Raw genomic sequence first — 144,179 nt, forward strand, 5'->3', positions numbered from 1 at the left:
TACAGATCATTGTAGCTTTTTCTTTGAATATCTGTTCTGGTTACTCTACCTTCAACACAAAGTTCATCCTGTGCTGCTGTATTTGTGCGTGTTGACTTTGCGCTGACTTTGAGTGCCATATTGTAATCACATAATTTTTAGACAGAGCAGATGTTTAGAAGAAACCAAAGATCCATTCATATATAGGGATATGAAGCAAAGGAAGCTCGGAATCCATATCTATACAAAGATGACACATTAATGTTTTGATGAATTCTATACTCACGTTTTCCACCTTGTTGTCATTATTCCATTTGAATTCATCTGGCAAAAGCAACTTCAGCTTGTACTCCTGTATACTTTTACTAGTCTTTGTGGATGCAAATCTTACACTTGCAAGGTTAAGATGTGATCAAGGGTAACTAATCTCTTCTTTCTGGAAACAAGTTGGAAGTTGTTAATACATCCCTAACAGGTATCTTAGCCTTTTCACCGATTAACCAATTATTTCATTCTAAACTTGCCAATTTTAATTATTTCTCCCAGGAGCTACGACCAAAGCAGTTATTGGGAATATACTTAAAGTTCAGAAATGAACAGCACTTAATCAAATAGAAAATTTTACGTTTGCTTTAGCTCTGTATTCAACAGTATTAAGTTAAAAGTTAAACATGTGTTTAAATATTTCTTAGCTTTTCCTTATGCCAGCCAAATGAATTTTTGTAGTGGATTTTAGCAAGCCAGCAGCATGAGGAGGAAAAATCAAATCCTTTTCTCTCTCTGATCTGGTTTGAAATACCTTTCCTAGCAGAAATGAGAAATTAGCACAGGCTGATCAGTGCACAATTTCTGGTTTATATTAAACTAGAGTTCCCTGTTCATCCTCAGTTAAAGCAAAGAAAAGTCAGGGTTTTCATTAATTGGTTTGGTTTCCCAATTTGGAAATTAACAAGTTCATGGATCCTATTAGCTTATTAATAATTATCCTTCAAATAATGCTGTTTCTCATTATTAAGATACAAGTGCACACCCTAATTTGTCAAACAGTGCATCAAGTTCAAGTATGAAGAAGCTTTAGATGGCTGAATTTGTACTCTTTGAAATTTGTACTATTTTGTTAGGGCAAAACAACCCTAAAGAATGCTTCCCCACAAAATATATTCCTCATACACAGAAAGCCAGCAGGATCAATTAAACAGTTGGTCTAGATAGAACCTTTTTCCTGAGCTGCTGTTTCATAAACTGCATATAAGGAATATTCTCTCTAGAGAATCATTTTCTTACCTGCACCTGAGTGGTACAGCCCAAATTACGGCATAGGAGGATTCTACTTAATTGATTTGAACCCAATAACTTTTTAAAGTCCAAATCAAAAGCTCTGTCTTGTCTGAAATTTTAATAATGGGGCAGGTCTCACCATATGACATTTGAGGTTGTGTTGCTATGACAACCTATGATAAAGTTGGAAGTGTTTCAGCGCATCTAGATCAGCTTTCAGAATTAAAGTAATTAGGCAGGTCATCAAAGTTCTACATGCTGTATTTGGCTCCTAATCGTTATTCTTAATTAAGTCCATGTGCTGAAGTTATGTCTGTGTTTCTTCATTTTGAGGTGGAGGCTGTTATATGATCTACTTGTGACTTTATGATCATCATACGTACATCAGCAATAGGTTCTGAAGGCTAGGTGCCATAAAGCTGTTAGAATGCTTTTTATGTGAATTAATCAAAATTCTTCCATAATATAAAAGCTGGCAGTTGAAATTCAAACATTCCTTCTGCCTATATCTTGGGGAATTGCTTTGGCAGTGATAAGTACTTAGAAAAGGATTATACAGTATAAAAAGAGGGAGGATATCAAGATAATTATACAATATCTGTATTTTTTTTTCCAGCTTGTTTCCAATAAATCAAGAAACACTAGACAAAGATAATTTTTATATGGGGAAGAGCAAATGAAATTGGAATGATTTTTTCCCTTTTAATTTCAAAATTCTTTTAGGGAAAATGCTTTCTATTGCAGGAAAGAATATTCAAATTCATCTATCTTGCATTGGCTGGAGGTACTTTCTTGTAAAGTACAGAAATGCTTCTCTGACTGTTTTGTTAATTATTAAATATTGATATGATGAGACATTTAAAGTAGCAAATGACAGCGCTCTGATTTCTTTCATGCTTAAAATGTGCCCTATCTTTGTCCAGGATTTTAAAATTATTAATATTTAGTAGAGTCAGCTTCAGGCCTACCTCAACAACTTTACATATTATGGACCTTGTTCACTGTGAACATGCCTTGTATAAACCTAGGCTTGGTAGGAGGAACAGTGATAATTGAAGTACCGTACTTTTCTGTAGGCAGGGAATCCATTCTGCCTCTATGAACCCCAAATCTTTCATTGCACTAAGCCATAATGTGGCTTAGCTAAATGCATTATATGAATCCAGGCATCTTTAGCTTGTTGAACAAACCATGAATTCCCTGGTTAAGCTGTTGCCGGTTTATATGCGTGTGCACCTGTACACACACACACTTACCATAATCTTATTATGGTGATCAGATATAATAAAAATGCTTCAAAATCACTGGTGGATTTAGTAGTAATTAGTAGAATATTACAGTTTAGCATGGTATGGCTTGTTATGCTAGATATCAATAAGCAATTAACATTCCTTATTTGGGGGTAAAGCCAAATTCTTTTGAAACATTATGAATTTTTCTTCAATCAATGCCCAGCAATCTGAATCCTTATCAATCATTTTTATAATCCTACTGTAGAATTTTTATGTTTAGGTTTTGGTATATGTTTTTTTAATATAACTTTATGTTGTGTGTACTTGCACTATGTTTTCCTTGGAGGTAATGAAAAAAACAGATGAAAATGCAAACCTTAGATATCGGCATTCTCCGTTCTTGTTCAGAAACAAATGAAGCATCCATTTCTGTGTTTTCTCTCATGATGATTCAAAGAGAGAATCCAGTGGGAGAAATTCTGAGACATCTTTTTATCCAAGGACCATTTTACTAACAACTTCGCAGACGCTGTATGTATGATCACACAATGACATATAGCAATTCTCTGATGATATGCTGCTTTCAAATATCAGTTGACTCATTCTTATTTTATATTGTGTAGAGGAGAACTACCGTAATCTTAGATGGCTCTAAAACAACATAGGAAGAAATCCTTAAAACAGAGTAGTTAGAACAAAGCAGCCTGTGATTAACATGCATTATCAGGTTATAATGCATGTTACCTTGAATGCTTGAAACATTATACAAATCTCAATTACGATTGTTGATGTTTTTATTGAATCTACCTCTCCCAGCTATATTCAGATATCTTTCAGCAGAATAGGAAATAGCTGATTTATGTAGCTAATAAAACTTTAAAGGTTTTTTTCTCTTAAACCAATTAGTATCATGTGGTACATACACAAAGTAATACAGGTTTGTTTTTTGTTTACAAAAAACTAATAGTGATTACTGCCCTAATCAGTTAATACATATATACACATTCAGGACGTGTTGCAAAACCATAAAAGTGGTGAAAAAAGAAACTATTAAAGAGGAATAAATCAGCTGTTCTTCAAGGTCTGGTGGATTTTTCTCTCCATATCTTTTTTTTTAAATCCCTCATTATTTCAGTGGAAAGTCAATGTATATAGTACAGTAATGCCAAAAACAAATTGGGGGAGGGAATTATGTTTTTTGCTTTATTGTTTTAGTCCAGACTGCCTGGTGTTGTTGTTTTTTTGAGGGGGTGGGGTGAGGGTGTTAATTGATTTATTTGTTTTTTTTTTGCAAGTCAAGTCACCCAGAGTCTTCTGGAGTAGGTGGCCAAATTAAATTGAATAAATTACATTTAAAAAAATAAAGTCAAAGCAACTTGTAATAGGGTAAGAGATCTAAATGGAGCCAGGTAAAAATAAGTCTGTTTTACCTCTACAAAATATTTGTCACTAATGAAATAGACTAGGAATATAGTTTACAAAGATGGGCTAAGTTATTCTGGCAAAATAAATGAAGTTTGATGTCCTATTTTTTTTTAATAAAGATAAAGCTCTGCTTTATGTATTTCCCATGTGTTCCAGTAAGCATTAGTAACAAGCTCAGATATATCAATGAACAAAACTAATATCCCCTGAATGAATTTGGGCCATCTGTTTGATAGGCACAGACCATCCAGAGATCTTATGAACAAAACAAGAACATATTTTTGTTGTTTTGATTATTCATTTGGTTATGGAATTACTTTTCTTAACCTAATAATGCCAGGAAGGGCAAATATTCATGCAAAATGTTAATTATGAGTCCAGATCTCTTATAAGGATATTTTACAAGTCTCCTCCCTTGAATGTCATCTGAAAATGAATAAATAAATTCAGTAAGATTGCCACCTTCAAATTCATCCAGCTGTGTGAGTAGGGAGGAATTATGGTAGTAGACTGGGCAGGCTTGGACTCAATATCAGTTGTTTTATGTTTACTTCTATGAGTCTGTACTTTGTTTCTCTAGAGCAGGGGCTTCCAACCTTGGCAACTTTAAGCCTGGAGGACTTCAACTCCCCGAATACTCCAGTCAGCTTTGGAGACCCCTGCTCTAGATCTTACCAGGGAAACACATCCAGATACTATATCCCATAGCTACTACTACCATAGAAGTATGCTGCTTTCCCTCTTTTTAACTTTTTTCTTTTGATCTTTTTCATGTGACTTTGTAGAACCCAAGCAGTTGGATGGTTATTGAAGAAGTATATGAGTAAGACTTTGTCATAGCAGATAAAATGCTGAAGCTGTATTTTGCAAGTGTGAGGTTCAAAACCATGCAGAAATGAAAAATGTTGTTACAAGAAGTTTGGCAAGTCTTGTCCTATTAGATATTTGGTTCAGGGATGATATCCACCCATCCACCAAAATAAAATGCATGCATGTATGTGGTCAGTTGGCCATGCTATTTTCTCATGTTATAAAGCTCCCCCATGATCTATATCTCCTTTCTTATGTTTAACAACATACTTAGTATAGCATACTTAGTATTCTTACATTAATATTCGAGACAAGTACCTCTTCCACAATTTCATTAATGTAAACCTTTGGAGAGATGTGTGGAATTCAATTCAACTTTAGCATTGTAAGCTGAATCACTAAAAAACCTATTTTTGTAGGTCATGGGTTTCAAACTCAAGGCCCATGGGCCAGATCTGGCCTTCAAGGTGCTTAGATCTGGCCCACAGGGCCACCCTGGAAACATCAAAGGATCAGCTTGCAATGCCTCTGCCAGTGAAAACGGGCTCCCAATCGCCAATTTCAGCTGGGACGGCCTCCTGCAACCCTCTGCCAGTGAAAACAGAGCTCTGGAGGGCCGCATGTGGCCACCCGCACTCCCACCCCCTGAGGTCAAACACAACCCTGATGCGGCCCTCAGTGAAATTGAGTTTGACACCCCTGCGGTAGGTGGTTCAGGCCAAAAGACATATCAATATGGGCAGTAGAGTGGTATGAGAATTACTTCCTTGATAATCTCAGAGAAAAGTTAATTTTTCTTTTTTGTTGAGTTCCCCTATAAGCATGCTGTTCCCGTTGTGATCAAACATAGCAAGAAGAAATTCTGTGTATTTTTTAGGATTACACAAACATTACAGAGGATTTAGTGGTAAATGAGAAGGGGCTTGAAGACCAAAGCCACTTTTTAGTGCTTTTAAAAAAAGCCTTAAACCCTACAACTTTAGATTCTCTTTTTCATTAAGAGGGAGAAAGTTGAATTGACATCCTTAACTCATAACATACCACTGTTAAGTATAGAGAATGATCATTTGTCATTCTTTTTTTAGCTCGTTCTGTTCCATGACAAACTCGTTTCCTGTAATATTTTTGCAACTAACTTGGAATATAATTATGACATAACATGTCAGAGAACTATGCAGTTGCTCAGTGGTTTTTCTATTCAAAGATTAAAACAGAAAACCCTGAAGTTTTGTTGATGTAATTTTGTCTGACAGTCTTTCATTTAGTCTGATGTTGGGAGTGAGAGAAAAAAACATTCTTTTTAGGGTAAAAGAACAGCGGGGTTGTTTGTTTTATTCTGTTCTGCATGAAAATTGAGCTGGCCAGGTGAAAACAGAATAAAGAACATGCCAACACCCACTGTAAAATGAAAAATAAAAAATAGAAAGGCCATGATCCATCAGACAGGTATACTGAAGACCATAGTTTTCAGTAGGTGTGCCTAATTTTGTGTAGGGTTGTAGCTATTAAGCTATTTACAGAGTTTAAGAGGAGACATTGATATTTCATATTACACATGTAATGTAGTAATGTATGCATACCTATCATCTTAGTGTAAATAATGCATTGTAACGTAGTTAAGTAGTCTGTTATTGATCAGTGGTCAAGTTCCATTGTAGTGTTGTAGATTTTTTAAATGTCTTCAGCAAAAAAGAAAAGGAGTACTTGGTTTTCAAGCTACTTAGATGTGTAGAGCATGAGGAAATGCGCTATTTCAGCTTTTCCCATCTGCTTTTAATATGGCCACTATTTAGAGAGATGGGAGTCATGCACTGCAATTCAAGACACTGCATTGTGGATACTGTTGCAATCAGACTGATTCAGTTGTACACAAACACAGCTGTTTTGCCTGTAGCAGGCCTGGACCATGCATGTCTCGGTCTAGTGGTCCTCTTTGTGTGATGGATGCCTGGAAATTTTTCCATTCCACTTGCAATGTAACACATGAAGCCACACTCCATGCTGAGGCCTTTACACACAAAAGTCCATTGCAGATCCTCTTCAGGGGAGTGGGTCAGGAACCACAAAAAAATGGGCCTCCTCATGAAGTAGAAAATCCCATCATTATGATGCCCCATAATTTATTGTGTAAATAGAGGAAGCTTGAATAGCCTTGGATCCAATGAAAATGTGGAGAGTGGTTTGTTGGTTTATTTGTTTGTTAGTTCTTTCCTCTTCTTTAGACATAACCATCCTGAAGAGGCTTCTAATATTTTTGAGGGCACTTCAGGAGTGCTGATGAGTGCACAGAAACAGAAGCTCCAGGACTGTCATTTTGATTTCCGTCATGATGAAGAAGGAAGGAGTTATATCCTCCCCCCACCTTCCATAATCCCAAATTTACAAAATTCATATGTGTAACAAATGACATATATATTAATTGCATTCTTGCAATTCTGCACTTCTAGTTTTGCTCGTAATGTTTAAAGTGTGGAACAGAAATAAACAAAAATCCGATTTAGGATTTTTGTAGTTTGATCGCGAAGTTGATGATAGCTGGTAGGAGAAAGTTTTAGTCCAGCTTAAAGCAGCTTTATTATGGCTTTCTCTTAACTTTCCAAAACCCTGAATAGAAAGTGGTGGTATTAATATATGAAAAAAGAAACAGAAGATAGTATTAAAATAACTTCATAATCTGTTTTTTCCCATTTATCAGAGTGAATCAATTTGAAAAAAACAACAGAAATTGTGGTTCATTATTGTTGTTGTTTTAAGCAATTTCCTATTTTTATTGACAATATTGGAAATCAAAGAGAACAGTGAAGTGATGTAGAAATTTAGGGTGAAATAATCCTATCAGGGCTTCTTCAGAATTCTAGAGAACACTTAAGACAAATTACTTGTGCTTTTATTCCAAAATCTGAATGAATTTAATTATGTGTTTCATTTATTCGTACTCTCTTGTTCCTCCTTTGACCACCCCAAGTATTAAAATCTGCTATTCAAAATGCTTTGCTCACCACAGATAAAACTGATTGCTGCGATATCCTTGTTGTGATTGCAGCATACCTAAATTTGCAGAGGTCAACCATCAGTTGATAACCCTAACCATAAACTTCTTGGCGTGAAAAAAAGTGCAAGAGTTGGAATAAGCAGATGGAATCAATGTTTTTTTCCACAAAATTCATCGGTGGGCGAAAATGGTTTCGGCGGGTAAAGGAGGAATCATGCTTGCAACCAGGATTTAATTAGTGTACTATATGAACTCTCCACACTTTACATTACAAAATGTTTTTTTTAAAACCCTCATATAGCTCAGTTCTCATGATCAGCATCATGTAATAACCGAGAGGGGCCAATCAAGTACACATAAGTCAGTCATGATCAGTCAATGTAGCACTAGAATAAGAGTGGTACTAGGATCAGATGCTGGTATAATTGTCTAAAAACAATTGGCAAAATCTGATTCATAGAACAGTATCTCTTAAAATGCCCTAATTTCAGGATTTATCATCCATTTCCCTTTCGCTCAGGAAGGAAGTCAATCCCTGATTGGGTTTCCACGTTCCATTAAGTCAAACCATGGCTTGTTTGGTTTTGACTCAATGCGTCGCGTGGACCCAGCCAATTATGTTTCATTGAGCTGACCCCCACTGTTTTGAAAAGTTCATCCATGGGATGCCAAGCATTTGTTCCTGACCTGTCAAACTCTTGCTTGGATCGCTGCACTCACCTAATCTGTCTCAGGGAAGTACGATGGGAAGTGACCAGGTGGGAAGATTCCACCTTATAGAACGGTTCATTCTTCTTTCACCACCACCCCTTATACACCAGAGATTCACTGGTGTGATAGAAAGAACTACTTAGAAAGTAGCATCAATAGCCGGTTTTCAAAACCGAGGTTTTGATCGTAAATGGCAGAAAGCCATAGAGCGGGCTTTGTCCTTATAAATGTTTTTGTTGGAAGATGGTCAAGCTAAAGGATGTCCTTTTATTTTCAATATTAAAAATGCAGGATTCCTCTTCGGAGTTTCACAAGTGTTCCTAACCCTGTGTTACATAAATACTGTCAATAAAAATATAATGTTGTAAAAAATAGTGAACGGAAGCACAGCCCAGAGACATGGTATGATGACAATGTTCTAGAATTAATGCATGAGGTAGAAATGCTGTTTTTTTCTCAAGTTATAAAAGCATGGAAGATGTTAACTTAAATGTTGGCAAAAAAAAAAAAGAAAAGAAAGTCACGTTATGTTAAAGTCTGGTTAAGTAAGCAAAACATTGTTTGCACTAGTTGTCACCCCTAATCACAACAGGTTTTGTTTATATCCTTAGATCTGGTGGAATGTACATCTTCTGTGTCACCAGATCCAAGAAAGGAGTTTAGAAAAAAAAAGTAATTTTTTTCTAATTTTTTACCTGTAGCAAAGTTTGTATTTTTTGAATTGGAAGCAAAACGTTTTTGTCTTATTGTCTCAAATGTTTATGTACTACCTTTTTGAAAACATGAAGTATAAGTTTATGCTGTTTTACAGATTTAAAATAAATTCTTACTACACTGCCAACAAATCCAAAGCCATTGTCTCACTTATTTCCTTTTGCTTAAATAGAATTGCAATTGTGTACTCTTCCCAAAGCATCTAGATCAATATTTCTCAGTCTTGGCAATTTTAAGATGCATGGACCTCACCTCCTAGAATTCCTCTGCCAGCAGGAAAAAAGCAGAAGCAATTAGATCATATATTTCTCTATTAAGCAGATTATTTACTTGACCAGCAATGGCTCCACCCAGGGTCCTTCTCCATGGAGGGATAAAGAATAAAACATGGGATCATTCCCATTTAAAGCATATACCCTACTACTGAGACACGTCCCATATAATTTTACAGTGTGAACAGATTTCATGCCCTAGAACAGGGGTCTCCAACCTTGGCAACTTGAAGACTTGTGGATTTCAACTTCCAGAATTCTGGGAGTTGAAGTCCACAACTCTTCAAGTTGCCAAGGTTGGAGACCTCTGCCCTAGAAGGAACACCCCAGAGAATATTTAGAATAGAATAGAGCTGGAAGGGACCCTTGGAGGTCTTCTAGTCCAGCCTCTTGCTTAAGCAGAACAAGTTAACTTAGAGCAGACAGGTCTCCTAAGAAGCTTCCAAGGAGTAATACAAACACAATTCCTATGAAATCTTGAAAACCACATAGTTGGATTTTTGTTTCATTTCACTTTTTAGTCACAAAAGAATGTCAGAAGAGAGGGAGGGATGAACATGTCTGTTAAGGCTACCAAATTTGAGCTGTGACAAATAACCACTAGATGGCCACAAAGAGATACAGAAAATTCAAATTTCTTAGCAGCCATCTAGTAGTCTTGTTCTTGTAGCCCAAACCAATTACCTGTAAAGCACCTGATAAAAAGGTAAAGGTTCCCCTCACACATACGTGCTAGTTGTTGCCGACTCTAGGGGGCGGTGCTCATCTCCACTTCAAAGCCGAAGAGCCAGTGCTGTCCGAAGACGTCTCCGTGGTCATGTGGCTGGCATACTCAACACCAAAGGCGCACGGAACGCTGTTACCTTCCCACCAAAGGTGGTCCCTATTTTTTCTACTTGCATTTTTACGTGCTTTCGGAACTGCTAGGTTGGCAGAAGCTGGGACAAGTAACGGGAGCTCACCCCGTTACACGGCAGCACTAGGGATTCGAAACCGCTGAGCTGCCGACCTTTCGATTGACAAGCTCAACGTCCTAGCCCCTGAACCACAGCGTCCCATAAAAAGCACCTGATAGGACTCCATAAAAAAGTATTTCCACTCTGAAAAGCCAGTTGATGATCATAACCTTGATTTGGAGAAAAGGCAAAAAAATGGTCAAGTCATTTCCTGCCCAAATTCCTGGAATATCTATCTATCTATCTATCTATCTATCTATAAATATATATATAAATCTATATATATATATATTTCTGAGGTTTTCGCGGTGTTTGTATGTAGGTCTTTGGTTATTCGGGTTTTCTCCCGCGTAAAATTGGAAGTGTCTTGGCGATGTTTCGACGAAGTCTCATTCGTCATCTTCAGGCTTCAGCTTTGTGCTTCTGGGAGCAAAGCACGAAGCACGAAGCTGAAGCCTGAAGATGACGAATGAGACTTCGTCGAAACGCCGCCAAGACACTTCCACCTACGCTGAGAAACCCCAATAACCAAAGACCGACCTACCTACCTACCTACCTACCTACCTACCTACCTACCTACCTACATATATATATATATATATATATATATATATATATATATATACCTTGGAGGTCTTCTAGTCCAGCCTCTTGCTGAAGCAGGAGACCCTATACTATTTCAGACAAACTGCTGTCCAGTCTCTTCTTAAAAACCTCCAGTGATGGAGCGCCCACAATTTCTCAAGGTAAGCTGTTCCACTGGTTAATTGTCCTCCTTGTTAGGAAGCTTCTCAATTCCAGGTTGCTTCTCTCCTTGATTAGTTTCCAACCATTGTTTCTTGTCCTGCCCTCTGGAGCTTTGGAGAATAATTTGACCCCCCCACTTCTTTGTGGCAGTCCCTCAAATATTGGAATACTGCTATCATGTCATAAAGAATGACACTGAATAGTTTCCCCAAATTACAAGTCTGAAATGATGAAATCTTTCTGAGAGTTACACAAATCATGGATAAGTTCTATACCTTCATATTACCTTGAAGATTATGTACCTTTTCTATGGAAAACCAACACATTTTACTCTTTGGCAGACAAGTTAGGCTACTTTTGAACCCCAGATGTAGAAAGGTTTGGCACACAGAAATAGAAAACAATGTTTCTTAAAACCCTTAATCTCTACTCCCTTATACAACAGGTGCAAAAAAGTTGATGTAATCTGTTTTTTAGATGTTTTCTAGATGTTGAACTTTTATCATAGCTAGAGAGCATTGAAGCACTATTCAAATGAGTAACATTTTTATCTTGTACCATAAAGAACTATTTAAGAGATTGCAGAACTGAATCAATGGTGTCCTGTTAAAGCTTTTATTCCCTTAAATATTACACACTTATTTATTTATTTATTTAATTTATATACCACCCTTCTCCCGAAGGATTCAGGGCGGTTTACAGCCAGGGTAAAAGCACAACTCAGAAAAGTTAAAAAACATTTAAAAACTACTTAAATTAAAGGCTGAAGGAATATAAGACTATAATAAAACCCCAATAAAAAACTTCATTAAGCCAGCCCTGCACGATGAAATAGAAAGGTCTTTAGCTCGCGGCTGAAGGTCCGGAGGTCAGGAAGTTGACGTATCCTCAGAGGCAGCTCATTCCAGAGGGCAGGAGCCCCCACAGAGAAGGCTCTCCCCCTGGGGGTCACCAGTCTACATTGTTTGACCAACGGCACCCTGAAGAGACCCTCTCTATGGGAGCGCATGGGTCAATGGGAGGCTATTGGTAGCAGCAGGCGGTCTCATAGATAACCCGGTCCTATGCCATGGAGTGCTTTAAAGGTGATAACCAACACCTTGAATTGCACCCGGAAGACCACCGGAAGCCAGTGCAGCTCGCGCAGGACAGGTGTTACATGGGAGCCTCGGGTTGTTCCCACTATTACCCGTGTGGCCGCATTCTGAACCAGTTGGAGCCTCCGGGTGCTCTTCAAGGGGAGCCCCATGTAGAGTGTTACAGTAGTCCAGGCGGGAAGTGACGAGAGCGTGAGTGACCATGCATAAAGAATCCCAGTCCAGAAAGGGACGCAACTGGCGTATCAGGCGAACCTGATAAAAAGCCCCCCTGGTAACGGCCGTCATATGCTCTTTTAAAGACAGCCGTGCATCCAGGAGGACGCCTAGATTGCGAGCCCTTTCCTTGGGTGCCAATGACTCGCCCCCAACAGCCAGCGATGGCATCAGCTGGCTATATCGAGACGCTGGCATCCATAGCCGCTCAGTCTTGGAAGGGTTGAGTCGGAGCCTGTTTCTCCCCATCCAGACCCGCACGGCCTCCAGACACCGGGACATCACTTCAGCGGCATCGTTGGGGTGGTTAGGGGTGGAAATGTACAGCTGAGTATCGTCAGCGTACAGATGGCATCGCACCCCAAAACCACAGATGATCTCACCTAGCGGCTTCACATAGATGTTGAACAGAAGAGGCGAGAGAACTGAACCCTGTGGCACCCCACATATGAGGTGCCTCGCGGCCGATCTCTGCCCTCCTGCCAACACCGTCTGCGACTGGTCAGAAAGATAGGAGGAGAACCACTGCAGAACGGTGCCCCCAACTCCTAACCCCTCCAACCGGCGCAGCAAAATACCATGGTTGATGGTATCAAAGGCCGTTGAGAGATCTAATAGGACCAGGACAGAGGAGCAACCCCTGTCCCGAGCCCTCCAGAGATCATCCACCAACGCGACCAATGCCGTCTCCGTGCTGTACCTAGGCCGGAAGCCGGACTGAAACGGGTCGAGATAGACAGTTTCATCCAGGTACTGTGGGAGTTGTCGCGCCACCACACTCTCTACAACCTTCACCACAAAGCGAAGGTTGGACATGGGACGATAGTTCGCTAGAACAGCTGGATCCCGGGAGGGCTTCTTGAGATGGGGCCTCACTACGGCCTCTTTCAAGGCGGTAGGGAAGACACCCTCTGTCAAGGAAGCATTGACAATTCCCTGAAGCCAGCCTCGTGTAACCTCCCAGGTGGTCAATACCAGCCAGGAGGGACACGGATCCAATAAACATGTGGTCACGTTCAGCCTCCCCAGTATCCTGTCCATGTCTTCAGGAGCAACAGTATCGAACTCTTCCCAGATAACTTCAACAGATTTGCAGAACATTAAAAAAACTTCTCTTCTGCGAAATGTTGCGAAATGAAGATTCAAAGCAGGAAAAAAGTCTCTCTCTTTTTTTTAGTTAATTTGCAATCTGGGGACCATCTCTAACCATTCTAGAACTGAGGTGCATAAAGACCTGGGGACTCAAAAGACTTGGAAATAATCCTCCCATTGAGAACTCCATATACCATTATCAAATTACATTTTTAATGTGTCAGCAAGGGAAAATGATTCAATATTTAATTGGATAATAAGCCTATAAAAATTAAATCAAGTTTAGATTTTGTTCTTCCCATCTACTACTCTGGGAAGCCCAGACACCTACACAATTCTACTTACGAATTTATTAAAGAGAAATGTTACTATTATATTTTTATCCCACCCTTTTAATATAACTCAAGGAGGTTATTCCTGCCTCCTATGCTCCCAGCAACAACTTTGTGAGGTGAGTTTGGCTGAGGCTGAGGGAGGGAGTGACTGGCCCAAAATCACCCAGCCAGCTTTCCTGCCTAAAGCAGGACTAGAACTCACAATCTCCTGGTTTCTAGAACAGCAACTTCACCACTATACCAAACTGGTTCTCCTAGCATTGAATATTATATGTGGTCAGCACTTGAAGATATACAGAAGACATTTTAAATGGGAAGAGGACTATTTGATCTTCTTCAACCAAATACTAAATACTAGATTTCTCCTCAAGATTAAAGCTGTAGGCAAAGTTTTAAAAATGGATCAGAGCATCATAAAGGAGTCCTAAGAGTGATCCTAAGAGTAATACTGGAAACTGCCATTTCCTATAGAACACTCATAGAAACGAGCTGTAGAAAAATATAATGAATTCAGAGCAATTAATCATAATATATTCTGTACATATTCATTTCAGTGTAAAACATTCTGACGAACTCTTCAGCATATCTGTTGGTAACCAGTTCAGTGGAAACCATTATGAAATTCAGGTAACATTTGCAAAATTTAGTTTTCAGATGCATTTCTTCTTATTGCACATTAATCAACAATACACTATTAAATTCAGATTACAAATGGAACCTTTAAATGAGTTTTTATTTTTTTTAAAAAAAGGAACAATTAGATTTTTTTTTAAAAAAAGAGTTATTTTGTTACCCAGTTTTTTCATCCTATTCTGTGTTCAATATAAGTTCATTTATTCAACTTGGAAGATTTGATCTTCCTTATGTCACAACGTTGAAGAATCAAAGTTCCATTTTTAAATTTTCCTAATCGTCCTGATGGCAATATGTTCTGTTTTGTTGTCTTCTTGGATTTTCTGTTTTTTTTTAGAAGAGAAAACATATATTTGTATATATATGCATGTTTATATACTGACTGATTTTTATTACAACATCGACTCTTTGTGACCACATGGATAGATGCTCATGAGGTTTTTACATATACATACAAAACAAATGAAACTACCTGTTTCTAGAGTTTGGCAATTACATTTTAAATATATATATATTCTAATCATAACAATTGTTTCAACATTTTATCCTGAAAGTTTCAATCAAGAGATTCCTATTGCTTCTGAAACTGAACCACTGTTTTATATTTGCCCAGTCCCATTCAATGACAAACATTAATTATTTCTCCTTACACTTCATAAATAGAAAATAAAACAGAGGCTAAAGGCTCAGTTGTTTTAATGCCAAAACTACAGTATTATTTAGCAGTAGATGTGAAAAAAACTTAATAAGTACAACCAAAACAAATACAAAAATAAATCCAATTTATTACACCTTGTTTATATAAGATTGAAATCCTGGCTCACCTCTCTACATGCCCTCTCTTTTTTCTCCTCTTCAGAGAATCAGATTTATTTTCCTGTTAATGAAAAGAGGAATAGGAGAATGAATGTTCTAAATGGTCATTTACCACATTTTCCATAAATCAAATATGGTTCCCAAATGCAATGGAAACTGACCAATTTGCTGTTAGAATTTCCTGTAGCTAAACACATAGCCCAGGTCTTACTGGAAACTATTATACTAGAGCTTTCCGACTTGATTTTAGGTTTTGTTTTTATATGAAATATTTCACACAAACCGTCATATTTTCTTTCTTCTTTGCTGCTTGTTTTCCTTTGATTTGCTCTTGAAGAATTTTATAGTTCACATATTCCTTTTTTGGAGGCTGCAATAAGATTTTAATAACTCTATTTCAGTATTTTGTAAAAAAAACAAAACACCAAAAGAGAGAGAGAAAAGTTCATAGTGATAATACAATCATGTATAATGATGGTTCTTTAAAGGCTAACATGATTTAATTTGATGCTTTCAATAGAAATGTGGTTAAAATAAGCCTTATCAATGAGGTAGCTATGATGTTTGGGAATATGGCTATTTATGAAATGATTAGCAATTCATCAACACTGTTCTCATTTCTTTCAGAAGATGGGATGCTTTGAGACAACATTTATGTAGATAATGTTTGACAGAAATGCAAACACCACCTTCCATATTTCTTAAGTCTTGATGTGAATGCATTGCCGGCAGTACAAATTCAAAAGGCAAAAAGCTAAACTACATAAGATTTCTAAATATGTTCAATACTAAGGCAACATTTTAAAATAATTATGCAACCAGTCACATTTACGTATTAAGAGCTGTCATATGTATTACTGGATAAGTCAAACATTTCAAGTGCAATACACTTCCAAATTTCAGGTTTGATGTCTGTGAATACTTATTTCTCAAATATATACGGTAATACTTTAAAAAAGTATTTTAAAGTACCATTTTCTTATATATACTCATGGATAAGTCCATCCACAGATAAGCCAATCTTTGGATTTTTAAGTAAAATATCACACAAAATGTGTGTTGGTTTACCTATGGGTGGTACATTTTTCATATTTTGATTAAAAATTCAAGAGCTGGCTTATACCCAAGTATATTCAGTAGTACTACTTTTAAAATTTTTAAAGGAATTTAATACAGAAACTCTGGATGGAGGAATGCTACATTGCTCATCCACAATTTATTTCTGAAATCTCAAACCTCTCCCATTCTTTGACCCTGCCATTTCTCCTCCATTTGAGAGAAAAAGAAAAAAATCCAGCCAAAGGCTTTGTCAATGGGAAAGCTTTAAAATAAAGTCTCCTCTTCTGTAAATCATCTCTTGACTCACAAGAAAGTGTCATACCTTTGCCCCCAACATGATAGCACGTTCTTGCTCCAATTCTCTCTGTTCTTTCTTTGTGAATCCTGTAATTCCAAGCCGGTGTACTTCCAAGCGGGCCTAAAGCATTGCAAACACAATTGATTTTTTTTCCTTTGGTCTTTTGCAATTCTGCTTTTCAAGAAATAGAAGCATACAAACTGGTTTCATAAGAAACGCATTTGAAGAATAGCGTAACACATCATGCCACCATGTTGCATACAGAAGAAATGTTCTGCACCTGTTTTCACAGCCAATAAAAACTTGAGGGATTTTTTTTTTGGAGTCAACGATCGTCAGATTCATATGTTAACTGCAAAATGTTATTTCAGATTTTGATCCTGAACAATTGACAGATTGATGCAATATGGACATAAGAGTGCTATCTGTATCATGGTAGATCTTTTTTATATAATTTGCATCATTTAGATCTGTGATGGTGAACCTATGGCACACATGCCACAGGTGGCACGCGTAGCCATATCAGTGGGCATGCGAGCTCAGCTCTGGCGCACATGTGTACGCTGCCTAGCTGATTTTCGGGCCTTCGGGGCCCACCAGAAGTAGGGAAACAGGTTGTTTCCTGCCTCCAGAGGGCCTGGGGGGTGGGTGGGGAAGGCCCGTTTTTCTCCCTCACCTGGTTCCAGAGCCTCTCTATGACTGATGTCATTCCTTTGAGATAATCCAGACAAGAAGCACCAACCATGAGCAGGTATCCTTGAATTACAAAAACAATTGGCACCAGGATCCCATCACCGAGTGATATAGTTGCAAAACAGATTGTCACGTGACCGCATTGTTTATTAATGGCAATCCAGGAAGTCCTGTTTGCTGTTGTAACCCTGAGATGCACAGCAGGGGCGGGATTCAAAACCCATCACTCATGGATGCACGCATGTGAAGCTTCTGTGCATGTGCAGAAGCGTCTGGGCGGGTGGGCGGAACTTCCCGCCACTGGTTCACCCGACCCAGGGCGAACCGGTAGCAACCCACCACTGATGCAGGTGGATGAGCAGGTAAGGTGTCCCAGATAAAGATTAGGAGTGCTGTAGGGGGATAGGGGCCCCCTGAGAGTGCAACTGAAGGGAGGCTTGGGAAGAAATGCATGCGAGTGTAGGGAGGCATTAGTGGTGCATACAAAGGGGTGAAGGAGGACAGTGCACAGTTCACTGGGGGAAGGAGACAAAGAGGATAGGATGCATGTGAGCAAAGGCAGGAATGAGGGTCCAATACGTGTGAGTGAGCAAGCAAGCAAAGGGAGCAAGAAGAACCCAGTGCATAGAAACAAAGAAAGGCCAGAGTAGGTGGGGAAGACTTACCCAAGCATGCAACCTTCCATGCTGACTTCCCAATTGATTTTCCTTGTGGGAAGCCGGTAGGGAAGGTCACACATGGTGATCATGTGACCATGGGATGCTGTAAGTGGGGTTGGTTGCCAAATGCCCAAATTTCGTTCACATAACCGCGAAAGTCCTGCAACAGCTGGAGCTTCGAGGATCAGTGGTAAGTCCCTTTGTTCAGCACCATCCCCACTGAACAAATGGCTGATGCTTTGAACTGTATCTTTATTGTAAGCTTACAGTAACAGAATCATGCAAATCTGAAAATGCATCCTCTCCTCTCCCCACCTTTACAGTTGAAGAAAATAGAGATGGTCTCTTCTGAGACATTTGCCATGCCTCCATTCCCTCTACAGACTAAGCTGCCTCTTACTTGACCTTGCCTGCTATTCTTTCTTCTCCTGCTTCTATGAAGGACATTCTCACAGACTATTACAATTAGACAATGACACAAATGATGCAAGTTCTATCAACTGCTTGAATTTGGATTTCATACACATCCACCTGGCCGTTCAACACCCCCCCCACCACAAACTGAGTGTTCATTATTTTTAAAACTATGGTAATCGTCACCTAAACACTCTGGGAGGGGATGACAGGCTGAATGGAAGGTCCTTCTACTAGCGGGCATCCTGATATTTGAAGCTCAGGAACTTTCTGTGTGTTGGATAGATATTGGATGTTAGGATAGGCCACCTGGAAATCCAGCAGGGATTGGAATTCCTTTTTCTGGAGTATTCTATGCAGGATTTCAGGTTTCCATCCAGATTTTTTGATATGACACTTCATCCATTTCAGATACAGATTGCTGTCCCTATCTTTGTTCAATTTGGGCATGTTAAGAAACTAGAAGGATGTGATAGATTTGCCACTGGGAAACTCTCTAATGTCAAGCATTTAACAAACAGTCCCCGAGTGTATGGTTTCAGGCCTAAAATATTGCAGATCTTCCTAAATAATTGTGGAAAGTCTGGTTTATGAGGGGGAAAATCCTGGTAGATTTGGGGCCTGGTTGATCTATGGACAGTTCTACCTTTTCTCCATCAGACTCCATGTCACGTGCTTACCTTTAAACAAGGTAGATAAAAATTGTTGATTTTTTTAAAAAATAAAAAAAAATGGATTTTTTAAAATTTAAAACAGATTTTATTTTTATCAAATTTATTTTAACAAAATGCTTTTGGAATAAAAATCTATCTAAAGATAGTTTTCTATTTAAGATACATTAATAATTTAGTTTATTGAGCATGAAATGGAGCTTAGTTATGTAGCATGAAGCTGTATATTCTGCAATATTTACATTTTGGATTCAATGAATCCAAGCTCTACAAGCTAAATAGGAAACCTTAATTCTGTTTGCAAATAATAATATTAAAGATTCTAACTACCAGCAAGAATGAGTCCTTACATTTAAAGAGCACCTGTCATTTCAGATCCATCATGGCAGCACCTGTTAACAGTCACCTGCTGCCTGTCACATCCCTCACTTTGTTGTGTCACTGTCGCATCACAAGCCATCCCATTAAAGTGAATGGACTGTTGGTGAGTCAACAGCGGGTCAAAGGAGGAGCCTCTGTGGGACAGAGATGACAGTTGCTCTTTAAAAATTATAATTTAAATCGAGTTGATTTAAATCAAGCCTTTTTACTAGTGATTTAAATCAATTCATAACATAACATAACATAACAACAGAGTTGGAAGGGACCTTGGAGGCCTTCTAGTCCAACCCCCTGCCCAGGCAGGAACCCTACACCATCTCAGTCAGATGGTTATCCAACATTTTCTTAAAAATTTCCAGTGTTCAATTCGATTTAAATCAAATCCACCCTCCCTTTAAACATACATCAAATTAACTTACTTTTTCCAAGTGAAATTCTTGGGTGTCCATACATGGTTCTTCAGCCGCCATTTTTGCCTAGATACAATTTAAAACATAAAATAGTATGCTTTGCTATTAAGTAAGATTTTTCAATTTATTTCTTATCGACGCTTAAGCTAGAACTTGGTTAGAGCAAGATGTTTTGAATATGATGGTGGTTACAGAATTCAACTATATTATTTAAACAGACACGTCAGTGCTACTATTATAGATTAATCTGATAGTAAATCTCAATGAATTCAATGAGACTTTTGAACATGCACAATAGACATCCACAATAGACGTGCTCTTAAATAAAATAGGGTATCCACAAATACTATTTTTTAATACTTTGCTTTGTCTGGTAGCTTTTGTAAGTAAATTTTCCTGATAAAAACTTGTAATCCAAATATACAACACATAAAGAGTAAGAATTTAAGTTTTACAGAACTTAAGAATTTAAACAAGAGCATTATAGAGCAGAGGTCTCCAACCTTGGCAACTTTAAGCCTGGCGGACTTCAACTCCCAGAATCCGCCAGCCAGCTTTGCTGGCTGGCGGATTCTGGGAGTTGAAGTCCGCCAGGCTTAAAGTTGCCAAGGTTGGAGACCTCTGTTATCGAGCGTGTAATATATTTTGTTATAATGAATTTAAAAATTAGGTGCTCGTAAATTTGTAGAACTATGCCCTTTAACATTTGCCATCTGCAAAACAAAATGTAATTAGCTTGTCTGCTGAAAAATGAAGAAACTAAAATGTAATTATGTACGCAAAAGCCTTGATTTTCCCTATGAGAACTTACATATCATCTAAATAGAATTTAAAAGTCTGGGCCTAAAGAAAAAAATGAAGAGATTAAGAATCCTGATATAGTTTCCATGTTATTCTCATTACACAAGCCAGTTTGGTATAACAATTAAGCACTAGGCTAGAAATAGGAAATTTGAATTATAGTTTCTCCTTGAGCACAAAGTCAGTCATTTTCTCTCAGCTCCAGTAAAGAGACATTGTCTAATCACTTCTGATAAACGCTGCTGAGAAAATTTCAGGGATTTTTCCAGCCATTCCCCAGGAGTCCAGATTGACTTGAAGGCTAAATCTTATTATATATGGGAGTTGTAGAACATGAAAAATGAACTAACTATATCATCGAATGTGGAAGGAGAGCAGGGGTGAAATGCTCCCGGTTCGGACCGGATCACACGATCTGATAGCGATGGGAGTGGGTAGTTTGGAGAACTGGTAGAAAAAATCCCTGCCCCCCCCCACCGCCCATGCCTCGCTGTTCCTCTTTTCTGTCCCTGAAGCTCTCGGTGGCGATATAGCTGCAAATGGCCTTAAATGACTGCCGCGGTGCTTCAAGGGACCGCACTACAACTGATCAGCGCTGTAGGCAGCTAGTAGACCGGTGCCTCTATTTTTAAAGAAGGTAGACCCGTGCGCTCCCAAGTTTTGTATACTTTGTTTATTATTTTTATTATTTATTATTGGCCATGCCCATTCAGTCACCTGACCACCAAGCTATGTCCACCAATTAAGCCACGCCCACAAAACTGGTAGGGAAATTTTTTAGATTTCACCCCTGAAGGAGAGCCTCACTCTTATGCAATTTTCAGCTCAGGTGATAGTGATTCAGTTAACAGAGCCCCAAACTAAAGGAAATCTCAAGTATACGAATAGCTGGTACAAATCTGATCAGAAAGAGGCAAGTTGTTTAGCAATAATGATGTAACTGTCGAGCCCAGCACTGACTCGGCACATGATGCTGCAGAAATCTGTGTTTGGGAAGCATGGGAAGGAGATCATCACATAGGCAGCCGGGATAGAGGGAGATGAGGGCTGGGCGTCATGAAGAGCTGCTTTAGTTCCGGGATTTAGCAGATGACATGGCAGCTGAGGTTGTCAGACGAGGTGGGAGAGAGCGGCCAGGCGTCCAATCAACGGACCAGTTCAGCCATGGGGCGGGGCATGAGCAGCGTGAGATGTTTAAAAGGGGCTGAGAGGCAGAAGCTCAGTGTTGACTTTATGCAGACCCAATAACCGAAGTCACAGGTGGAAAAGAAAACCAAGTTGGCTTGTTTCTTCTCACGGCATCGGACACAACTGTGGCTGAGGTAGCCGAGAGTAACACTAAACAGGAGGAGAACATAGATACTGGCCTTAATTACATCCAGCAATCCTGTATTAGCCTTTAAAGTATTAGTATTTCACCACTTCAACAGTATTAACAATAAAATATTCATTAGCATGTGCTTTTATTTTTTAGCCACAAGTTATGATGCAATCCAATTCCTTGACCATAACTAATCTTGTGGGATCCAATTTAGATTGGACATTGGAACCAGAGGTTTAGTCTTCCAAGTAAATAACTAATCTTAACTTTGTCAATTCAAACAAGGCAGTATCATGCTGTATAAACTGGTTCTAGAATTAAACCCTTCTTAGAGCAGGAAAACTTCCAATATAGGAGGCTGTTTCTGCTGGTAGAACAGAAAAAAATAAAAAAAATACCACAGGATCAATTCCTTCTCCATAGATGGGAGATATGCAACTAAAGAGAAAAATCTGTGAAAAATGGTTTTTCTTTTTTTTTCTTTTTCTTTTTTTTTTTTATTGAAAAGGTTTTACAACAAAAAAATTTCCCCCTCCCCCCCTCCCTCCAAAACCCCCCTCCCCCCCCGGACTTCCCGGAGCAAACACAAGGTATAGTTCATTAAACAAAACAGTATACATTAAATTTTTAAAATCTAACACAATTATAATCTTTCTCTCTCACGTAACCTGACTTCTTCCATTAAAATCAAAAATAACATCCTTCATTCAAAAGCAATCCGAAATTTCTTAATCTGATATCTATTTTGAATATAGTCAATCCAGTTCTTCCATTCAAGTTTTTCCATGATGGGAACATTTTGACTGAACTGAACCCTTTTTGCAGAGTGCACTATTGGAATAACAAAAATGTAATCAACTGGGTTTTTTTTTTTCCAAGCCATTTTTTAAATTAAAAACAACAACCCTGCAAGTAACCTCAAGTTAGGACCACAATTGAGACAGAATTTTGATTGCTAAGCAAGGCAGTGGTTAAGTGAATCACCCCCCAGTTTTTTGGCTGTGGCTATAAAGGGAATCAATGCAGTTAAGTGAATCATGTTGGTTGTTACGCGAGTCTGGCTTCCCACATGGATTTTGCTTGTCAGAAGCCAGCTGGGAAGATTGCAAATGGTGATCACATGACCCTGGGAGGCTGCACCCGTTGCAAATACATGCTGGCTGTCACTGCCCCAAATTTTGATCACATGTTCATGGGGACGCTGTGCTGATCATAAGCGCGAGGAACACTTGCAAGTCACTTTTTCCAGTCCCCTTGTTAACTTCAAATGGCCACTAAAAGAATGGTGGTAAATTGAGAACTACCTGCAATTGCACTGTTGTTCTATATTTGGATATAACAAGGTACCAGGGTTAAACTAAAAAGGAACACAATCTTTTGAATTGCCTTCTTATGACCACACCTAAATATCAGAGGGGGAAGGAGATGCCTGTTATATTGTGGGTTCAGGTGCCGGCAAGGTGTAGGCAGGACTCTGGATAGCAGGTAATTTACTTTATTAACCTTAACATAGCTAACAGCAGTGACAAATGCAAACGAACAAAAAACTCTCTCCCTCTCTGTTGACAGCCCTTTTATACTGGCTGTCAACTGGCTTAGCCAATCAACACAGAGAGGTACTATCCTCGTTCTCCACTAGGGGAACGGACCCCGGGGGTGGGGGGAGAACTTAGAACACTACAATGCCCATAACTCAGAACAACACGGGCCTTAAATATCAGGTTGTTTCACATGATTGGAGTGGCTTATGGTGGCTTAGTTGTTTTTAAGTTCTCTAAGCCACAAAGACGTAGCGTGTTAAGCAATACAACAGGCAATAAATTCAATCTTTTTACTATTAGCCACGGTACTCAAAGCAAGAGAATGCTGGGGAGTGTTAGGTAAGTAAGAGTAAGTAAGGCTGATAATGATTTTGAATTGAAGAAGAAAACTGTTTCTTTTAGGTCTGCTAGATTGACATTTTGCTGTATTTAAACTCTATGCTTTAGGGAGCTAACATTTCTTGGGTCCTAATGAAAAAAACTGTGATTTGTGTTGTGCCTTCTTTCCAAAAGATTGCCAAATGCAAACGTGTGCATTGTGCAAGGGTAGCATAGAATAGAATAGAATAGAATTTTTATTGGCCAAGTGTGATTGGACACACAAGGAATTTGTCTTGGTGCATATGCTCTCAGTGTACATAAAAGAAAAGATACGTTCATCAAGGTACAACATTTACAACGCAATTGATGGTCAATATATCAATATAAATCATAAGGATTGCCAGCAACAAAGTTACAGTCATACAGTCATAAGTGGAAGGAGATGGGTGATGGGAACTATGAGAAGATTAATAGTAGTGCAGGTTTAGTAAATAGTTTGACAGTGTTGAGGGAATTATTTGTTTAGCAGAGTGATGGCCTTCGGGAAAAAACTGTTCTTGTGTCTAGTTGTTCTGGTGTGCAGTGCTCTGTAGCATCGTTTTGAGGGTAGGAGTTGAAACAGTTTATGTCCTGGATGTGAGGGATCTGTAAATATTTTCACGGCCCTCTTCTTGATTCGTGCAGTATACAGGTCCTCAATGGAAGTATTACAGTGATGCAATAGTACTGAGGAAGGTGATTTGATTTTTCTGTTGCTGTTATTGTATTGTTGAAGTGAATGTGTTGCTGGCCTCAATTTGTTGCTGTTTATGCATGCTATGTGTTTAAGTATGTATGTAAATAAAAAGTAAATCTATGGCTGTGAAAGTGGGACCATAAGGAAGGCTGAGTGCCAAAGAATTGAGGCCTTTGAACTATGGTGCTGGAGAAGACTCCTGTGAGTCCCTTGGACTGCAAGGCGATCAAACTGGTCAGTCCTAGAGGAGATCAACCCTGACTGCTCTTTGGAAGACCAGATCCTGAAGATGAAACTCAAATATTTTGGCCACCTAATGAGAAGGAAGGACTCACTGGAGAAGAGCCTAATGCTGGGAAAGATTGAGGGCAAAAGAAGAACGGGGCGACAAAAGAACGAGGTGGCTGGATGGAGTCATTGAAGCAGTCGGCGTGAGCTTAAATGGATTCCAGAGGATGGTAGAGGACAGGAAAGCCTGGAAGAAAGTTGTCCATGGGGCTGCGATGGGTCGGACATGACTTTGCGACTAACAACAACGAATGTGTTTAAAGTGTTCCTAATTGGTATTCCTCGTTAGCCACAGAAATTTATTTATTTTTAAGCAACTGTAATTACCTTTATCAGTTTTGCATCAGGATAGGTAGGTCATACTCATCATATTTCTACTTCATACACCTACTTACTTCTATAGTCTTAAGATAGGACTATTTTTTTTCATCTTGTGTAAGCCTCTAATGATTGTCAACATGTTCTATAAATTAATAAACATGTGATTCTATAGTCAGTAAATTGGCATAGATTAAACAAATCCTTAACAGCCATTGCAGTGGAGAAATATATTTGTCTATAGGATTTTTATTGCTATTCCCTCTGAATTCTATTCTTTTTATAATCCTCCTTGAAATATTTACATAATGTGAACCAATGCTCCAAAGCTTTAAACACTTGAGTATAAAACTCAATAAAATTGTAATTATCTGTCGAAAAGAAAGTCAAAAATCATTCATACAGTGTTCTAAAATTCTTTTTTATATCTTGCACTTTCTTTTCTTTCTTTGAACAGTTTTTTGTTTAATGTAAAATTCTTAATAAATCTAATTTTAAAAACTTGTCTGAACCTCAGAAGCTGATGATAAAACTTTGGTAATTAAAGTCATTTGGCTCTTGCTTAATTCTTTTGAAATACTGGTATTTGGCAATAATAGCAACCATGGAATTCTACTGAACTACCTGTTTGTGATTCAGTCCCAAACCAGTTTTGTAACAGGTGGATCCTGTTACAGTTTTAGATTTAAAATAGGTACTGGGAAAGAATAGGGTAAAAACACTGAGAAATGAAGTAGTACCACATTAACCTGACTCAATTGTAATTCCCATCATCTCAATAAAATTTGCAAGATTGTTGAAAGAAAAAAAAAATCCTGTCAATAGATTAGATTGGACATTGGATCACAAAAGCCAAGACAGAGATCATAAAATATAAAAGAAGAATTTTTAAAAAATCCAATTAAATTTTATCTCCATTTTCCACAACTGTTAATGTCCGTGGAAGCCCAGTGAGTGAGTGATCTGGTTTGGTCTGGTTTCAACACAATTTGGCTTGACTTAAGAAGCTGAAGTTTGAGTATGGCTTTGTCCACTTAGGCATCTTATTTGAAAGCACAAACTACTCTGTCTCCTATTTTGTTTGATACAGAAAGTTATGACTAGTAACTGAACTTTTCCTAAAGAAAATTATTTAGAGTTACCAGATCTAGGCTGCAAAAACCCATTTCATCAAAAGATGGTAGCAAAAAGATACATAAATATTTTTTTATTGTATGGGTGGTTATGTGAATTTCCACAGACCAGACTGGGTAGGTCAATTCAAAGTTGAATTAATATATGGACTTCTTTTGTACCTGGTATAACATCTCAAGCTCTAAGAAAGTGAGAAGCTATGAATTAATCAGAAATATCCTGATATTGGGAGTGTGTGATGACTCACTGGTTAAAGACGCTGAACTGATAGCTCGGGTTTGAGACCCAAGTGCCACACAACCAGGTGAGCTCCCTTTACTTGCCCCAGCTCCTACCTATCTAGCAGTTCAAAAGCATGCAAATGCAAGTAGATAAATAACCACCACTTCGGTGGGAAGGTAACAATGTTCCAGGTACCTCAGCATATACTCATGCTAGCCACATGACCACAGAAATGTCTTCAGACAACATTGGCTCCTTCAGCTAATGTTTTCAGAAGAATACTGCCCCCTAGAGTCAGACACAGCTCGACAAGGGAAACCTTTACCATTACCTGTTCTAATATCACTACTCCTCTTGCAAAGAGAAGAGCAAAGAGGCTGTGTATTATGGCAAACTGCTTATTCCCATCTCACCTTGCAATTAAACGTGGGATAGTTTTAACACTGAATGTATTTACGAACATTCTATTATGAAGAATTCCTATACAGTAAAAGAGGCTTGCAAATATTAATTTACTTAGCCAACTAAATTATTCCTAAATGACCAGAGTAAATTCACCAAATGAAAAGTCTTTTCCTTCTCTTTGGTCATATGGTGATAATATATACAGGCAGACCAATAATGTTTTCAAGGTGACTTGTAATTATTTTTGACAAATCCCTTTTATAAACTGAATGTTCTGCTTCCAAAAATGGGGGAATTAAACATGAATGCCTTACCTTTGAATCATCACTTCCAGGAATTTCTAGTTTAGCCTTCTTCTTTTTGTGTCGACCTTGGAATGTCACAACTTCAACCTGTGTTGCCTTTTCTTCTTGGCCGCTTTTGAATGGGAGTGGATGAGGGGAACTGGAACCCGAGTCACATTTTTTCTGATGAACACTTGCCAGTTCATCTTTCAGATTGTCAAAGAAATTGGACACATTTTTTCTCTTACCCAAAGAAGATGTACAAAGTTCAGGATTGACAAGTGATGTAGTAGGGGTGGCCACTGTTGCTGTTACCTGTTGGGAGTATCTTTTCTTGTTTTTTTTCTTTTTGCATTTCTCTGGCGGTGATTCACCTATAGTTTAAAAGCAAACATGGTCATCTCCTTGTTCCACACTTTATCATGCTCAGAACTCAGAATTCACTGTTCATAGCCACAGATTGCAGTATTAAGTGCTACCAGTATAGCCTCAAGTGTTAGCAACCACACAGGTAGATTTTCTCCAGAATGATCTGTCCTCAATCAAGCCTGTTAGATCTTTCAATGGTGCATTTTCTTTGCTGTTGTAATCAAATCCATCATCTTGTAGCTTGTCTGCCTTTTTCTTTCTTTCCACTTTTCCCAGCATTATATAGGCTTCTCAAGGGAACTGAGTCTTCACATAATGGGCCCAGAGAATTATTGTTTGCGCCTCATTATTTGTACCTTAAATAAGAATTTGGGACTGATTTGTTCTACAACTTAATTGTTTATTTTCTTGGCTATTTTTGGTATTCCCAAAAGTCTTTTCCGATTTTTTTTGCAAATCATGCTAAACTATTTTGTTTTATTTTTAAATATACTTTTTATAAACTCTTAAACATTGTTAGAAAATTCTTGGTTCTGATAAGATAATATTTAAGTTATCTACTAGGAACAATTTGGCACATTCATCTGGGTAGCACAGAATGCAGAATGTTTTCCTATCATGGGTGCCATCTATAGTGATGTTTACATTCCACAGATAAGTATGAACTCATAAACACACGAATCCTAGCAGAGAATCCTAGCAGATGCCAGCACCTTGTTGTCCTTGGCGGAACTTTTTTTAACCCAAGCAAACTTGGACCTGGTTATTATTTGTATGAGAGAATATCAGGAAATTTCCAGGCTAAAAAGCATCCTGAAAGATGGCAATGGAAAGCAAATCTGTACTGTTGCCATAAAAGCAGAAGCTTTTTTGTATACTCACTAGGAAGTGATGTATTGGGAATCTGTATTTAATTCTTATAATTTTAATTGCTCTTATATTTATAATTGTTTTTAAATTTCTATTTTTATTACATTATAAGCCGCCCATAGTCATTCTGAATACTGAGTTGGGAGGCATATAAATTTAATAAATAAAACAAAAATTAAGCTCAATGAGACTTTTTTATTTATACATCTTTAAATATATATATAATTTCATATTTTTATTAATGTATTTAAATTTTAGCTAAATACTTTAACAAACTTACTCTACAGTTGAGCATTTAGTATTTTAGAACCTAGATGTAGACACTTGGAACAATGAAGAACACAGAACTTTCTGTAAGAACTTAAAAGGAATCTATACAGAGCTACATTCACAGTATATGCAGAATAATTTACCTATTATATCATCTTATTATCCACAGATCATTGGACACCACAACACACCAAACATGAAAACAGTAATGGTATCCAGTAATTCAAAAACAATCTGCAGGTATGGAATTGCCAAGAAATTAGGACCTTGGGGTAAGTATTCGACCAGGGTTTCTTCCCGGAATGAACAAAAAATAGATCCCATAAAATATCTGCTGCCTTGTTGCTTGAAAGCCCTCTTGGATTTATGGGTCTAATCAGAACTGGTTGGTTTCAATGGCCGGAAAGTGGGCGTTTCGGATCGCTTCGCTTTGGCTTAAAGAACTACATTACTAAAACCATCAATGTAACTATATAACACGTGAAGGTTTCTCAAATTCTTCAAGATTTCACTTCCACCAGCTCCCCCTTGTTTCAAGCATCCATTTCATTGTTAGTACAATATTGAGAGCAGGAGATGGCTAAGAATCCGGAACGAGAAAGAAAAAAGGGGAGCAGGGTCCCACGATAAGAATAAGGGGAAGCAACACCGAAACCCATAGTCCCTGGGGAAAAAAAATCAGATTTGAGATCACCCACCGAAGTCATACAAGGAACCGAGGACGGTGTCCAGCAGCCCTTCTGCAAAAGCGAAGTCCTCCTTCTCGTCCTCTCTAGGCGACGGGCTCTGCCCGCCCACGATTCCCACCATGCCGCTTCCCTTCCCTTTCCCTTCCCCCAATGGCGATCACTGTCGCCCCAGAGGAGGTTTGGCCCCGCGCGAATACCGTCGCGTACAAGATGGCGGCGCCCATCGGGTACTTCCGCCCTTCTTCCCCGAGTGACAGATTCCCTCCTTCGCCAGGCTTCGCAGAGCAGGGCGGCGAGGGCGTCGCCAAGCAGGGGCGGGTGGATGGGTGCTACCGGTAACCGGCGGAGGGAGCCAGCCAGCCAGGAGTGAGTGCAGCCGGGCACCCCGGCAGGAGAAAGCAGCCTGGCGATGGCCGCAGCGTCCGGGGCAGTCGCTCGGCGGGGCCCCCCTGTATACTCGGTAAGTAGCTGTCTCCCGCTTTGGGGACCGCTGGGGTGGTGGCAGCCGCAGCCGCCGCCGTGGCGAGATTGCTTCGCGCAGGGTGAAGGGAGGACGGGGAGAAGGGAGAAGCGAGGCGTGCTTGGAAGCCTTGCAGCGTCGTCAGCTAAAGGCCTCTTTTTCCCCCCTCCATGATCCCTTCGTGGACATCCTTGCGCGTGTAGTAACGGGACAGCCGCTTCCTTTTTTGGGCTAGAAGAAAGCGGGTCCTGCAGTGGTTGCTTGAAGCTCAGCATTTTACAGCAGCAGCGATTCCCATTTTACAGCAGCAGCGGCGGCCTCCTTTCCCGGCGACCATCGTTCCCTGCCAGTATTTGCACTTTTTTGCCTTCTGGCTGGGGATGGTGGGAGTTGGGGTTCCCCACTGCGGACGAGCATCGGACTGGGGATGGAGGCTGCCACATGCACCCGTGTGCTCTGTGTGATGAGTTGCCTCTCACATGTATGCATGTTGTTAGAAGAAATTTCCTGCGTTCGTTCCCAGCTGGGAAAAACCAGGGACGCTGAAAAGAAATGAATTCCGAAGCAGCTGCCAGAAAGTGGGATTCTTTGATGAAGGAAGGCAAGGAAGCAGATGTGGCGCAGCTGGGTTGCAAGCCCGCTTGGAAGTGTGACTCTCAGCCTTTTATTCTTAATTCCCCTTTGAAGCTCCTGCAGCTTGATGGGTTTATTTGGGTGCCTTTAGTTAAAGTGATGGCCCTGGATCCTGTCTTCCTGCCTTAATGGGTTAATCCTGTTCATGGGCCTTTGTCTTCGCTATCCTGGGGGTTAATTCTGCCAGGAAAGAGGAAAAGGGGAGTTCCAGATGAGTTATTTTTTAGCCTGATTCCCCTTACCTTAATGCCTCTACTTAAGTACTTCTATTGTCTCATCTGTTAGCAGGGCTGTGTTTTTCTTTCTGCTGGTGCTTCTTGGTTTTCTTAAAGGGGAAGGGTGGCTTGAGTCTCTTGGCACTATTTTCTGAGGTTTCTGGTGCTATGAAGTCCCTGGCACTGTCCCCTGAGGTATACTTCCCAAAGATTCAAGGACCAGACGGGCTTGTTTGGATTTCTTTGTACCCGTGTTGCTGTTCTGGAGTAAAGGCAGCACCTGTTAATTGGAATGATTATTTTAAAAGACAGGCTTTGCTTTGAAAATATAATGGGGGCTTTAAAACGTTACAATTTTTTGCCACGTAAAATATGTGTGAAAAGAGTGCGTGTGCGTTCTGATTCTTGAGCAGTGTGTGGTCTTGTTCCAGGCATAAATTTGAACAGTTTAGATACAGTTGATTCAACTAATGCTTTAATCTCAGATATTATCGTGATTGATAAAATGGTCATCCAGACATGTTCAAAATACATAATTTGTTGAATGTTCTTTTTTTTTAAAAAAAAAATGCATATAGGATGCATCCAATAAATAGGATACAATCATGTAGATTGTGATGGTTTAAGATGTTAGACAGGAAAATCAGGCTAAAATCTATCCATGCCCATAAAAGATCATTGGGTGACTTTGGGTCAGCCACTATTCCTTAGACCAGTGGTAGGCAACCTTCAATACTCAAAGAGCCACAAAGGTCCTAACCGGGAGCCCCTGTTCAATTCTGGAGCCGACCAGAAGTCTGGTTCCCCCATCATGGTCTACTCCTAGCGTAACATCCTTTTTCCTCTACTGACTGGAAGTCCGGTTCCCCCACCATAGTCTCCTCCTAGCGCGGCATCCTTTTTCCTTTACCTGCCATAACCAAAAGCCCTATCAATTGTGGAGCCGACCGGTGACAACCATAGCAGAGGGATGAAAGAGCCACATGCAGCTCCAAAGCCATAGGTTGTTGACCCCTGCCTTAGACCAATTAGCTCACAGAGCTATTGGTATGCTGTTTTCAACTACCTAAGAAAAGTTGAGAAATAAATCTAACAAATACATTAGTAAACTTTTATTTTGTACTTCTTTATATTGCCACCAAATACAAACCATTAGGGTAGAGAGTATTGTTTTGTAATAGTCTATTTTCTGTTCAGCATTTCAGCATGTGTGATCTTGTTGGAATAAAATGAGATTTATCAAATTGTTTACCTTATCAAAAGGTAATAGATTGCTGATTCAATCAGCATGTAGGAGGGGTTAGTATCTGTAAATACTGATGCTTATGATTCGGAAATACTTTAAATAACATTTAATAACCACATCTCAAAAATAATTACAATAAGAGTAAGGAATTACATCACAAAACTGATATATCCATGTGGTCTTGGAAGAATCTCTAGCAACCAAAAAGACTTGACAATTGCCTCAGTATCTTTAGAGGTATTTTTTTAATTATATAATAAGTTTATCAAGAGAATCTTTAATAATTTGATATTTGGTGTGGTTAAGGCATCAATTGAGCTCTAGTCCTACTTTAGGTATAATGCTAGCTGGGTCACCTCGGGCTAGTCATTTTTTCTTAGTCCTAGGAAGAAGGCAGTGGCAAACTACTTCTGAAAAACCTTGCCAACAAAACTACAGGGACTTGTGCAGGCAGCTTCTGAGAATTGGACATGATTGAACAGAAGAAAAAAATATATCTTACTGTCCCCATGGAATAGGGAAGCTAAATACGTATTGTAAGTGTCGTACTGCTGGAAACTGAAAAATGTGTAAATACTTCCACAGAGTCCTCTTGCTCTTCTCAGTGCTAATGGGGATATGATTGTGCTTTAACAGATTGCTTTTTCTAGCCTGACTTGTGCAATCCTTCATTCTCACATATTATTAATATGTATCTTATCCTTCCCTTCCCAAGAAGTGAACGCTGTACTATAGCATGCAGGTAGTCTCAACTTACAACCAGCAAACAATTTGAGCCTAAATTTTTTGTTGATAAGTGAGATAGGTGTTAAGCAGTGGTGGGATTCAGGTAATTTAACAACCAGTTCTCTGCCCTAATGATTTCTTCCAACAACCAGTTTGCCAAACTGTTCAGAAAGTTAACAACCGGTTCTCCCGAAGTGGTGCGAACTGGCTGAATCCCACCACTGGTGTTAAGTGAAAAAATATGAACTGGAAAATATGTTGGAAGAGCGACGGCAGTCCAGTGACCTCAGATATGCAAGGAAATGTTATACTCCTGTTGTTTATAAAGGACTTTCTCCCTGCAAGCTGCGTGCCATTAAAAGTATTATTCTACAGTCAGGCAGGTGTGTCAACCTTTTATCTGCTCCCCTTTCAGTTCTTTATTTGTCAGCTGCTGTTTATAATGATTTGACCAGTAATTTTGTTATCCACTAATATCCTAATTATGAAGTCTTATCCTGGCTCCCTAGTTTTTTTTCCTCTCTGCCAAGATTTGTGACAGAACTCTTCCTTGAAATAATTGTGCTTTTTCATTATAGTTTTGAAGTTTCCTAAAGACATATTTCCAAATCAGGAAGATTTGTTTAACTTATGCCGATTGTAATTTTTTAATTTTATAAAAAGTTGTTTGGAGATATACCACTCAAGGAGATATAGTTCTAATGTCTTGATAATATCTAATGAGGCTAGTCCCAATTCTTTTCTTGGGTGAGATACATCCATCCATACAGCTGTTCAGACCGAAATGCCAGGAATTTACTATAATTATATATCATATTTCTTGTATATAATTTAATTTTATAGTTGTTTTTGCATAAACGGTAGCTTTTATACTCTATTGAGAGTTGCCTTAAGCAGTTCATACATTCATAAATAAATGCATTAAAAGGGCCTTACTGTTTAATCAGCTACAGGTAGTCCTTGACTTACAACCACAATTGAGCCCAAAATTTCGGTTGCTAAGTGAGATAGGTGTTAAGTGAATTTTGTCCCATTTTACAACCTTTCTTGTCACAGTTGTTAAGTGAATTACTGAAGTTGTTAGTAACAGTTATAAGTGAATCTGGTTCCTTCATTGACTTTGCTTGTCAGAAGGTGCAATAGGGGATCACATGACCCTGAGGCACTGCAGCCATCATAAATATGAACCAGTTGCCAAAGCATCTGAATTTTGATCACATGACCATGGGGATGTTGTAACGGTTGTAAGTGTGAAAAATGGTCATAAGTCACTTTTTTCAGTCCCATTGTAACTTCAAACGGTCACTAAATGAACTGTTGTAAGTGGAGGACTACCTGTATTACACCCTTCTGATTTCTTGTTAAAAAACAGGAAGATTTTAATAGTGCCACTGAAGGAAACAGAACCATTTACCTCTTTGTGTTCATTAATATAAAACTAAGTTTTCTCTGGGCAGAGCAGTACAGTGACAAATGCAGATTATGCATCTCATTTGTGGGAAAATATATCTAAGAAAGTTATCAAGACTTTTTTATATGGAGTCACAGTATTACATCATCTTGCTGTCTATTCTGATTAAGAGTGGCTCTCCAAAGTTTTGGGCAGCAGTTCTTTCTCACCCTTTCTGTCTGTGATATTTGAAACTGGGAATGTCAAGGTTTGAACAAAGATACTTTCCATATCTTGTTGTGTATTCTGTTACCAAAGTTGCGGAAAAAAGATCTGAACAACGGATAAAAAGGGCCAATTACATAATAGCACAAATGATGTATGTTATATCAACCACACATATTTTAATGTTGGAATTATTTAATAGATACCCATTCTTTCTGATGGTCAGTTAAAGCTATGTTTTATTGTGTCGGTGTGCCATTAAACTCTGTGATGCAATTGGTACATCAGTTTGTTATATTCAATCCGGCTTTGGGATTATTTTTATTGAAAAAAGGTTAAAATCTGTTAGAAGTACAGTTAGCCCTCCGAATTATGTATGTAATTGAGCCCACAATTATGATCTTAAGTCGTGATGGTTGCAAAGCAGCTCACCATGCAACCAGACCTGATTTTGTGAGCTTTTTTATGCAGTTGTTAAATGCTATGGAGTGGGTTTTGCCAGTAACCAGAAAAATGCTGATTGTTGCAAAAATGTTGTAAATCGTAATCATGTGACCCCAGAGAGCTGCTATAAATGTGATTTGGTTGCCTAGCACCCAAAATGTAGCCAAGTGATGGGGGGGGGCGATGTTGTAACTTCAAAACAAGGTTGTAAGTTCCATATTTGGGGTACATTGTAAATTTGGTTGTATGTCGAGGACTATTTGTAAAGGCTGTGCAGTAAGATGATTCTTTGATTTTTTTGTTTGGAGCCTGATTTGGGCTTTTAAAAGCAAAAATAATAGAAACCCTCAAGTTTATATAAATGCCAGACATCTTCTCACCACTCTTTTTAACCTTCAGAAACTAATCTCTAAATTCAGGTTTTTCATGTGTCCTGTCAGAATATATTGTAAATCTGAGGGTGTGTCACATTTCTTTGTTAACCGATTTAGGAGGCAGTGATTGTTTGATACAGATACATTAAATAAATTCTAGAAAAATTGGGTAATCATTTCTGAATCCTCTTTCTCACACTTTTATCATCTTTATTCATATTTTAAGATTTTTAAGGAACTCTAGGGATTTTACCTAGACTGTACTAATATAATCCTCTATGTACACTTACTTCTATGTACATAAATATATGTATAAGTTCCATTAAGTTCAATGGTACCTACTATCAGTAAATATTTACAGATAAGTTAATGATCCCAGGAACATTTGATTCAGTGTAATTTGTGTCAGATCCTGTGTCTCCTTCCCCCCACATGACTCCCTGAGTGTAATAGTGTTCTTCAGAGCAGAATGCCAGATCCCGAAACTTGTGTAAATGTTTTTCACTTCTTTTGGGCTCACATTATGAGGATTTTAGCATTCTAAGAACTTTTAAAGTTGGCGTTCTTCCAGTGTGCGAGTAGGATGCAAGTAGGAGGATTCTATTGTTACTGAATAGTTGTTGTAGCTTCAGATGAAGGAAGGAAGATATGGCAGTATCAGTAGGTTATGTTTTCTAGAACCTGTAGATGCCAGTAATAATCCCTTGTGGCTCATTTGTGTGGGCTGATTACATCTTACAAATTGACAGCAAATATTACAAAAGTATTACATAACATTTATCACTACAAATCTTAGAAGCTGAACAAAATCATTAAAGCTGCCATACCTACCTGGGAACAAATCTTTTGTGGTTGCTAGGACTTATTTGATGTGCCTAAATCTTGGCTTAAAACTTGGTTTCTGTTTGCTTGTCTTCTTGAATATAGAGCAATTCTGTAAACTCAGGTTTATAGATTGGCTTTCAGATCCTGGTTTCTGGGAAGACACAATAAACCACAACTCTATATTAGAACGTAAGGGCCAGTTTGGTGTAATGGTTTGAAGTACCAGGTTAGAAACCAAGACACTCTGTGTTGTAATCCCTCCTTAGGCACAACTCCCTGCTGGCTAAGTAACTCACTCTCAATCCTAGGAAGGAGGCAGGGATCAAACCACTTCCAAAAACCGATGCCAAGGAAACTACGGGACTTGTCCAGGCTGTAACAAAGAGTCAACGCAGACTCACCGGGGAAGGGAAGGGAAGGGAAGGGAAAGGGGGAGGGGGGAGGAGAAGGGAGGAGAGGAGACGGGAAGGAAGGAAACAAATCATAATGCTTACTTCTCTGTGCTTTATTTGGTTGCCCACTCATGCTGGTGGGACTACAAATGCTGGAACAATGCGTTTTTATATATAGAAGTGTAATAAGCTAGAGTATTTTACTTAAAATTATGTGCTAATGTGGCCAGTGTCTAATTCTCCATTTGTATTATTCCCAGCAGAAAAATCTCACATCAAAGAAAAAATATGAATTTGAAGATATTTTGGAAGAGCGACGGCAGTCCAGTGACCTCAGATATGCAATGAAATGTTATACTCCTGTTGTTTATAAAGAACTTTCTCCCTGCAAGCCAAGTGCCATTAAAAGTATTGTTCTACAGTCTGAACAGGTTCAGTATGTCATCAGGCAGGTCTGTCAACCTTTTATCTGCTCCCCTTTCAGTTTATTTGTCAGCTGTTTATTTGTCAGCTGCTGTTTATAATAATTTGACCAGTAACTTTGTTATTCACTAATATCGTAATTATGAAGTCTTATCCTGGCTCCCTAGCTTTTTTTTTCTCTCTTCAAGATTTGTGATAGAACTCTTCCTTGAAATAATTGTGCTTTTTCATTATAGTTTTGAAGCTGCCTAAAGACATATTTCCAAATCAGAGAGATTTGTTTGATTTGTGCTGATTGTAATTTATTAATTTTGTAAAAAGTTGTTTGGAGATATACCACTCCAGGAGATATAGTTCTAATGTCTTGATAATATCTAATGAGGCTAGTCCCAATTCTTTTCTTGGGTGGGATACATCCATCCATACAGTTGTTCAAACCGAAATGCCAGGAATTTACTATAATTATATATCATATTTCTTATATATGATTAAATTTTATAGTTGTTTTTGCATAAACAGTAGCTGTTATAATCTATTGAGAGTTGTCTTAAGCAGTTCATACATTCATAAATAAATGCAGTAAAAAGGCCTTACTGTTTAAGCAAGTAGCCCTCGGCTTTTGAACACAATTGAGCCCAGAACTTACGTTGCTAAGTGAGAAGTTTGTTAAGTGAGTTTTGTCCCATTTTACGACTTTTTCTTGGGATATTTGTTAAGTGGATCATTCCAGCTGTTAAATGAATCTGACTACCCCATTGACTTTGCTTGTCAGAAGGTTGCAAAATATGGACCCCCCCCAGACACTGCAACCATCATAAGTATGAACCAATTGTCAAGCATCTGAATGTAAATCATTTGACCATGGGGATGCTGCAACGGTCATAAGTGTGAAAAATGGCCACAAGTCGCTTTTTTCAGTGCCCTTATAACTTCAAACGGTCGTTAAATGAACTGTTGTAAGTTGAGGACTACCTGTAATGAAAGTTAAGCTTATTAATGGCTGCCTTTTATGTATCTATTTGTCCAGTTGGGAAAACGAGCAGAAAATACTGTTATTTCTGATGTCCTTTTTAAGAGTTTTAACCAGGAGTGAAATATAAAAATTTTCCCTACCGGTTCTGTGGGCGTGGCTTAATTGGTGGGCGTGGCTTGGTGGTCAGATGACTGAATGGGCATGGCCAATAATAATAAATAATAAAAATAATAAAGTATACAAAACTTGGGAGCACAGCCGTCTACCAATTGCCTTTTTTGGGGAGGCACCGGTCTACCTTCTTTAAAAATAGAGGCACCGGTCTACCAATTGCCTTTTTTTGGGAGGCACTGGTCTACTTTCTTTAAAAATAGAGGCACCGATCTACTAGCCGCCTACAGCGCTGATCAGCTGTAGTGCAGCCCTTTGAAGCACCATGGCAGTCATTTAAGACCGTTTGCAGCTATATCACCACCGAGAGCTTCAGGGACAGAGAAGAGGAACAGCGAGGCATGGGCGGGGTGGGGGGCAAGGATTTTTGCTACCGGTTCTCCGAACTACCTGCCCCCATCGCTACCGGATCGCGTGATCCGGTCCGAACCGGGAGCATTTCACCCCTGGTTTTAACAGATATTTGGTGGGCCTCCGTGGTGCAGAAGTCTAGGGTTGCTCTGATTCAGCAAGTCCATAAATTCAGAATATTTGAGGGATGCCTTTATTAATTAAAGCTCTTGATTTCTGTGCTTAGCTATCAAAAGAGACTGGTGAATCCCTTGATATTATACAAGAAGAGGCAGCAGAAATTCTGGATGAGATGGGACATGGCATGCATATGGGAGCGATCCGTTTTTTTGCTTTCACGCTGAGCAAAATCTTTAAATGCCTTTTCAGGAGTGTGTACGTAAATGAAGATGGCATGCAAAAAGTAAGTATGTATGAATACTTCCTGATAAAATAGCATTTTATGCAAATGCGATCAGGGTGAATTAATGCAAGAATCCCTAGTTACAGTAAGCTTTCCAAATTCCTTGGGTTGTGCATTTGTTATCCCATTAACATACTCTTCACTGAAAGATGTTACTTGTTGTGGATCGTCCTACCAAGATGCAGAACAAGAAACTGAAAGAAATGTGACTGCAGATGTCCAGATGCAACAATAAATAAATATTAATTTTTACAAAAATTATATGCAGTTCTTAGTATGGGATTGGCGTAACTTGCAAAATAATTCCAAGGGTCTGTTATTGCTTTAAAGTGAGTGTCTCACTACTGACAACTGTAAAGGCATCAAAAGTAGTAACCTATTATCAGCTTGTTTGTTAGCCATCAGTAAAATCCTAAAATGCCCATTTTCCTGCTGTTCTTAAACATGCCCCATAAAGATTAAGGCCCTGTTTTGATTAGCTCTCTTCTACCATTGCCCAGCTACAAGATGAGGCCTAGCTATCTTTGATTTAAAAAGTTAAGTAGACTCAGCTTTGAAGGATGAGGACTTTGATGGGATGTTTAGGGCTTTAGGTGAGACCAGGTAGCTAAAAAATAAATAAAAAAATAAAAAATCCAGTAAGAGGTGGTAAACCACTTATTTGTGGTGCCAGAAAATGGTATAGATGAGACTGGGTAAGTTACTAGAAATCAAGTTATTTCTTTTCCTACCTTCAGAAATAATAATAATAATTGAGAAATAATAATTGAGATGAAATACTAAATTCATTTATAGTCCAGCACATTTCTGTTTTAGTGCAGTGTAGTCTCTGCCCATAACAGATGTCTAAGCAGAGATGATTTTTAAAAAGGATTTCTTTATCCCAAACAGGGAAAGTCTCAAGGTATAAACAAATCAGACTCCCACAGCCAAGTATAATAGCTTCTGGGAGGTAGGTCTTTGTTTGCTCAGTGTTGTGTAACTAGTTGGTAAGTACTTGGAAGATTTACGCAGCTGGTAGAACATTAGCTGAAAGAGAGAATATCTCAGTAACCAATTTTGTGACTTAATCCTTTTTTTTGAAAAACTGTAATTTTTCATGATACTAGATGTATTAGTAGTATCACAAGTGTGCTTAACATTGAGAGACTGTAGATTACTTTGTGGGGCATATAGCAATAGGTATAGTGGGTGAAGAACAAGTAACAATTATGCAAACAATTTTTGTATGATATTTCTTTAGATAAATGGTATCAAAGTTCCTACAGTTTGTCTCTATATGCAGAGCAACAGCAAAACAATACGTATTCTAATGGTGGAAAAAAATCTTTTAAAAGCAAGAATTAGCTTGACAAATGAAGACAACTGTAAAGGTGGGATGGAGTTAGTGAGAGTAGTTACCATCTAAGAGCCTACAGACAGCTCTTTCACCTTACAAATGGGTAGATCTATTCTGGAAGTATGTAATTATGCCATGTTTTCATCATAAGCTGAAGCAATGCTAATATTATGTGGAAATGTGCTTTAACATAAGCACTGATACTTTAGGAGGGTTTCCTCTAACAGTCAACTTTTTCATAAAAAAAGGTTTTTTGCTTTCTTAAGTCACATGTTGAAGCTGATCTCATTTTCTCTGGTTGTTTTTTTTTTTTGCTTTATCTTTTCTGCTTTCTATAATAAACTAGTTTTCAGCACTATGTGGGTAAATTGGTTTGTCATGGTATCAGTCGTACTAGTAAGAAAATGATCAGGTGTGCCTGTTCTATTTAACCACACCTAGCCTATCAAAAGATAAGCCTAGAATTAACCTGAGTCTTCGGAGAAGGGCGGTATAAAAATATAAATAATAAATAAATAAATAAATAAATAAATAAAACCAAATTCATAGTTAGAAATATGTGATGAGAATTCCTTCTTAGAAGTATTACAAAACTTGGTTGCAACTGGAGGAGATCTATAAAGTGAGGGGGGGATTTATGCAAGAGGGCTTAATTCTGGAATGCTGTAGTCTTATGTCTGTAATAGAACTGCCCCATTTCTCAACTTCTTATTCCCTCCCCACCTCCGTCACAAAATTTGCTGGGGAGGATTTGAGTATTTGCGTGTGGAAGATTAATCAATAGATGATATTGAGTTGGAAGATGGAAATGGATCCTTTTCCAAGCGCATATATTTACCTGATCTTGTATTTTTTTGTCAAAATAAGTTGTGATATGAAAACTGATTGATTTCATATTTCATATTGGCTTATGTTCATATTTTCAGAGGAATATTTAAAAAAGGGAATTAAGGACAGATTAGTAACATTTTAGAAGTGCGGCAATCACTGTAATCAAAGATTTGGGTTGAGATTGTCACTTGCATAGGTAAAACTTTGACAAAGTCTTTCTCAAATAGGGTTAACAAATAGATTGGATTTTTAATATATTACAATTGGGTTTTTTTCCCAAAAAAAGTTTTTATTTTTCCATAATAATTCCAACAATTTGACCAGTGTACAGTACAATCACTTATCCAATATATTACAATTGTTAATTGATAAGGTACTTGTGTCTCTCACATGTAACCTTCATCTCTATAATCATCCCGTGTTCCCTTCCCTTTTGCCTACCTCGTTCCATTGTACATCCTACATCAGCTTAACCTCTTCAGGGATCCGATGAAGTGAGTCCTAGCTTATAAAGCTTATGTCTTTTCATAAATTTTGTTAGTCTGATAAGGTGCTACCAAACTCATTCTGAAGAATGATCAGAGTATACCATGTTTTAATTATGTTAAAGTATTTGTAGATTCTTTTGACCGTGCAGTTTTCTTGAATTCTGAACCAGCCACACCTGGAAGACACCAGGCTGAGGAAAGCTAAATGTTTGTAAATCACAATGTTCCATATTGAGTGATGAGACAAACTTTGCTTTGTTTATGCTGGGAACATATGGGGATACTTAAGTTTTCCTATCTGTCTGTCTGTCTGTCTGTCTATCCATCCGTCTAGCCATCCATCCATCCGTCACATTTTGAAACCACCCATCTTCCCACAGAGGGACTCCTTGTGACTCCCTGTATTTTCTTACCACAAGACCACATTTAGTGGTTAAAGGTCCATATTGCTGATCAGCGTGATTTTCACAACTAATATAAGCAAAGAAATTACCCAAGTTAGTACTCAGATCATTACCAACAAGTGTCTTGTAGCTCCTTGATTTTAAGAAATATATCTGAGTATGAAAAATATACCCAGAGAAATAGGTAAAAAGTAGCAAATAAAATAGCTAGCTATAGAACAGCAAAGCTTTTACAGACATATAGATGCACTTCATTCAGGATATACCCAGAGCTTGTTTTTGTTTCCTAGTTTATAATAATTGCTTAATTAATTGAAAAAATAATTGCTACCAACTTGCCTTCCATTGAGGACCTGTATACTGCACGAATCAAGAAGAGGGCCGTGAAAATATTTGCAGATCCCTCACATCCTGGACATAAACTGTTTCAACTCCTACCCTCAAAACGACGCTATAGAGCACTGCACACCAGAACAACTAGACACAAGAACAGTTTTTTCCCGAAGGCCATCACTCTGCTAAACAAATAATTCCCTCAACACTGTCAGACTATTTACTGAATCTGCACTACTATTAATATTCTCATCGTTCCCATCACCAATCTCTTTCCACTTATGACTGTATGACTATAACTTGTTGCTGGCAATCCTTATGATTTATATTGATATATTGATCATCAATTGTGTTGTAAATGTTGTACCTTGATGAACGTATCTTTTCTTTTATGTACACTGAGAGCATATGCACCAAGACAAATTCCTTGTGTGTCCAATCACACTTGGCCAATAAAAAATTCTATTCTATTCTATTCTATTATAATCTATATTCTTAAAGCATTGAACTCTGACTACCCAGTTTCTATCAATCTTTGTCATGGAATACGATTACAATTTAGAAAACTATATGGGAAAGGGTTTGGCTTTCTTATACTAAACAACCTCTGACCCATTGGATCATTTTTACAGATATAGAAGTAGTCCTTGACTTACAACATTTCATTTAGCGACCTTCGAAGTTATAGTGGCACTGAAAAAGTGACTTATGACCATTTGTCATACTTAACAACCATTGCAGCATCCCCATGGCCACTTGATGAAAATTCAGATGCTTGGCAACTGACTCATATTTGTGATGCTTGCAATGTCCCGGGGGTCATGTGAACACCTTTTGTGACTTTCTGACAAGCAAAGTCAATGGGGAAGCCAGATTCATTTAACAACCGTGTTACTAACTGAACAACTGCAGGCATTCACTTAACAACTGTACCAAGAAAGGTCATAAAATGGGGCATAATTCAGTTAACAAATGTCTCACTTATCAATAGAAATTTTGTGGTGGTAAGTTGAGGCCTTCCCCATTAATTTGTGGGAAGGTGTCAGACAACATTGTAAATGAGGGTCGTGTGATCCCAGCAGCATGGCGGCAGCAAGGAAATGGCAAGAACTTTTCAAAATTTCATTCCCATGTTGTAGGTTAGCTTATTTGAGGTGCCTCGTTTGAAAATGTTTTGCCCTATGTTGCACCATTTTGCCCGGTAAAGGTTACAGACACAAGAGTTTTAGTAGTATATAGATGACAGACTGGTACTAAGCACTGTTCTGTACTTCAACTGAAGACTCAATGAACCAATTTGAACTTTGGACAATGCAACTGAAGTCACCTACCATTTTTCCCCAGATAGAAATTATTGGCAATTACTTAACACAAAATACATTGCATGCTGGTTTGTGGGGAAGGCAAAATTTTTAAAAATCCATTCAAAGGAATTGTTATCAGTAAAATAAGGGAAAAAAGAGTTCTGAATTATAAACACCCCATAATTGTTGTCCTATCAAAGTACAGAGCTAAATCCCCATTTTAGGCACATTTAGTCCCTATATAGAGGTTGGTTGTAAGCCGCCCAGAGTTGCCCTGTGCTAAGATGGGTGACCAATAAATTTTATAAATAAATAAATAACATAAAGCAATATGCCTTCTGAATTCTAGTCTTCCAGAATAAATTTAGGTTAAGAGGGAGTCATAGGAAAAATATAGGAAATATAATCTGTGGCCATCATTAATGGTACAGGGTTACAGGTAGATGTAGCCCATGGATTTCAAATGCAAAATGTGCACCTCTTCATAAAATTAGCATTTTAGCGTGTAGAAAACAAATGGCATAGTTGTAGTATGTGCTTTAGTAAAATATTGCCTTTTTAAACAAAAAGTTATTCACAATGTCTCTTAAACTTAAATAACATGTTGTGTCCTGTTAGTTACAACAGGCAATCCAAGAACATCCTGTTGTCCTGTTGCCCAGCCATCGAAGCTACATCGATTTTCTCTTACTGTCCTATGTGCTATATAGCTATGACTTGGCTTTGCCTGTCATTGCAGCAGGAATAGGTAAACATTTTAATTTTTTTAGAATTTGCTTTTAGTTCCCAGAATTTTATAGTAGTTGATGTACTTGATCTGACTGTTATAAAACTGGATTGAAATATTTCTTCTTTATTTATGATCTCTGGGTGTTTGTTGTCAATCATTATACTTCTGGGCAAACCCCCCCAACAACTTAAAAAAAAAAGGCTGAAAACAGAGTAACTTGTTTTAAGCTAATTCAAATTTATGACTGCATGTAATCCATATTCAGAACTTACTTTGAACATCAGCTTCTAATATATATGAACTTGTAAACTTTAATAAACATGAGATGCAAATGATCACATAATGCCACAAATAGTTATAGAAACTGAAGCTCTTCAATAACTTTTTGAGTAGTTTGTAAAGGTGCTGTATATACCTGTAAATTGAATATGTTAAGTTTAGCATGTTCTGTATACATACATTTTAGCTTTTTAATGGAAATCTGAATTGAAACTAACTTTGATTTAGAAACATTTAATGGCAGTTCAGACTTTATTTTAGTGATACTCAATTGAAGAAGCAAAAGCTATTAATTTAGGAAGGTTTAATTGATAGCCAGCTTTTCAAGGCAGAGATGTTAGTTAGGTCAACAACCATCGCCCATGTTCAAAGTCAAGACACATAGCCCAAAATTCAATTGAACAGTGAGATAAGGAAAAAAGGGTGGGAAACTATAATGGATATAAAAAGGGGATTTTTATTAGCCATGCTGTGTCTTCTATATGTGTCTAATTAAGCCATGCAAAGTATCCAGGAAACTGTACTAAGATCTAGCAAGTGAGTCTAACTTAGACTTTCCTTGTTGGCAAGATTCTATTAATGTAATTTTACAGTAAGGTTAAAGCTTTTGGACTATCTTGCAAGACTGACAATGATTGACTTCTTTCATCTATCTTCTGTGCTTTTGCTAGATTTCCTTGGAATGAAAATAGTTGGTGAGCTGCTTCGAAAATCAGGTGCCTTTTTTATGCGACGTACATTTGGTGGAAACAAGCTATATTGGGCAGTGTTTGCTGAATATGTCAAGTGTATTTTAAAGGTGAATAACTTTAAAATAGCCAGTAATGTTATGTTGGTTTTTGCTAATATTTCATTGGCAATATGTAAATACATATCTGTCCTGAGGAACAAGAGAGTCCTTTTAATTTTAGATTTTGAAAATCAGAGTTACATGTTTTCCTCTTAATTACATTTTACATTTATTTGGTGCTTCATTTTTTTTTCAATTTTATGGATTGCTTGTCTGAAAAATGTATATCTCTCACTTGTTTTGCTAATTGTTGACTTCTCTCTCTCTTTCTCTTTCTCTTTCTCTCCCTCTCAAGAATGGATATGCCCCTGTTGAGTTTTACCTTGAAGGTACTAGAAGCCGTACTGCAAAGACATTGTCTCCAAAGTTTGGTATGTTGATCAAAAAGTTACAGCTGCTGTAGGCCCAGATGATTTATCTTTGGTACAATACTTAAATTGATATTAGAAATCTGATAGGAGCATGGAATGTCAAATTCCCGGCCTATGGGCCAGATGCGTCATGCGCTGGTCACGACCACCTTCATTTTAGCAAAGGGAAAAAGTCGCGATATGTCATGTGACGACAACACGACGACGCGAGTTTGACATCCCTGATCTAGTAGACTTCTTAGAGGCTGGAAGATTCCACAAGATTACAAAGCCAGAATGTATGCATATTCCTTCCATATGAGGGAAGTAAGTTGCAATCTCTCCCTGCTTCAAGAGGCAATCGGCATTACAAGCAATGGACCCTTACAATAATGGATAGACAAGCTAAAGAACATTTAATTTTCAAATTTCTGTAACTTCAGACTATTTTTTCCTTTTAGTAACTCTGGCTTATAAACTTTGGGAGAACCTGAGCTTATTTGTCAATAGCTACTAGGGACTGACACATGTGCCTGAAATGAAAGATGTGTTAAGTTCTTTGCATGGAACAAACACATTGTGGCTTGGACATTTAGCCAGACCATTCCAGTATAGGTTATAGTCTAAACAAGCTGAAACCCAGAAAATATTTCTCCCTTATTTGAGTCAAGGCATACCTGGTAGGGACATCTGGGTGAGTAAAGCTAGGTTTGTGCATCTCATCTTCCCCTCCTTTCTTCAGCGTGTGCCCACCTCCTCTCAATCTTTCCTTTCCCCTTCCCATAGCCATTTGTTGTCATCTCACCACTTATGATGGTGATGGTGATATTATCCATTCAGTTATGTCCAACTCATGGTAATTCTGTGGGCCAGGTCTCTCCACATCTTCTGATCTTGCACTACTTTGAGTTGTTCTATCTCTGGCTGATGTCAGTTCTGATGGTGTCCAGCCACTGCGTTCTTTGCTGGCCTGGTTTCCTTTTACCACTAACTCTTCCAAGCATAATTGCTTTTTCTAGTGAATTCCCTTGCATTACATGGTCAAAATTTGTGATTTTGCCTTCCAGTGACATGTCTGGTGTTATGGGCTCCAGTACTTCCTTGCTAGTCACCTTTGCTATCCAAGGACCCACCGCATATGCCTGCCAACTGCCTGCCTCAATCTTCCCAAATTTCTTTTGCCTTTTTTCCTTTTAGTCGGGAACTATATTTACCCCTGCTCCATATACTCAGGTGGTGATAGCCCCTCCCTTGTTCTTCCCACTTCTTCCTTTTCCCTTACCTTGTTTTAACCTCTCTCCTACATCCTGTGTAGCACTTGCTTTTTTTTCTGTTCTGGAACACTTTGTTCAACATGTATATTCCAGTTTTGTGCCTGGATGAAATACATATATTTTGGATCTGTGTTTAAAAAAAAAAGGACTTCCCTGGATGTGGACTGATAAGAACTTCCTGTTCTATGCATGAAATGGTTCATATGCAGAATCTTTTGCACAGCCCTAAAATATAGGGTTGAATTCCTATATGAAGATTAGGTATTAATTTAGATTTCTTTTAAAAAGGCTTTTTGTACTTTTTTTAAAAAAGGTGTTCTTTGTATCTGCAGGTCTTCTCAATATTGTGGTGGATCCTTTTCTTAAAAGGGAGATTTTTGATATATATCTTGTCCCAATCAGTATCAGTTATGAGAGGGTGTTGGAAGAATTTCTTTATGCATATGAACTTTTGGGAGTCCCTAAACCAAAAGAGTCTACATCGGTAAGGAATCAAATTGGCGTACTTGTGGGGGGAATGTTGGATACTGGCTTGCCATTTCCTTTGGTTTAGGGTGATTATAATACTAAACTGTAAATCAGCATTATGAAACTAAGATAAGCTGGCGTGAGTTTAGGTGTCACCACATTTTCCCTTTTCTTTGTTCAATGCAGCTGCAAGAGGAAATCTGAAAATTTAGATTAATCGCAACCAGTTTTAAACCATAGTTTGTGGTATTGGTTTATTTCAACTAGACATAATTAGGAGACTGAACGGTGTACAAAACTGAAGGCAGAAGCTTCCCAACTCCTTACAGGTGCACCTAAGAAGAAAAGGAAGAGAAAAAAGGAGAATTCATTGCTTTCTGTTTTAATTCTTAGTATTCTAAATTGTAATTGGTTACTCTCTTTAGGGTACCACTCTTCATGAGCCACTTCAGTTTTACTTCTGTAAAATAATAAAAATAATAGCATTAAACCTCATAGACTTTTTGTAAGGATAAAATGGGTAAGAATAATAAAGCTGTACAAATTTAAGAAGCAATACAGGTTATCGTCGACTTACAACCACAATTGAACCCAAAATTTCTGCTGCTAAGCAGAGCAGTTGTTAAGTGAGTTGTGCCTCAGGTTACAATCCTTTTTATCACAATTGTTAAGCGAATTGCAGCAGTTAAATGAATCACGTGGGCCTTAAGCGAATCTGGCTTCCCTTATTGATTTTACCTGTTGGAAGATGCCTGGGAAGGTCAATGGTGATCATGTAACCCTGGAATTGTGTAACTGTCATAAGTGGATGCCAGTTGCCAAATGCCAGATTTTGATCATGTGGCCATAGGGATCTTGCAACAGTCGTAAATGTGAAAAACGGTCATAAGTCACTTTTTTTCAGTACCATTATAACAGAATAGAATAGAATAGAATAGAATTTTTTATTGGCCAAGTGTGATTGGACACACAAGGAATTTGTCTTGGTGCATATGCTCTCAGTGTACAAAAAAGAAAAGATACGTTCATCAAGGTACAACATTTACAACACAATTGATGGTCAATATATCAATATAAATCATAAGGATTGCCAGCAACAAGTTATAGTCATACAGTCATAAGTGGAAAGAGATTGGTGATGGGAACTATGAGAAGATTAATAGTAGTGCAGATTCAGTGAATAGTTTGACAGTGTTGAGGGAATTATTTGTTTAGCAGAGTGATGGCCTTCGGGAAAAAACTGTTCTTGTGTCTAGTTGTTCTGGTGTGCAGTGCTCTATAGCGTCGTTTTGAGGGTAGGAGTTGAAACAGTTTATGTCCAGGATGCGAGGGGTCTGTAAATATTTTCACGGCCCTCTTCTTGATTCGTGCAGTATACGGGTCCTCAATGGAAAGCAGGTTGGTAGCAACCTGCGAGGTGAGGCGAGGTTCCCCCGCCTCGCAGGAATGGCCCTCTGGGTTATCGAGGGCCTGCCTTAACGAGGGATCTTGGGACCCGGAGAGGTGGCATGCGAGGAAGAAGAATCTGTGTGGTTTTTTAAATAGTTTTTTAAATAAGGGTTTTTTAAGGGGGGGGGAGGGATTTGACGGGTGGGGGCGAGAACCCGTTGGAGAGGGATCCAGCCCCCGTGCTAGTTCGCGACACTATTCCATCTTGTCTTAAGGCAGGGGGGGAGGACGTTCCAGGTTTAGAGGGTTGTTCGATCTGTACGGTAAGTGGGAGAGGCAGATATGGCGGGGGGGAGGGGCCGTACCGAGTTGTGGGAGCACGTGTTCGATGTCTGAGAGCGATCGCGTGCTCCGGCCCCTCAGTCCCTACCCGTTCCTCGGGTGGCCATGATCCTCAGAGCTTGGATCTTCGGCTGATGTTATGTAATGCCCGGTCCATGGTTAATAAGGCTCCCCTGATCTGCGATCTTATTCAGGGGGAGTCCGCGGACCTTATGGGCATTACGGAAACCTGGTTGGGCCCAGAGGGGGGGGTCCCCCTTGTTGAGATGTGCCCTCCAGGTTTCCGAGCATTTCATCAGCCGAGGGTCCAAGGTAGGGGTGGGGGGGTGGCGGTTGTTATTAAGGAGGATCTAGAGCCGAGGGAGACCACTGTTCCTCAGATTGCCGGCTGTGAATCCCTCTATGTGCGGTGGGGCTATAGGAATCAGCTGGGCTTGGTGATCGCGTACCTGGCTCCTTGCTGCGTGACCACAGCCCTGCCTGAGCTGTTGGAGGTACTTGCTACTGTGGCGGTTGAGACCCCCAGACTTATAGTCATGGGGGATTTTAACCTGCCATCAGTCGGCTTGTCATCGACGGCAGCTCGGGAGTTCCTGGCTTCCATGGCGGCCTTGGACCTGATTCGAGTAAATGATGGCCCTACGCACACGGGGGGAGGCACGCTGGATCTGATTTATATCTCTGGACAGTGGTTAAATGATCTGGTATTAGATGATTTAGTAACAGAACCAATGTCATGGTCGGATCATTTTCTCCTTCGCCTAGACTTCCGAACCGCCATTCACCACCGCAAGGAGATGGAACCTATACGGTGGTTCCGTCCCAGGCGCCTGATGGACCCCGAGAGGTTCCTGACGGAGCTTGGGCCATTCCCTGAGGAACTGGCCCACGGCACGACTGAGGAACTGGTCGTGGCCTGGGAACAGGCGGCGGCGGGGCCTTGGACCGTGTCGCGCCTTTGCGGCCTCTGACCCGCGAGATCTCGTCCGCCCCTTGGTTCTCCGAGGGGCTGAGGGAGATGAAACGCCGGAGAAGACGCCTGAGAGCACCTGGAGGTCCAGTCGCCCGGTTGATCGGACACTAGTTAGGTCCTATTCTAGGACCTACCTAGTGGCAATGAGGGAAGCGAGGCGCTACGCCCACCCTCATTGCGCCGGCAGATAACCGCCTGCCGCCCTGTTTGGTGACCCGCCTCCTACATCAGGAGGTGCGGATGACCCTTGCAGGACGAGCCGAGGAGTTTAGTGGTTATCTATACGATAAAATCGCTCAGCTGAGGGACGGTCTGGACCGAATTTGGGATGATCCAAGCGAGGGAGAGGAGGCACGTCTTGTTGAGCCCATTTGGGATGAGTTTGACCCTGTGGCTCCCGAGGACGTGGACAGGTTGTTGGGGAGGCTTCACGGCACGACATGTTTACTGGACCCGTGCCCTTCCTGGCTGGTACTGGCCACTCAGGCGGTGACACGAGGCTGGCTCCAGAGGATTATCAACGCTTCTTTGTTGGAAGGGGTTTTCCCTGCCGCCTTGAAAGAGGCGGTGGTGAGACCCCTCCTTAAGAAGCCCTCCCTGGACCCAGCTATTTTGGGTAATTATCGCCCAGTCTCCAACCTTCTTTGCGAAGGTTGTAGAGAGTGCCATGGCGCGACAGCTACCCCAATACCTGGATGAAGATGTCTATCTAGACCCGCTCCAGTCCGCTCCCGACCCGGATACAGCACAGAGACAGCTTTGGTCGCATTGGTGAATGATCTCTGGAGGGCCAGGGACAGGGGTTATTCCTCTGCCCTGGTCCTATTAGACCTCTCAGCGGCGTTCGATACCATCGACCATGGTATCTTGCTGCGCCCGTTGGGGGATTGGGAGTGGAGGCACCGATATCGGTGGTTCTCCTCCTATCTCTCCGACCGGTCGCAGACGGTGTTGACAGGGGGCAGAGGTCACCGCGAGGGGCCTCACTTGTGGGGTCCCTCAGGGTCGATTCTCTCGCCTGCTGTTCAACATCTACATGAAGCCGCTGGGTGAGATCATCAGTGGTTTCGGGTGAGATACCAGCAGTACGCTGATGACACCCAGCTGTACTTTTCCACCCCGGCCACCCCAATGAAGTTGTTGAAGTGCTGTCCCGGTGTTTGGAAGCCGTGACGGGTCTGGATGGGGAGAAACAGGCTCAAGCTTAATCCTCCAAGACGGAGTGGCTGTGGATGCCGGCATCCCGATTCAGTCAGCTGCAGCCGCTGGCTGTTGGAGGCGAGTTATTGGCCCCAAAGGATAGGGTGCGCAACTTAGGTGTCCTCCTGGATGATCGGCTGTCATTTGAAGATCATTTGACGGCCGCTCCAGGAGGGCCTTCCACCAGGTTCGCCTGGTTCGCAGTTGCGCCCTTCCTTGATCGGGATGCCTTATGCACAGTCACTCATGCGCCTGCTACCTCTCGCTTGGATTACTGTAACTGTCATAAGTGGATGCCAGTTGCCAAATGCCAGATTTTGATCATATGGCCATAGGGATCTTGCAACAGTCGTAAATGTGAAAAACGGTCATAAGTCACTTTTTTTCAGTACCATTATAACTGAATAGAATAGAATAGAATTTTTTATTGGCCAAGTGTGATTGGACACACAAGGAATTTGTCTTGGTGCATATGCTCTCAGTGTACATAAAAGAAAAGATACGTTCATCAAGGTACAACATTTACAACACAATTGATGGTCAATATATCAATATAAATCATAAGGATTGCCAGCAACAAGTTATAGTCATACAGTCATAAGTGGAAAGAGATTGGTGATGGGAACTATGAAAAATTAATAGTAGTGCAGATTCAGTAAATAGTCTGACAGTGTTGAGGAATTATTTGTTTAGCAGAGTGATGGCCTTCAGGAAAAACTGTTCTTGTGTCTAGTTGTTCTGGTGTGCAGTGCTCTATAGCGTCGTTTTGAGGGTAGGAGTTGAAACAGTTTATGTCCAGGATGCGAGGGATCTGTAAATATTTTCACGGCCCTCTTCTTGATTCGTGCAGTATACAGGTCCTCAATGGAAGGCAGGATGGTAGCAATTATTTTTCTGCAGTTCTAATTATCCTCTGAAGTCTGTGTTTTTCTTGTTGGGTTGCAGAACCGAACCAGACAGTTATAGAGGTGCAAATGACAGACTCAATAATTCCTCTGTAGAACTGAATCAGCAGCTCCTTGGGCAGTTTGAGCTTACTGAGTTGGTGCAGAAAGAACATTCTTTGTTGTCCTTTTTTGATAATGTTTTTGATGTTAGCTGTCCATCTGAGATCTTGCGATATGGATAGAACCCACAAATTTGAAGGTTTCTACTGTTGATACTGTGTTGTCAAGTATTGTGAGAGGTGGAAGTATGGAAGGGTTTCTCCTAAAGTCTACCACCATTTCTACGGTTTTGAGTGTGTTCAGTTCCAGATTGTTTTGGTTGCACCACAAGGCTAGTCGTTCGACCTCTCGTCTATATGCGGATTCGTCATTGTCTCGAATGAGACCAATCACTGTTGTGTCATCTGCGAACTTCAGTAGCTTAACAGATGGATCATTGGAGATGCAGTCATTGGTATACAGAGAGAAGAGAAGTGGGGAGAGCACACAGCCTTGGGGGGCCCCTGTGCTAATTGTACAGGTATTTGATGTGATCTTGCTTAGCTTCACCTGCTGCTTCCTGTTTGTTAGGAAGCTTGTGATCCACTTACAAGTCTGTTCCAGTACCTGTAGCTGGTTTAGCTTAGTTAGAAGAATGTCTGGAATGATGGTATTGAATGCTGAACTAAAGTCTACAAAAAGGACCCTTGCATAGGTCCTTGGAGACTCAAGATGTTGTAGGATGTAGTGCAGAGCCATATTAACAGTATCATCTGTTGATCACTAAATAGGTTGATCATCTGTTGATCACTATCATCATCTGTTGATCACTAAATAGGTCACGAAACGAAAGGTTGTAAGTCAAGGACTATCTATACTGCAGAAATTATGAGATAAATAAGAAATGTATAATATCTATATGTATTATATTACATATAATTATGTATGTATTATATATATTACATACCATATATGCAATACATATAATTATGTATTATATTACAGACATAATTATATTACAGATTTTATATCTGTATATCTTTTAGCTCATATGTGCTTTTTTGGCAGGCTTGAGGATCCTTTAGGCACAGGGAGCCTGCAAGATGACTTTTTTATGGATGGAGTTTTAAATACTCTTCCGTGGTTCTTCTCATATGTCTTTTTCTTACTTTTTTTAATGGCTATTTTAAGATATGTTTTTGTTGTTTTGCTTTTATGGTATGTTTTCCAGAGTCACATTTGTGAAATCAGCTGCTATGTAAAATCAATCGGCCTTGAAAATTTCTTTTCATTTCATTTTTGTTCCTCAGGGACTCTTGAAAGCCAGAAAAATTCTGAATGAAGATTTTGGAAGCGTACATGTGCATTTTGGGCAACCTGTATCACTCAGAACATTGGAAGCTGGAAGAATGAATAAATATCCATTTAATTTAGTTCCAAGGTATGCATTTCATGGTTGAGAATTTTTAATAGCTCGCAAGGAAAAAAAAGACTCTGGTATCTGTCTTTCATAGAGCTCTTATATTATCTGCAAAAATAACCATTGAATAGCAATGCAGAGAAACTCTTTTCTCTTCATTTGCTTCTAGTAATTGTTCAGATGTCTGTAACCAGATCTGGTAGCTCTGTTTTGCTGTGTTTTGAAATCATTGGATAACTGGAATATAAGATTGTGTGTGTGTTTGTATGTGTAATAGAAATTTGGAAAAGGCTTTGTTTATTAAAAGATAAGCTGCTTTAGAGGGGCTGAAAGATTCTTTGCAAAAAAAAAAAAAAAGGAAATCCAAGGACTCTTCTATGCTTCAATTAAAGCTGAAAAGGGATTGCAAGATAACCATTAAAAGTGCTTTACTCATTGTACATTTTCTTCTTAGGCACGTTCCCCAAAAGCCATCTGAGGAAATACTGAAATTTGTCAGTGATGTAGCCTACCAAATAGAGCTCTTACAAATAGAAAACACGGTTCTGAATCCATGGGTGTTGATTTGCACGATCTTGCTCCAGAATTTACCAGCCATAGATTTTGAACTTCTGGTGGAAAAGACACTTTGGTTGAAAAATTTAACTCAGCTATTTGGAGGATTCCTAGACTGGCCTGGTACGCAAGTACCCTTGTACATCTTTTCCTTTTCTGAAAGCAGTATAGTTTGTATTATTATTTGCTTCTATTTTAGGATAGTCAAAGACTAGAATTACCGCTGAAGCATATTTCTTTAGAAAGCTAAAACTGTTCTTATTATCTGATTATCATGTAGAATAAAGAACGTTTTGTATTTTTTAAAAAAAAGAATTAGTAGATTTAAATCCTATCTTTATATGATACAATTCGAGGCAGTGTTAATTATGTACCCTCCTCTTATTTTTCTGTGAGGTGGCAGTGTTAATTATGTACCCTCTTCAACCCAGTGAGGTGGGTTGAGCTGAGAGAAAAGGACTGGCCTAAAGTCACCCAGAGAGTTTCTGTGCCTAAGGAGGAATTAGAACTCATGGTTTTTTAGTTTCTAATGTAGCATCTTAACCACTGCACCAAAATTGTCCTAGTTATGTTATGTCCTAGTGAAAATCCCAATAGGGATAAAATTCGATGAATTTATTCAACCCTTGCTCAGGAGCTGATTTGACTTTCAATTATGTATAAAAATATTATCATTTAAAAATAAAAAAACACATTATAAAACAGTTTTTAAAATGTTTTATAAATCATTTTTTTAAAAAAAGTGTTCTGGCAAATTTAAGCAAAATCCTCCCCCCCTCCCCTTCATAAGCCCATTTCAGTTTGTCATTACAATAAGGTTCTGAAAATCAGAATTAATATTACTTGGGGAAGAGGACAAATCTTCCTCAATTCCTGTTTTTCCTAATGCTTGACTGCAGTTCTTTTGGGGTTCTTTGTTCTTTTTCACTAGTTTGCCATACAATATTGTAGATATTTTTGCTAGCTGCTGAGGGCAGGAAATAGGATATTGTTGTACTTGCTGGTTGTTTGGGGTAGTAAGGGGAAATCATTATTATTTTATGAGCAAGTTCCCAATTCAGACATCTTTCTCCCATGTACAAGAATGTGGCTCTTCTTTCCAGTTTTGCCGCTTTTTGTTAGAGGTTTTCTTACTACCTTTGCCTTTGATTTTCCTCCTGGCACTCTTATAGATTTCACAAGAAGTGATTTAACTGCTTCCAAAATGTTCTACTATTAACTAATCTAAAGTGTGGGAAGCTTTTCTTTCTTTAAAAAAAACCTCCTTGTGCATTGACCACTTGACCTGAAAATGTCATTCCCCAATGTGCCAGCAACAGCAAAGAATATATTTGTTTTGGATAAATCCTCATTTTTAAAGTTTGGAAACTTGAGGGGAAAAAACTTTAGCTGCTGTTTTTCCTTTATTTCTTCATTCTTTGGTAAGTTTAGGAAGTTTTTTTTTTAAGGCTAATAACAACAGAATAGCTCCTTCAAGCTGGTCTTTTGGATATTTTTTTCAAAAAGATTTTTCCGCCCCCCTGAGAACTTCCTCAAAAGGCTCAGAAAGGCTCAGACCATTGTGAAAATACGTTAATTGCGAGACACCTCCTCCCACCAATTTATTTTCATAGTAAAGCAGAAAGCTAAAAGCATATCTTTGTAGGTACTGATATTCCTTTGCATTTGTTTATTGTTGCTATTGTTGTTAGATAATCTTTGTGCCAGCAAAGCTGTAAAATCCTCCTTGGCGCTGCATTCCAACATTGTCAGCTTGGTCAATGGGGAAGTGATCCTCAATGACAAAGAAATGGGATTTGTTACTACAGAGGACCCTGTGTTTAGGCGAGCCTTCTCCAGCCTCCTGTGTGGCTCCTATAGGAATCAGTTGCTTAATATCTTTGTGCGACCAGCTCTTGTAGCAATTGCGTTGCAAATCACACACAGTTCCAGAAAAGGTAATTTCACTTCTCTATTATAATTACAAAGCTGACATCTAAACCACAGATAAATCCGTTGCTCAACTGCATAAGTCACTAAGTAGACAAACATTGAATTTTAGTACTGTCCCTGGGCCCAAGAGTTCAAAGAATGGAGAGAATATAGGTGCACCAAGATAAGCATGTTTTGTGAATAGCTATAAAGAAGTTTTTTCATATAGAAATCTTCCTTGGGCTAGGTTTTAAGCCTGCAAGCTAACCAACACTTTGTAAATAGATTTGAGCTCAGTTACTTTCTGAGCAAATCTTGTCCTTCACCTTAGTTCAGGGGTCTCCAACCTTGGCAACTTTAAGACTTATGGCCTTCAACTCAGCTTTACTAGCTGAGGAACTCTGGGAGTCGAAGTCCACAAGTCTTAAAAGTTACCAAGGTTGGAGACCCGTGCCTTAGATCAACTTCGGTGGGTCTCTTAAAACCTCTGTAGCAGATGGGAGATTTGCAGGAAGAGGGGGAAATAAACCTGTCGGGTGGTATTAATACCAATAGTAGAGACATATAGTGAGACACAGTCGTCTTTTTTTTCCTGTCGTCTTTTTGTTCTCTTTATTCTGCAAGTGAATAAATAGTATCAAATCAATTGTGTCCAGTAAACCATTTCAGCCAGCCTTAGCATCCATTAGGCACACACATTAATTTAGCATAAGTAAAATACGAAGCTTGGGTAAGTTTGAACCTCTTCAAGGTAGCATTGATAGGGTTTTATGGTCCACATGTACTCTTCCCATAGCCTGACTAATTGGGGCTCTGGGCTGAAGTACATCCAAAGCCTTGCAGATTCAATTGGAATAATTCCTGTGCAGCATAATTCTGCAACAACTGTTTGCTGGAGATAGTAGATAGCTAGAAATGTTATTTCCATTGTTTGCCATTGGAACAATCTTGTTTTTCTGGAATTTTGACTCATTTCAGTGGGTTCATGCACGAGAAGCCCCGGAATGCATTTCCAAATTATGTCCACAATGTGCACATTTTCATTTATCAAGCAATGGTTATAACTGTGTATTTGTGCATACGTGTGTGTGTGTATACATTAAATTGTATCTTTTACATTTATCTTTTAATAGCAAAATTATTTGAAGAGAGGGCTTACTCATAAAAAAATTATGTTTTCCAGAGGAGGTCTATAACCAGTTTTCATTCTGGCGTGATGTTTTTTCTGAAGAATTTATCTTCTTTCCTGGAATATCCCTGAAGGTAAACTGTTGTCTTGAGTTCTTAATATTTGAGGAAATTTGTCATGATTTACTTGAGATTAAGACTAGGGACAGTTTTTTACATTGGGTGTGTATGGTTTTTTTTAAAAAAAATTTTTTTCTTTTTTATATTCTCTTCTATGAAAACAAAAAACAAAATATAAATAAAAACTCCCCTATTTTGAGTATTTTGAGTTTGAAATAAAGCTGATCCAAACTGAAAAGTACTGAATTTCAAGATCAAAGCATTTCCAAAGCACTATGAGTTGTTTCTAGTTTCTCAGTTGAACCAGCAGTTCTACAGATGGGACACGTTTCATGAAATTTCAGACTCAAAACAGTCTGAAGATAACATTTTGCAATTCGCAACCACCATCCAAATACCTTCTTTATTTTAATCACTTGAAAAAAAAATCATTATTCATTGGTAAACAATATTCAAAGTTTTTCAAAAAAAAATTTTTGGGATTAAATAAACCTTTGTCCAGTCATCTCTGAATTATTTTGTTTACATTGATATCCCAATTAAGATGTGAGTGTTTTTCAGGTAACCTAATTGCTCCACTGATAATAATAGGTTTAAATAGGAAAATATTTAAAAGACAATGGAAACAAAAAAGAACCAAGAGGTCATCATTTTTCAGGATCGTTTTAAATGGGTGGAGTAAAATTCTTGTCCTCCAAGAGCTACTTCCTGCATGCCCTCAATCATATCTCTAATCTTCTAGTTTTTGTAATGTTCTTGCTTCTCATATAACAACAGTCTGTGCTCTTTTTTAAAATTTTTGTCGCAAATCTAGGGAGCTTTCACTGCCCTATTTATTTCCACTACAGTTGCTCTTATCCTAGGGGTGTTACTGCACCTCCTCTGCCCACTGCTTGGATTTGAGACCTTGCCACATTTAATTCATACCCATTTTGACCCACAGGAAAACCATAATGAATAGGCTGACAGAAAAGTACGTGCACAGCCACTTAATCTAGTTTGGTTGCTTACCCCACCCCCCACCCCCTTAAGGAGAGGTTGCTTCAGCCCATGTTTTCTCCCAAGTGTGGTTACTGGGCCATAAGGGTCCTTCAGTTTACTCTTGTATAAGCCAAGTCACAACTGTTTGCTACGGATATAGAATAGAATTTTATTGGCCAAGTGTGATTGGACACACAAGGAATTTGTCTTGGTGCATATGCTCTCAGTGTTACATAAAAGAAAAGATACGTTCATCAAGGTACAACATTTACAACACAATTGATGGTCAATATATCAATATAAATCATAAGGATTGCCAGTAACGTTATAGTCATACAGTCATAAGTGGAAAGAGATTGGTGATGGGAACCATGAAACGATTAATAGTAGTGCAGATTCAGTAAATAGTCTGACAGTGTTGAGGGAATTATTTGTTTAGCAGAGTGATGGCCTTCGGGAAAAAACTGTTCTTGTGTCTAGTTGTTCTGGTGTGCAGTGCTCTATAGCGTCGTTTGAGGGTAGGAGTTGAAACAGTTTATGTCCAGGATGCGAGGATCTGCAAATATTTTCACGGCCCTCTTCTTGATTCGTGCAGTATACAGGTCCACAATGGAAGGCAAGTTGGTAGCAATTATTTTTTCTGCAGTTCTAATTATCCTCTGAAGTCTGTGTTTTTCTTGTTGGGTTGCAGAACCGAACCAGACAGTTATAGAGGTGCAAATGACAGACTCAATAATTCCTCTGTAGAATTGGATCAGCAGCTCCTTGGGCAGTTTGAGCTTACTGAGTTGGCGCAGAAAGAACATTCTTTGTTGTCCTTTTTAATGATGTTTTTGATGTTAGCTGTCCATTTGAGATCTTGCGATATGATAGAACCCAGAAATTTGAAGGTTTCTACTGTTGATACTGTGTTGTCAAGTATTGTGAGAGGTGGAAGTATGGAAGGGTTTTTCCTAAAGTCTACCACCATTTCTACGGTTTTGAGTGTGTTCAGTTCCAGATTGTTTTGGTTGCACCACAAGGCTAGTCGTTCGACCTCTCGTCTATATGCGGATTCGTCATTGTCTCGAATGAGACCAATCACTGTTGTGTCATCTGCGAACTTCAGTAGCTTAACAAATGGATCATTGGAGATGCAGTCATTGGTATACAGAGAGAAGAGAAGTGGGGAGAGCACACAGCCTTGGGGCGCCCCTGTGCTAATTGTACAGGTATTCGATGTGATATTGTGGTGTAATTCTGTTACTCTGCCTCTTCAGGTTGAAAAGGCACTTCAGCTTGTCTCAATATAATATTTCAGGAATCCTCAAAGCAGCACAGAGTGCTCAGTTCCAAAATGCTCAAGTTCATTTCAAGTTCTGTGCTCCCCCCAACTTTTTTTTTTCTTTCCTATTTTTTTTTCCAGGGCAAAATTTTTTATTTTCCATAATAATTCCCACAATTTGACCAGTGTACAATACAATCACTTATCCAACAATTGATCCTATACTCAAATTATACTCAATCAGGGCTGCTCGACCGCCACTCCCTCCCTTAATCCTTTCTACCCTTCTCATCCTTCTTCGACTTTCCCCACCATCCTTCTCCTCGCTTTTCTACTTCCCCACCTCTTTCCCACTTCTCACTACCATCCTTTCTAACCCTCTATCTTCTCCTTCTTCTTCTCCTCCTATCTTTTCTTCTCCATCCCTTCTTTCCTACCTACCTACCTGCCTATCTACTTTCTTCCTTCTTTACTCCTCTTTCCTTACCCTTTCCCTTCAGGAGTGGTTACCAACTTTACACAGTCCCAACTTTACACCATTCCAACTTGTTTAATTTTACCATTATTCCTGTACAATGGCAATCAATCAATTTATAATCTTCCTCCCCCATTTCCCCTCCCCGAGACTTCCCAGAACAGAATACAGGGTATTGTAACTAACAAACATAATCTAAAATATAACATAAAACATATTCCGTTTCACACCATCACACTATCAATTCCCTTCTTTCTTAAAATAACACATAGCAATTCCTAACTTCACTCAAAAACTAATTGATATTTTTTAATCTGATACTTATTTTGAATATAATCAATCCACTTTCTCCATTCCAAAATATATTTTTCTTGTGTACAGTCTTTCAAGTAGGCAGAAATTTTTGCCATTCCTAATTTTGATACAGAAAACTCATGACAAATTCTTTCTCTTCTGCCCTAGAAAAACCATTTGCGCTTTTTTTGAAAGAGCAGTTGGGAGCAAAACTCCCAATGGAAGACTCAGAATTCTAGAAATTGGGAGGTGGGGGGAGGGTGAAAGAACACTTGATCTGATAATGACCATGATTCCAGAGCATTTCGTGATTAAACTGATGATTTCCAGCTGTATGATTTTTCCACAATTATTAGAAAAACAAACATACAAAATGGGATGATTAAGCTTCCCTGAGGTTTAGTTTGTTCCTTTAGCTCCCTTCCATCCCCAAAACAAGTAGAAAAAGGCCTTTCTGCCTTGAGGGGGGCTGCAAAACTTGCGTGTAAAAGGCTTGACCACCTGTGGTTTAAATTGCAAATGGATACAGAAAGCGTATCAATGAAAATGTGGAGGAAATGAAAAGTTAATCTTCTACTATATCCAAACCCAAATTCTGAATATTCTTAATTGCAACTGGTTCAAGGAAACTACTTTCCTTGGTTATATTTTGGATTAAAATGGACTTGTTTCAGATAAGCAATGGTTTGCTGAACTGATAATCTGTAATCATTCAAAGCTGCAGGGAAAGCCCTCAGTAACTATCTTGAAATTGTATTGGAAAGGGTGGGGCATACTGCAGCTGATTTCTGCCACGCAATCAGGTCATTCCAATTAGGTCAGGTGCATTCCAGGTTACAATTATTCAATCAGTATTAACTGGGAAAGAAGAACATTGTAGTGCAATAGCTCTGATTGAAGGTTACAGTATAAATAAGGTAAAGGCTCCCCTTGCACATATGTGCTAGTTGTTCCCGACTCTAGGGGGCAGTGCCCATCTCCGTTTCAAAGCCGAAGAGCCAGCGCTGTCCAAAGACGTCTCCGTGGTCATGTGGCCGGCATGACTAAACGCCAAAGGCACATGGAACACTGTTACCTTCCCACCAAAGGTGGTCCCTATTTTTCTACTTGCATTTTTTACGTGCTTTCGAACTGCTAGGTTGGCAGAAGCTGAGACAAGTAATAGGAGCTCATCCCATTACGTGGCACTAGGGATTCGAACCGCTGAACTGCCTACCTTTTGATTGACAAGCTCAGTATCTTAGCCACTGAGCCATCGCGTCCCCTACAGTATAAATAATTGGCTATAAAACAGTTGTAGCTACCATTGCAGCTAGAATATATTTGGAGGATTCTTATGTACATTATTTATCGTTTAAGCAAGAGTTGAGAACTTGTACTGCACTACCATTCTCAGCATCCCTACTTACCTACTGGTGAGGTCTGCTGGAATTTGTAATTTGATATCTGAACTTGCAACTGGTTATTTACCAGCAAGTTTTCTGAACCAGATCTTGCTCATAGTTACAGAAAGTCTTCTATCTTTGGTTAGCAGGCACATAGGCGTACATAGGCATTCTCTCCGTCTTTGTCTCCTTCTCCCTTTCCCTTTCTCTGTCCCTCTCTTTGTCCTTCCCCTCCCAAGGGGATGAATGTTGTAGGCACCATTGAGGCCAGGAATGTCATGGTCTTATCTGTCTGCAAACTATTCCCTTTTTTGTTGTCATCCCACTTTGGAAAGTAGTTCATATTCATTCTGATTGAAAGGTTTTGTCTTTGTATTTAATCTCTGTGTTATTAAATTAGAGTCCTTGCTGTTTCAATATATGCTATTTTTATTATTTGACATTCTTGCTATTTTATTACGACATGTATTGTCCGTTTAATAGAATTTGTGAAGATCCTCAGAATCAGTTGGGATTGGAGCAGTTTATAAGCCGGGTAAAACAAACAAGCAAACAAATATAAATTCTTCATGTCATACGAAACACAGATTGCATTGTTGAGTTTTGGGGATTATTTTGTAATGCTGTACATGGTATAACAATTATCCAAAAAGTGTGTGTAATCTGAGTATAGAAATGGGGTTGTGTGGCAAACTGGAAGTACCTATATAACTTGCATTTCCATTTCCTATTTGGAAGTTGTTCAATACCCTAGCAGAGGTGAGATAGAAATTTTTTTAAAAAATAAATAAATTATCATCTTCTGGCAAAAGGACTGTACTAGTCTGAGTGCATATCAGGTCTAATGTCTTTTTTCTTGAAAAGCAGGTTTTCATTTAGAGATCTATAATTGGATTCTATTTCCACCATATCATCTTGCCTCATATTTACAGCTTGGCTTTGTTTATGATAGGTTAGAGCAGTGTTTTCTCAAGCTTGACATCTTTAAAAATGCATGGACTTCAACTCCCAGAATTCTTTAATCACTATGCTGGCTGAGGGATTCTGGGAATTGAAGTCCACAAGTCTTAAAGTTGCCAAGTTTGGAGACCCCTGGTTTAGAGTATATGAGGTAGCTAGACTCCCAGAACAGTAAATGTTGCTAGTGGTTTTCAGGATTAGATTCCTGATTTCTCATCCTCCCTCCAGTTACTTTAGTAACATACATTTATTATGTTTGTTTATTCATCCATCCATCCATCTCGCTGCCACATGACTCTGGACTTTAATAAAAAATATTGAGGTGTTAACATGATCTGTAGATTTTTTTTTTTACACTCTGTGTATATTGGTTGACATTAGAACAAATTATAGATGTTACATTTGAGTTTACAGCTACTAACAAAAATAATAAAAATAATAATAGAGATTTATTTAATCTCTAGGATTTTGAAGAAGGTTGTTTCTTACTTACAAAATGTGGAGCCGTTCAAGACACACCACAGCAAATCTTTGTCACAGAGAAAGGAAATTCAATAATTACTTTCTTGAGTGAGATGTTTAAACCATTTGTGGAAGGTTATCAGGTATGGGTTTTTCAACATTCTTTTCACTAGTGGTCATCTTTGTTATTCGGAGTGATAATAAATATTACATGTCAGTGTTGAGCTTCTATCACTCTTGTAAATATATTGTCTCCTAATTCCAATAGTTTTTGTGTCTACAAATCTGCTTTCTGAGCATAAAAATGAAGAAGAATGTCAAAGTTCAGAGATTTACGGATGAGCAAAAAACAAACCAAACAATTGTTAAAGTGCAAATATTATATCTAGCATTGAGTTAAGACGTCTGGCAAGTAAAGAAGTCTTTGCCCAACAATTACAGTTCATCAAGTTAGGAGAGAATATGAATTTCCCTGGGGAAGAGTTGAGGGCAATGCCATGGAAAAGGCCTTCTGCTTCCTTTTCTTCTATCTAATTTATGATGGCCAAGGCAACTAAAGAAAGGCCCCCAAGTGATGACCTTGATTTACAATATATCAAATGAGAGCAGGTAATTTTGTCACTTTTCAGATGGCTGAGTCTTTAATTCTCACAATTTCATGCTGTGCTGTCTACATTTGGAGCTTAACTCCCAATACTGCCAGAGAGCCACCATGTGACCTAGCGTGGTTATATTTGAAGCTGTTTAGGGCTTTGAAGGTTAAATTTTAAGTTGATTCATTGAATGATAAACCTCTTCACTACCACCATTTTTCTAATTTAAGCAAGGCAACTATTACCAATGTGCTCTAATTGATTAGCACAGATACGTTCAAAGAAAAATGAAACACGCACACCCTTTTACGTAAGATTGCATCACCTACCAAAGCTGATATTTTAGATATAATTGAGCATTATTATATTATAGGATTACAGTGTATCCAAGAGGCAGTGAAATGAATATTGAATAGAAGGGCTGAAATCGTCTCACCAAGCCTCTTCCTATCTGCCTTTCTGGCTTTTTACTTATCCTTATATCACTCATGACGCAGACAGTTCCAGTACTTGTTTACAAAGTACATAAAAGTTCCAGAAATAGATTGAGATATATAGTATTGGAAAAATTCCATTCAAAGAAGAAACACAAATATATTTTTACTGGGAATATTTTTTTTAAAAAATAGTTCTTAACCACCAACTTCAACTCCTTTTAAATACGTAGAAGTATATTTCAGCTCAGATGTTTTCAGTTTTGTTGTATGCCTACCTTCCCGTAAAAAAGAACAGTGGCTATTTTGTGATGAGCTCAGTAACACCAATGTAACATCAGTTTAAATGTGTTTTTCTTAGATAATCTGCAAATACCTTTTTAATGAAACAAATGAAGCCTTTACTGAGAAGCACTTTGTATTTGGAGTCCGAAGCCTTGCTTCCCAGCTTCTGGAGACAGGTGTGGGATTTGGACATTACAGCGCTATACTGATGTTAGCTCTTAAATAGAAGGACCGCATTTTTCATTGTCTCCATTCTTCCTGTTTAGGGAGCACTCAGTGTTATGAAGTCCTATCTTCGGATATGCAGAAAAATGCTTTGGCTACTTTTGTGCGACTAGGCATGGTGGCCAGAATGAAAACGTGAGTATATCTCTGGAACTCAACGAAGAAGCTGAATTACTATCAATCTCCTAACAGTAGAAAATATTCAGAAGAAGGAATGTAATTTTATTACCATTCTACAGAGCGTTCAGTGCTAATTACAAAAGTTAAAAGAACTCTAGAATGGACCCTGACCAGGTCCCCTAGAGCTGTAGCTAAAATCATGAGCATTTTTTTGCCCATGGAGGGAACTTTCCTTGCTCTGTTCTCACTTTCCACCCAGTTTTGGAGCTATTATATTTTGCAGTACAATATACCGACCACAAAGGAGATTAGGTAGCAAGTTTGTATATGTTTATTTTTTTCTAAAGATTGATATTCATTTGATCCCTTCCTGAGTCTGAGTGTGTACCGTACAATCAAGTATCCATGAAAATGATTATTCAAATTTTAATTAAAAAATATAAAAGTTCCAACAAACCATTAAAACACTGTGTGAATAAGGTTTTACGCCCCATCTTAAACTGTAATAAGGAGGGGCTTGTTTCTTCTCCTGGCAAATTGTCTTATAACCTGGTTCGTATCATGGGCACAACCATATCTGACACTAAATGCAAATCCATGGCAACCTCAAAAGAATATATCTTCTTATGACTTGGGTATATAGGAGGAGTAAGCACTGTGTCGAAGCAGGTATTCCTGTACCTATAACTATATCTAATAGATTGGACTGGATCTGAAATATTTAAGAAATCTGCTAGAAAGTTCCTGCAAACTCTACCACTACTGTTGCTACCACAATCTGGAATATCAGATGTAGTAGAGAATGAGGGAATTCCATGTCGGGAAAAGTGACAACTCTCTTCAGTGGTCTTAATTTGAAAGCCAGAGTAAACTCTCAAGTATCTATTGCATGACTCACAGCATGAGATCAGATGTCCATTATTTGACACATATATAACAGTGGTGGGTTTAAAAAAATCTTTACTACCGGTTCTGTGGGTGTGGCTTGATGGGCGTGGCAGGGGAAGGATACTGTAAAATCTCCATTCCCACCCCACTCCAGGGGAAGGTTACTGCAAAATCCCCATTTCCTCCCGAATAGCTGGGACTTGGTAGGCAGAGAATAGATGCGGTTGGGGCCAGTCAGAATTTTTACTACTGGTTCTCCGAACTACTCAAAATTTCCACTACTGGTTCTCCAGAACTGGTGAGAATCTGCTGAAACCCACCTCTGATATATAATAATGTTATGAAGGACAAAATTCAGAGAGTTGGTGTGTTTATTCCCCACAGATTTTGGGGCCATATTATAGATGAGCCTTGGCAGGTAATAAAAAAAATGACCTGCACCACAGATGGGGTATTCCAAACCCTTAAATCAGATAGCAAATACTACCTGTAGTGAATTAATTGCTTAATACCTTCTGCAGTCCGAGCTGTATTTACAAGGTATTTTAGCCAAATGGATACCTGGAGTAAGTATTAATAACCCAATATATTAATCTATGGTAACATAAAACATCTTATTTCATTTTTTAAGACTACGAAATGTTATTGCAGTATATGACATTAGCATATGCCTTATAATAAAATCTGTTGCTCTTCGAAGTTTCTAGTGTATGTTTATAATTTGTAAGAGGCCCAGAACCATTTCATAGGGAAAACGGGACTCATAAACATTTAATAAACAAATAAAATTTAATAGATAAAATACATTGATCAAATTATTTTGCAGAGTTAAACTAATGACAACATCAATACTTGACCTGAACCATACCAACAAGTCTGGCAGGGATTCTGATGACATCATAAAATAGTTCAGAGGTTAAATGTTTTATGTGCTATTTGGTGGTGTTTTTTTAGATAATAAATTAACAACAATGCCCCAGATTAAAATGAACAGTTATGGTTGTTATTACTTTTCTTTTAAAAAGTCAATAAAGCTCTAAGTTTCAAACAGTAAAAAGCATTGCCAGCTCTATCAATGTGCTAAATCAGGGGTCTGCAAACTTGGCTCCTTTAAGACTTCAACTCTGGGAGTTGAAGTCCACAAGTCTTAAAGGAGCCAAGTTTGCAGACCCCTGTGCTAAATGATGTAGTTCAGCATTCAATGTCTGGAAATTTTTGCACTGTTGGCATGAGTAATAATTTTAATGTTGTTACATGGTCAGAATAGAGAATTTATAGTCCCTTTACCCCACAGTAAAGACTGGATGCTACAGAACCTCATTCAAATTCTTTCTCTTTCCCTTCTAACGTCCACCCCCAGGAGTGATGGATTCACTTACAGAGTAAATAAAGAGTCCCTGGCTAAGACTGCAGGAATGTTTGGTAAGTGTGTATCTGAATAAATTATAAATCTTCCTGCCTTTCATTGCATCACTCTGTTTGTATAGAGTGTGCATTTTATTCCATGCAAATAAAACCAGTTTTAACTGAATTGTTATCAGGTCATTCACATAAATTAGGGTGGAACACCTTGTTGGCAATTGTCAATGTCCAACATTCTTACCTGTAAGATATAGCCACAGACCTATACTATTCACATTCTTACATTAGTTTGTCCTTCCTGTTTTTTCTTTCCTGTCAATTAGATGATGAGTGGAATTTTACCATCAAAACAAAACCTTCTTTGTATTCTGCGTGTGTTTGTAATTTGGGATGGTCATATTTTAAGATCTGATAAGTATAAACCTGCCTAACTGATATATAGAAACTTGGAAATGGGAGCTATGACCTAAGATAATTTTGTTGATATACTATTATGTCTTAATTTTTAAATTGCTATTTTGCTGTTGATGAAAAAACAACAACAACACTACAAGTTAGAAATTGTAATATGATTTGAAAATGGATACAGCAGGAGATACTGAATTACAGAGAAATTGGAGTGGAGAAATTTCATCCAATGGCTTATTTCCCCTATTTGTGCTGGGGTTTTTAAAATGTAATAAACCTACTACTACCATTTGTCGAGCTCATGGCAGAAAGCAGGGAAAAGTCCTTCTCTAATGGGTTCCTATGGTAGCCTGGCATGCTACAGATTAAATGTGGCAGGAGGCACTTTGGGCTTTGTAAGGAGATTTATTATCCATATTGACAAAGCTGCTTCTTGTAGTACTTTTTTTTTGTAAAGCAACCTACAACTCCTAAGGAACATAGGAACTTGTGAAATATCCTTAAATTACAAGGAATGGTTTATCCTTTTGGAACTATTTTAGGGAGAAAAATATTTTTTAAAACTAATAAAGCCAGGCTTTATAAAAAAAAATTATTAGTCAAAGCGGTGTGTTGACTCAGAAGATTTCACTGCCTACATTTTTATCTGCTTGAGCTAAGACATGGATTTCATATACTGTATGTGCTACCTTTGGCTGCTTGATTGCTTTGATTCTAATAAATAGACAAGCTAATAAGGAACTAGGGCTGTCTGTTATAGAAATTTAAGATCAATCTAAAGTTAGCCTTTTCCTTGAGAGAGACAATATGGGCTAAACCTCCTCTCTGACTACTAATTGCAATTCAAAATTTGTCTGGGTAGATTATTCCATTTTTATAATATCACTTGACTTCCATGACAAAACAGGTAAACAATTCATAGACTTGCTAATGGTAGTGATTGATAACAATATATGCTATTGACCTTAGCAGTGATCAAGAGTTTTAGAAATTCTGGAGGAACTTTTAGGACTGTACGGCTTTAGAGGATTTACATGCTATGCATGTATTTTTTTAAATTGTAAGATTTTGTCTTAACTGGAAAAAGTCCAAATAAAATCTTGGAAATCTACTTCCTGTTAGTGCAGGCAGAGTACTAAGCTAGATGAACTAATACTTTCTGGTTCAGTAAAGTTAGCTTTTTATTATACTCTGTTCATGCTGAATTAATATTTGATCCTATAGAACTGTGATGGCAAACCTATGGCACGTGTGCCGGAAGTGGCACACAAGACCCATCTCTCCAGGCACACGAGCTGTCACCCATTGCTCTTCCGGGTTCTGGCGCACTGGCTATCTGGTTTTCACATGTGTAGGAACACCGGAAACTGAAAGAGCAGCGGTGCTCATGCACACGCCAGGAAGATGATCCTCTGGTTTCCAGCACGCACATTTGCACTGGCCAGCTGATCTTCATGTGCACATGCATGCCAGAAACCAGAAGACCAGATGGCCAGTGCGCATGCATGCGCTGGAAATCGGAAGATTATCCTCCTGGTGTGCACATGCATACTGGGTGGCTGTGTTTCCGGCACACGCACGCGTGTTCCCGTTTCAGCACTTGGTGCCGAAAAGGTTCGCCAACATTGCTATAGAACTTATGTAAGCTTCTTATGTTTTTCAAAGCAGAAAGCAGAAGGTATTACATTTTAGTATTTTTACATTTCTCGAAGTACAGTATTAATATAATCTGTTTTCATTCGTTGCAATGAAATGGAATTGGCGGTCTATTGTGGTTTCAGTGGATGTTAATAATTCTACCATTATTAATATAAACAGTTAAAGACAACAGTAAAGAAAATAATTCTCCTAGATAAAAGTTTATTTGTTCATGATTATTTGTGACCCCCCATGATTTATCAGGCTATAAAAACCAGTGACTTTTATGGGTACTTAAAATATCACCACTTCTGACAATTAGTTTCAGTTTATTAAATATTTCTGCCTCTCTCAGATGCATACTTAACAATGTGCACTATTTCTATAAAAGCTTTGGAATGTTTCTCAAGATCTTTCCTTCTCTCTGCTCAAAACTGTTGGCACACTGTATTCCTTTTTTTTTTTAGAATCTAGGATACCTGTAAGGAATGCAATGACTGCAAGGCTTTAATTGAAGAAGGCTAGAAGGGCTTGTTATGTACACTGTTAACGGTGGAGCCTGGTTGGAAATGAGGCACACAATGAGGAAAATGTTATTGAAGACTACAACATACCCTTTCTACCTTGACATGCTTTTGCTACACAGTGGTGGAGAAGAATTCCAGAAGTCAAACTGTTTACACCATCACTTGAGGAACTTTCTCAGCGTTAATGCTTAGGAGTCTTTGTACATTCAAGTTCCCTTCAGTGAATATCACCTGACTCCCTCTTTCATCCAGATATTAATATTTGAATAATAAGGTAATATCTGAAACGTTTGCCATGATAACAAGACGATTGCTTTTGTATGGTTGTTTTGTGGTTGTGAAAAAAAATAAAATAAGCTAAGGTTATATAACGTTGAAAGCAATATTTAAAGAAAACTATGATTGCCATTGTAATTTATGAAGGGATTAATCTGTTTCATGGAAATTAATTCCCACAAAATGTTAATGATGTAACTGATTTTAAAAAAAGGTGGTATTTGCAGCTCTTGGAATATTAAAAACTAACACAGGAGGCATGTGTGCTACTTGCTGTTCTTGGTTGTCGCAGAGTCTTAAATGTGCATGACATTTTTGTCCCTTTCCTTGCTGTTAGGTTTTGAAAATGGAACACAACACAATGGTAGGTCAGATCACTATCAGCTGTCCTCCCCTGTTGACTGATTTCTGCTCAGAACCATCATGCCTCCTATATACTCTTAAATCCTCTTGTATAGATTTGGAGTTGGAAGTGAAGGCAGAGTTGTAACACAGGCTATGTTTTAATTGTGAGCATGCAGTGCTTGCCACTACAGCACATCTCTCATCTCATGCACTTTGATGCTTAGTGTCACAATCTTGGGTGCTTTTGACAAAACCGGCCTCTTTATATATTTGATATGCTTTCTAGTGTTACAGAAGATAATTTGGATAAGTCATGTATTAAATATACAGTATGTCAGTTCCTCTATATAGACCAGATCAGGAAATCAACTCCACAGGTAATCTAAAATATTTATATTGAAAGCGGCTATGATAAAGTATATCTCACAAAGAGGAGCAAATATTCTATCAACTCCCCATTACAGTGTCTCTCAAAAAAACCAAAGACCTGATATTTGAAAAAGATTAAATCATGCTTTCATTCAATGTCACCGCACTCTTTATATTCATAGACCCAGAATTAATGAAATAATCCATGGCAGAACTACTATATAATACAGCTGACATAACCAAATACATTAAGATTGAAATACCCAGAATCATGGAACTCATCAGCCTTTGCTTTACCACCTACCTTCAATTTGACAAATAACTATACCAACAAATCAGAGGAACAACCATAGATCCCCACTCTCTGGACTTATAGCAGAGACCATAATGCAACACCTAGAAACTATAGCTTATTATAGAATTATAAGTTCCATGCATACAACCCAAAGTATGGATGTGGTATGTGGATGACATCTTTGTCATAAAAAAGGGAATAACTAGGGAAGATACATGAAACTATCAGCAACATCTTCAAAGGAGTAAAATTTACAAAGGAAGAAGAAAACAATGTATTACCCTTCCTGAATATTGTTATTAGCAAAGGCAATGATGGCAAATTAGAAACATAAGTCTATCATAAAACCACCCACACTAAGCAAGTGCTCCACTAGAAAATAACAATCCAACCTCCCACAAGAGAAGCTGTTTAGACAAGCATAAACACTCCAGCAACCCTGGACATCAAAAAAAGGAAACATCATCTATACCAACACCTTTCAACAAAATAGATATGCAACTTATCAAAACATGCTTGACCACTTAGCCTACTACAGTACAACTAACACAAGCTGTGAAAAGGATATCACTGCCATACATCAAAAACATCTGAGAAACAACCAACAGATTATTACAACCACAGGGCATCACAATAGCACACACATCAACTAAAGCCCCTAAAATATCTTAAGAAAACCAAAAGACCCAGTAGCTTCAGAAATAAAAACAAGAGTCATCTACAACATACAATATAAGACCTATTACAGCCTTTATGTAAAATAGATTAGCAGAGCACATCTACGACCACCAACTGGTAGAACACATGATGAAAACGTCTTAATTGCACAAGACATGGACAGACTTCACCATAGTTTCAACTGGGAAACCATGAGCATCCTAGATTAAATTAGATCCCAAAACACCAGAGATTTCCTGGATACCTGGCACTCATCAAAGGCACGTAGAAATAAATAACATCTACATACCATTCAAAACAGAGAATCAAAAAGTTAAAAGACCACAACACCTCCTTGGCAGCAGTCAACACCCAGATGAGCAGACCAAGACCAATACTAGACCACAATCAAGCAGTAAACAATACCCTAAGCAAGGAACTATCCTAAGCAAGGAACTACCAACACAAAAAAATCAAACTAAACAACAGCTTAATCAAGGAACCACCAAAAACAATCCCATCAACATTGACAGGGCAGGCCACATATATATATAAACAGAGAGCAAACCTCAATCTCTTCTAGCACTGATGTTACCCAGTTGGGTAATGAAATATCTGCAAGAAAACAAACAAGCTCAGAGATCATCAAAGACCCCACACTATAAGTTTGAGTAAACAGAATTTTAAATATTGTAAAAAGAAAAAAAAGTAGCACATTCCAGGTCCTTTATGAAAAAAAATACTGCAAATCCAAAAAGTTCTATGCTGTTTCAGTTCCCCAGTTATCACTCCATTCCTCATCAACAATTTAAAATTGACATTGAATTACAGTGAAGCTTTCCTAGAATCAAGTTTGAAATGCTGAAGACTGGGCAGGGCACATCTGCAGGCATCCATACCTTGCTCTTCAACTGGCAACAAGGCAAATATAAAAGAGACCTGCCAGGCTCCTGCCTCTGAATCTTGGAACAACTTTCTTTTAGCCTCACTTTATTTGAAAGGTAAATAAACATTATTTTACTTTTTATACAAAGGAAAAATAAATGGCCATCTGTGCCACTGTAGTACTTATTTCCCATACCTTCAGATGTAAGGGCAACACTTACACTCAGGAATTTAAAACCACACACACATATACATACATACATACATATATATACATATATGGTTTTAAATTCCTGAGTGTAGGTGTTGCCCTTACATCTGAAGGTATGGGAAATAAGTACAACAGTAGCAAAGACGGCCATTTATTTTTCGTGTGTGTGTGCGCACACATATATATATACACACACATGCAAGTCTTGGCGTATTTGGGTCTTTTCCCGTGTAAGGTTGAGAGTATCTTGGCAACGTTTCGACAAGGTCTTACTCATCATCTTCAGGCTGGTGTTTACGGCTTCATGCTTGTGCGAGCAAAGCGTAGTCGGAGCTGCCGTCTCTCTAAAAATATTGGTGGGGAGATGTGGAGTGCTGGCTTTGTTGCTGTAAGCGGGTTGGTTGGCTGTGTTGTTACATCTTGATTGGTTGATGGAGCTGATGTTTGCAGATTAGTCGGCTGCGCACACACACACACACACACCCCAGTGGTGGGTTTCAAAATTTTTTACTACCGGTTCTGTGGGCATGGCTTGGTAGGCGTGGCAGGGGAAGGATACTGTAAAATCTCCATTCCCTCCCCAATCCAGGGGAAGGTTACTGCAAAATCCCATGTCCTCCTGATCAGCTGGGATTTAGGAGGCAGAGAATAGATGGGGACGGGGCCAGTCAGAATTTTTACTACCGGTTTTCCAAACTACTCAAAATTTCTGCTACTGGTTCTTCAGAACTGGTTAGAAACTTCAGAAACCCACCTCTGACACACACACACACACATTAAGGACTCTGGTAACACTTTTTATGACTCAAGCAAGCTTTCTGATGAAGTGAACTGTAGCTCCTGAAAGCCTACTGTATGTCTTTTACTATAGCAAAAAACTATACCGTGCTTCTCCCTGTTTTGGGGGTGGGGGAGGGTACCCTTGACTACCACAGCTCTCCTATAAAATGTTGTTTTAAAAAGATGGGGCTATAAGTAGGAGAACTGCAAAAAAAAAATCACACTAATTAAATCACACAGGTGGTGTTAGGATGATCCTAAAAACGGCGGGGTCCTTGGTGCCCTCTTGAGCTTGGTTGTTTTCTTGCAGACTTTTCATTACCCAACTTTCATTGCCCGTCACGAATCTAAAAACTGCCTCGCGTCACAGCAAGAATCCACTCTGCACGAACGGAAGAGCATTTAATCTCGCAGCGAGAAGCCCGTCTTCCTTTCCCCTTCCAAATCTGCTTACGCTACCCGAGTTTGGAAGAGAGCATCAAAAAAGCAAAAGTCCCTGTACCGAACCGATGGCGCGATTCACAAGTCCGATGCATGGGACGTGTTTTTTATCCTTCAGATTTGATTCGGAAACTGCTCTCACTACAAGAGCGGAGCCTTTCCTCAGTCTATGCCAAAGCAGGGGTCTCCAACCTTGGCCACTTTAAGACTTGCGGACTTCAACTCCCAGAATTCCTCAGCCAGCAAAGCTGGCTGAGGAATTCTGGGAGTTGAAGTCCGCAAGTCTTAAAGTGGCCAAGGTTGGAGACCCCTGTGCCAAAGAATGAGCAACGATGGCAATTTTAGGACCCGTGGACTTTAAGGCCCCGGATTCCCTGGTTGGGTCAGAAAATCTGGGGGTTGGAGGCCACGGGTCGTAAAATTGCCATCGTTGCCCACACTTGCTATGTGCTGAACTGGGAACCGACTGCGAAGCGCAACCGGGACCGGGACAGAGAAGCCGCCGCCCCGCTAGAGGCGCTCGCTCCTCTCGCCCGGCTGCTGATATCTTCCGCCGCTTCTGGGGGGCTGCGGCTGCTGCTGCTTGCTTAAAAAAAAGAAAGAAAATGTGCTCGCACCAGGTCGAGTTGGGCTTCGTGGAAGAAGCGGCACCTTGGCGGCTGCGCAGTGAGCAGTTCCCTTGCAAGGTGGGCGGCAGGCCGGCTTGGCTGGGCGAGGCCGGCTTGCCGGGGCCCTCCGAGCTGCGGTGCGGCGTGTGCGGGCAGCCTTGCGCTTTCCTCCTGCAGCTCTACGCGCCGGTGGAAGAGCGTCCCGAGGCCTTCCACAGGAGCCTCTTCCTCTTCGGCTGCCGCCGGCCTTCTTGCTACCGCTCCGCCGGCCCAGCCCCGGGCAGCCTGAGAGGTGAGGGGGTGCTGCACGTGGGTGGGGGGTCGTCCTTTGCAAGAGTCCCACCCGAGAAAGAGTCGCGGGACGTGGGGCGCAACCCGCGATTGCGACGACGCAGCTCGAGCGTTCCACGCGCAGGCGTGTGCGTGTGAGAGTGTATAGCATCATCTGCATGTTCACGTAACTTAAACATCTGCAGGTAGCGTGCAAGCGGGCTGTTTCTTGAGAAGGAAACAGCTGCCCGTCGGCGGAAGTGGCTTGTAAATAGCTGGCAATAAAATCAAGTCAGATAGGTGTCGAGATGCAAAAAAGACTGTTTTGGTAAGCCAGTTCTCAGAATACTGTACAGAAGAACAGAGTTGGATGGGACCGTGGAGATCTTCTAGTCTAATTATTTAATAATAAATAATAATAAATTATTAAATAATAAATTATTGTTTTTATTATTTATTATTTATTATTATTTATTATTCTTCAATGTTGTAGTTCAAGTAGGAGACTGTACCGTTTATGATGGATGGTGATAATAATAGAATAGAAGTAGAGTAGAGTAGAGTAGAGTAGAATTTTTTATTGGCCAAGTGTGTTTGGACACACAAGGAATTTGTCGGTGTATGTGCTCTCAGTGTACATAAAAGAAACGATACCTTCATCAAGGTACAACATTGACAACACTTAATGATAGTCATAGGCTACAATTAAGCAATCAGGAAACTATCAGTATAAATCGTAAGGATACAAGCAACAAAGTTACAGATACAATCATAAGTGGAAGGAGATTGGTGATGGGAACGATGAGAAGATTAATAGTAGTGCAGATTTAGTAAATAGTTTGACAGAGTTGAGGGAATTATTTGTTTAGCAGAGTGATGGCGTTCGGGGAAAAACACTTCTTGTGTCTAGTTGGTCTGGTGTGCAGTGCTCTATAGAGTCGTTTTGAGGGTAGGAGTTGAAACAATTTATATCCAGGATGTGAGGGATCTGTCAATATTTTCACAGTCCTCTTTTTGAGTCATGCAGTATACAGGTTCTCAATGAAAGGCAGGTTGGTAGCAATTGTTTTTTCTGCAGTTCTAATTATCCTCTCTGTCTGTCTTGTTGGGTTGCAGAACCAAACCAGACAGTTATAGAGGTGCAGATGACAGACTCAATAATTCCTCTGTAGAACTGGATCATCAGCTTCTTGATTCAACCTCTTAGAAATCTCCATTGATGGAGCACCCACAAGTTGGGGACTCTCACCTTCTTGTGCTCGGAGATTAATAGTGGACCTTGTGTATGCAAAGCATTTCTACCACCCTTTTACTCCAGGATAGACTATTGAATTAGGTCAGTATGAGCATATATTAAACGAGGCTACTGCAGCTTTTCAGGTTATCATGATGTCTTTTGGGGTTAATTCATAAACGTTTACTAAATCAGGTTTATAGAAATGGGTCCAACGTCTCATTGCAGAGGTGATTCCTAAACACTCTGGATCATTTATTTTTCTCCCAGACCATTTCACTTTGCCTTTCCAGAAGTGAATTGTCTGGAACAGGACACTGTTCATGTATTAAAAGTTAAGCACCCATAAAACTGTTGCCTTGTAATATAACTACTACACTGTATATACCAATATATAAACAATTGTGTGAAAGTTTGTCTTGGTTATATATTGAACATCCAAAAGAGCAAAAAAGAGCAGTTGATATGTCTATGCAAAGTTTTAAAGGAGTTGTTTGAAGTGCCACCTAGCAACTCTTTCATAAAGGAACATGATCACATGTTCTGTGAGCTGCCCAAGCTTTCTTAAGCAGTGAAGCATCCACAACATGCTTCCTTTGGGTTGTTTACCAAAAATTTTGGCCATCCCCCTCAAAGAATGCACGGTTTCTTCATTCAGCTGGCTCTCCCCAGGTTTTCACCAGCCATGCTACAGATCTCACCTTCTGCATGGCCTTGCCAAAAGGATGTACTGAAGATCATTCTGGCTTTGACCAGAGGAAGATAGAAGACAGAAGTTTCAGGGCAATACAAAACACTATGTAAAAATGTAGCAAGGAAGTGAATGAAATAAATATACTATTAGTGTGCCAAAACATTTCATTTATATGCTCCCTATTCTTATTATTCTATATTCTTGACAACATTATTTCTATAAAGCCTCCAAGAATTAAATAGAATGCAGAGGTTAATCCCATGGCACCCCAGTGTATTGTTTTGGCACATTGTGGGCAGAGACTAAGCTAGAATTACATAAGAGTAGTATATTAAAGTAGTAAAGTATTAAAGAGTAGTAATTAAAAAATATTCGATTGTGCAGAAATGGACAAATTGACAATTGAACTGAAAGGACAAATAGATTCGGAATACTATGCAATATGGGAGAAGTGGTACAACTGGATTGAGAACAGAAAAATGAAAAAGTTGGGCCTCTTGTGGCTCAACAGGCTAATGCAGTCTGTTATTAACACAGCTGCCTGCAATTACAATTACTGCAGGTTCGAGTCCCACCAGGCCCAAGGTTGACTCAGCCTTCCATCCTTTATAAGGTAGGTAAAATGAGGACCCAGATTATTGAGGGGGGCAATACAAGTTGACTTTGTATATAATATACAAATGGATAAGACTATTGCCTTACACAATGTAAGCCACCCTGAGTCTTCGGAGAAGGGCGGGATATAAATTCAAATAAAAAAAAAAATAGACGAGATGGAAATAGAATTAAAATTGATTGTAAAAATATATAAAGTGTATTTGAGTTGGAATTTTATGGTATGTAAATGGTCACAGTTATGCTTAAGATGTAAGTAAGACTTGTTTAATTGTAAAAATGCAATAAAAAAAGAGTAGTACGTCATGCTTATTTCTGTTAGATAATTTTTTTTTCTCATTTAAGTTTTTAGGAATCAGCTTCCAAGAAAGAATGATACTTATTCTTATAATCCACCACCTGAAGAGCCACCTTTGGAAGAGTTGCCTTCTGTGAATCTGCAGCTAAAATGCGGAGCTATGCTTTGCAGAGTTTGTGGTTGCTTGGGACCCAGCACATGTTCCAAATGTCATAAGGCTCATTATTGTAGCAAAGACCATCAGATCAAAGATTGGAAAGCAGGACATAAGGTATCATGTTTGCAGCCTGGTAGGTAGCTAGAAATACCCTTGAACTGTAAGAGTGCACCAAAATAATAATGTAGCATATAATAAATATAAGAATGTTATGTTAGAAGATATAGTCCTTTTGATTTGTGTGTATTAGCACTCTGATTGTAAGAGTTCATTTTCTGTGTTAGTAGTTCTAAAGAATTGGAAGTGGATTAATAATTTTATATGGCAATGTCCTTTTAATGCCCTCTGTTGGTATCTTTCTTAAATAAGCACCGTGTTCTTTAAAAGATTTCTAAACGAAAAATAATGGAGTTATCTATGTGCCTAGCTAATGGCTTAGCTGGTGGTTTTATGAATATTATTTTGTTGAATGTTATTTTTTTTTAAAGCAAAAATGCTAGGGTTAGCATTGTCAACTCCAGTTGGCCCTGCCATGGTATAGGCCCTATTTGCTTCCCCAATTATGCCCTTTCATTTGGGAGATTTAGCCAAAACAGTAGTTTGCTCTGAAGCTTTTTGGAAGAATTGTCATTCTTTAAAACTTTAAAATCTATTGTTCAATTAAATATGTATACTATGAGGCTTTTTAAAAAGGTTGATTTGGCTCTCTGGAGCTCACACATCATTCTAGGTCAGAAGTTTTGGTCCAAGGGTCATATATACCATATCAAAGGCAAATAAACCACATTTGGCTTAGTACAGTTCTGAATATAATCCACATTTGCTGTCTAGTAATTTTAAGATTTGTTGCACAACCCCACAAAGGCATAATTGTATCAGGAAGAGTTGCCCTGATGGATATGGAATAATGCAGTAGTCTCAAAGTTAAGGGATTTCCTCCCACCACCACAGGGACCAAGATACATGATGCTTACTTAAAACATCTGTCTCCTAATTCTAACCATTTAAAAGAGCAGAAGTATTGAGTAGAGGAGGAAGATATTGTTAAATGTGGTATGGACTGACAATTATATCAGGGAGGAGTAAGCAGGACTCGGAGAACTGAGAAACAAACTATTTGGTAGAAAGGCTTGTCATTTTTGGAGACCAGATTAGATGCCAGCAAAGACAGCTTCACAAAGATGCTACAATCAAGTCAATTTTCCCTGTTCTCATTAACTTCCCTGGGATACAAGTGAGCCCAGAAGTGAAAGGCCGGTTTAGCTCTGCCTGGTAAGGCCTGTTATTAAGAACACAAAGCCTGCAATTACTGCAGGTTCGAGCCCGGCCCAAGGTTGACTCAGCCTTCCATCCTTTATAAGGTAGGTAAAATGAGGACCCAGATTGTTGGGGGGGCAATAAGTTGACTTTGTAAATATATACAAATAGAATGAGACTATTGCCCTATACATTGTAAGCCGCCCTGAGTCTTCGGAGAAGGGCGGGGTATAAATGTAAACAAAAAAAAAAAAAAAACACAAAATGTAGCTGAGAGAGGGAGTGGAATAGATACATAAAAAATTATATTCACTTTTTTTTTGTTTAAAGCTGTATCTGTACTGTTAAAATAAAGCCATAGTATATAGTCAATATCATTGTAAATGGAGAATGGGGCAGTGGTGAAATCTGAACCAGTTTACTACCAGTTTGCTGGCTGTGCATGCGCGCCACGCAACAAATGCGAGGTGTGCGTGCGCAGTGCGCGCCAAAAGGAGGTATGGGGTAAGTAGAACAGCGGGCGGCGGGGGTGATCTGCTGTGGCGTGCAATCTTTTTTTTACTTTTAAAAGCATCTTTTTTTACAACCTATTCGGCCAAATAGGTTTTTAAAAAATGCTTATAAAAGTTAAAAAAAAGCTCTGACAATCATGCAGCTCAGCTGTGATCGTCAGAGCCTTTTTTTTTACCTTTTAAAAGCATTTTTTAAAAGAAGCGGCAAGCTGGCGACCAGGTGATTGGATGGGCATGGGCGGGGGGGGGGCAGGGATTTTTGCTACCAATCCGGTCTGAACCGGGGGGCATTTCACCCCTGGAATGGGGGTTGTCTGGAAAATTCCTGCCTTTTCTCCACCCTCTGGCAATTGTATAATAATAAAATCTAGGAGAAAATAAATGAAGATATTGGCTTCTTGTTTTATAGAAGATGTAATTCCGGATCATAAATTTCTGTTCCCCGAGTATGAAATTGTAAGAGAACATGAGGAGTTGGATTCTGCTGTTGTCAATGATACAGAGCAGGAAGATTTAGACAAAAATGAGGACACAACAGGTAATCTAGTAAGAAATATGAATGAGTCCATGTTTCGACGCTGTTTTTAAATGTTTATTTTAAATTGAAGTATATCTTAAAGAATGTATAGATCTGCCCTTCAGCTTCCAAAAGACAGAGCTTTTTTTCCAAAAAAAATTTTTTTTTACTTAGACTTTGCTTAAAAGTAGCCTCAGACTCTGGAATTACACTCCAATACGGTTCTGACATATAAGCAGTGGTGGGATTCTGCCAGTTCTAGGCAGTTCGGCCGAACCATTTGTTAAATTGCCGGTTCATCCCGCCCCTTGCCTCTCCCCTCCCCACCATTACTTACCGGTGTCACGGCACCGTTGGTAAAATTGCTGGCTCGCACTCTCCTCCCCCCTGGGAGCACACCCAAACCGCTTGTTAAATGTCTGGCTCAGCCACCTACCACTCTGTTCCCCATCTCAGACTGCCCAGCTCAGACTGCCCTGACCGCTCCAGCAGCAGAAGGCAAGTACAGCCGAGTGCCGCCCCTGGGGAAGCGGGACTGGGAAAGGTAGTTGACCTGCGCCCGCCTGGCTGCCAGCCGTGACCTACCCCCATCCAAGCACCTTGCTGGCCACGCAGCCGCTGACCGAAGCCTGCCTCCATCCAAGTGTTTCGCTGCCCACCCAATCCAAGCACCATGCGACCGCCGACCAAGGCCCTACCTGCATCCAAGCCTCTTGCTAGTCAGCCAGTTCAAGCTCCTCGCTGGCCACGTGGCCAGCGAGGAGCTTGGATTGGGTGGGCAGCAAAGTGTGTGTCAATCGCCTCGGCCTGCCGCCCACCCAGCAGGACTCTCCTGCGGCCGCCTCCCACCCACGCAGCACCAGCCTACCCTACCCCATCTGGAGAAAGAGTGATGGAGAGAAAGAGGGGGACAGAAAATGATGAAGGAGAGAAAGAGAGATGAAGGATAGAAGGGGGAGAAAGATGAAGAGAGGGAGGGAGAAGGAGAGATTAAGGAGAGAAAGATGGAGAGAAAGAGAGATGAAGGATAGAAGGGGGAGAAAGATGAAGAAGAGAAAGGGAAGGAGGGAGAAGGAGATTAAGGAGAGAAAGATGGAGAGAAAGATGAAAAGAGATGAAGGATAGAAGGGGGAGAAAAATGAAGAAGAGAAAGGGGGGAGAAAAGGAGGGAGAAAGAGAGATTAAGGAGAGAAAGATTGAGAGAAAGAGAGATGAAGGATAGAAGGAGGAGAAAGAGAGATGAAGGAGAGAAAGATGAAGAGAAAGAGAGAAAGGGGGGGAAAGAAATGGAGAGAAAGAGGGAGGGAGAATGGATTTGTTCTGGTAATTGGTTTAACAAGCATGGCACTGAAAAAGTGACTTATGACCATTTTTCACACTTACGAACATTGCAGCAAACAGTCATTAGGGCAAAGAAGCTATGTCACATGACCACCTGGACATGCCCACCCGGTCACATGAAGCACCGCAGTTGTGACATGAGTGACATGGTTATTAAAAATGCTGCAACAGGGATAAATGATGACCGGTCATAAGTGTGAGGACTGATCAAAAGTGCCAGAACCGGTCAGAAATCCCTTTTTTCAGTCCTCTGGGTAGTGATTTCTGACAGGTACTCACACTTTTGACCAGTGCTCACACTGATGACCGGTCATCATTTATGCCTGTTGCAGCATTTTGTGCATAGGCACTACTCGGAGGGCTGAAAAAGTTATTTTTGACCTGTCCTCACACTTTTGACCGGTCCTCACACTTATAACTGTCCTCACATTTTACATTTTGCACCCTATCTTGTAACCATGGTGAAGAGAAGCAGTTGTGAAATGAGTGACATGGTTGTTAAAAATGCTGCAATGGGCATAAATGTGAGGATGGTCGTAAGTGTAAGGGCCGGTCAGAAATGACTTTTTTTAGCCCTCTGAGTAGTTTCTATGCCCATAGCCAGGGCCACCCGGTCACATGAGCAGCTAGGCTCACCCACCCAGTCACATGACCACCAAGCCACATCCCAAAATAAGCCACGCCCACAGAACCGGTTGTTAAAAAATTTGAATCCCACCACTGCATATAAGTATGTTGTGTCAGAACTGTATTGGAGTATAATTGCTAAAAACATTGTTCATTTTACTCTCATTTTGACATTAAAAGTAGACCATTGTAACAGAAGTTGTAAGATGGATTTAGCATTGGTTTTAAAAAGTACCACCAAATTCTCCTATTCCAGTTCAGATGAAAAAAGGAAAGTCTTGTAACATCAATTAACAGTCTTGCTCTACACAACACAGATTTCATTCTCTCCTTTTTTTGCAAGCTTTTAAGATGGACACAATATTTTTCATTGTTGATAGAGTTTTTTTTAAATCAAATTTCATGAATATGGACTCATCCCTGAGAGATTGAGCCAAAAACGTTTTTTTACAATATTTCAATATTAAAACTTAAATACTGTATTTTTCCCTCCCAGATGAAGCTTCTGAATTATTAGAGGAGATGTCCTTGGAGATGATGGCAAAACATGAAACTCCAGAAGATAGAATTTTTCAAATATTCAAAGAAAGAATATCTTTGGAACCAGAACAGGTGTTTTTTAAATGTATTTTTCATGTCCATTAATGCTTTATACTGATGTATTACTATGGGAATGGGATATGAATAATCCAGCCCAGAATTTTGTCACTTTGAATTAATTTCGTACTTCGTGCTACCAAAATATTTAGATATGACTAGCAACAAATTAAATGAAACTTAAAAGAGTTGGATGTTGGAAATTGAGCCATTAGTACCGTTCTGCATGGAAATGCTAGTAAGGCCACAAAGGCCACAACATGCTAAATCAATGTAAAACATTAACAAATGTGTGCATACTATGCTTCATCCTTCAGCTATGTCTTAACCAAAAAAGGGAGTCATGGGAGAATCATGCAATCTTGGACTAGTTGTCATTCCCATTTGCCAAAATTGGAATCTGAAACCCAATAAGCCTGAACTTCAAAATATGGCTTTTATAGTTAATAGCAGATGCTCCATATTCATATGATTGTTAAGTTCTGCACATAGGATAAAATGCAAGATGGTGATGTACTTATTAACCCTTTACAATGGCTTATGGAAACTAGAACAGGTTTGGGGGGAAACTACCAAGATGATAATCATTTAGCGGAAGCATGCTTCATGCAATCCTGCACCTTAAGTAATTACATGGTACATAGAAATCAGAAATACAAGATACTTCTGTCAACTGAAAAAGGGAAGAATTTCTTAGTTCATGTGATATATACTACAAAATCAACATAATTTTATTTTCAATTCTAATTCTTCTTGAATTTCAGGTTATCAGATACTGCAGAAATGGAGAAGGGCCCATCTGGATTTCAGGGTTAAATATTCCTCAGGACCCAGATATTCCCAACTGTCAATGTGGTAGTAAAAGAGTATTTGAATTCCAGGTATGGATGTTTGGCAGGACTGCACATAAAAGGCCATAAAGCTGCTTTTTAACACAATTTCTTTCTTTGTCTACTTTTCTCTTGGATGTTTTAAAAAATCAATAATGCAATAATACACTGAGCTTTCTGGTTATAGATTAAAGTGATTTGACCACTTAGTTTTAAAAGCTCACTTAAAGTATCTTGTCTGTTTAAGGTGATGCCACAGCTTCTAGCTCACTTAAACGTTGACAGTCTTGGAGAAAGCATTGACTGGGGAACACTGGCTATCTACACATGTGCTGTGAATTGTGATCTAGGAAACCAGTATGCTGAAGAGTTCATCTGGAAGCAGGACATTTCCAATTCTGTTTAATTTCTGCAAAGCTTAAACAGCGAGATAATTTTCTTCTGTATCATAATTTTTTCTCACCTTTTATATTCAAACTGATAACAATGATTGCCATGAGACTACAGAGGTGATCATTTTACTAGTATTTTGAAGTGAAAAAAATCAAATCATGATAGACATGATGTGATACATTCACTATAATAAAGAATCAAGTAAGAAATGAATTGTTTCCACTATTTATTTCCCTCCACTCATCCCTGAGACCATTCCCACTGCCACTCTTGGTGAAGGATCTTAAGAGCCTGTCAAAATTTGCTTTAGGTGAATTTTCCATAACCATTACCATCAGTTGCATTGTGGGCAAGATCCTCATCACTTATTTTTCATTGTGCTCATTTTGGATGCTGCCTTAGAATGATTTATATCCTGAAGTAGAATGTAAGTACCCTGTTTCTCCGAAAATAAGACCCAACCCCCAAAATAAGCCCCAGTTAAGATCATCAGCACACAGCATTTGGTACTATATTTCGCCCAAAATAAGACCTAACTGGAAAATAACCCATAATGCGTCTTTTGGAGCAAAATTTAATATAAGACCCGGTCTTATTTTGAGGGAAACATGGAAATGGTAAAAAGCCTGGTTCAAAGGACTAATTACTTTGAAATATAATTTAACAAACCAGCAAAGCTTTGGCAAAACTGGGTATCGAATGAAATTCGAAATATGGAAGTCATAGTTTATTCCATTATATAACTATGGAACACTATAGTGAAATCATCCCACCCAAGAACTGATTCTGTAGTTTCTTTGATGAGAAATAGAAATAAAAGATTATCATCTTTGTAATATACAGCTTAGTAAAAAGGCAAAGCAAGTAATTTTTTAAAATAATACTCTTTAGTATGTTGGCTGGAATATGCTGTTTATATCTGAGAAGACATCCACTCATTCAAGAGTCTAGAATGTTCACATTCATCCTGTTGGAAAAGGTTGTTTTCATTAAGAAATTGGTTGGCTTGTAGTTGACAAGTCACAAAATGAATAGTGAATATTTGTCATTGCGGTGGAAAAAAACCAATGGGATGAGTCTTGAAGTGCAAATGGATAGGAAGCTTTACTTTTGAGTTCAAAGTTTCCATGATAATTTGCAATGTAATTCAATTAAAAAATGAAAATAAGCTGCTATGTATATTTCTGAATACAGTCTGTCCCGTCCTTTCCTTGGCTGTGGTCTAAAATCACTCATTATGGTTTATTGAAATTACTGATCAATTCATACTAAAAATAATGATGGAGGTAAAGTCGTCATTTTGGTATTGAATGGCTCAACCTCTTCTTGGCCATTGTAAGAGAAGGAGGGAGGGAGGGAAGGAAAGGAAGGAAGAAAGGTAAAGAGAAATTATATCTGAAATTCACCTACTTGCTTTATAGAGGAGGAGGGATGAGGAAGAAATGTGTTTTTCTTTGGTACTTAAAGGTAAAGGTAAAGGTTCCCCTTGCACATACGTGCTAGTCGTTGCCGACTCTAGGGGGCGGTGCTCATCTCCGTTTCAAAGCCAAAGAGCCAGCGCTGTCCAAAGACGTCTCCGTGGTCATGTGGCCGGCATGACTCAATGCCAAAGGTGCACGGAACGCTGTTACCTTCCCACCAAGGTGGTCCCTATTTTTATGTGCTTTCAAAACTGCTAGGTTGGCAGAAGCTGGGACAAGTAACAGGAGCTCACCCCATTACACAGCAGCACTAGGGATTCGAGCCGCTGAGCTGCCGACCTTTTGATCGACAAGCTCAACGTCCTAGCCCCGGAGCCACTGCGTCCCTCTTTGGTACTTAAATGTATATAAATCCCTCTCCACCCCAACCTAGTAGGAATACAGTAGTGTGGGTGGGATATGTTGACATGATATCTTTGGATATACAGAATTCATGTTCCCTTCTACTACAACACCTCTGCTTCATGGTTTTTTTGTTGTTTTGATAATGGAAAAAAATAATTGGAAACAAGCTATTTCTATCATTAACACATTCTTCCTCTTAATACTGGAGGGAGAAATGTTATACTGTTGCTGTAAGTCCTCTTGGAGATAAGGACCTCAAATTAAGACACTATTAAGAAACAACACAAAAATAACTGAAATGGCAAAACATTACTTTAATACTGGATTGTTAATAAAAATCTTATAAAAATCAAGTTATTTTAGCTATATGCATGCATTTAGCACATTAAAACAGCAAAAGCAAAGATTGACCACAAATTTTACTATTCAAATTATTTAGTCAAGTAATTATACATTTAGAATTGCTTCACAAAATGAGAAATATATACAGCCATCTGTCTTCACTAGCAAAGTTTCTGTCCTGCTGAACACTGAAAATGTAGGGAATGTGGAAGTAGGGCTAAAAGCATAAAATTAACGTTTCTGATTATAAAATCCACGGTTGAAAGAATACTGTGAGTAACCCCAGAGTTTTAAATGTTGGATAATACGGTTAGCCAGTTTGCCAGCATAAGACTCTCAGATTTTAAAAATTAGCCATTTTAAGAGCCAGAAATATAAATAAGCTCAGTTTTTCTTGTGTGAGAACACGGTGAACCAATGCACAGTAACTTAGTGCAGACGAAACACACAATGATATGTTCCCTTCCCATGAAAAACAGGGAAAGAGGCACTATCTGGGAAAATACTCCAAGTCCTGATTTGTGTGTTACTGCTGTGCCATAATCAATACCTTTAAAAATGTGTTCCAGCTTCAGGAATAAGCACATGGAACTGTTACGTTGTTTTTCTGAATCCTTTTAAAATAGGATAAATATTTTCAAATGCTTCATAAATTTCACCTCTGACTTTTGCACCTAAAAAGAAAGAGTATATTTAACCACTACGTTCAGAGATTCTGTGGCTATCATTATCATTAGTTTTCTAATTTTCTTAAGAAAGTTAACAAATGGTATATGTGGAAATTGCTCATAATTCAAACCTGTGCACCAAATTCATAGAGCTTTTGCTCAGCTGGTAGAGCAGTTGGGAGTCTTAATCTGGACTCCATAGGAGGAACTTTGGCAGTAACCCATGCTCTCGTCATCACTATCTGGTGATAAAACAATTCTTAACATTTATCTTAAACTGGGGCAATATGAACAATTCCTAGGCTGCTAGTTAAAAAGCCCCCTGGAAGGCTTTTTAATTTGCTTCCCGAAGGCCACCAGGTAGTGGAAGTCTATTCCACAAAACAGAAGCCATAACAGAAAAGCATTTCCTTCTCAATTGCATGGTAATGGGGAGTTACCAACAATCGGATTCTGTTGAAAGAGACAGTCCCACAGGTCCTGCAGCACCCATATATGCAGAAGCCATATAGGACTTCAGCAGACAAAGCTTGCATTCTAAATTGCACTGGAAATGTATAGGCAGCCAAGACTGGGCCTATAGCACAGGTGTAGTATGTTTACTGCATACAACACCAGTTAGCACGTGACATGGCTGTATTTTGTACCGTTATTTTTTGAGTGGTTTTAAAGGCATATTAACACATTTAATTGCTGCAACATGTTAACACTACAGGACAAATAAAAATATTCGGGTAAAAAAAATAGTATATTATAATAAAGTACAAAAAACCAATGCATTAATATATTTGTATTTGTTAATTAGCTATTTGAAATCTTTGTTGGGTACTTTTCGGTTTGCTACAGTCAATGCACAGTAATTTCAAATATGGCTTACCTGTTAAAACTACCTTTCCAGAAACAAATATGAGCAGTACAATTCTTGGTTTGATCATTCTGTAGATTAAACCAGGAAACAATTCTGGTTCGTAACTGAAAGAAAAGTTCAATATAAGTAAAATGTAAAGCTAATGTAGATTGATCAAAGTATTTGCTCAGGAATAGAAATGCGTTTTTTCCTTCTGCCACACATGGATTAAGCTAAAATGATATTAAGTCATGTTTTATGTACCCCAGGGCATATCTGTACTTTTTCATTATTAGTGCTAATTCCTCAATACAAAAGTTTCAGGCAAAATATATTAGACTGCACATAAGAATTATTGAACTATTCCCAATTCTATACTGTAAGGCCAAGAATATTTTAAAGAGGCTGGGCTAGTGTGAAATTCAGTTTTCACTTTTAGAGTTGCTCAAGTATCTCATCTACTTTCCATTACTACTCTTAAGGATTTAAATTATACTAATACATATTACACCAATACATATCAACAGATGATCAATTTTTGTTCAAATAAAAAAGCTTTTTTGTTTCAGTATTGAAGAATTGAGCACAGAATGTTATACAAATTTAAAATTGTTTGAAATTATCTATACATCAAAACAGTGGTGGGTTGCCCCCGGTTTGGACAACTGGGGGTAGGCTCCACCCACCAACCTCAATGTTATCAGGAAGCTTCTGTACAGGCACGCAATCCTGCTGCAAACCAGTAGTAAAGGTAAGTAGAACCCACCCCTGCGTCAAAGATATATCAGAATTGCTTATGGCTGCTCCTCTTTTGCATTCAAAGTAGTACATAAATGACCCACAACAACTATGAGATATTTTACGTAAAACTGAAAAACACAAAATATTTTCAGTATGCATTTAAGATAATAAAATCTTTTTGGCCTACCTGCTAAACTGTTGATGCGTAAGAACCAATCCCTCAAGTCTGATAGGGAATTTTACATCACAACTGCCAACCATATTTTGAATTTTAAAATCCAAGAATTTTGCAGGAAAGCCCAACTTCTGTACAACTCTAGCATACTTTCTCGCAGCCAGCCTGGACTGCTCTTCACTGAAAAAATATAAGATGCATTGTATTTCATCAAGGAAACTCTGAATGATATACATACAGTTTGTAAATTACATATCTATTAGTTGGTTTTTAAAAGATTACCTGTGTCAAATGGCCATATCTGTTGGGCCAAATGCTAATAAGTTAAATGGCTGCAGACAATTGCTTCAGCTTGCCTACCTTTTAGCTCCTGTGCACACCATTTTTCCAGAGCTGAATATGAGAGCTGTAGTACGTGGTTCTCTAATTCTCATAATTACAGCAGCAAAACGCTGAAACACAAAGAGCAAACCTTTTTATAACTAAGGTACAACAACAAAAATCCCTAAATGTACATTAGTTAGTAAGCTGAAGTTGCATTAATCTCCATTCTTCACTTCAAAAAAATATAAAAACATCGACAGTTACAAATACAATGTAATACAATAAATATATTAATTCTTTTTGTTTGTTTATAGAGAACACATTTCTCAAACTTGATAGCCAAAACATTGCAGTAAGTTTAGTTTGAATTCAACTAGAATAGATAGTACTTTTTCATCAAATTAATCCTAGAAGAGACTGCTTTATGAATGCTTATTGTTTTCATGTAATGCTTCATTAGTTTTTAAAATTTTTGTTTAATTGCAAAGCTTTGCCCTTGTTCCTATGCCTTCTTTTACAACAGGATTAACAAGATTGTCTTTCCGCAATTACTACCAAAAGGGAAAGTCACAATGTAGGTTGCTTGAACCCAGCCAGTTTTGTAAACCATTCTTTATGGCCAACTAGAAATGGGATTTAGTACTTCTGTCAAACGTTACCTTTTATTTTACCAAAACTACTGTATATCACAACAAATGCTTATATATTTTGCAAAGTTTTTAGTATAAAATGGTTTGACACAACATGAATGCACAGTGGCATTGTTCTTTAAGGTTACTACTGCAGCCCCAAAGATCTTTTTCTTGGTTACATTTAAAAAGCATACTCAGAAATCTCCTTTGCAATAATTGAAGCAAGTCATGTGAGCTATCAGAAGCAAAAATAGCAATCAATCATCATTGGTTAATGTAACATTAATTGTTACCTCTCCCTTATATCTTACCTTGGGATTGTATTCAGCATTTCGAGCACGAAGGGCAATGGTTTTGAGGTCAAGTTTGCAACCAAGATTTACTGTAGACACAATATTCCTGGAGAGAATTTAGAGATATATTAGGTAATCTTAAAAGCTTCAAATAAAGACACTCTACAAAAACTGATTACAAGAATAACCATGTGAGCACTAGTTACAAGGCACAATACCTATAAAAACCTAAACTAAAAAACCTCAGAGACACCAAAGAAAATTTAAACAACTGAACGAAAGTATTTTTAAATCCAAGTTAATGCACTGACATTCTGAATAAATGCCTGCAAGGTACCTGTTTTCAAAGGCCTTGTCAAGCATTTGCCACAGCAACATATGCAATTGAAATGTAGCCACTTGGCAGCATGAACGCAGAATGCAGCTTGCCAACCTTGCTCTAAAAAAATATCAATATAGGATTCCCACTTAAAATGTACCATCGTTAAAGTACAGGTAATCCTTGAGTTACGACCACAATTTATGTTGCTAAGTGAAACATTTGTTAAGTGAGTTTGTCCCATTTTACAACTTTTTTTTGCCACAGTTGTTAAGTGAATCGTGGCACTTGTTAAGTTAGTCACACCATTGTTAAATGAATCTGGATTCCCCATTGACTCTGCTTGTCAGAAGGTTGCAAAAGGAGATCACGTGACCTCGGGACACAGCAACGGTCATAAATATGAACCAGTCACCAAGCATCTGAATTTTGATCACATGATGCTGCAACGGTCGTAACTGTGAAAAACATTCATAAGTCACTTTTTTTGCTGTCATTGTAACTTTGAAAGGTCACTAAGTGAACTGCTGTTAAGTCGAGGACTACCTGTACAGGATTTGCGAGCTGAGTGGAATCTGCACTTACTGCAGCTGCGGTACAATCCCAGAGCTTTCAGAAGCAGGGGTGGCCGGCGTTATGGGGGTCATGGGAGTCATGGGGGAGGTGTAGAGAGGTGTGGTTCCTGGCAAAGGAGCAGTTGTAAGAGTCTGTGAATGGAAGAGCTGTGGGGTTTGACCAGATGTTGCTTGTGTTGGTTGTGAAGTGGACTGCTGTGCTGCTGCTTGTTGCTGCTGCTGCTGCCTCTGTTGTTCTTCCAGGATAGATAAACTGTTGGTACTCTGAGCAGGTTGCGGTGTGAGCCCAGTGCCATAGGGCATCATAGGACTAAAAATAGGGATGCCTGGAGTCATTGCACTCTACAAAATGAATAGAGTTTTAAAAAGTTAAAGTTGCAACATACATGAGCTATCATGAACAAGCTAAGGAATGCACAGAATTATTTAAAGATTGGCTGCTGTATTCTGGATATCATAGCAATAGCAATAAGACTTATATACTGCTTCATGGTGCTTTACAGCCCTCTCTACACAGTTTTCAGAGTCACCATATTGCCCAACAATCTAGGTCCTCATCTTACCAACCTTGGAAGGATGGAAGGCTGAGTCAACCTTGAGCCAGTGAGTATTGAACTGCTGGCAATTAGCCTGTAATATTGCATTCTAACTATTGCGCCATTATGGCTCATAGAACACAACTTCAATACAATACACATTTATCCTGGAAGCAAGTTTAATTGCAGAGCAATTTGCTTCGGAATAACCATGCAACGGATTTTGTTCAAGATATTATACAACATAGATGTATATTCACCAAGCTGCTTTTTCCACCATATTTTAATTTTGGAACCTACTGGTTAATAAATTTGTATTCATAAGTATCACAATCAAATTTTCAATATTGAAACAATCAATATTTGATTTTACCAGATATGCTTTAACTAATTCTCAATGTCTTTAAATCAACATTTCCAAAGTTGAAGCTAACAAGAACGCTGCCCCGTTAAATGAAAAAGGGACATTCACATTACACTGTTCATTTACAATTTATGCACATATCCAATCATTTATTGGGTTCGTGAACATGGGTGGTTCTGCTGCCAAGTTAAGTAGCACAATTTAAAAGTATTCTAGTGGGTCACAAAAACTGAACTGTGAAAGGGATTTTCGGGGAAGAAATGAACTGAAGAACAGGTCTAGAAAAAGCGGATCTCACGACTGCAGTGCAGTGGAATCTATGATAATTCATCTTCAGACAAGGAGAGGATGTGAGATTGCCCATAAATGCTTCAGACAGCAACTCCTTGCAAGGAAATCCCAAGACAGCAGTCTCCAGCAGGTTTACAGCTCTGGGAGATGAAATAACAGCCATCTGGTTCAAACTATGGTCAGCAGCTTTCCAAAGACAGTATGTTCACATACTTTCTAATTGCTTTTGGAAATTGTTAATTGTTTTCGGCTATTAGGGACCTTTGCCTCCACAAGTTTTAGAGCACCAAAATGATTTTCCTTCCATCCTTAGCTGAAGACGCTTTAACTGCAGGTTTAGGAACTTTTTGTTTTACAGGGGAGGGAGAGACAAACAGCAAAAAGATGATTAAAACATTGATCTTAAAAAGTTACAAATGGACTAAGACTTCAGATAAAATTCATTCTGGAATCAATTTATAAAGAATCCTTTCTATGAGAAAATGCTTCTGTTTTGATTTTTTTATTTTAGAAAAAACAAAAACTTGGATACTAAGGGAACTAAAGATTACAATTAGAGCACACTCATCTTACAGAATGAAGCAAAATATATATTTTAGGGGATTCAGGCTATATGGAAAGAGGGATTATATAATTGTGCTATTAGATATTTTGGGTATTGTTATTGGACCTCTGTTGACTGAATAAAGACAGCTAAAGGTTTAGAGAAGATAGAAAAGGACTTGTGGTATGGAATGAAGATGTATTTGATTATATTTTAACAGATGTTAATAAGCTGTTAATGCTGAATAATACTTGTTGGTGATGAAGGGGAAAGTTTCCTTTTTTTTTTTACTATTGTTTAGGTTTTTGGTGGGGAGTTCTCTCACTTTTTTCTTTTTTAATGTACATTTGTATTACTTTTGAATTAGTTTTATTTGATTAAAATAATCTTTAATAAAAACTATTGGAAAAAATACAAAATACAAAAAATAAAGGAGGAGAAAATGCTTTCTGTTCTGGTTCCAGTAAGGTTAGAAAGCCTTAAAATAGAGGGACAATTTCAAGAAATATGCCCATATATCTCAAGCAGATAAATCTGAAGAATTAGTCTGTCAAGCAATTACTGTTCTGGTCATGCCAAGAGTTTCAATAGTGAAAAGTGTATAACAATAAACGGTTCTTGCTGCCTTAATATCCATCACTGATCCCATTGAAAAGATAGAGATAAGAATCAACCAAAACTTGTCCTAACATGCAGAGGCTGGCATGGCAAGTAGCAACCAATCTAGTATTGAGGTACAGATGTTATAAACACGACTGTTTTAAAATTCAAGGAAAAGAAACAGCAAAGGAAGGTAAAAACTATGAAATCCATAACCCATCCAACACTGCTGGTCTCTAAAAACTGTTTTGAACGTTTTGTTTTTCAATGTTCATTAGTTTATATATTTTTACCTGTGGGGATGCTAAGCCCTGAGCATAGGGTGGTAAACTGTTGTTTTGATCCATTGCAGCAATCAGGTGTCCAGTCAAATGAGGATTACTTCCAGAAATTAAATCCAGAAATCAAGTTTCACAACATCTACCTTAAGGAAGTAGCTTTCTTTAAAGCATACCAAAAACTAGTTTGCAGTCTGTATTGACATATTTGATAAAACATCAAGTATATAAAATAAAGATTCCAGACCTGAAAAAGAGAAAAAGTCTTACATTACTGTGATCAAGTAAAATTCATAACATATATTACTGCTGTGTTGCCATAACTTTATTTTCCACAGATGAACCAATGTTATCAGGTTTGCTGTTTCCAGCACCACAGGCAGGGGATTCAGAAATTAATTACATAAATATAGTTAAATAACAAAATATCAGTTAAAAATCTGCAATGATAAATCTTACCTTTGAAGATTTTACTTAAATAAACAATGTATTAGTGCAATATAACATTTAAAATTATAGCAAAAACTACATAAGGAGAGTTTGTGGCAAGCTTTTTTCCCCAGAAAATGGGCAAAAAAAAAAAAAAAAAGAAATTACATTACCCACTTAACTCAACTTTGAAAACAAAGGATATATACACATAGAAAAAACATTTAACTTTTAGTTTCTTTTTCCTGCCTCCATAGTGCCCTGAATTAAGGAATAATTTAGTTACATTTTGGAAGCATAACAAAGCAACAGCGAATCAGTTTGTCACAGCTTGTTACTTTTATATTCCATTGTAACTGTTAAAGAAGAACAAACCAAACAAAATAACCTAAAAAAAGATGAGGTAATAAAAGAAAAAGAAAAAGTTACTGAGTAAATTAAAAATACTTAAATTAGTTCTGTCCTATTTTTTATTTCACACAAGAAAGTCATCTACCTTCTCTTGAAGCATATTTCTAGACAGAAAGGATTTTGCGTAGTCCTTTCACTTATATCCCTGCATACATCAATTTCCTTTGCATACATTTAGCTAGAAAATGCCTCAGAAAATGGATATTCGCATTCAAATGGATACGGTCCTGAGCAATATAAGGCAAGAATCCTCTTTAAAAAGAAGAAACCTTATCAAGGAGAGGTAAACATATCCAAACCCAGGTAAAACAAAATTTTGTTAGTTTTTACCTTGTGCCAACAATTTAATAGCAGTGATTCTCAAACTGCGTTTCATGGAGGTGGCCTGTTGCAACCTTCCTCCATTCACCAGCTTGCGTATTGCCTCAAATTGTTGCCTCAGCTTATTACCTGCCAGGCCAGAGTGTGTTCATCACCTCAGCTCCCACCTCCCCATGTTCAGGACTAGTCAATGGCTCACAAAAATGGATTAGTGGCTAAAAACTGGTTTAGTGAAACATACAACAAGAGACACTATTCACACTATTAACATTTGGAAAACTTATTATAGTAAAAAGGTCTCAAGCATAGTTCCTGACAATGAGTCCACATGTGCTGTGTTAAGTGGCACTATGATTTTGCACAAGCAGCTCCAAAAGAAAAGTACAAATAGGATGATAAATATCTAAAAAAGGGGATTCATTGGAATGGGAACCTAGTCATTCTTCGATTATGCAGCTAGAATTATTTCTTCCCAGATATGTATAATGCTTTTAAAGACAAAAATGTAGAGAGTGGGTTTGTTTTATTGGATAATTTTCAATTACCAAAAAATTAAGAAACACTGGCTCATAAGTTAATGCCTGTTTACTCCAAGTAATTGATGAGAGCCTAATGTAAAGGCTGAGTAAAACAAGATATCAAAATATTCTTAGCAGTAACTGTTTTAAGACATGTTCTAGCCTCAAAAGGTCTGCTTTGGTGTTTGATCACTCCCAGAACACATTGAACCACTGCTGATCTGAAGGACTTTTTTTTTTTTTGCTACTGCTGAATTATCCCAAAAGTGATTCCGTCCAGAAAGAAGAAATAAATATAACAGCAAAAAGGGCAAATGAATATTGAGCATGGTGGAATATTGAGCACCCTTTTGGCTTGCATTAAGTGAAGAGGAATTGTCATGGCCACATATAAAACATACAATTAATGTATATAAATAACATAATGTGAAAAGTTTATGATTTTGTGGAGCCACCTTACTAACTGTCCAGGGCCACAGGGGCCATAGGTTGGACAGGCCTGATATTGCGGGTGCATTTATAGAAATGTAGTAACCAAAGGGAAATATGTATTCTACATACTTTATTCTGCCTGAGGTAACCTCCACTTTGAGTTTATGTGATCCATACTAGACAACACACTTAAAGAATGATTTAGACTGATTAAAATTGGTTTATAGAAGCATAATAAGAATGATTCAAGGATAGAATTAAGACTAATAAAGAGTGATTGAAGGAGCTATGAGGACTATAAAACAATGCAATACTACTCTTCAAAAACCTGAAAGTACACTACAGAGAAGAAAGTTAACACTTATAGTCCAGAGTACTGCACATCGATTTAAGTTATAGGAAAACTGATTTTGACTTACAAAATCTTTCTAACAGTAAGAACAGTTCAACTGGAAAACTGACTGCCAGAGAAACTGCTGATTTTTTTCTCTAAATGTATTTTAAGATGAGCCTAAATAACCAATGATTGGAGATTATTAAATTTGAATTTCTGCACAAATCATGAATTGGCCTATGTAGATCCATCCTACTCTTAAGATTCTAACACCTTTAATAAACAAGAATCAATTAACCAAGCCTTTGGATTACTGTATATAGTTCAATTAAATAATTCATCTGTATGTCACTCTTAGCTAGTATTCAGAAGAATTCTAGCTTACCATGACTAGTTCAGTCAGTCTCTTTGTGGTATTCCTTTTAGCAGGTGATAAAGAATCCATGAAATCTCCTTTCATTGTATATTTAGCACAAATGGAAAAGAGGATCCTTGTCACTTTCTCTCAACAAGAACAAGTTATAAAAAAATCAAGAACATGGTTATCAAATTCTAATTTGTTACAAAAGTAGCACAAGACTTCTCTATTTGCATACACTAAATAAACCACAAATCCTGTACTTTGTTTAGTCATCCCCACGAGAGAAGCCAAGTTATACTAATAGTCATTCCCACTACTAGGAGGAGTCATTTATTTTAAGAATTATGATTTAACAGTGCAGTAGTGAAAATGAAAAATACAATTTAATGCTTATTCAATTGGACACATAACTTCAATAATCTAAAATTATCTAGCTAAAAACTTAAATCAATACTTAAGAAATTCTCTTCCCCTAAGAATTTTTACCTGCAAAAATTGTAATCAGAATAGATAAGGTCTAAATATCCTACCTGTCAAAAGTGAACAAGAAGATGCAACAGCATTCCAATATGCTATTGGAATACAGCAAATATGCTATTGGAATATAGCAAATTCCAATATGCTATTGGAATACAGGAAATATTCCAATAAAGGAGAATATTTGTAATTTAGGCTTGAAATGAGGGATCCTTGGTGTCCTCTGACCTTGCTTGTTTTCTTGCAGAAATTTCATTACCCAAACTAAACATCAGTAATAATAAGAACTAGAGTTTGCTCTCAGTTTAGTGGCATGCCCTGTTGGTGGGAGTGGTCTTTGAGGTTCTTTAGTTGGACTTTTCACTGTTATCTTGTTTGGCAGTTTCTTGATTGGGGCAGTTTACTTCTTGATTGTTGGTCTGATGTTAATCTTAGTGTTAATCTATGGTCATCAGAGTGATGATTGATGGTGAGGTGTTTGGGTTTTTTGTTCACTTTTTGGCTTGTTGACTGTCTCTTTTGCACATATGTAGATAGATTGATGGCCAATTTGTTAGAGTGCCAGGTTCCTAAAAATTCTCTAGCATTTTTGGACTTGGCTTGGTCTAGAGTAGCCAATTTCCCTGTTGAAACTATGACAATAAGTCTTAATCAATCACAAGGAAAAAAGACCAAAATACCTCCCTAAAGGGCTCAACCAAAGATCCTCCAAGACCACTCCCACCAAAACAGATAGGGCAAGCACTGATGATGTTACTAGTTTGGATAATGAGACCTCTGCAAGAAAATAACCAAGATCAGAAAAAAACAAAGACCCATCAGCAAAATATTCTAAATTCAAGAGGACATTTCCTGTTTTGTGGTTTATGTATGGTTTTGTGTCTATAAGCAGCATTAACCATAGAATTTATACATGCACAGGACTAAACTATAAACAAGAATTGTTACACTGTGGTTACATTTTATCAATATTTGGAGGAATGTATGGTATGTACTGGTATTAATATTTAAACAAATATGTCAGTAGTATAAATGGGATTAAGAAATCTCATCTATTTCTCCTGGTTTTATCAACACAAATAAAATCAAAGCAAATATTAAACTGCCACAATTAAGTCTACAGTGCCTCTACATTTAAAACATAAATTTATTATCTAATTCTCAGTTTCATGAGAAAACAAAGCATGACTATGCTCATTGGGGATAACTAACCCCTTCATTTTCTACAGAATCTCTACATTGTGCCCTTTTCTCTGCAGTGATTTCTAAAATATCCTAAGAGGATAACAAGAATGTCTGTAATGTATAGCAGATTGCAGAAGTGGATAAGTGATCACAACAGAAGTGGTATAAGATTTTTCTTTCCTCCCCATTGTGAATAGGCAGCCACAACAGACTGATCCTAGCATGAATATAATAAGCTTGAGTGGGGTGTGTGTGTATGGTGCCTATAAATACCACACTTTTGAAGTGCATGTGGGGGCAAATTGCAAATGGGTGAGTCTCAAAGGCATCAAGCAGATTTGTGTGATACACTGAAGTTCAAAAAATCTTTTACTATTATTGCGTTTAAAAGCATTACCTGATTTCTTTGTTAGGTCGATCCATTTACATTTAAGTACCTGAACTAGTATAGAGCCACTGAAAACAAGTTCATGGCTGCTGGGGCCATTAAGGGAAGAATTTTGGAACAGTATTCCATTGTTCCACTTAACAGAAAACTTCCCAAACATAGCAGGACTGTCTCACCAAGTTTTGAATAAGCCGAATTACATACATCGCCACCTAAATATGGGGTGACTTTGCATAAGGGCAAAGTCTAAAAACTGCAAAACTATGCCATTCTTAAGAGCCCATGCCATAGATCCGCGTTAGCCAAAACCCTTCAACCAGTGGTGGGATTCAGCCAGTTTGCACCACTTTGGGAGAACCGGTTGTTAACTTTCTGAGCAGTTTGGCAAACTGGTTGTTGGAAGAAATCATTCGGGCAGAGAACCAATTGTTAAATTACTCGAATCCCACCACTGCTTTCAACCATCTCAAGAGAGCTAAAAACCCATTCAAATGACCCCGAATGAATTTCAGAGGCACGCATTCCTACCTACTCTACTACTACTAACCACCTCTTTGTTCAGCCCAGGGATATCCTTTCACGGGCGAGCAAATCTTGCAAATCAGTCCTATGGGACAGAGTTCTCAGACTCTAACCCGTGCCCAGGGATCGGTCCGTGTGAATACACAACAGCTATCCGAGGAGTTACAGGGAACAATCAATTGCACTGACTCTTCAAGGTTGGCACCTTGGCAGAGAGAAAAAAAAGGGGGGAAGGGAGGAGAAGGAGGGGAAAAAAAGCAAAGCTCCCCTTCATTGAAGCGTTGCAGCCACTCAACCCCGCCCCCCCAAGCAACACTCAACCGACATGCTGACTCCACGTCCCGAAGTGACCGGCAGTGGGGTGCGTGAGGGTTTGCACTGCAACCGTTTTTGGCCCTGACCTCCTCCGCTTTTGTGAAGCCCCCTAAATAAGACCCTCTCCCGGGGCCCGAGGCCGGCAGACTCGAGTGCCACCGCTCAGAAAAAAAGAAAGGCGCAGCGCTGCCGGGCCCGGCGACTTACCCGCTCCAGAAGTTCTCCCGACCTGAGCCGTGCCCCCGCGCTCGGCTCATCCGGAGGCGCACCTCTTTTGCGTCATCAAGCCAGTCGCGGATAACCTTCACGAGCCGTTACTGCGGGCGCCACATTTCTTAAGGGCGGGAGCGAGGGCGTGAAAGCCGCCTTCCCTAAGTTGTGCCTGGGAGAAGTCGCTCGCAGCGCCGCGTCCCATCCACTCAGCCAGCCAATGCATGGGCCTGATGGGAGTAATACATGGATTTATGCAGGCGGTTGGGGGGTGTGGGGGCATCGGTTTAAGAAAAATAGTTTTCCTTAAAAGCTTTTCTTCTTAGTGGATTCTGTAATTTTTAAATGTGGATAAAAATATTGGGAAAACGTTCAAGTTAATTAAATAGCATCTAAACCAGGGGTGTCCAAACTTGGTCCCTTTAAGACTTTTGGACTTCAACTCCCAGAGTTCCTCAGCCAGCTTTGCTGGCTGAGGGACTCTGGGAGTTGAAGTCCACAAGTCTTAAAGGGACCAAGTTTGGACACCCCTGATCTAAACTGAAAGAGGGCATCTTGGGGCATCAGTGTGCAATGTGACCCTGGAATCCATGCATATGTGTGGCAAATTGGAAGAACAATTTCTTACCAACTTGAGGTGAGAAATGGACACCTTGGGATTAACTTTATATAGGATTGCATGTTGGAGAAGTTTCTAAAAAGTAAGTTTCCAAAAAGTAAACGTTTTTGAGACAACCCTCTTCTCCCCAGCCCATACTCTGTGCCATATGTATCATCCATGGGAAGTGTTGCCCCAGCTTTCCCAAGCTACTAAAAGGTAAACATGGAGGGGTGGGGGAATATCAGATCCATCCCTCTAGTTTCTAAGCACTACTTGACTGTCCAGGTCCACAAGTCTTAAAGTTGCCAGGGTTGGAGACCCTTGTCTTAGAAAATAGTTGGAAGGATCTTGGAGATCTTCTAGTCCAGCCCTCTATGCTCTGATCCCCATCCTGGAGGGCTATGGCATGCTCTTCCTTTTCCAAAAATACACTCTTTTCTAATTATGCCCAATAAAATTTTTACCCTGGCTAATGCCGTCCTGCCTAAACCTTGATCCTCACAGCAAGATCTCCGGAAATTATCTGTTGCCTAAAGCAGGGGTCTCCAACCTTGGTCCCTTTAAGACTTGTGGACTTCAACTCCAAGAGGACTCCCAGAGGACTCTGGGAGTTGAAGTCCACAAGTCTTAAAGGGACCAAGGTTGGAGATCCCTGGTTCACAGCCGACCACACTTTAGCCAAACGCTTGTTGTGCAAATCCAAATTTCACGGGACTTGCCTATCGTTAACAAGTTCCACGAGTCGGACTAACAACCTAAGGCAGGGGTCTCCAACCTTAGCAACTTTAGGACTTGTGGACTTCAACTTCCAGTGTTCTGGGAGTTGAAGTCCACAAGTCTTAAAGTTGCCAAGGTTGAAGACTCCTGACCTAAGGGACTCTTCCTTCCCCCACCGTCCTGAGCTTTTTCATATCCCGCCTCGGCAGAGGAGGCGCTGTGACGAGTCTGGGAGATCGGCGCCGGGTGGCGACATTAGCCGCTTCCGCTTCCGCTCCCACCATCTTGCCGTGAGACAGCAGCAAACGGGGAAACCGTTGGATTTGGGGCAACGATGCTGTCGGCCGCTGCTTACGCTGAACCTGTGTTCGGGTTGCCCAGAGAGGTTGGACAGAGCTCTGCGGTGCAACGTCGCTTCTCTCCGTATACTTTCAATGGCGGGTATGCGCTTCATTTGTTGCGCGCCGGTGCTTTTCTTTGGATACTTCGTCTCCCTTTAAGACCGATCCTGCCTTTGGACAGGGGTCTCCAACCTTGGCAACTTTAAGCCTGGAGGACTTCAACTCCCAGAATTCCCCAGCCAGCAAAGCGGGCTGGGGAATTCTGGGAATTGAAGTCCACCAGGCTTAAAGTTGCCAAGGTTGGAAACATCTGCTTTGGACAAAGCATTCTCCCCACACCCCGCCCCAGTGGTTTTACTTTCTTTTTCTCGTCTCCCTGCGAATTAATAAAATAACTTTTTTGGGGGGCAGGGGGTTGGACTAGAAGACCTCCAAGGTCCCTTCCAACTCTGTTATATTATTATTATTATTATTATTATTATTATTATTATTAGTAGTAGTAGTAGTAGTAGTAGTAGCAGCAGCAGCAGCAGCAGCAGCAGCAGCAGCAGCAGCATTGTTTTTCCTCAAACTCCTGTTTCTTTCATAACTTAAAAAGTCATTTATAAACCCCTGAAAGGCCTCGGCTGTGGCTTCTAACTAAATGGATACAAAGGGTGGTAAAAACTCAACACGATCATTAGAGCCACAAAGGCTTTGACGTTAGAAGTACCAGCAGAGCATAACAAGGTGGGTTTTAGTGGTCCATTAAATTTAAGGATTCTTCCAAAGGCAACCCAGAATTTTAAGCGAGGCTGAATTACCAGTAGCAACTGGTTGAAATTGTCATGTGCCAGGGCTATAATTCAAGATTGATTTTCTAAAGCCAGCACAATTTTTTTGCTTTTGATTTACAAATTCCTAAATAGTTATCACTCTCCAAGAGAAGCTTCTTTGGGCACAAATATGAATGCACAAGGTAAGAGTGTAGGGTAGTTTTTGTTTGTCCTTTTGGAAACTGCCTAACAGTTTTATTTGCGGAAGAAATTTTATCCTGCTTCAGATTCCACCTTCAGTTTTCTTATATGCTACTTCTTGTTCCTTATCCAGCTTACTGAGGGAACATCAAATCTTTAAATATTACACATACATTTTAAAAGAAAGGCAACAGTTTTCCTTAAAAGCTTTCCTTCTTAGTAGAGTCTGTAATTTTTAAATGTGGGTTAAAAATATTAGGAAAAAGAAGGCATCTTGGGGCATCAGTGTGCAATGTGACCCTGAAATCTCCATCCATGTATACTTGTGATAGATTGGAAGAACAGTTTCTTACCAACTTGAGGTGAGAAATGAACACTTGGGACTAACTTTATATAGAACGAGTGTTGGAGAAATTCCCTAATGTTTCTAAAAAGTAAACTTTTTTGAGACAACCCCCTTCTCCCCAGCTTCATACTGTGTACCCATATCTATCATGAATGGGAAGTGTTGTCCCAGCTTCCCCAACCTTTGAACCCTGACTGAAGTCACATATTTTTTCATGTTATGGCTATGAGCCACTGAGTAAATTTAAATGAATGAAGACTAAACAATTACAAAAAAATAATAATTATTTTCTTTTGCTTAGGACCATATTGGCAATTGCTGGTGAAGACTTTGTTGTTGTCGCCTCAGACACCCGACTGAGTGAAGACTATGCAATTCATAGCCGGGAGAGTCCTAAATGTTATAAACTGTAAGTTTAAAATGGTAGATATTTTGATGAGTTTAATCCAGAGTTAGTCATATCTGGACAAATCCATTAAAACATTTATTTCTATGTCAAAATACTAAAATTGCATTAAAACCATCTGATGTTAAATTTATCTGTTAAATGAAATAATGTTAGATAAAATAACATGCTTTACTGAAAGCCTGTTTAATATTTCTACTAAGATCATTTTTCAGCTGCTCCAGATAAAGTGTATTCTTTTATCAGAGAGCTTGAAAGTATAGATTTCAGTACCCCTGCACATCCAGTATTGCATATCAAAAATATTATGAAAAATTCATAATGATGCTACCAATTTGTTAATTTTGATCATCACCCAGAATCATTTTGATGACTCGAATGAATGAATGATAGTTGCCACTGAACATATAATCAGTAAAATTGGTCAAACCATCCCTCCTAAGCCATTGAAGTCAATAAATACAATCACATTGTGTGTCAGTATAATTATATAATGGCATATTGTGAACTGCTATATACACACACATGTTCACACTTTGTGGTCACATGCATTAGTGAACACAGATCCTATATCTATAGAATTATCATAGCACTTGAGTCCAGAATCAACTTTTAGTTCTAGAATTTTAAGTAGTAAACTTTAATTTCTCTAATGGTTTATAAAAATTTGAATAGGAAGAATTGATAAATACTTTCTATATTTGACATAGATTACTGCAGTCTGGGCAGAAATATATACTGTATTTTTTGGAGTATAAGATGCATACTAGTTTTTGGGGAGGAAAACAAGAAAAAAAAATCTGCCTCTGCCTACAAGCATCCATCGGTATTCATCTGGCTAGCATCCTTACAGCAAACAGCCTGGTCAGCTTCAGCACGTTATCACAGCCTAATTCAGCATGAGCAGCTGATTGGTGGTTGGATTGGCTTCCTGGAATACCGCCAAATAGCTATTCCAGGCTGCGGAGATCGCCACAGCCCATCACCGCCTCCGTGCGTCGTGTTTTCAGCCTCTGCACACTCCGTTTTAGACCTGTTCCAGGCTGCTGCGATCACCACAACACATTGCTGCTGATTGCCGCCTCCGCGTGTCTTGTTTTCAGCCCCTGGACACCCTGTTTTTGGCCTCTGCATATCACGTTTTCAGGATGTTCCAGGTGCTGCCACCGATCTGTGCTGCCTGGAATTGGTTAAAAATAGGGCACGTGGAGGCCGAAAACACAATACATGGAGGCTGAAAACACAACGCACAGAGGCGCAGTTGGCGGTGATGTGCTGTAGCGATCCCCACAGCCTGGAATGGGTCTAAAATGGAGCATGCGGAAGCCGAAAATGTGACACGTGGAGGCTGAAAATGGTGGATGGGGGCCAGCGGGTGGGCGGGACTTTGGCAACATCCGCTGTATAAGGCTCACAGACATTTCCACCACATTTGGGGGTGGGGGATTCATCTGATTCTCAGAAAAATACAGTAAATAAAATAACCCTAGGAAAATATTTTGATGTAGTCTGTCAAGATTATTTACAATCTTATCAATACTGTGTTTGTACAGGACAGATACAACAGTTATTGGCTGCAGTGGATTTCATGGAGATTGTCTTACCCTTACTAAAATCCTTGAAGCAAGATTGAAGGTAGGTTATTGTATGTGGCTTAGTGCTGGAAGTTGTACTCATTTGTTACATTAATTTGATACTTTAACACTTAAATCTCAGTTTCATCCTTGTACACATAATGAATTCTGTATCTCTGCTTGCTCAAATTGTTACATAAGTGTTTTTCAACTTTTTCTGCTAGTCTTAATTTACATATAATTTGCATCACAGTAAACCCTTATAAAAAAACAGAAAATATACAAAACAAATGTCTAAGGTTTCTTACTGACTGTGGAGATTATCAGTTGTCCAGGTCATGATTGTCTCAAAGGTGCTTTTTCAAAAGGCAACTGGACTTTGTTTTTACTAAAACAAAATTCAGTTGCCTTTTGAAAAAGCACTTTTGGGACAAGGTTTCTTACTGTTCTTTCTCCAAGTTTCATCTTTTATATTTTGTAAACTATCTGGTTTATTATTCTATAAATTGTTAGGAGATCCTTTCAAATTGATGTGTAGCATTCAAATTAATGTTTCTTTAAGTAAGGTGCTAGAATACTTACATAGTGTTGTAAAAAGATAGTGCAAGTCACAAAATGAATTTGTTGCATTCTTTTTGTGGTTATCCTTGGTTGCATAAATGAAATGTAAGAAATATGTAACAATGAGTGATCATGGCTGTTAGAAAAGCTTATTGCAAAATTGTACATAAGATCTGAATTTGTAACCAAAATTAGAAATTCAGTGCTAGCTTTAGCCGAAGAAGAAAATTAATCTTCTGCCCTTGGAGAGTACAATATAATATATAATCAGCCTTATTCATTTTTTCATTAATGAATTTTGTTTTTATTTTTCCTGGTGACAGCAAATGAGTGCTATTTTTATTGTGTTATGTTTTTTCAGTGGTCTCTGCTTGCTGGTTAATTTGTGTTAGGAACCATTTCGTCAAGAACATTTGCTTATTTCTGTTGTAAATATGTTCCAGATGTACAAGCATTCCAATAACAAGACCATGAGTTCAGGCGCAATTGCAGCCATGCTTTCTACAATCCTGTACTCCCGACGCTTCTTCCCTTATTATGTTTACAACATAATTGGTGGACTGGATGAGGAAGGTAAAGTTCTGTTTAGATTCATGTAAAAATACAAGGAAATAACCTCCCCTGAGATATTGGATAATAGTTTTAATTGGGAAAATAAAGGAATTCTTACAATATGATTCTGAAATTACTAATTCAATAGTAAAATCTTTCTGATGTTGATTGTATTTTAATATGAATATAGGAGTATTTGGGTTAGCACATACATATAGTATAATATAAAGATTATTTAAATTAATTATAGCTGCCCACTGTAGTGGACTCTCAGTGCTTAAAAAATATAATACTGAATGAAAATGATTAAAAACAAAACAAGGTGGCCTAGACTAAAAACAACCATGAAAGCAAAGCATGACAACTCCACATTCCCAAACGTTAATCTCAGGATAGTTATTGCATATTTATAAATGTGTAAATTTTTAGTAGAGCGCATGGTTTCACCATAATAGTTTTCTATTGTTGTATAAATCACAGTTAGTGCAGTCCTCTGATGTTTAAACAGGTTCATTTGAATTTATTCCATAGTGGAATAAATTTTAAATTTTTTGGAATTTAAATTGGGGGGGGAACCTCTTTAGATATTTATGTTCAATTCTCAAAAGGAAGGCTTTTCTTGTTTTTTTTTGAACAGAGTTTTATCTTTCTAGACATACAGTTCATGTACTCTTGAACTCTTCCAAGTTTGAAGAACTCCATGGAGTGTTATGCCCTGCAACAGGTCCAAAGAAGAACTCTAAACAAGGAACAAAGATTTTCACTGAATTGTTATATATTCACAGAATTTGATGATTCCTCTTTGGAACCAATTATTTTTTATTTTGTAAACAAGCAAGAAAATCTAGACTTTGCAAAAAAACTAAAAGAATAGTTAGAAATATTTAATATTTATCATTGAACAGTAAGCATTTAGTATGCTCTTAACTATTGTTACCAATCTTTAATTTTAAAAAAATTGGGGAAGATCAGACATTGTGATTACATATGTTAAGAAGAGTAGCAAAGAGATTCTTCTTGTTTCATTTCTCCGTTTACAGTAAAAATTCTGTGGCAAAATTTTGGGAAATATACATATTGCAAAAATTTTATTTAGTTCCTTATTTGTATGCCTTTCTTGTTGCAATCAGTCATACCTATTCAAATACATATACCTGTTAAAAATGCAAGGTTAAATTATAGTTCTGTTTAAACTAAAGTTTGTTTAGGAAACACAAATCTTTCCATTTGCGTTAGATGGTTTAACCTGGTTCATTATTTTGTACTGTGTCCTGGCTTTAATGTGGTTATCATTTTGGATCAGTTTTGTTACACTGTACTTAACTGTCAAGTCCCCTTATTTCAGCATTTGACATTGCTATAAATGTATTTACTTTTCTAGGGAAAGGTGCAGTATACAGTTTTGATCCAGTAGGATCCTACCAGAGAGATAGTTTCAAAGCTGGTGGATCAGCTAGTGCCATGCTGCAACCTCTGCTGGACAATCAGGTAAGTGTTCTTCAAATTATTGTGCATTTATTGATATAGTGATGTCTGGGGCCTTAACTCTAAAATACTTGAAATTATTTGGGAGCTCTCAGAATAATTTTCCAGACAATGAAAGGATTCATCACCTTAAGAACATAATGTGATTTGTTCATTTTGAATTATATCTTGTGAAAACAATGTAGGAATAAGAAAAGTAAATTCATAATCACTGACATTTTGTTGCCACTCTGCTTATGGTAATTTAAAATAAGCCTAGATTGAATAGTTTTGCACAACTTGGTTTCTCTCTCTTGCCTATTAGCAGTCATAGTTCTGAGTAATGAAGTCCGGGAAGTCAGGACTCTGAAGCTTGGCACAGGTTCAAGAATCCCTTTATTGAGCACATCATATCGGCACTTAGAAAGATGAAATTATTCCCACGCATAGGGATAGTTAAAAGAATAGGATTCCCGCCCCCCAGGTCTCTCAGATCACATGGGCCAATCAGTCCAGTCATAGGTTCCAGCCTGGCTCTGATGACATCACCTTGGTTCACATGTGGGCTGGTAGATGTTATGACTAGCCAGCTGTGGCACCACATTCCTAAATTCCCTTCACCCCCTTGAATGGCAACCAAGAAACGAAGCAGAAATAAGCATTGCTTCAGTTGAAGTAGTTTTGCAGATTGACACTAGCTTTAGGTTCTGTTAAGATACTGAAAGCTGGAGCAGTGAAGGATTGGACAGTGAGTAAGAACACACAGTTGAGTTATTGGTTGAAGAGAGCTGGCCACTGCATGAGGGAATCTGAGCTGTAAGTGAAAAGAGGGAATTCCCTTGTTTTCCAAATTTTTTCTTCGGTGTGCCTTACGTGCTCTCTGTGATTTACCTCCTGATGTTCCTTCTGTGGTGATTTACCTGGCGATGCTCCTGTTTGCCTACCTTATTTACTCTACACGTTTTTCTTTTCTGTAATACTGGTTGGTGTCAGTGTCTCTGACTCCATTTGGACACCGGCTGTGCAATTCCCTGACAGGTTCTCTGTGAATAAGTGAGAGGGTAATCATTTCTGCAGAGTCATTTAGTAGAATGCGTGTGTGTGTTCCGACAAAACCGTGCTGCAATCTAATGAGCTGTGTTCAGCCATGGACATTGGAAGTCTGTTCCAGTACAAGCAAAGAACAGAGCAGCTTCATCCCTCTTGCTACTCCTCACTGATCTGAATGCTACTTTTATTTAAATAAGAACACCTTTGCTTTTGCAGTATGTTGATTTGCGACATTTTCAGATGATAGTTGTATTAATGCATCTGAACAGATGAAATTGTTATACTGTAATGCTGAATCATTACTGTTGTAATCAATACAATAGACTTGTTCTATCAAGCTATTGTTGGGGGCAATATGCTGACTCTGTAAACGGCTTAGAGAGGGCTGTAAAGCACTATGAAGCGGTATATAAGTCTAAGTGCTGTTGCTATTAAAATGTGAAGTCTTTGGTGCTCTCTGAGCTTGCTTGTTTTTTTGCAGACATTTCATTACCCTAACTAGGTAACATCATCAGTATTTAAAATGTTTTTTCTCTTTAAAAGGTTGGCCTCAAGAACATGCAGGGCATGAGACAATTGCCTTTGTCCTTGGAAAAGGCTTTGCAGCTGGTAAAGGATGTCTTCATTTCTGCTGCAGAAAGAGATGTTTATACAGGAGATGCACTAAAGATCTGCATTATCACAAAAGATGGAATTAAAGAAGAAAGCTTTCCATTGAGAAGAGACTAACCACGGCAACATTCAAGTTAAAATGCTTGGTCTCTAATAAGTCATTTTTATGCAGATTGTTTACAGGTAGCATGTTAAACATTTGATAAACTAAAATAAGGAATAAAAAAAACCCCAACACTTCATTGTTAATGTTTCATGGCATGTTCTATAAATAGACTTCGGGTTATGTGACCTTAGCTTGTGGACAGAATGTATTCGTTGTACAATCTAAAACTTTATTTGATGCAGGATACAAGGAATTTCTTAAAGGATTCATTAGTTTTGTATTTCTATAGGCAAGCTGGCTGGGAATTCTTGAAATTTCAACATTTCTAAGGGGCACCTTGCTTAAAAGTAACCATGTGAATAAGGAACTTATATGCATATCTATATATAATATGCATTAAAAAAAACAGCAGTTGAGGAACTGCCATTTCTTGGTACCGATTTATTAAAACAAAAAAAATAGATGACGTGTAGTTTTCCTGTCAGCCTTATACAGTAGAAGTAATTTTCCATTGTCTAGCATCCTGGGATTTTTTTTTAAACTTCCCTGCCTTGACTGGTATTCCCTACTGAGCTCCTATTTAAGTACTAATTAAGCCTGACCATGCCAACCATATGATGCCACTTGCTGAAACTATTGATGGATAATTCCTCTCAAATACTGATTGCATTCTTCAAAAATGATTCAGAAGAAGTGCTTTATGATGTAAGTGCAATGTCTCTACTAAAGTAGCCATTTCTTTTAGACTTTTACAGGAGCCTAAATAAAGCTATGGCTACTATAATTAGTAGCCTAAAGGAAAGGTGCTATGATGAGGTTCAGCACTGCTCCAGAATCATTTTAAAAAAAAAAGCATCGTCCCACAGAATACTGTTGCACTTTCAGAAGTTAAATTTGCATTTTTAAATGCATCTGCCTCTGGTAAATGCAATGTATGTTAAGGTATTTGTTTGGCTCAACATATATTTTAAGACATATACATGTCTTTCCCATGAAATATCCTCTAGATATATGGGCTAGATTAAAATAAAATGATTTTTCCCCTAAGGTTAATTATTCAAACATTGCTCCCTAATGTTCAGCAAACTATGATACGCTGCCAAGAGTCTGCAAAAAAGCCAAGGTTTTGTCAAAGTAGTGAAACTAGTATAATTTCACCATAAAGCAAGGTCCATCTCTTACATACTTGGAAGCAATGTGATGAAGCAAATGCAGGAGTAGACCAGGGGTAGTCAACCTTTTTATACTACCACCCACTTTTGTATCTCTGTTGGTAGTAAAATTTTCTAACTGCCCACCGGTTCCACAGTAATGCGCTGTATATCGTCGTGTGCGCATGCCTCTCGCGCATCGTGGATTGATTGGGGGGCCCCGAGTGCCGGCTACCAGCTCTGCTTGTCTGTTACAGCTGGGTGGTGTGGGGGGGAGATGCGCGAGCTATTCTGCGACAAGACTGTTGTTTGTGGTCACACTATAGCGCCATTTAGTTTCACTTAATGTAACGTGAACTAAACTTATGCGCGGGCGATACAAATAGTATATTTTCAGAAATTTAAATTGTCACAGGGAATTTTATGAAAACCTAATGAAAATGTTTTTAAATAATGCTATGAAATTTTTTTAAAAAGTCAATTAACTTAAAAAAAATAAAGTGCTTCAGTATCGGACAAAACCCCTACCGCCCACCATGAAAGCTGGAACGTCCACTAGTGGGCGGTAGGGACCAGGTTGACTACCACTGGAGTAGACTTTGCATTTGTGATACTGCAGTGTGTATTTCTTCATTCGCCTTTTCTTCCACTCCCCAGATTTTCATGTACAGTATCATCATGTATCTTAGTCTCTTGCTTGAAAATTGTTCCAAAATATTTTTACAAGTAATCAGCAAACTTCTGATTATGAGATCAAGGTGCCTGTCACCCTTTGGTAATCTATTAAGGAATATGGATATAAGCAACCTGTTGTATGATTTATATTGATATATTGATCATCAATTGTGTTGTAAATGTTGTACCTTGATGAACGTATCTTTTCTTTTATGTACACTGAGAGCATATGCACCAAGACAAATTCCTTGTGTGTCCAATCACACTTGGCCAATAAAATTCTATTCTATTCTATTCTATTCTATTCTATTATAGCTAAAATGGCTGCAAATTGGCAATAAAGGTCATGCTATGATTCTGCTTCTGATATAGGATAGATTCTGCCAACCTAGCAGTTTGAAAGTGCGTAAAAAATGCAAGTAGAAAAATAGGGACCACAGCGTTCCATGTGCCTTTGGCATTTAGTCATGTGGGCCACATGACCACGGAGACGTCTTCAGCCAGTGCTGGCTCTTCGGCTTTGAAACAGATGACCACCGCCCCCTAGAGTCAGGAATGACTCGCACATGTGTGAGGGGAACGTTTACTTTTACTTATGTGTGCAGAAGAACTCCAAATTAACTCTGTAGCATCTCCAGAACAAAACTGGATAACTGGTCTGAATGCCGTCAGTCATCATTGTTGATAAATATTGGGCTAGATTAGAGTGGACAACTCTGGCAACACTGCGACCTGTGGACTTTCTCTGAGAATTCCTGAGCCAGCATGCATAAAGTTACCATAGTTGGTCATTGCTGGGCTAGATGGTTCTTTATTTAACAGGAAGAACATCTAGTGCATTTCTGCTTTTGTAAGTAAAATATGAATAGAATTCATGTATCTTTTGCCTGGAACTTCAACTTGCATTCTCCTATGATACTGTACATGAAAGAAGAGAGTAAGATCTGTGCCTCTCTAAAAAGGCGTTCTGTTCTAAAAAGATGGCTCCTCTGAAGTTAGATAATCTGATTTAAAATACACATGACATGGTAGTTTCACTTGTTCGTCTAGAATGAGGAAAGTGTTGAGCAGTCTATGAGCAGTTTTTATACACTGGTATATCTCAAGACCATTATGAAAAAAAAAAAGGATATTTCTTCCTTTGGTTAAAAGTGACAGATGAGAAAATGCTGTATTTCCCATATTCTTTGACTTTTTTAAGGGTCTTGTGTTGCTACTCAAGGACAGTTGCTTTTTCTACCAAAGGGTTTGGCAAATTTTGCATTATTAGCCATTAGGTGGCAGCATTGTTATTTTATAAAGTGAAGATCCTATGATTAAGAAGCATGGAAAATCTTTCTGAATGGTAATTTAAACAGATGATGAAAACTTAACATATTATGTCCCTATATCACTGTTAACACCTTTCTAGGCAGGTATTTCAGTAATATGAGAATATTAGCCTGAAGCTCTTATCAGGAGAATATAGATGGTATCTTTAGTTTTCATAGATGGATACCAAAGCATTATAGATTTTCAAACCTTTCCTTTCTAGCTATTGTCCTTTTATATCTTGTTCTTTTCTGTACTTGATATCTTTTGGTGATTTGGAGAAACCCAGAACTGAGTGCAGTATTTCAAATACGATTTTATATTGGGTTTTCTTCCCAGCGTGCTTTTCACTTGACCAGTTCAAGTGCTTTGTATACATTGTAAAAATAAAATAAAAATAATTTCAAGGTGCTAGGAGGAAAAATTGGTAAGTGAAGAGCTTTTCCAAATGACATAGAAAACTCCCAACGCACCTAATCTAATATGGTATTTTAAAAGTTAGTTCATGTTCACCAAAGCAGCACCAGGATTCTTCTAAGTGTCCTCTATCATGTCTGAGATTAATTAGTTTCAGCTCTGGCACATTTCCTCTGCATACTAAATCCTGCTGTTAGGATCACAGCATATATGTCTTCTTTTATGCAACAGTTTAGGCAACATTCAGGAGTTGCATCTCCAGCACCTTGACTAGGGGTGCCTTTGCCCCATCAGATGTTGCTAGTCTTCACTTCCAACATCACTTTCTATTGTTCCTGGTGGTTGAATTTGCTGTAAGTTATAATTCTGAAACATAGACAGAGTGACCACTGATGAAGGATGCAATTACTCTAACAATCATGTCTTGTGGTTTATTTATCTTTTTCCCTAAATAAAAAAAAAATAGTGATGGTCATCGTGAACCATGCCATGAAAAGCTAGGCCCTGATATAAATTAGAATGAGCAAGCCTTCCAGAGGTTGCTATATTATACCTCCTCCCAGTCCTAGCCAAATAGTCAAGGATAAGATCTCCTGATAAGTTTAAATCCACATTTTTAACACAATTGAATAGCTGAATGCTTTGTGAAAGGTGAAAGTGCCAAATGTATAGCATTTCCTAACCTAATTCCTTCTAATTCTCATTGGTTGGGAATCCCAGAAATTGTGGGCCCAACGCAGTGCAAAGAGGAAGGTAGGACTAAACTATTGATTAGAATAAAAGAAGCACATTTTCAAAACATCATACAAGTGGTCTTCATTTAATGATCACTCACTCAGTGATCTATGATGGTGCCGAATGAGTAGTACATGCAATGGACCCTCAAAAGATGTGGCCATCTCAGCATCCCTGTGGTCATGTGATGATGTTTTGGGTGTTCAACAACCAGTCTGCACTTCCGACTGTCGTAGTTTCCTGCAGTCACATGATTGCCGTTAATGATCTTTCCTGCTGGCTTCCCAAAAGCAAAGTCAATGGGGAAACTAGCAGGAAGTTGCAAATTACATGAGAGCCATGGTGGTGCAGTGGTTAGAATGCAATATTGCAGGCTGCCAGCAGTTCAATCCTGACAGGTTCAAAGTTGACAGCCTTCCATCCTTCCGAGGTGGGTAAAATGAGGACCCAGATTGTTGGGGAAAATATGCTGACTGTAAACTGCTTAGAGAGAAGGCTGTAAAGCACTGTGAAACAGTATATAAGTCTTAAGTGCTATTGCTATTGCTACTTAACAGCGATAATAACAACAGCAACTAGGACTACATGAAATATGTATACCAACCTTTGCCAACCTATTGTCACAAGGTTTTTCCGCATGCTTGTGTCAATAATGGTCATATAATGATGGAGTTTTCAGTGCCAATTAGTGTTGTTAAATAAGGACTACTTGTACAGCCATCAAAACAAACCTTAAATTGAGAGAATGGCTGTGGTTATCCATCTGCCTTTGTGCCTATGGTGGGACTAGAGCTCACAGTTTCCAGGTTTCTAGCCTGATGCCTTAAGTATTACATCAAACTGGCTTATTGAATATTGCTTACCTAATTTATTTATACTTGGTCCCTTGTAAATGCAAATCTATGAAGCTTTTTGTTCAAATTGGGAAAGGCTGGTATGCATATTTCAGGGACATCCCCTTTTTGCAATTCATACAGTCATCTTGTTGCTTGATTTTGTTTTATTGTGGTAAAGGTCTATTTATCACACACTATTTTAGTAAGAAGATTGGAAGTTCACATTTGCTGCTGTCATAAAGCCTTAAACATAACAAGCTCCATCAACTAGTAATGTCCTTCCTCAAACAAGCTCAGCCATTATGATCAAACACAGCTAATAGCCCCTGAATGACTGAAAGTTCAGCAGTCCATCTATTCTATGTAAACACCAAGGCATAGTCATGTTCTGGACCAGAGGATTCAGAAATCCCCCATTTTAATTGGATAATGAGTTTATTTTTTGTTCATGGATCATCTTCCTTAGTAGGCCATCTGGTATAGCAATCATACAATGCTCTTTCACGTTTGTGTAATGTCAACCCTCAGAGATATCCAATTTTAATCCTAAGTAGTTTTCATTCAAATGCATGAATGTTCAGTTATCAGTGCACAGTTTAGAATCTCAAAAAGAGTTTACAATTATCTTTGGCCATGTTCTCACTGTTACTTGTGAGTTGTATGTTCTCAGAAGAACTACTGAAATCAATTTGCTTTTACTGCATAACATATCCTTGATCCTAAATATAAGTGTGTGGTTTTCAAACATTATCCTGAGGAGATAAGTTATGTACAGGATTAAACATTGTTGTCATATTTTGTATAACTTTAATGAAAGTCTTACAATATACATGTTTTATGATGCCCAGAAGCCTACATTAGGGCTTCAGTATATTACCAGCTAACAATTTAATCAGTAGTCTATCATCTCTTTTCTACATAGGTTAACATTTCTTTCCAGATATAAATGGGAAGAAGGGAACATGAATACTTTAATGTAGCCTTTGAAAGCCAAGGTCGCCACAAATGGGGAGGCAATGATCACTTTAAATTTGATCTGAAAACAATCCAGAACAATGAATAGGTTCATTTGTACTCTTCGTTGTTCAATACTCCTCAAAATTTTGTGGTTCATTCTGTAGGTTGGAGTTTTTAAGTTTAGACCAGTGTGCAGTTTGCCATTTAGCTGATAAAATTTCAGTACGTCAGAAGGTGGACCCATGCTCTGCCTGCTTCCCTCCCTGCCTCCCTCCCTCCCTTCCTTTCTTTCGCTTCCTTCCTTCCTTCCTTCCTTCTTCCCTCCCTCCCTCTCTCTCCCTGAAGTGTATTTATTTGCTAACTGACAGTTGTATTTTAACCATGCCATAGTAGCAGCAACCCCTCTGCTAGCTGAACGCTTCAACAAAAAACCAAAAACAAAACCTTATCTGTTCATGTCATTTTGACAATTAAATGAGTAAGTACATGTGATCATAAAAATAAAAATCATGTTTGTTGATGGGAAAAGTATCTAAAATTTTAATCCATAGTGGTTTGGTATCTTTATCTCCAGGTTCTAGAGAACCTGAAAGCTTACTGCTTCTTTTGGCTCAATTTGTTCGATATTAAGGTATCGCCTTATGTGCATTTAGTTACTTGTCCTGTTCCATCCCACATTAATGACATTTATAACATAAAGCACACTTTTAAAAATGCCATTACTTTTTTTTCAACTTCATTTTTAAATAAGGTTCCCAAAATAAGTCTTTACAGGGTACGATAGTTAGAACTACAATCTATTTGATCTCGGCTATAGAATGAACATTTTTTAAAAAGCCCTATTTTCAAATTTATCACACAGAAAATCATTTTCTATTTGAATCTACTTTTGGTTCAGATTATTATATATGCCATATCGTATCAGCTGCGTTTTTCTTAAATGGCAGTGATTTGTCACAATTGATCTGTTGCTTGCCATGTTCAAGGCAGAAAACTTGATTTGCCTGTTCAGAGTGGCAATAGTTCCCTGACTAATAGGTCCTGTCATCTGCTATTGGATGCTTTCAGAAACCATGAGAAATGCCTCTGAGATGGCACTGACTGAGTCTGAAATCTTCGATTTCCAGAGCATGACCTGTGTCACTGAATCATATTTTCTTCTCTGTAGTTGAACATACATCTAGAGTTTATTCTTACGTATACAAAGCTCTGATAACTACTGATTCAAATGACCTGAGAATGGAAGGTAAAATGTACCATCCTTTGAGTCAGGGGCAGAGGTGGGTTTCAGCAGGTTCTGACCAGTTCTGGAGAACCAGTAGTGGAAATTTTGAGTAGTTCGGAGAACCGGTAGTAAAAATTCTGACTGGCTCCGCCCCCATCTATTCTCTGCCTCTCAAGTCCCAGTTTATTGGGAAGAAATGGGGATTTTGCAGTATCCTTCCCCTGGATTGGGGAGGGAATGGAGATTTTGCAGTATCCTTCCCCTGCCATGCCCACCAAACCATGTCTACCAAACCATGCCATGCCCACCAAGCCACACCCACAGAACCGGTAGTAAAAAAAATTGAAACCCACCACTGGTGGGGGTCTCCAACCTTGTCAACTTTAAGCCTGGTGGACTTCAACTCCCAGAATTCCTCAGCCAGCAAAGCTGGCTGGGGAATTCTGGGAGTTGATGTTCTCCAGGCTTAAAGTTGACAAGGTTGGAGACCCCTGTTCTGAGTGTCATGTTTCCATAGTAGAGGCTTCTGCCACTGCCTCCTCCACCACCACCTCCTCCTCCTCCTCCTCCTCCTCCCAGACTTCCTCCACATATTTTTTTTCTTAGAAATAGTAGATTGAAGTGATTTCAGTCCCATAATAAATCTTAATATGGGAGGATGTGATCCAAACATGCAGAAGGATTAAACAGAAACAAGAGCACTGAACTACCCTATACAATAACTATGGAAGGTATTAAAAGTTACAGGAAATGACAACCCCCCCCCAGTCCTTCAGATCCTGGTCAGTTTTGATCAATATCTCTACCATCATTGAAAATAAGCTGTTTTTCTAATCTGAAGGGACTTGGGGAGGAACTTGATATTGCCTACATGCCAGTAACAAAAGCTATTACCGTCCCTTCCATGCTTGGAGTATTTCTGTTCCGATTAGATTTCAGGGAAGCCACCCTTCTCACAAATCTCATGCTTAGCAATTGGTTTCCCCCTCTCAAATTTGGCTGGAAGGATCTTTTAAATGCAGGATAATGATGTGTGACATTAAGCAGCTAGTTAATCCCATCCCTTAAGCAGATGTGGCAACAAACATACGGAGTGATAAGTGTTTATTTGCTAGCTGTAGAGTAGACTCACAATCTTGTTGGTGCTACATTTACCCCTTCAGCCAAATGGACAGTTTTAAAAGCTGCCCAGACTATAAGTTTCCCTAACTCCTTCCTCAGTGGCAACCTCTATGATGTTTGAATAGGGAGAATACACTTGTAAAATAAATTTTAAAAAAACTTTGCCTCTCTTCTCACAGCTATTTTTTCCCCATTGTTGTGCAACATTAAAATTAGATTCAGTTTCGTGCCTCAAAGGATGTGTTACGATGAAAAGGTCCAACTTCCCTCAAGGTCAAAGAAATTACTCCTGTCCGTGTCAGTCAGAAACACTAGGTAGGTATCATTCTTTTAGGGAAAATCATAGTCAGGATATTGAGGGAAAATTAATATCTACTAATATTATAATAGAGATTTGGAACAACCTTGTTTATTTTGCTTTATTTGCTCAGTTTCTATAGCTGGTCATATCAATATCAAGTACAACATTAAAACAATTAAAGCATATACAAACATTAAAAGAAAACCCAAACTAACAGCAACCAGAACATTAAGTTAATATCTGCTAATATTTATAATAGAGATTTGGAACAGCCTTGTTTATTTTACTTTATTTGCTCAGTTTCTATAGCTGCTCCTATCAGTATCAAGTACAATATTAAAACAATTAAAGCATATACAAACATTAAAAGAAAACAGCAACCAGAACATTAACAGAATAAGATAGTTGGAAGGGACCTTGGAGATCTTCTAGTCCAAACCCCTGCTCAAGCGGGAAACTCTATACCATTTCGGACAAATGGTTGTCCCTTCTTCCTTAAAAACCTCCACTGTTGGTGCATCCACAACTTCTGGAAGCAAGCAGTTCCGCTGAATTAACTGACAGGAAATTCCTCCTTAGTTCTAGGTTGCTTCTCTTCTTGATTAGTTTCCATCCATTGCTCCTTATCCTGCCTTCAGGTACTTTGGAGAATAGATTGCCTCCCTCTTCTTTTGACAGTACCTTAGATATTGGAACAGTGCTATCATGTCATCCCTAGTCCTTCTTTTCATTAACTAGACATTGTAACAACCCCTCAATTATAACAACCCTCAACATAGCCAAGAGATGGACTCTGTCACTCATCTAGGGCCTCAGGCTCTGGCACAGAACCTGGTCTTCAAAGCTTTATCAAAGGCAAGCATGGTGGGGGTCAACCTAATGTCAGGAGGAATGATGTTCCACATGGAAGGCAGATCAGCAGAAAAGGGTCTTCAGGGTTCTGCCAGCCAACATTCTTTGGCTGATGGAACCTACAACATAGCCACTCCTGCCAGATTGGATGAGACAAATAGAAACACCTGGAAGATTTGGTCCTGGAATGTTAATACTTGCTACCGTGAGAACACCTTGTGGCATGCTATGCTAAATAGCTACCTAGATTTATTTATTTATTCATTCAATCAATCAATCAATCAAATTGCAGAGCCATCCATCTATAACTCTGGGTGGCTCACAACATTAAAACAAATAAAACTTTACACAAATACAAAATAAACAAATAAAACACACAGCAGCAGAGAAACAAAAAAAAAGCCCTCAAAGCAGCCAGGAAACAGCTCATGAATTGCTTCATCATATGCCCAGATTTGGGTAAATGAGCCAACTTTCAAATGTAAGGAACAGAAAGTCAGCAATTGATATTCTATTCAATGTCATGAGGTTTTAAAATGAATTAGTAAAAAATGGGTTTTTTTAAAAAAAGAAAAAAAACATGTTTGTTGTCCTATGAAAAGTATTTTCCACAATTATTAATTTTCTGAGATTTTATATCCATGTTCAATAGGCTACTCCTGTTTTAATTATGGTAGTAGCCATGAATATTGTATAGTCACCCATCTTTTCTCTTTATATTTCTTTTTCCATTCTTGTGTGATGGGTGCTCATTTCACATGTTGATATACAACCTTCAACTATATTGGGATTGTTGGACAACCTGCCAAGCTAAATATTTCACCTGACAGAATAGAATAGAATAGAGTAGAATAGAATTTTTATTGGCCAAGTGTGACTGGACACAGAAGGAATTTGCCTTTGGTGCATATGCTCTCAGTGTACATAAAAGAAAAGATACCTTCATCAAGGTACAACACTTAATGATAGTCACAGGGTACAAATTTAACACTTAATGGTACACTTAATGATAGTCATAGGCTACAATTAAGCAATCAGGAAACAATATCAGTATAAATCGTAAGGATACAAGCAACAAAGTTGCAGTCATAAGTGGGAGGAGATGGGTGTTGGGAATGATGAGAAGATTAATAGTAGTGCAGATTTAATAAATAGTTTGACAGTGTTGAGGGAATTATTTGTTTAGCCAGAGTGATGGCGTTTGGGAAAAAACTGTTCTTGTGTCTAGTTGTTCTGGTGTGTGATCAGATTCTGAAAAACTATTCATATTGTTATCACCCCATGGGCTAAGATCGGGCAAAGATTGTATGCATGGATGAGTTGCTGCAGACTGAATTAGTATTGATATATAGTTATTGTCAATAGAACCAACCTAATTATTCCACAGGAACTGAGTAATATTGAGTGATCCAGTGTAGAGCCAAATCTGAATGGGCTTGCTTGGTATTTTTGAAATTTAGCAACTTTAAGATGTGTGTGGACTTCAACTCCCAGAATTCCCCAGCATGCTTATAGTTGCCAAGTTTGAAAAACACTGGGTTAGATGAAATAATTGGGACTTCATGAGGTAATCTTTGCCAGATAGCCAGATAGTCACGATGACTATATCTTTCTACAATATCAGACCTATAGAAATGTACAATAATCTGCTTATGAGAGCATCACAAGAACAATGGAAATACTGTGCAAAGGAGCTAAGATGCAGATACTGTATGAATGCAAGATTAAATCAACTCTACTGATTGAAATGACTGAACTGGAATTGCAACCTGCCCTACAAAAATCATTTGTATAAAGATAACACATCCTGTTGTAACTTGCCTGACTTTACTGATACCTGTTGGTAACTTAATAGATTTTTCTGAACTTTATATATCTCTTGGATGGCTTCAGCTCTTGTACACACCATATGTGCTTATCTAAGGCTAATTTAACTCATGGTTTAGTCTTTGATTCTCCTGCAATGAACAATAAAGTAAGCACAGAAGTTGGGTTCAGATAACATGCTAAATGCTAGTTCATTTGCTCAGCAAGTCATTTGCCTGTTAATGCACTCCAAGCTCAGCACATTATTTGCTTGTCAATATACTTAGAGCTTCCTACAGGGGTCTTTTGGCCTCTGCTGGAACACAATGTTGGATTAGTCAAATTTAATCCAGCAGAATTATTCTTGCCTTTCTGAAAAGATTAAAAACCATATAAGGCAGCAAGTAACACAAAGCACTCCAGGTTAAAGAAGCCAACAACTAAATAAATGGGATACAGATTCATCCAGCCTAACATCTGTGTAGTATGCGTCGTCACATTCAGATGTATACCTTTGTTCCATCCCTAGATCTATTATTCAGATCAAGCCAAAATCAGCTTAGAGAAGTGGCAGGGCCTCTCGTCCCCAAGGGCTTTCCTGTTTCAAATGACATGTCACGACACATCAAGACACATCATCACATCTGCCTCTTTGACAGAATTTCATCTGGGCTGTACCCTCGCGCTGCCCCCCCCCCCCCGCCCTGCTCGCTGCCCTTTAAAGTTGTATGGTCAGCCCAAGTAAAGGAAGATATGATTTCCTCTGGGGCTTCACAGTAGGAGGTATCCCAGTTCAGGTATCAATATGTAGATGTCATGGAGAGCAGAAAAAGGAAGGGGACAGGAGAGGAGGGGTGGGGGAGGCCTTAGAGGCTCTGAAGCCAGGCCTGCCTTGAGAAGAAGCAGGCGGAGATTCAGAAATCAATAAGCCGATGGATCACAAGGCCTGGTGACTCTTTGGAGGAGCCGTTCCGTGTACCCGCACAGAGGCTGAACATCTGTCAGGCAAACAAAAAGCAAGCCGGGTTGAACAAAAGAAAGGATTATTTTCACTCAAGTTCTTCTTCAGACTCAGCAGGCAATGCTCAAGTGATTCTAGCCTTCGAGCTCTGCAGCCTTATGGAGTCCAGGCTGTCCAGGAAATGCCAAATGGTGTTATCCTAAGACAAAAGCAGGGATGAAAAGGGGACCAGAGGCGGGAAGTTCAGAAAAGCGGCAGTACTCAACTGTTGGGTGCTTGGCCTAAGGCTGATATAACTTCTTAGTAAGGACAGCAACACATATTTCTTCTTAAATATGTCTCGTAGTCTACAGTGAACTTTACAGCATATATTTTAATGTTGGTAATGTCTATAGTCTTTCCTTTTGCGGTTTTGAATAATAGTCCTGAAAGCACTTACATTTGTCTCCAATAAACTGATTGCATTACTGAAATAGCAATTGTGTATGTATCCGGTATTATTATTATTATTATTATTATTATTATTATTATTATTATTATTATTATTATTATTATTATTAATAATAATAATAATAATAATAATAATAATAATAATAATAATAATAATAATAATAATATTAGAGTTGGAAGGGACCTTGGAGGTCTTCTAGTCCAACCCCCTGCCCAGGCAGGAAACCCTTCACCATTTCAGACAAACGGCTATCCAACATTTTCTTAAAAATTTCCAGTGTTGGAGCATTCACAACTTCTGCAGGCAAGTTGTTCCATTGATTAATTGTTCTAACTGTCAGGAAATTTCTCCTTAGTTCTAGGTTGCTTCTCTCCTTGATCAGTTTCCACCCGTTGCTTCTTGTTCTATCCTCAGGTGCTTTGGAGAATAGTTTGACTCCCTCTTCTTTGTGGGAACCCCTGAGATATTGGAACACTGCTATCAGGTTTCCCCTAGTCCTTCTTTTTATTAAACTAGACATACCGAGTTCCTGCAACCGTTCTTCATATGTTTTAGCCTCCTGTCCCCTAATCAACTTTGTTGCTCTTCTCTGCACTCTTTCTAGAGCCTCAACATCCTTTTTACATCGTGGCGACCAAAACTGAATGCAATATTCCAAGTGTGGCCTTACCAAGGCATTTCCCTTCTAAAACAACCAATGGTTCTAGACAGTTTGCATTTATAGTCGATATTTTCCCCACTATATCTGGGGAACTATTTCCCTATATTCTTACCAAGAATGTACATTTCCCTTCATCATTTCAGATGCATGAAGGTTTGCTTTCCCTTGAAAGCAAGGTTCTTTTAACTAGGTTTGAAGTTAATAGAATATGGGTTGTATACCACAATCCTTTTTATACCACAATCCCATTTCCTCAATCTGAAAGTTTGTACGATCAAAACTTTGCTCATTCAGAAGTGTTTACCAACAGTCCTTTCCTCCTATATAAAAATGAAATATATTCAGCAGGATGGAATCGTTAACCAAGCTTTCCTTAATTTCACATATTTAAATAGCGGCATAGAATGTTAGGCAGCTTATACAAATCTACAGAAATTCTTCGGAAAGAGGAAATTCATGCAAAAGTATAAAACCATGATGGCGAACCTATGGCACGTGTGCTACAGGTGGCATGCAGAGCCCTCTCTGCAGGCATGCGAGCTATCACCCCAGCTTAGCTCCACTGCGCATGCGTGTGCGCCTCCCACCAGCCAGCTGGTTCTCGGATCTCTGCTGCACATGCGTGGGGTGAATGCAGGAATCCTGCGCACATGTAGAATTAAATGTAGAAATGTAGAATTAAAATGAGAAAGGGATAGTTTTAATTCTGTGCCATTATTGGTTGGCTGTTGTTTTTATATAGTTTGGGTTAAATAGCAGATCCCTTTGCCATTGACCAGCTTGTATTGGGAGTCATCTCATTGCAGTTTAAGGAGTGGCTTGTCATATGGAATGGGCAAAATGAGGGCAAGATTTTTTACCGTCTGAAGGGAAGTCCCCTTAATCCCACTTCTGCATTCCACACGGAAAAATTGAGCAGTTGAAATGTTTGGTTTTGGCAGAAGATAGCATCCTCTGCCACAGTTGAAGGTTTTAAGGCAGACCTGAGGAAAATACAGTTCTGTTCTCCAAGGCTTCATGAAACCCATTCTTTCTACTATCCATCAACTTTTATCCAGTCTGGGATAGTCATTACATTCTGTTCAATGATTGGACATGCATGGAATATATTTATTTGGATCCTTACCATGTTAGGCTAGCTCAACTACAGGTAATCCTCAACCTATGACCATGATTGAGCCCAAAATTACTGTTGCCAAGTGAAAGATTTATTAAGTGAATTTTGCTCCATTTTACAACATTATTTATCACAGTTGGTTAAGTGAATCACTGCAGTTGTTAAATTAGTAACACTGTTATTAAGTGAATCTGGTTTCCCCATTGACTTTGCTTGTCAGGGGTTGAAAAATTTGATCATGTGACTGTGGGACACTGTAGCTGTCATAAATATGAATTAGTCACCAAGCATCTGAATTTTGATCAGTGGCTGTAAGTGTGAAAAACGATCATGTCACTTTTTTCAGTGCCGTTGTAGCTTCAAACGGTCACTAAATGAACTGTTGTAAGTTGAGGACTACTTGTATTACAGGAGTAAATAGTAATGAGAGATGCAACTTTAGCCTTCCTACACATTCATAGCTATTGTGCTTGCAAGAAACACATTTTTGTTTGCATCCAATTTGGTGGGTAAAAACCTTTTGCAGAAAATGCTAATGATCATTTTGTGAGTAAGATCAACTCACAATGAAATACAGATTGTGAAAAACACTTCAGAGGTCAGTCTAAATCAATTAAAAGACAGCAGACTGGAAAATCTGAACTGTGGTGGGATATTGTATTTTCCCAAAAATAAGACCCTGTGTCATATTTTTTTGAACCCCGAAATAAGGGCTTGGCCTTATTTTCAGGGAGGTCTTATTATTTTAGGGTGCGTGGAGCAAGACGGGGCTCCTCTTGCTGTCTTACCTAATTTCCAGCTCTGTCTCCCTAACCCTAACCAGAGGAAATGCCAGGGACCAGCTGAGCATGCATTTAAATATTTTCAGGGGAGAGCTTATTTTCAGGGGAGAGCTTATTTTAGCACATGCGCTCAAAAGCCCGATTAGGCTTATTATCAGGGAATGTCTTATTTTAGGGAAAACAGGGTAGGATATATAATAACTTCCTTTGCCTTTAGGAAGTGACTTTTGGAAAAGCTAGAAAAGTTGGTTTCCTTTTTTAAAAAAATTATTATTAAATCAGCAACCAAGGGAGAGAAAAGAGGGGCTTTCTGAGCTGGAAGCAATTCCTCTTAAGTGTATTTCATGGTAGTTGAAAGGCAAAAGAAGAAAGGAACTGTGAACAGCTGGTAGATGGCAACCCTGTGCCAACAAGGGGGCAGGGAGGAAATGTGTGGGGGAGGTGAGGAGGAGGATGGTATAAAGGAAAAGTGGCAAAAATGGATGACTCCTAACTGAATTATTTCTTAAAGTTCAGCTTTCTGCTAGAATTGTCAGTCACCAGGGATTCACCCAGTAAGAGGGCCATTGTCCTCTTTTAGGGGTGAGGGCCCATAGCAAAAATTTTTTATCATGCTGGGCTGGGAAATGAAAAAGCTCTGAGTCCCATTCTCCAATGAAAAGCCCATGGAAAAAGCCCTCGTTGTGAATGGAATATTTAAGAGAGGACATCTCTCTTCCCAGCAATCTGAAAACCTCTCTCTCTGCACATTTAATAATTGGTATATACTTTTCAAAGCCTTCCTACCTTGTAAAATATATTTCTTCATTTTTTTTTAATCCCTTGAATTTTCTTTAGTTAATTCTTTACTTGGCCTATAACTTTTGTCTTCCCTTCAGTCATTATTTCTTTGAGTTGGCAGACTGGCACTGGTGTGCCAACTTTGCAAAAGATGATGGAGACCCTTTATTTCAGGATTCCCAGCTCCATAACAATATAATCCTGTATATCTCAGACAGGGACAGTAATTCCAATTTAATTCCACATATTGGAGCTTACTGCATTCTTCAGAACTCCAAAACATTTCTTTCTCTACAAAATAGGAAGATTAGATTACTTTGAATAAATGGGTCAGTAATTTTTTCATTTTATTATGCAAGGAACATTGCTCTATGAAAATCAAGTAATAACTTAAGTGTAAATTGAATGTGCTGCCTATATTTCAAATCTTCTCAGCCTTGTGTCCCTGCAGCTCTGATTGGTAATAGTTATCACATTCCACATCTCTTGAGATTGGTGACTGGGGATAATGGGAGCTATAGTATATCTGAAAGATGTTAAGTTGGGGAAATTTGCTTCAAGTGATGTGCATTTTTTCCCCTTAATTTCCAAAATGAACATTAAGATGTTCTTCTAAAAGTGCCCTTGCAGAATATTATAAAGCTCTCATCAGCTAAACTAAGTAAAAAAATATATTATAGTAAAATCATTGGAAAATAATTCCTTACAACATCCTGGCAAGGAAATTCTACTAGGTTCCCTGATCTGGGGTGCAAAAACTATTGTGTATCTTTTTTCAAGTAGGATCTGCTATGGTTATAAAGTTCTGGTATGATAGGTCTAGATTGCACATTCTCTCCTAAAAAGTCTTCTAAAAATGCACATCATTTTCTCAAAGGAGAAAGAAACTTTCTTTCAAAGAAACATTACATTGTGGAGAATAAATCATGTATATCAGAGTATATATGAATAATCTATTTGAACTGAGAAATGTTGATTTATTAATTAGCAAGACCACCTCACAAATGGACTAATATTCCTTTGGGCATGAACAAAAGGTACCTGAGGTCATTGCAGCTTTCTCTTTTGGCTTTTAACTATATTGTGAGGAAACCCTAAGAAATCCAACACCTTTTCCTTTGCCATCTCTCTCTCTCAGATCACTCAGCTCCTGGGCCATATCCATATCTCACATAGGTGCTAAACCCCATCAGTATCTCAGCCAAATTAGTATGAAAGGTGGGGGAAGGGTAGAAGCTGATCCTTTGATCTCCAAAGGCTCTTTCATGGTTCATTTGAGAGGCAATGACTATAGAAGGTGAGCATTCCCAGTTTATCCTCAGTTAGGTGTTGATGGCCTTTAGATAGGCTGGGAACATAATACAGGGAAAATATTTACAAAACAAAGACTGGCCCAGCATTAACATTGTTAATGGGCTCTGGAAAAGATGGATGTGTAAATAATATGTAAACTTTAGCCTCTTGGGTCTGTATTCCTTAAAAAGAGGGAATGATAACACTACCTTCTTTATTCTGGGCCACCACTGACAACTCATTATAATTTATATGTGAAAGAGTAAGTGTATACTTACATCTTCCGTCATGGGAAAATGGGTGGAGAAATGTTAAAGGTGTACAAGTGTTGGTGGAGAGGTAGTCAGTCTTTTGTGAGCAGTGAGTGTTTGCTGAAAGAGGCAAAATGGTTCTGCTCATGTTGATATAGGAAAGTAAAAGCTGGGTGTTTCAGGACAAACATACTATTTTTTCTTATTTATTTTTTACATTTATATCCCGCCCTTCTCCGAAGACTCAGGGCGGCTTACATTGTGTAAGGCAATAGTCTCATTCTATTTGTATATTTATATACAAAGTCAACTTATTGCCCCCCCAACAATCTGGGTCCTCATTTTACCTACCTTATAAAGGATGGAAGGCTGAGTCAACCTTGGGCCTGGTGGGACTAGAACCTGCAGTAATTGCAAGCAGCTGTGTTTAATAACAGGCTTCTTACAGCCTGAGCCACACCGCGGCCCCTTTTAAATAGAATGCAATGGGGAGGAGTTACCCTAGTGAAAAAATAGAAGGAAAACTATGAAGAGGTAAGATCAAGGAGAAATGGTGCTGAATGAACCAAATATAAAAGTGTGGAGGGGAAATAAGATAATAGATAGTGTATTCATGTCAATTGAATACTAATTATATTAAGTTCAATAGGGCTAAAGAGTAGAGGAGATCACTGCTGAAGTAGCAGTTAAAAAGCTTCTATTATGAAAGATGTTCAGTGCCATAAATCCATGTTTTTCATATAAAATTCAAATTATATTAGATTCAAATTATATAGCGATTTCCAAAATCCCTTTAAAAATAGAATAAATATTAAACCAAAGTTGGAAGACTGTAGGACAAAGTTAAATGAAGCTGTGTCAAGAAGGCATGTCACAGTTTCATTCACCAATAAACTTTGCAATGTAGATGAATTTCATATGTTGTATACTGCAATAAACTTCTTAGTTGGTGGGGTGTAGGCTACAGTGTGTCAATGTGCAAAGTGGTCTACTCTACGTAGATTATAGGTCCCAGGTTCTAGATTCATGGAATAGTATGAGCATGTTGTGTGTGTGGGGGGGAAGATTTTGGTTGAACTTGTGGCATGCTGGCCAAAATACGTGAAAGTTGACTGGTTCTTTTTAAGTTTGGAATGTATGAGGAGTAAAGAGCAGGATTTAACACATGAAAGAAGTGAAATAAGAAGAGAGATGCTGTGTGTCTCTCAGCATCTCTAAGAGAAATGTATTATTTTTGAATGAAGGAAGTCTGATCTTACAGAGTGGAGTTGACAACTATATACAAGAAAGTGATAGTGATGCTACAAATATGAATGAAAGCTTTCAGCCATGTGTCAGAAACTTTTCATACAGCTGCATGAAATTATGTCTAATAATTTAGAGTATTTCCACACCTTTTTACTGTCCAAACCCAAATTTAAAGGAAACTAATCTGCTGCAGGTGGTGCACCACCCCAAGTTCTCTCACCTCCGCTCCGCACAAGGCAGGCAGGTACCTTTGCCGAAACTCACAACACATTTGTTACTTTCAGTTTTGCTTGCTGCAGCTAGGCTATTGAGAGGAGTTTGCAAAACCACCAAGCTACCATTTCTCTTATAGGTGCTGGAAAGAAGGATAAGGTAAGAGTTCCTCCAATGGTGGAGGAAAAAGTACTTTTAAAAACAAAACAAATCCCACACTAAGCACAATGGAGCTGAAATAAATCAACTCATCTTTCTAACACAAAGGTTCAGAGCTGCTAGCAAAGAGGCTCGAAATCTTGTAGAATTTACGGACCCCTATTTACAATATTGGCATATTCAGGTTGAAACAAGAGGACTTAAGTCCTAAGTAGGGTGCTGAGTCAACATTTTTGTATGCCCCTTCTGGTGTTACATGGTGCTTATTCCATAGCTCGCTAGCAAAGAACATCCTTAAAGATCCATCTGTGCTCATCCTGGGCACCCTTTTTTTGAACTATTAGCATCTGGCAGACAGTACAGGATAATATAAACATTTTTGTATGTCCCTTCTGGTGCTACATGGTGTTTATTCCATAGCTTGCTAGCAAAGAACAGAATTGTCCCAATTATATACCATGTTTGCTGTCATACAGTATATCTAGCAGGTTATAGACACATTTTTATTGTCTTTAGTCACCACAAACATTTGGTTAGCTGTTTTTAATCTTTTAATTCTGAGGCATCTCAGGACGAGGTGACATGTTAAACATCTTTCTCTGAGAAGGTTCCACCAAATGGATATGATGCTTATTTTTGGATAAACATGCTTAGTATCGCAGTATTGATCTTCACAACAGTGGATTTCTCTGATATGTATAATCTGATATACATATCAGATTATATACATATAAGGGACTGACAGCTAGCTCTTACTCTCCCAATGCCTCTAATTCAGACCAGTCATGCAACTCGCTACATTAAATGTACCTTTAATGTGCAGGAACAGTTGCAGTGGGCTGTATCTATTTCATTTATGGTCTCCAGTATCAGATTAGAGTATCAGTAAAGGATCACAGATTCATTCATTAATCTTAATAAATGTTAAATTGGACTTTATGTCTTGGATGAAATAATTGTAAGAAAATACTGTTTTTTTTAAAGTTGTTTTGTTCATAAATCTTTCTTTTTAGCTTTCAGGGATCCTTGGCCCTCTCTGAGCTCAGGAGGTATCAAGGGCCCCTCTTTTCCACCCTGAGCTACAAATATTCTCCTTTGTCGTCTTTTTAGCTTTGCTTAGTTATTTGCTGTTGTCATAATCAGTCTATCTTGGAGGAGGTAGAACTTTTCACATCCTTGTTAAATGCTTCAGACCACAAAGCCTTCTATGAATTCCCTTGATCATGTCATTGCTATGGTGTAAAATTGAATTACTTTTTACAATGCAAGCAGCACCCTGACAAACCATGGCTTCTTTTTCCCACACTAAGAAGAAGAGAAATAAATGCCCACAGACGAAGAGAGAAGAAACAGAATTTTCATTTTTAGGGAGGAAAATTCTTAAATTTACCTTGAAAAATGAAGATAACTAGAATTTTTTTCAAATATATATATATATATATATGCTCAAATTCTATAGCAGTGCAAAAGTTCTTTATTTTTTACAAAAATTTAAAGGAAAACCTGTAAATCAGGGCTGAAATCCAGCAGGTTCTGACAGGTTCTGGAGAACCAATAGTGGAAATTTTGAGTAGTTTGGAAAACTGGCAAATACCACCTCTGGCTGGCCCCAGAGTGGGGTGGGAATGGGGATTTTGCAGTATCCTTCCCCTGGAGTGGGGTGGGAATGGAGATTCTGCAGTATCCTTCCCCCTGCCACGCCCACCAAGCCACACCACACCGACCAAGCCATACCCACAGAACCAGTAGTAAAAAAATTTGGATTTTACCACTGCCCTGCACCATACATCTTAACGTTTATAGTTAAATGTTAGTTATAGTTAAAACATAGTGTGTCTGAAATGAACTTAGGAAAAAAAATGCCTACACCCAATTTGAAGAGACGTAGTTCAGGCAACCCTGTAAATTGAATATGGTTGGCCTCGTACCAAGTGGAGCAGGGGTCTCCAACCTTGGCAACTTTAAGACCTGTGGATTTCAGCTCCCAGCAAAACTGGCTGAGGAATTCTGGGAGTTGAAGTCCACAAGTCTTAAAGTTGCCAAGGTTGGAGACCCTTGAATTGGAGCATTGCTTGCACCCCAGTTACAGCAGCAAAATGTCTTGAACGAGTCCCACATGGTGTCCTTGAAATTTGAAATAAGCAAATGAGACTTTGCTTTAAGAGACACTGCTCTTTTCTGTTTGGATGGTTTAAGAAGCAGAATGTTTTTATCAGTGTTCTGTGCTCTGGGCAATTGACTCTAATTGGTTCTGTTTGTTAATGGCTATGTTTATTATATTTGTTTTATTCTTTAATTAGAATGTTAAACAGAGTTAAGATACTTTCCCTTTCTTATTTTTATTTAGGATTTTTTTTTAATCCAGATACAATTTCTCACGACAATTTTATGAATGTGCAAGAATTGCAATATTCTCCTCCTCCAAGTCCAGTCAAGGTTGATCATGGGACTCGCCTGACTAAAGATATGGTTTGAACCTCAGCATTGCCAGTTTTGTATCTCAGATACCCCAGGACACCTCAGGTTTCATTTCCAGAAGTGAATTGCTCAGAGGAATTTTGGGAATATGACATATGAAACTATCCTGCGCCCCTTCAGAAGTTTCTGCCACCTTACTCTTAGTATGAAAAGGAGAACAGGGGGAAAAATTAACTTGCACCTTTCTTTTCTTTCTGTGTTTCTTCCTCCCCTCATCACTGTCCACTTTGGTTCTCCCAAGGAAAGTTGTGAATAATGAAAGGTCACTAGAATCTCACCTTTAAGCTTTGTAGGTGATGAGATGTTGCTTGTTCACACTAATGTGAGAACAACCCCTCAGCAGGGAACTGTGTTGTTAGAAAGTCAAGACAAAGTTATAATGCCCCGACACCTCTTTCAGTTTGCATCCCTCCCTTGAAATTCACACAGTGAAGATTTGATGAACCTGTGTTAGCCTTAATTCATATTGAGAGGGATGAAACAGTTCTTCTAAGCCAGCATGAGGCTCTTTTTTACTAAATTTAAATATAGCGTTCTGTTTCCATTTCTCATTTCAAAATGGGATTTTAAGGCCAGATGACCTAGCATAAACATGCTCAATAAAAACTCTTCTGTACCTGGTGTGGAATAAAAAAATAAGTACCAGAAGCGGTGAGAAAGCATTGTTTCTTCTTCAGAAATGCTCCTGGTATGGATATAGTGCAGGTCTCATCATGGAAAGTTATGGAGAAGTTTCTTTCCACAGGTGATCCCTGTTGAATACTATTTCCACATTTCACAAAAGGAAAAGAAAATTAGATTTTTCTGCTCTGAACTAGATTTAGCTTGTGTAGAAAGTAAACATGTTACTGTTACTTTTAGGATAGAATTTTCCACAATGTGGAAATTTTTTTTGTATATGAGTGAGGTCAATTAACATTTCCAGGATGAGTCCATGTATGAATTAAATTCTCTCTTCTCTCTCAAATTCTCCATTCTCTCACAATGAAGGCTACCTCAATGGGTCTTTGTTTAGTAGAAAGCATCAGGAAGACTTCAATGTATATCTGATGTTTTCTCTAAGATGTACGACCATAAAATTTATAAACAAACAAACAAATAAATTGCCTTGAATTTTCAGAAAAGAGGAAAAGGCCTACATTGCAAGGTCGGGTAGTCTCTCTATTGTAGAAGTTTATGAATCTACTAGATTAACCAGCCTCATCCAATGTAATCTGACAATAAACAGCTTGTGTCAATTATTTTCACATTGTTTTCCAGAACATTTCTGCTTCTTTCATGCTCCTCCTTTCAACTAATCAAGCTGGTATCTTTTTCTTTCCTGTTTAGCTCTTTGAAAAAAAAAAAAGGCTATTCTATGTGGCTTGAGTTCTGATATAGATTGTCTAGGCCAGAAATACATTATATTTCTGAAAGTGTGATACTCAGTTCTGAACTACCAACTTTTTTTACTTCCACTTCCAATAGCCTATTGGTCCTTGGGGTAATGGGAGGTGCAACTGGGAGCATTTCAAAGCTCCGGAAGGCCTCTATTCCACTGATGTGAGTCCAAAGGACAAAAAGAAGTCATCAGCACAAGAATGTTATCTAACACCTTCCAATAATGGTGACCTGTACCACCACAAACGTAGACACAAGGACAGGTCTGTTTTCTTCTGCATTTGTTTTAAATTCCTCCAGATGTGAACAGGGCTTAGAAATAGGCTGGCAACCTAACAAATATATCAGAATGTAATGGCAGAAAACAGTTAAGTTTCTTTGATAGGAGCAACTGATAGGAGCATATAGTGTAGGATCATATGATCTACCTGTAGTACCAAATTGAATTGCATTTCTATTGCACCGTTCCTAAAATAAGCCAAAAATGATATTTTAGTCTCACAGTTACACACAATTAATTCATTTGCTTTAGGTATACACATTAGAGCTATCAAATCTGGGCCACGGAAATGAAGATCACCACTAGATAGCTACAAAGACATTCAAAAAAATTATCTCCCTCCCCATGCTATCTAGTGGTCATCTGGAGATTTGCCATTTTATACCACTTTGTAGTTAAGCCAGGCCATTATTTGAATCTGGAATCCCCATGTTTAGAAATGGCACTCTAGTCACATGGCCTGTGTAAATTCAGATGTATTTCATCTCTTGGTAGAAGGTCTTGTTTGCCTGCCTCTCGATATGGCTTTTGAAGTAATCCATTAACACGAATATATGACTTAAAACAAATTTCCAATTATATTTTCCATTTTTTTTGCTAATGAAGAGTAAAAAAAGTCAGTGTAATTCTCAGTATCTTGTATTAGCCTGTATGATGTTCAAGACAACTATTTTATTAAAAAAACCTGAACTTTCTCCTTCTGAGTCTGTGGAACTCTATACAAACATCCTCTCTCTCTTCCATCTATCTATCTATCTATCTATCTATCTATCTATCTATCTATCTATCTATCTATCTATCTATCTTCTATCTGACATCTACCTATCATCCATCCATCCATCCATCCATCCATCCATCTATCATCTCTATCAATCTATCTTCCATCTTCATCATATCTATCTATCTATCTTTCTATCTATCTATCTATCTATCTATCTATCTATCTATCTATCTATCTATCTATCTATCTATCTATCTATCTATCTATCTATCTATCTATCTATCTATCTATCGTATCAAACAGCAAATAAAGTTGGTTTCCTGCTTTCAGCCAGGTTTCAGCATTCTCACGGAAACTCTTGTTTAGATTATTGCTAAAAAGCATAATAAAAGAAATAGTTGCATCAAATATACTTGGAGGATAATTTTCATTGATGTCCTCAGAAAGTACAGTGGTTTTCATAGATAAAGAACCAGCATTCCACTTGAACAAAGGCCTGTCAAATTGCATATGCTATTAAAAATCACAGATAGTAGAGCTGAAATAGTGGCATTTATATTGATTTCATAAAGTAATTACTTGTATGCTGCCCAGTGTTCCTCGCTGATGGGTGGTTTCTAAATTCAATAAATCAATAATCAATACAAAAGAACAGGATTTGACTACTTCATTGCTGGAAGAGCTCTCATCATCTGACCATCCGCATGGTAAAGATAAGTGGAGGACACCACGTTGAGAAGATGGGGACAGACCATTCGCTCAGCTGGTTTATTTATCAGTACGAAAATCTCTGCTATTACTTTTTCAGTTTCCATGTAAATTAGGCCTGCCTGTTGTGATACATCAATTAAGCTGTTTGAATAAATTAATCTGAAAATTCTATTAGAACGTGTCTTTGCTTTGGGATTAGACGGGGAAAAAATCAAAACAAAGCAAAATAATCCTGACCCAGTCTCTTTGGCGGGAGAGATCTGTTTTGTGATTTGTTTTCCTCAACAGATAATTCATGGGTTGAACATCTTTCGTGCATATATTGTCCTGTTTAAATAAGGAGTCAAAAGCTTCGCCATTTGGTTTAAAAGGCCTCAGACACTTCTCATAATTTAACTTAATAGACTTCAGCAATGTGCCAGCTAAACAAAATGCCATGTGCATATTGAAATGGAGCAGCAGTTTGCAGCTGACTATTGCTTCATTATTTCTACTGATTACATATTCATCCCGCCTCATGGAGCAGCCTTGCCGATGATTTGAGTGAAAACTCTTTATGCTGTGCCAAGTGAAATGGCTGCCACACTGGCTTCAAATCCCAATTTTAATGATGAATGTAGAAGTACAGTGAGGTACAAAATCCAACTGCACAGTCCCCTGCGTGAAAGGTATGGAGGGTAAATGGGTTTAAGCTATATCATGCTAGCAGACAAAATCAGTGCAAGATACACAGATCTTGTTCGGCTGTCTTTAAGACTTCGTTGACAAAAAATTAATGAGCCAAATCATGCAGTCTTTAATTATAAGGGCCTTGACTGGCAAAAAAATACTTTGCTTTGGTTCCTCTGTGATTGTGATTTCAGAAGGGGAGCTTCAAAGTCTTCAGTGAAGATGGAATCCATTCAGCACCCATGGAATTCTTATAAACATGACACCGTAGGTCTAAATCATACCGCTATCCTAAGAAGAGAGAACAGCATTTCAGGTGTTCAGTGATTGTCAATGGCTACTAGTCGTGACAGTAATATAAGTTCTCCAACATCAAAGTTTTCTAATTTTCAGAGTAGTGAAAATTCCTCAGAGTTTCATTTTAATTGCTTCTACGCCTGAAGGATCACAGTGGCTCATCATCAACTACAGGCAAGACCGAGATTTCAACACGGTTAGGAAAACCAGGAATTTTGAGGAAGTTTTAGAAAAACCCTAACACCAAGCACTGCAATAAGTTCAGTGGGCATTTAGTTGGCTGAGCATTGTGGTGTGGAGGACAGGGGGGAAAAAGTGAGGTGACAGATTTATTTTGTTAGTATCTTTTCAACAACCTATTTTCCTTCTAAAGAGCTCAAGGACGACTTTGAGATAACATAACAAGCCTGTGAGATGAGTTGGCCTAAAAGATAGCAACTGACCTAAAGTCACTGAAGGAGCCCCATATTATGATGCATGGAGGTTAATAATAATAATAATAACAACAACAACAACAACAACAACAGGGTTGGAAGGGACCTTTCAGGTCTTCTAGTCCAACCCCCTGCCCAGACAGGAAACCCTACACCATTTCAGACAAATGGTTATCCAACATTTTCTTAAAAATTTCGAGTGTTGGAGCATTTACAACTTCTGCAGGCAAGTTGTTCCACTGATTAATTGTTCTAACTGTCAGGAAATTTCTCCTTAGTTCTAGGTTGCATCTCTCCTTGATTAGTTTCCACCCATTGCTTCTTGTTCTACCCTCAGGTGCTTTGGAGAATAGTTTGACTCCCTCTTCTTTGTGGCAACCCCTGAGATATTGGAACACTGCTATCATGTCTCCCCTAGACCTTCTTTTCATTAAACAAGACATACCGAGTTCCTGCAACCGTTCTTCATATGTTTTATAAAGCCTCCAGTCCCCTAATCATCTTTGTTGCTCTTCTCTGCACTCTTTCTAGAGTCTCAACATCTTTTTTACATTATGGCGACAATTTTTGAGTAGCTAACCAGAATGCTTAACAGGATGTTAAGTTTAATCTTATGTTCCATAGAATAGATGTATCTATATAAACAAAACTTGAGGAAAAAGGACACAGATATTCTTTGATGTGGCATCATAAGAGCCATGGTGGCGCAGTGGTTAGAATGCAATATTGCAGGCTGCAAGTAGTTCAGCAGTTCGATTCCCACCAGCTCAAGGTTGATTCAGCCTTCCATCCTTCCGAGGACCCAGATTGTTGTGGGGCAATATATGCTGACTCTGTAAACCACTTAGAGAGGGCTGTAAAGCACTGTGTAGCATTATATTAGTCTAAGTACTAATATAGTATTATATTAGTCTAAGTACTAATATAGTACTAATATAGTACTAATATAGTACTATAATATTAGTACTAAGTACTAATATACTAGTACTAATACTACTAAGTATTACTATCACCAAAACTAGCCATTTTACTAAAATCTCAATAAAAGTGCTTTTTACATACCTCTTTTGCAAAAGAGGATAATTTTAAAATCCCTCTTTTTAAAAATAACTTGTTACAGACCCACTAGAAACAAAACAGCATGTCTAATAAAGAAAGTATATCACTGAATCTTCGCTCTCATGAATTAGATTTAGTCCTTTACAGGTTTGCTTATGGTCCAGGTTCAGGACTGTGTAACTTTTTGCCCAGGTAAAGATGTATAGTACAAGCCCCATTTGATTTGAGAAGATCCCAAAGTAGTTGTAATGTACATTTGCACTAAGAAGGTGCACAGAGTGATCTCCAGAGATGGACCATAGCTGTTTATATTTTCTATATCTCTGATTGTTTTGGACACAGTGGAACATATTGGGGTTGGGTGGGAAATTACTACTAAGATTAATTGCCAAAACACTCTTTTTAACACATGAAAGATTCCCTCCGGAATCGTGTCTCTACATCACATTCTGGCAAAATAATAAGCATGAAGGTTGAGAAACAATGCCTGCTTTGGAGAGAAGGGTGGTGTCAGTAAAAGGGTGGTTGGTAAATATTGCAGACCAATTATTCAAATACCCCATTCACAGTTCTTTATTAAAGCCAGACTAAATTAGCAGGTCACCTCCCCACTCAAGTCATGTCTGTTTACTCTCAATAATGACAAAATGTAGACGACTGTCTGCTAGGACCAGGGTAGAGTTGGCACAGGCAACCCAGACTAGCAGAATGTTGTGGGAAACAGAAATGGAAGCATCTTGATATATGAGAAAAAATTGTCATGGGAATTGTTGTTTCTCAGTGCAACAGCTATAATAAATAGTTGCCATATGCTAAGCACAGATGCCTCTTTGAAAAGCATCTCAGTGGCAGCCCAGCCAATGTTCTCTAGAGTCTCGGATCTTTTATCAAACAATTGCCTCATTGCAATATGAGCTAGAGCCCCCAAGGAAAGGTATCGCTCCATCTTTTTTTCCCTCCTTTCTTCCTCTTTTTTCAGCTACGGAGCACATTACCAGTTTAGCACCGGTGAAAATGCTCTGTGGGTTTTCTGTAGGAATCTGAACTGAATCACTTCAGCAAGGTGGAAGATGTATCCTTAGATTTCCAACTATGTTTTAGCGTATCTTAGTGAAGGAAAACAAGGAGAAGAAAGGGCTAGTTTTCACTTTCAGAATAGAGAAAAAACCCTGTAACCAAATAAAATGAAATGCCAAGTTTATTTGGGTGTACGTACAGGATGAAGTAAGCCTAAGTGACTTCAGTAAGATTACATTTTGGAAACTAAGAGTTGGAGCTTACTAGAAAATATTATGATTTGTCCTCAAGAATCCATCCATAGCTCAGGGTTTAAATACACTTCTCCAGAAAGTAAGAACTGCTACTGGTCCCTAATCTAAAGGTTACCAAACTGTGGGTGACAATTCCTGGGGTAGTTCTGAGCAGTTTGGAAAAGAGTCGCAAATTTGGGTGGGTAGGAGGTTTGTGGAGTGATATTCAAAATGATTTTGATATTTTTCCTGGGCCAGCTGGTTAACTCAAGAGACCTGGGGAATGAAATGTGACGTAAGTTTTGACATTTTTTCCTGGACCCAAGAAGAGTTGGCTCTCCAGACAAACTCATAGCAGGGACCAAAATGATGCTAGTTTGAAGGACATAGTTCAGTCTTCCACCTGATTGACAGTAGCCATGGAGATGCTACTATCATTGAGGGACAGACCGGGGACAGACAGTTGCTGGAGCTGGACATACTGATCTTATGCTACAGCAACTTTAATCATCCTAAGACTTTTCAATCATTTTCATGATCATGAACCACAACTATTTACATTCGTAGGGGAAAGCTGGTTGCTTTTGAGATGCTAAGAAGCAGTGGTGAAATTCAAATTTTTTTACTACCGGTTCTGTGGGCATGGCTTGGTGGGCGTGGTGTGGCTTGGTAGGCATGGTTTGGTGGGTGTGGCATGGGATGGATACTAAAAAATCTCCATTCCCACCCCACTCCAGGGGAAGGATACTGCAAACTCTCCATTTCCACCCCACTCCAGGGGAAGGATACTGCAAACTCTCCATTCCCACCCCACTCCAGGGGAAGGATACTGCAAACTCTCCATTCCCACCCCACTCCAGGGGAAGGATACTGCAAAATTCCCATTCCCACCCCACTCTGTGGCCAGCCAGAGGTGGCATTAGTCGGTTCTCCGAACTACTCAAAATTTCCGCTACTGGTTCTCCAGAACCTGTCAGAACCTGCTGAATAGCACCCCTGCTAAGAAGGAACATCTTTGTTTAACAATCAACCCAGAAAATGGAGGAAAGCCATTCCCTACCCTCAGTCTCACAAAGGAATGCTTCAAATAGTGCTGAATTACTCAGGCTGAGAGGACCAGCAACTGTAGCCAGTTCCTGCCTTATGTGCATTGAAGCATGGAAACAACAGGTGTCGTGCACAGAGAGGCTTTGGCAGAGAGGCTAATTAGCACCCAGCCCATCTCCTCTTTGCAAGGATTGTAGGATGAGATCCACTGTACAAATATCATAGCCCCAACAAGCACAACCACGGAGGTGGGACATGGGATTTAAGCAGCCATGGGCAGCAGGCTAGACATGGAGAGAGGACAAAGCCTTCTCTACTCAAAGCTTTCCCACCTGGAAGACAAAGCTGCCATTTGCCTGTTTTAACACGGTGTGAGGTTTGTTCGCAAACAAAAGTTGAACACCTTGTGGACTCCTGGCCAATTCTGCAGCTGTCAGCTTATACCAACTCTTCAGGACCACTAGTACATAGACATGTGATGTCTCCTGGTGATCATTGTAACTAAAAATGCCACACAGTATATGTACTACGTTAAAAATACAAAAACCATCAAAGTCATGAAAAACTCCGTACATGAAGACATGATGTAACGTATCAATTGAATCTCTCTGTTCCAAGAGTTTAGGGGAAGGTGAACCATATATACTTGTCATGGCCTCAACACAGCCCATTTCGGAGGAGGAGGAGGAGGAACTGGGACCATCCGACAGGGGTGGCATGTCTTGTTTGGCATGTTTGGAGTGACGGGGCTAAGGACGATGCTGTCCCAGGCCCCTCAGGCATTGGGGGAGGTGGTTGACCAGACGGAGAGCTACCTGCCTTCACAGACCTAAGGGAGGATTGGTTGGGGCATGAAGAACAGTGTAGGCGAGCTCAGAGAAGGGCTGCAAGGCTACTCAGAAGAAGGTCGCCCCACCCCTCCTCACAAGAAACACCTGGAGTGCAGTGACTTAAGGAGAAGAAATGTGATCAGCCTCAGAAAACCTGGCACCAAACACTTAAGGAAGATCTTAAGATTATTAATATCCCTTGGGATGTGCCAAAGATGCTGCAAATGATTGAAACTGCTGGAAAACACTTGCTGCCCAATGTGCTCTGCACAGGAGATGATGGGGATGAGGATGATGATGATGATGATGATGATAGAAGCACTGCGCTATCACCCTGATTTTAGCTGTTGAAAAAATGCTTGACTGGAACACTACAGCAGCACTGCTCAAGTCTGGCAATTTTAAGATAAGTGGACTTCAACACCCAGAATTCCCCAGCTAGTTACATGACTATATAATTTATACAGTTGTTTTGAATTACTTGATTTTAAAGTTATATTTTTAAAAAGTAAGCCACATCTAGAGTGTTTTTCCCCCCCCCTTTGAATGGAACTGAAGGAAGTGATTTTGGCCAATACATCTTTGGGTGTCCTGTCTCCATACTACCTCATCTTCCAACACTAAATACATTTTCACGGAAAAAGGAATTGGTAAAAATTATTATCTCTTATCAACAGTCCAAACATTCTGTGAGTAGCATTGATTTGAACATTCTTAAAACTTAAATGTAAATTTAACAACCCACCCCCAAAGATTCATAACGTTTGTGCATCCAGTTCCATGTGCCATAACTCTTTTCTGTGTGTGAGTTTCTTAACCAACAGCTTCCCAAGCTGCAGAAAAAAACCGTTTCAAAAGCAGTTTAAGATAGTGTAGGATGCTTCCCTCTTCCCTAAGATGTGAAAGCTGCACCACAACTCCAATCATCATCTGCCAAGGTGGGAACTGAAGATGAAGACATCTGCACCCCTCCAGAAGATGACTTGGTTATACACTACCCAAAGTCTCTCTCTAAAGCAGGGGTCTCCAACCTTGGCAACTTTAAGCCTGGTAGACTTCAACTCCCAGAATTCCCCAGCCAGCTTTGCTTTAAGCTTTGCAAGCTTAAAGTTGCCAAGGTTGGAGACCCCTGCTCTAAAGGAGATGGGTGGTTCAAAAATGTGAACAATAAATACATGAAAATAAAATAAGGTTGGGAATGACTGATCTACCAAACCATCAAGGCATCTGCATTCAATAGTGTAGAATAGACTGTCCAGGTATCCATTTGGAAATCTGGGGGTTGAGTGGAAGCAAACAGTTCTGTTGCACCTAGAATACTAAAATGAAAGCAGACTCATTTGTTGGTCGATATGCCAGGAGAAGTGAAGGAATTTAAGTAGCATGGGAACGTAAATACCTAATAGCCCAAAGGTGGAACTAGGTTAAAAAAAGGGAAAATAGCTAACACTGCTACTGGTGTGAAAAGAGCCATAAAAGTCTTTAAAAAGCAAATGGCACCAAGAAAAAAAAATCACACTTTGTTTCACACTTCACTTTCCAAGGATGACTTGAAGGCATAGTCTAGCGAAGGGATAAGAAAGACCATGGAGCTTAACTAGAATCAGGCCTACCCTGGAAAACTTAACACAATCTCTACCAAAAGTCTTTCCCCTTTCAGTAAATGAACATGTAATACCAAATACCCATATATTTGCAGCCGAGAGAGTTCTCTGTCCTGGAACTAAACAATCAGTGTGCATTATTTCAGGTAAGCCTAGAATAATTTAGTGCTGATGGGGTTCACATCAGGATAACAGCAAAGCATCTGTGCTGGTGAGGAAGTATGAATAGAGCCCCTCTCCTCCCCTCCCATGCTTCTCTTTGGAATGACCAGATGGCCCTGAATGGCAGATAGTTAAAAACAAAACAAAAAACAACAACAGACAGGCTCCATCTATTCCTCTTCTCACTCCAATCAAGGATGATTGTTATTTAAAAACAAAAACAAAACAGCTCAAACCCAGGACTAAATCTCCTGGATGTTTTATCAGAAACTATTTTGCCTCATTTATTCATTGTCCAGGAGACCGCCGTCATTAAAATAGCTGTAACCTCACCAATATGCTCATTAATGTGTTTGTGTGTGTGTGTGAAAAAGGAGCTGAGCAAGGAGGCTGTGCAATTTGTTATCAAACATATCCATATCCATAAGAATTATCTGGAGCCATTGAATTATTTCCCTTCTCATGAAATAGCCAGTGGCACAACTGAACTCCAGATCTTAGAAACAGATTTTTGCTTTCACATTATATAACTGGCCCCTGTTTTGTCTCAGCCTAGAGAAATGCTGAGAGGACAGTTTGGTATGGCATTGATGGGACTCCTGTTTCATCCCATGTCTTGACTACTAGCAGCCAACTTCAAGAATAAACACTCTGGGCCCTTGTCTCTCCACCACCATTACCATCACTTGCTAGGAAAGAAGAAACATCAAGGAAGTTCCATAGTGAAGATGCCAATTTACCCTCTCCCCTCATGGCCAACTGGATAGATCTTCCTTCCTGTCTTCATCTACTGAAGTCTAAGAAAACAGCCATGAGGACATCGGTGCAGAAATGTTCAACAGTAGTGGAAAGCCAGACTGTGGTGCCAAGGGCTGGATGAAAATTCTCAAGATGCCTCAGCTTTTCTATTAGTTAAATGCTGCATGCATCAATAGATCTGAGGCCACACCCCTAAATGGTAAAGAATACAGTCAGCCATCTTAGGATAATGGTCACAAAACAGCTAATTCTTGTTGCAGCAAGCAAAAACTTAACAAGACTGAAGTTGTGTTCACATTTTTCATTGATATCTTTGGCAAAGAAATGTTCATGTGCCTCTTGTTGTCCTGTTTGAGGAAAATATAATGTGCCATAGATTTATGACCAATGCTATTTCATAAAAAATGTCATTCTCTCTCTTTTTCTTCCTGTTGTTAGACAACTGAACACAACTTTTGGGGTGTACTGTATTGGCCTCCTAAAATTGACTCCACAGTTCAACCTGCATGCTACGTATAGTCTGTTCTATATTGGTACTCCTAGAAGTTTCAATCAGCACAACCAAAAGTTAGGGAACTTTGGAAGACATATAAATGACCCCACAAAAAGGGTACCATGGCATCTGCCGGAATTTACTGTATAAATGGGACATAATATCCTTCCCTCAATGTGACTATGGAAACCCTCATCAAACTGTAGATCACATCATGACTGGCTGTAACTGAGGGCATATACTGGTCCAGTATCTGATTTTTTTTCATATAAATATAGCTGCACTTCAATGGTTAGATGGCCTAGATATTGGTATTTAAACCTAGAATCTTTTAATATTTATTTATTTATTTATTTATTATTTACTAATCTAGGTGAAATGTTAATATATATTGCTAGTCCATGTATGATATGCCAAATGCTAAATAAAAGAATTAATTTAATTAAGTAAATAAATAATTTTAAGAGTTTGACTAGCAGCATCCCTGGGGTGGCATGGATGAGTGACAAACCAATCAATCTTACAAGAGTACCATCACACTGGGGATGCACCTGAAAAGCATAATTTGCAGAATGAAGTGTGACCCCATTTTCTTCATTTAGAGGAAAGCAGCAGGAAATGCAAGCACCTAAGATTCCAACGTATCTAGAGGAAGACTAATTTGCCCTGTTACCTCTTGATCATAGGAAGGTGGCTTTATTGTCATAGTTTTTTCTAAAAGGAACACAACCCCAAGAAGAACCATGTTTATTGTCTTGATTATTGTGGAAGCTAGGCAGGTCCTTGTCCGTGTACTTGGAATTATTTCTATTGTTAAACAAAATGGATCTTTCAGGAAGGCAGCAGAACCAAAGAAGTCCACTGTTAAGGAGATGGAATGTTGAGGTCATCAGCTAATAAGAAGATGGAAAACTGGAGGTTCTCCAGTTTGCAATTTCCTTGTAAGGGTTTCCTTGGGTTAGATTGTGAGCTGGTAGGGATTACAAGATAGCTTTGTCTGGGGCAGGTGGAGGGGGGGTCATTTTGGGTCTGATGGAATTAGGCAAAGAGAGTAGTTTAAGAGTAGACTTGAACATCATCACATCCAAAAGATGGAGTATGGGAGAAGGAGTGCAGTCTCCATTTACTGAATTAGGATACGTAGATGAACGTTGGACATTAAAAGAACTAGAAGGAACTAAAAATTACAATTAAAGGAGGAGAATGCTTAAACCAGGGTGCTATATAGCAGGTTCTGACAAGTTCTGGAGAACCAGTAGCGGAAATTTTGAGTAGTTCGGAGAATTGGCAAATACCACCTCTGGCTGGCACCAGAGTGGGGTGGGAATGGAGATTTTACAGTATCCTTCCCCTGCCATGCCCACCAAGCCATGCCTACCAGGCCACACCACACCCACCAAGCCACGCCCACAGAACTGGTAGTAAAAAAATTTGAATTCCATTGTAAGGTCCAATAGTAATTACTACAAAGGGTATAATATATATATGTCAGTGTCACAGGAAACAAACATTTACAGCATGCAGGTATACAAAGACATCATATATCATACATATATATGTTGCAAGAAACAATCAGCAAATTTCTAATAATTCTAGTATTTCAGTATATCTATTCCCTTATACCACCATTGTCTTAAACTCAACCTACAAATACAGAACCAGGCAAAATACAGTAATACTGAAGGATATTTTTGAACAATGAACCCAGAAATTAATTTTAAGAGTGTCTATCTCTATAGATTGTGTTTATAAGATGTTATGGAAGTTTTACCTGATAAGATTGATTTGAAAGGGGATTTAAAAATGACAATTTACAAGAAAGACATAGGAAAAATGTTACATTGTATAAAAGAAAACAGCTGATATTTTAATGATAGAAGCATATTTTAATGATAGAAGCATATGAAGAATGTGATGGATTTCCAGAAATGAGTGTTTAGAGTGATCCCAGTTTGAAAACACCAGTTCCCACTATCTTCATCCTGATATCAACTATTGAAAAATTCTTATTAAAAGCTGAATACTTACAGATATAAGTATTTTTTTTACAGATGTAAAAAAAAAAGAACATGAAAAAAGATATTCTCAAAAAATTGTTTGTTATTGCTCTCTGGGGAATTTGGTTAAATGTCTTTAACCAAATACAAGGGGAAAATAGAATAAAAGATAAATGTCTACGGAGATTCTCACTCATCCAGGTCATAGTTGTTTCAAAAGTGCTTTTTCAAAGGTTGTAGCTGTCACAGTCCAGTTGCCTTTTTAAAAAAAACACCTTTGAGTAAAAGATAAAGTCTTTGTTTCCACACTTGTGGAAATTGTCAGCCAGTTATTGCAGTTGCAATTTGTAGCAATGCCTAAAAATTAGACCAAGTGATTTTATCAA

The 144,179-nt window shown here is 38.7% G+C and overlaps 5 protein-coding genes across 9 annotated transcripts; 3 read left to right on the forward strand and 2 right to left on the reverse strand.

Moving 5' to 3' along the window:
• Nucleotides 1-14,571: 14,571 nt before the first annotated feature.
• On the reverse strand, nt 14,572-29,722 carry C1H1orf131 (chromosome 1 C1orf131 homolog). Of its 2 annotated transcripts, XM_058167076.1 has the most exons (7): nt 29,469-29,722; nt 27,292-27,635; nt 19,900-19,956; nt 16,687-16,782; nt 15,589-15,675; nt 15,314-15,366; nt 14,572-14,812 (listed from the first exon to the last, which is right to left on the reverse strand). In XM_058167076.1, exons 1-7 carry the CDS (start codon nt 29,578-29,580, stop codon nt 14,686-14,688), a joined length of 876 nt encoding a protein of 291 aa, XP_058023059.1. In that variant the 5' UTR covers nt 29,581-29,722; the 3' UTR covers nt 14,572-14,685. The 2 variants fall into 2 exon arrangements, with proteins under 2 accessions (XP_058023059.1, XP_058023067.1); XM_058167084.1 differs by lacking the exon at nt 15,589-15,675.
• Nucleotides 29,723-29,730: 8 nt separating this feature from the next.
• On the forward strand, nt 29,731-70,097 carry GNPAT (glyceronephosphate O-acyltransferase). Of its 3 annotated transcripts, none has more exons than XM_058167054.1 (16): nt 29,731-29,919; nt 36,650-36,841; nt 38,534-38,710; nt 44,028-44,157; nt 45,090-45,217; nt 45,504-45,579; nt 47,165-47,316; nt 53,441-53,571; nt 54,005-54,228; nt 55,797-56,042; nt 57,200-57,279; nt 63,088-63,228; nt 64,474-64,573; nt 64,664-64,757; nt 66,991-67,052; nt 69,506-70,097. In XM_058167054.1, the coding sequence occupies exons 1-16, from the start codon at nt 29,869-29,871 to the stop codon at nt 69,547-69,549; spliced, it is 2,028 nt and encodes a 675-aa protein (XP_058023037.1). In that variant the 5' UTR covers nt 29,731-29,868; the 3' UTR covers nt 69,550-70,097. The 3 variants fall into 3 exon arrangements, with proteins under 3 accessions (XP_058023037.1, XP_058023043.1, XP_058023045.1); XM_058167060.1 differs by having other exon boundaries at nt 36,653-36,841; XM_058167062.1 differs by lacking the exon at nt 55,797-56,042.
• A 4,163-nt stretch (nt 70,098-74,260) lies between these two features.
• On the forward strand, nt 74,261-83,987 carry PDCD2 (programmed cell death 2). Its single transcript, XM_058167100.1, has 6 exons — nt 74,261-74,724; nt 77,591-77,833; nt 79,879-80,007; nt 82,451-82,566; nt 83,316-83,432; nt 83,629-83,987. The coding sequence occupies exons 1-6, from the start codon at nt 74,430-74,432 to the stop codon at nt 83,785-83,787; spliced, it is 1,059 nt and encodes a 352-aa protein (XP_058023083.1). The 5' UTR covers nt 74,261-74,429; the 3' UTR covers nt 83,788-83,987.
• Nucleotides 83,988-85,894: 1,907 nt separating this feature from the next.
• TBP (TATA-box binding protein) lies at nt 85,895-99,130 on the reverse strand. Of its 2 annotated transcripts, none has more exons than XM_058167124.1 (8): nt 99,030-99,130; nt 93,145-93,376; nt 90,527-90,858; nt 89,641-89,728; nt 88,734-88,825; nt 88,386-88,553; nt 87,488-87,582; nt 85,895-86,616 (listed from the first exon to the last, which is right to left on the reverse strand). In XM_058167124.1, exons 2-8 carry the CDS (start codon nt 93,196-93,198, stop codon nt 86,537-86,539), a joined length of 909 nt encoding a protein of 302 aa, XP_058023107.1. In that variant the 5' UTR covers nt 93,199-93,376; nt 99,030-99,130; the 3' UTR covers nt 85,895-86,536. The 2 variants fall into 2 exon arrangements, with proteins under 2 accessions (XP_058023107.1, XP_058023097.1); XM_058167114.1 differs by lacking the exon at nt 99,030-99,130 and adding an exon at nt 95,960-98,989.
• Nucleotides 99,131-100,620: 1,490 nt separating this feature from the next.
• Nucleotides 100,621-110,438, forward strand: PSMB1 (proteasome 20S subunit beta 1). The gene is made up of 6 exons (XM_058167138.1): nt 100,621-100,791; nt 102,295-102,402; nt 103,953-104,034; nt 104,978-105,107; nt 106,468-106,574; nt 108,144-110,438. Exons 1-6 carry the CDS (start codon nt 100,685-100,687, stop codon nt 108,327-108,329), a joined length of 720 nt encoding a protein of 239 aa, XP_058023121.1. The 5' UTR covers nt 100,621-100,684; the 3' UTR covers nt 108,330-110,438.
• The last annotated feature ends 33,741 nt before the right edge of the window (nt 110,439-144,179 follow it).

This window comes from Ahaetulla prasina, chromosome 1 (assembly GCF_028640845.1).
Source record: "Ahaetulla prasina isolate Xishuangbanna chromosome 1, ASM2864084v1, whole genome shotgun sequence".
Classification (NCBI taxonomy): Eukaryota; Metazoa; Chordata; class Lepidosauria; order Squamata; family Colubridae; genus Ahaetulla; species Ahaetulla prasina.

Bases quoted from the DNA above. Each gene is read 5' to 3' on its own strand.
- C1H1orf131 (XM_058167076.1), bottom strand. From the start codon at position 29,580: ATGGTGGGAATCGTGGGCGGGCAGAGCCCGTCGCCTAGAGAGGACGAG. The intron at 19,957-27,291 runs GTAAGGCATTCA...AATTGTATCTAG, and splicing joins CTGGAAGTGATGATTCAAAG to GCAAAAATGGCGGCTGAAGA. The intron at 14,813-15,313 runs GTGAGCCAGGAT...AAAAAAAAACAG, and splicing joins AAGAGAGGGCATGTAGAGAG to AAAATCCAAGAAGACAACAA.
- GNPAT (XM_058167054.1), top strand. From the start codon at position 29,869: ATGGCCGCAGCGTCCGGGGCAGTCGCTCGGCGGGGCCCCCCTGTATAC. The intron at 53,572-54,004 runs GTATGCATTTCA...TTTTCTTCTTAG, and splicing joins CCATTTAATTTAGTTCCAAG to GCACGTTCCCCAAAAGCCAT. The intron at 54,229-55,796 runs GTACGCAAGTAC...TATTGTTGTTAG, and splicing joins AGGATTCCTAGACTGGCCTG to ATAATCTTTGTGCCAGCAAA.
- PDCD2 (XM_058167100.1), top strand. From the start codon at position 74,430: ATGTGCTCGCACCAGGTCGAGTTGGGCTTCGTGGAAGAAGCGGCACCT. The intron at 74,725-77,590 runs GTGAGGGGGTGC...TTCTCATTTAAG, and splicing joins AGCCCCGGGCAGCCTGAGAG to TTTTTAGGAATCAGCTTCCA. The intron at 80,008-82,450 runs GTAATCTAGTAA...TTTCCCTCCCAG, and splicing joins CAAAAATGAGGACACAACAG to ATGAAGCTTCTGAATTATTA.
- TBP (XM_058167124.1), bottom strand. From the start codon at position 93,198: ATGGATCAAAACAACAGTTTACCACCCTATGCTCAGGGCTTAGCATCC. The intron at 90,859-93,144 runs GTAAAAATATAT...TTCATTTTGTAG, and splicing joins AGGGCTTAGCATCCCCACAG to AGTGCAATGACTCCAGGCAT. The intron at 88,826-89,640 runs GTAAGATATAAG...TTTGTGTTTCAG, and splicing joins ATGCTGAATACAATCCCAAG to CGTTTTGCTGCTGTAATTAT.
- PSMB1 (XM_058167138.1), top strand. From the start codon at position 100,685: ATGCTGTCGGCCGCTGCTTACGCTGAACCTGTGTTCGGGTTGCCCAGA. The intron at 104,035-104,977 runs GTAGGTTATTGT...AATATGTTCCAG, and splicing joins TCCTTGAAGCAAGATTGAAG to ATGTACAAGCATTCCAATAA. The intron at 105,108-106,467 runs GTAAAGTTCTGT...TTACTTTTCTAG, and splicing joins TGGTGGACTGGATGAGGAAG to GGAAAGGTGCAGTATACAGT.